Below are 128140 nucleotides of genomic sequence, written 5' to 3' on the forward strand. Positions count from 1 at the left end.
GTAGTGCGATCCCTGCGTGGTCAGGGGGCTACCACCAAGAGGGTACATGACGACCCCACCACAACGGACTGGCTACCGTGCTGGATTTTAGGTGTTGAAAGGGTCCACAGTGGTCGTGGGTGCTAAGAAGGGGATTGCGCACAAGACGAGAAGGAGGCAACCCAGAAGACGTTGGGTGTAAATCCCGCCACATGACAATAGGTAGCATGCAAGATGGTGGTGCCTGATGGACCAATAGAAAAACACCACGTAAGGCGTCCTTCCCCAAATGGCACGCACTAACAACGAAAATTTGGAAAAATGGAGGTCAAACCCAAGAGGGGACCATCACATAAGGCCGAGACGCTTGAGACTCCTTTTAGTCGCCTCTTACGACAGGCAGGAATACCGCGGGCCTATTCTTACCCCCGAACCCGCAGGGGGTATAAGTGAAAGTCAAGAGGGTTGAGGTCAGGAGAACGTGGAGGCCATGGAATTGGTCCGCCTCTACCAATCCATCGGTAACCGAATCTGTTGTTGAGAAGCGTACGAACACTTCGACTAAAGTGTGCAGGAGCTCCATCGTGCATAAACCATGTGTTGTGTCGTACTTGTAAAGGCACATGTTCTAGCAGCACAGGTAGAGCATCCCGTATGAAATCATGGCGGTGAATCGAGGAAGTACAGTACATACTCACGAAACTAAAATGAGCTTTAACATGGAAATTAATCGTTTCCGGACATGTCCACATAACATCTTTTCTTTATTTGTGTGAGAGGAATCTTTCCTGAAAGTTTGGCCGTACCTTTTTGTAACACTCTGTATAATTACGTTTTGTAATAGATTTGTTCTTTAGAATGATACATATATGCCATGAGACTAAATGAGTAGATCACTTTGCAATTTTGAAATGGGACAATGTTCATAATTTATGCTGTAAAAATTAGGAATAGTATCTTAGTATATCTGTGTGTATCACCTTGTTAGTTCATTTTTTTATTGCATTTAACTTTGTTTATTAATGGTTCATATGTGAACACTTTTTAATTTCACCTGCCATAAATCCCACACAACTGATTTTGAAAAATGAATAGGGAGAGCATATCTTGTGTGATGTGAAGAAGGTATTGAACAGCACTTTTAGAACACACAACAATGTTTCAGGATTTGATGTGAATGCTAGGCAGGAAGTTACCTGTCTGTTGAAGTGTGTGATGAGAACTTTAGGGAGAAAACTGAAAGATTTGGGTGGATCCACTCCCCACACTGCTGAATGGCTGTACCCTACTGGACCAGTCAACTTACAAGAGATCATAGGTGCTGGGTAATATACTCAAGCATCTATCAATTGCAACAGTATTGTGACTGATATGTGTGAATTTTTATCCAAGACTACTGAAGACAGTGTTATTTCACATAAATGTATGTTTTTTCAAGTAGGGGGATTGACTTTCCAGTACATTATGCAACTTTAAATCAGTAGGTATTTTATTTTTTTATCAATTGTGAATGAATCTTCTAGGTATCTATGTATGTAGGTTAGTTTGTATGGACAGTTAGCAAATGGTGTGGAAGACCTTTACTAGTGTAGGCAATATAACAAGATGTATACATGTCTGCTTTCATACAAGCTACTGGATTGTGCCACCATCACTGCTAATTATGAATCTGTTTACCTGTATTTATCATGAGTAACACAATTTATTTATTTATTTACTTGTTTGGCATATACAAAGGCAATCATTCTTACATTAATTAACATAAACTTATACAACTATGGCAATAATACTATACAACATTACAAATACTCTCAAGCCACTTTAAGGCTGAGTCACTGAGTCTGTGTACATCTTTCAAATCACCATCATATCTGTACACTTCACACATGAGTAAATGGTCCATTGTTTGGATTTCATGACACTCACATTTGGAGCTGTCCGACAGCTCCCATTTCTTCATTAGTTGCTTACATGTGCTGACACATGTTCTTAGGTGGTTCAAAGTTGTCCACAGTTTCCTTGGGAGGTTGAGTCCTTTAATCTTCTTGTTGGGGTCATCCGCCAAATTGCAGTTCTTGTGTGCATAGTTCCTTCCATGTTGTTTCTGAGTTGAAGCCTCGAAGCTCTTCGCTGATTTTCCAGAAAGCTGTTCTTGATTTAAGCCTGTTTATAGCTGTTAGATCTTTGTAGATAGAGAGGTCCGGGTTGCCTACGATTTTTTGGTATGTTCCTAGGGCTAACTGTGATTGCCTGATTTCAGGAGGTTCTGTGTTGGCTAGGACAGGGAGCCAGGCATAGGGGGTAGCTGGCCCTGAATATTCCCGAAATTATTCATGTTGTCTCTCTCAGCTGAACATCCACTTTAGTTAGACACATGTGCACTTCTCATCTAGACTGGTGAGCAGTATTCAGCTATGCTGTAGACAAGAGCTAGTGCTTATGTCCTCAAAGTGCTTGCCCAACATCTCCATGCCGTTCCAACCAGTTTCGAAAGGATAGCATTGCGGGATTTTAGTTTCTGTTTTGTGTCTTGTATGCGTGTGTTGTACATTAGAGAGTGATCTAGTTTCACACCCAAGTATTTAGTCTTATTCTTATGTCTGATCTGCTGTCCATTCATAGAAAGCTGTAATTTTCTATGTGCTTCTCTGTTGTTAAGGTGCATTATGGTGCTGGTTGTTTTGTTAGGGTTTGGGTGTAGGTGCCACTTAGAGTAATATGTGTTCAGGACATCCAGGTCTGCATTCACTGTTTCATCGATATTGTTGAAATTTTTACTTTGATATGCGATGGCCAGGTTGTCAGCATATGCAAATTTACTTGATTTGTTATCTGGCATCTTAGCTATATACAGGTTGAAGAGAACGGGTGCTAGTGCCAAGCTCTGCAGCAGACCATTATTCAGAACCATGCTCTTGCTGTTCGTACCATGAAGTGAGACTTTGATTTTCCTGCCTGTTAACATGTTCTTCAGTTGTGTGTAGGTCTGTTTGCATTTTATGATTCTAGTTAGCTTGAACAATAGTCCTTCGATCCACACTGTTTCGTAAGCTGATGTAAGATCTATGAGAATCAATCCAGTTCTCATCTTGTTTTGGAAGCCTTTCTCTATGTAAGTTGTGAGGGACAGCACTTGATCGCAACAATTTCTGCTTGCTCGAAAACCGGCTTGATATGTTGGAAGGTTGGCGTCAATGTACGGAGTTAATCTAGTCAGTAATATTCTCTCGAATAAATTATAGGAGGTACATAGCAGGGATATTGGTCTGTAGTTCTTTGGGTTATCTCCAGTCTTTCTGGGTTTCAACACAGCAATGGCTTTTGCTTCCTTCCAGATCTTGGGGAGAGCAACTGTACTGATATATTCCTTGCAGAGCTTGGCGAGCCACCTTCTTCCTAGAGTTCCCAGTTCCTTCAAGATTTCTGGTAGGATCTCATCAGGTCTGGCTGCTTTTCCTTTCCTCATTAGCTTCAGAGACTGGGTAATCTCTTCTGTCTCCACTTCTTTCACAATGTCCGTGTTGGTTGGATTATTGACTAATAAATTGTTCAGGTTTCTGGAAACCTCTTTCTTTTCACGTGCCTTTAGTTGGATTTTGAAGGTGTGTTTCAGGTCAACTGAAATCTCGGAAGCACTTGTGCCAAGTGACAGCCTCTTAAGTACTGTAGCACTGCCTAATTTCCTCAACAGACTCCAGCTCTTTCTGCTAGAATGGGTGAAATCTAGATTGATTGAGACTGGATGCTTATTACAATTACTCTTTGCATATGAATTAATTAATTGATATGATTATGAGCTTTATTCAGTTTTTGCTGGTTTGCACCCGACATGGATCAATCCCCACATTGTAAACTTGGGCCCTAATATTTTTCCATTATTTTATATTTCTTCTTTCATGAGTCAACATATGCTTAAATACTATGGTTTGTGTGGCGGATTGATTTTGTACTATATTCCTACTCATGATTGAGTATATTCTTCTGATCTGTACCCATCGTGAGCTTTTCGAGTTGGCTCACTTGTCATATACTTAAGCTCTAAAATTTTTCTCTTCTGTTTTACAGATTTTGAAGGTTTGAATGTATGGATGTAATAATTTGTAATTCTAGTAACTTACATTGTCCCTGTCTTTATTTCTATAGTTTTGATCTTGTTTCAATTGTCTTGTGACAGTATGTTCCACAGATCTGAAAATCTGAATACCATATCCTGATTTATGTACAGATTATGAATTGTATAGTAGATATTTTTCTTATGTTTTCCATGATATGTTATATATCAGATGCTTCTATACATCTGTATTCTATCATTTGGCATCATTTTGTACACCATTTGGAAAACCTTGTAGTCTGTCACAAAATGTTGTAAACACAGTTTCCAAATTTTGTGAGGGTGATATTATAATGGGACACCCTCCTCTAACATTACCTTTTTTTTAAAATATAGAAATAGTCGATACCAGGAATATTTTCAAATGTTGTATAGGTGAGCATTATTTCAGCTGTTTAACTAAATGAATGTCATTTGATTTTGTACATGATGTATTGTATTTCAGGGTTGGGTTGTTTGAAGGAGGAGACCAGACAGCGAGGTCATCGGTCTCATCAGATTATGGAAGGATGGGGAAGGAATTCGGCCGTGCCCTTTCAAAGGAACCATCCCGGCATTTGCCTGGAGCGATTTAGGGAAATCACGGAAAACCTAAATCAGGATGGCCGGACGCAGGATTGAACCATCGTCTTCCCAAATGTATTTCAGGCTAAAGTGTATCCCCATGAACCATGGACCTTGCCGTTGGTGGGGAGGCTTGCGTGCCTCAGCAATACAGATAGCCGTACCATAGGTGCAACCACAACGGAGGGGTATCTGTTGAGAGGCCAGACAAACATGTGGTTCCTGAAGAGGGGCAGCAGCCTTTTCAGTAGTTGCAGGGGCAACAGTCTGGATGATTGACTGATCTGGCCTTGTAACACTAACCAAAACGGCCTTGCTGTGCTGGTACTGCGAACGGATGAAAGCAAGGGGAAACTACAGCCGTAATTTTTCCCGAGGACATGCAGCTTTACTGTATGATTAAATGATGATGGCGTCCTCTTGGGTAAAATATTCCGGAGGTAAAACAGTCCCCCATTCGGATCTCCGGGTGGGGACTACTCAAGAGGACGTCGTTATCAGGAGAAAGAAAACTGGTGTTCTACAGATCGGAGCGTGGAATGTCAGATCCCTTAATCGGGCAGGTAGGTTAGAAAATTTAAAAAGGGAAATGGATAGGTTAAAGTTAGATATAGTGGGAATTAGTGAAGTTCGGTGGCAGAAGGAACAAGACTTTTGGTCAGGTGATTACAGGGTTATAAATACAAAATCAAATAGAGGTAATGCAGGAGTAGGTTTAATAATGAATAAAAAAAATAGGAGTGTGGGTTAGCTACTACAAACAGCATAGTGAACGCATTATTGTGGCCAAGATAGACACAAAGCCCATGCCTACTACAGTAGTACAAGTTTATATGCCAACTAGCTCTGCAGATGATGAAGAAATTGATGAAAAGTATGACGAGATAAAAGAAATTATTCAGGTAGTGAAGGGAGGCGAAAATTTAATAGTCATGGGTGACTGGAATTCGTCAGTAGGAAAAGGGAGAGAAGAAAAACATAGTAGGTGAATATGGATTGGGGGGAAGAAATGAAAGAGGAAGCCGCCTTGTAGAATTTTGCACAGAGCATAACTTAATCATAGGTAACACTTGGTTAATGAATCATAAAAGAAGGTTGTATACCTGGAAGAATCCTGGAGATACTAAAAGGTATCAGATAGATTATATAATGGTAAGACAGAGATTTAGGAACCAGGTTTTAAATTGTAAGACATTTCCAGGGGCAGATATGGATTCTGACCACAATCTGTTGGTTATGAACTGTAGTTAAAACTGAAGAAACTTCCAAAAGTTGGGAATTTAAGGAGATGGGACCTGGATAAACTGACTAAACCAGAGGTTGTACAGAGTTTCAGGAAGAGCATAAGGGATGAATTGACAGGAATGGGGGAAAGAAATACAGTAGAAGAAGAATGGGTAGCTCTGAGGGATGAAGTAGTGAAAGCAGCAGACGATCAAGTAGGTAAAAAGACGAGGGCTAATAGAAATCCTTGGGTAACAGAAGAAACATTGAATTTAATTGATGAAAGGAGAAAATATAAAAATGCAGTAAATGAAGCAGGCAAAAAGGAATACAAACGTCTCAAAAATGAGATCGACAGGAAGTGCAAAATGGCTAAGCAGGGATGGCTAGAGGACAAATGTAAGGATGTAGAGGCTTCTCTCACTAGGGGTCAGATAGATACTGCCTACAGGAAAATTAAAGAGACCTTTGGAGAGAAGAGAACCACTTGTATGAATATCAAGAGCTCAGATGGCAACCCAGTTCTAAGCAAAGAAGGGAAGGCAGAAAGGTGGAAGGAGTATATAGAGGGTTTATACAAGGGCGATGTACTTGAGGACAATATTATGGAAATGGAAGAGGACGTAGATGAAGATGAAATGGGAGATACGATACTGCGTGAAGAGTTTGACAGAGCACTGAAAGACCTGAGTTGAAACAAGGCCCCGGGAGTAGACAACATTCCATTAGAACTACTGACGGCCTTGGGAGAGCCAGTCCTGACAAAACTCTACCATCTGGTGAGCAAGATGTATGAGACAGGTGAAATACCCTCAGACTTCAAGAAGAATATATTAATTCCAATCCGAAAGAAAGCAGGTGTTGACAGATGTGAAAATTACCGAACTATCAGTTTAATAAATCACAGCTGCAAAATACTAACGCGAATTCTTTACAGACGAATGGAAAAACTGGTAGAAGCGGACCTCGGGGAAGATCAGTTTGGATTCCGTAGAAATGTTGGAACAGGTGAGGCAATACTAACCTTACGACTTATCTTAGAAGAGAGATTAAGAAAAGGCAAACCTACGTTTCTAGCATTTGTAGACTTAGAGAAAGCTTTTGACAATGTTGACTGGAATACTCTCTTTCAAATTCTGAAGGTGGCAGGGGTAAAATACAGGGAGCGAAAGGCTATTTACAATTTGTACAGAAACCAGATGGCAGTTATAAGAGTCGAGGGGCATGAAAGTGAAGCAGTGGTTGGGAAGGGAGTGAGACAGGATTGTAGCCTCTCCCTGATGTTATTCAATCTGTATATTGAGCAAGCAGTAAAGGAAACAAAAGAAAAATTCAGAGTAGGTATTAAAATTCATGGAGTAGTAGTAAAAGCTTTGAGGTTCGCCAATGACATTGTAATTCTGTCAGAGACAGCAAAGGACTTGGAAGAGCAGTTGAATGGAATGGACAGTGTCTTGAAAGGAGGATATAAGATGAACATAAACAAAAGCAAAACAAGGATAATGGAATGTAGTCAAATTAAATCGGGTGATGCTGAGGGAATTAGATTAGGAAATGAGACACTTAAAGTAGTAAAGGAGTTTTGCTATTAAGGGAGTAAAATAACTGATGATGGTCGAAGTAGAGAGGATATAAAATGTAGACTGGCAATGGCAAGGAAATTGTTTCTGAAGTAGAGAAATTTGTTAACATCGAGTATAGATTTAAGTGTCAGGAAGTCGTTTCTGAAAGTATTTGTATGGAGTGTAGCCATGTATGGAAGTGAAACATGGACGATAACTAGTATGGACAAGAAGAGAATAGAAGCTTTCGAAATGTGGTGCTACAGAAGAATGCTGAAGATAAGGTGGGTAGATCACGTAACTAATGAGGAGGTATTGAATAGGATTGTGCAGAAGAGAAGTTTGTGGCACAACTTGACTAGAAGAAGGGATCGGTTGGTAGGACATGTTTTGACGCATCAAGGGATCACAAATTTAGCATTGGAGGGCAGCGTGGAGGGTAAAAATCGCAAAGGGAGACCAAGAGATGAATACACTAAGCAGATTCAGAAGGATGTAGGTTGCAGTAGGTACTGGGAGATGAAGAAGCTTGCACAGGACAGAGTAGCATGGAGAGCTGCATCAAACCAGTCTCAGGACTGAAGACCACAACAACAACAACAACAACATGCTAATAGTTAAATTTATTTCTGGACTCATTTGTAAAATAATGATAGAACTTGGTGAAGATTCTCCTTCTGTCAAGAAAGTTTGTAAACTCTCTTGTTTTGTAAACTCTTTGGAAAATTGTTAGTACTGCAGAATGAAGAGTAGTAGTGGGCATGCCTCTGATGGAATCGGACGTGTTTTTAATTTTGGCAATAGCAATGTAGTTGTTGGTTTTATGGAAGTGGAGATTGTAAAGTCAGTGTGATACAGAAGATGATGATAATAATAATAATAATAATAAACAGGTGCAATCAGAAATCATGCAACAGGCATTCTTAATATTTATCTAGTCATCTGGAACCCACAAAGTTAAAAAATTTCATCCTCAACAATCTACCCCTAGACATACTGCAGCCAACAACAAGAAAATGAAGATAAGTAAAAAAAAAAGTAATTTGTACATCTTACTCCTCTCAAAGCATTTGAAACAAAGTTATTAATCTTTTTGAAGAGATAGAAAAAAATTACTGGTGATATGTGGGAGAGCAAGATCACAAACTCCATTTCTATTCTGAAATATTACTTTGGTTGGCCCCTCCGTACAGAAACTAATATTATATACATATTTAAATCTCTCACATAGCCAGATGCCATAAGTCTAAAAACTAAGTTCTCGTAAGCATAAAAATTTTTTATCCATTGCGATAATCATTCAGTTCAACTTCAGAAACCACGATAAATTATGTCTGAACAGCATACATCATACAACACGCTACATTCATGGTTAATCTTTGTGATTCAGTTCACAGTTTGATGCTTATAGTGTAGTCAAGAGTAGCGTGGTAGGTATTCACAATATAAATCACTTTCAGCAAGTCATTTCAAAATAAATATGGATATGCATCACCTGCCAGTTCTGTGACATATTCATACAGAGATCAACCATCAGTTATTTATTACCACCACAATAAGACTTTTATTGCTACACTCTGCTTCCTGCTCTGGCAGAGGAATCATCTCCTCCAGGATTTTATATGTAACAACCTGTTCTAAGCATACACAAAAGCCTTGCTATCAGTAACTGATAACGGTGTACAACTATACACAGCTTACGAATGCCTGGTGCAAAGATTGGATTGGAGGGTGGCCATAATCATAAAGAAATGTAATGCATGTAAATAGATAGAAAGATCCGATATTATCTGACTGCACAATTGGTGATAGTTCACAATTTCTGTCTTGAGAGATTTGAGATGGAACAATCACTCAAAAGTAATCATGGGTGAAGGCCGATATCAGATGTGGCTTTATTAAAGCATGTAAGAAGCCACCAACGAAACCCTTGTTCAAGCAGTTATTCAGTGATGTTTGCCAGTCTCAGACCCTCACCAAGTTGGGTTTATGAAAGGTATAGAAAATATGCATGTTATATCACAGTTTTGTTATAGTCAGCATGAGAGTGTCACAGAGACGAACAACAGAATGGAGTAAGAAACACTACAAATCCCAAATATTCCTAAAGTACAAGAAATGTACCACGTTCTCCAACACACATCCCACCATTCCAGCTCTAACAAAAAGTTACTAACAATCTTGCTTCTGATGCACCATCCCCCATCAGAAAAGGAAAACAGAAAAATGAAACAGGTACACTGTATAGCCTCATGGCATCTTACAGAGTGTAGGTGTAGACGCAGATTAACTAAATTTTAACAAAGTTGTATTGCTGTCATGTGGGAAGATGGATAGTCACCCTGGAGAATATCCCCCAACATTGGACATGGAGTGTCAGCAGTATATCGACGTGTTAAAGTGGTGATTCATGGAGTATCCACATGCTATTTCCCCTGATCCTTGGTGATAGTGAAATACAGATTCATGTCTAGGCCACTGCAATAGCCAAGGACTGTTTGTTAATTGAAGGACCTTTGCAACATAAATTCACATCAATGTTGCTGCCCAGAGAATCCGTGTGAATGGAGAAGAGGAGTAATACAAGGAACTGTGCTGCGAATCAGTAAGAAAACTGTACAGTAATACAGCAATTTGGGTCTAAACTTCATCACAATTAAGCTGTAAATACTTTTACTGAGATGGGCAGGCACACAACATGCCCCTACCTCAGAGCTTCATCTCTTCTCCAGCTTTCCCAACTTAACAGAAGCTCCTCTGCATACCTTTCTGGACTAGTAGTCCTGGAAGAATGGATATTTCAAAGAAATGGCTCCGCTACAGTCTAAAGGATTGTTTCCAGAATGAATCCTTCACTATGCATCAGAGTCATTGCTATTTTTGGGACTTCCTGGTAGATTCAAATTGTTGCCAGACCAGGACCCAAACCTTGTCTTTCACAGGCAATTCTCTTACCAGCTGAGCTATTCAAGAACAGCACACACTTAGTTGCAGTGTGAAAGATTTATTCTGGAAGCAATTTGAGTTGCCTAGGTCTGGTTACACTCCTCCCCCCCCCCTCCCCCACCTACACACACACACACACACACACACACACACACACACACGCACGCACAACAGGAGGTACAAAAACAGTTTAGCAACTTCAGCCTGTCCTCTACAGCCCAATATATGGGAACATCAGGATAGTTAGCGAAGGAAAAATAATGCATTAAATATACATACAACCCCTGAACCTTTTAAACTGCAAGTCCCTTAGTGTGCATAACCTGTAGGACAGCAGAGTCAGCTATTGCCAAGCTCCATCCAATAATATTTAGTGATAAAACTATTACCATTCCAAAGAAGTGAGCACTAAGTTTCTGAAAAACCTATTTTTCTAGCTGTGACATGGTATATTATCGTTTCTTGTGAACAAGATTCAGGTACACTGATTTGAAAAAAGTCATGGGACAGCGATATGCACATATACAGAGGGTGGTAGTACCATGTACATAAGGTATGAAAGGAAGTGCATGGGTGGAGCTGTCATTTGTAATCAAGTGATTCATGTGAAAATATTTCAGATGTGATTATGGCTGCATGGTGGGAATCAACAGACTCTGAACGCAGAATGGTAGTTGGAGCTGAACACAGGGGACATTCAATTTTGGGTTTGTTAGGGAATTCAATACAACAAAATACACAGTCTTAAGAGAGTGCCAAGAACACCAGATGTAGGCATTACCTCTCACAACGGGCAACGCAATGGCTGATGGCCTCCACTTGACAACCGAGAGCAGGGGCATTTGTATAGAGTTGTCAGTGCTAACGCACAAGTAACACTGCATGAAATAATTACAGATCACAATGTGGGACATATGATAAATGTATTTGTTAGGATAGTGCGGCGAAAAGTGATGTTAATGGGCTATGGCAGCCGACGACCGAAAGAGTGCATTTTCCAACAGCACATTATCGCCTGCAGGGCCTCTCCTGGGCTTCTGACCATATTGGTTGGGTCCTAAATGACTGGGAAACCATGGCCTGGTCAGATGAGTCCCTATTTCAGTTGGTAAGAGCTGATAGCAGCATTCAAGTGGGGTGCACACTCCATGCAGCCATGAACTCAAGTTGTTAGCAAGGCACTGTGCAAGTTGGTGGTGGTTCCATAATGGTGTGGGCTGTGTTTAAATCGAATGGACTGGGTCCTCTGGTCCAACTGAACCAATAATTGATCAGAGATGGTTCTGTTCAGCTGCTTGGAGACCATCTGCAGTCCTTCATGGACTTCTTGTTCCCAAACAATGATGGAATTTTTATGGTAGAAAATGTACCATGTCACTGGGCCACAATTGCTTGCGATTAGTTTGAAAAACATTCTGGACAATTTGAGGGAGTGATTTTGCCCTCCAGATTGACCAGCATGAATCCCACCAAACATTTACTGGACATAATCAAAAGGTCAGTTTATGCACAAAATCCTGCACTGGCTGCACTTTCGCAATTATGGACAGCTATAGAGGCAGCATGGCTCAGTATTTCTGCATGGGACTCCCAACAACTTGTTGAGTCCATTCCACATTGAATTACAGCATTATGCTGGGCAAAAGGAGATCAAACACAATATTAGGAGGTATCCCATGATTTTTGTCACCTGAGAGTGTAATGAAAACAAGTTTTCTTCACTTTGCTAACTTTAGAGCAACATCCTCCTATGGTGTGTGGTATTTAGTGATTTTATTCACATATACTGAGCACTGAAATAATTTAGACCACTGAGGACTTGTTATGGTCGATATGTTACCTTATGAAATAATAGAAGAATCTTAGAATGAGTGCTTCGAGGGGCTTTATAAAATTACCTGGAACTAGTTACAAGCCAGAGTACATTTTAAATGGCTCATAAATTGAAGTAGAGTAATTTCTTGTCAAGCAGATATATTATTGTACAGCAGAGACGCTGAGTCGCAGATAGGCACAACGAAAAGACTGTCACAAATAAAGCTTTTGGCCAGTAATACCTTAGTCAACAATAGATAAAATGTGGTTTCAGTTGCCTGAGGCTGCAGTCATGTGTGTGAGTTGCATTTGCTTGTGTGTGTGTGTGTGTGTGTGTGTGTGTGTGTGTGTGTGTGTGTGTGTGTGTGTGTGTGTCGTCTATTGTCGATGAAGGCCTTACTGGCTGCTGAAAGCTTTATTTGTGACAGTCTTTTTGTTGTGCCTATCTGTGACTCAGCGTCTCCACTATATAGTGAGTAGCAACTTCCCTTTTCATAATATTGTTACATTCCATCCTGGATTTTCCATTGTTGGATATATTATTGCTGCCTTTTGGCATGCAACAAAAACAATGTGGTGTATTCACAGTCATAGAATATCATTTCAGTTTTCTGTCTGGAATGAGAAAGTATAAATAATTAAATCACTAGAACACAACTCTCGTGTTATTCTTTTCTGCCACATTCTGTTTCTTAGAGCAATGTTTTATGCTAACAGAAACCGATTTAATAACATCCTGAAATATGATACATCTAAAGAGCATTGCTGCCATAGTGATGTAAATTATCAGTTAGGGTAAGAAACATCAGTTTATTTAGGAGTTAAGTAATAACATAAGAAATGAATATACAAAGACATCTCTTAACCAACACTTTCACCGTACCACAACTCAGTTCACAATAAAATCCACTTAACGTTAAATTGATCATACAATGCAGGCTTCCATGGCCAGCTTTGGACCCTTTGTGGCATCAGTTTTGTGGAAATACCTCCATTGCCCTTGAGGATGCCTCCTGAAGGAGGAGATAAACATCAAGTATGGAAATATGCCCCAGACCACAGCGTGCAATCAATGACTACAGCATCCCGGTCTGTCTGATCAAGATTCCTCGGCCAGGTACCTTGCCCCATTGGAATCCTTGAATGGTCTTTTTCAATGTGCCCTGCCTGCCACAGCATGCCTACACATACCTCTGATCACCTCGCCTGTTATTTTGATGTTGATTTAGACCATGCCTTGTAATCACATTTCAAAACAACAAGTGCAGGGGGAACATAACTTAATATTGTTGTATCACTAAAATCAGAATATGAGCTACAAATGGACACTTTCTGAGACAAGTTACATACTGCTGTGAATCAAAAGAAACTGTCTACAATACAATTTAAGGATTATGTATGCTCAGCCACTTCTTGAACTAAATCGTATAACTCAGAATTATCTGAGCAGCAAACACACTGACACAGAATTCAGACCAAGTATTTATCATTGTGTCAATAGCACAAGCAGCATAGTAAAAATCTTGGTGTAAACAAATAAATGCTATCTTGTGGTTCTTCAGCTTCTCCTGGTGTACTTCATGTCGAATTACCAGTGTCCAGTGGGCACAATATCGGCAAATGACCACATTGCCATCATCAGATGTGCTGATGGAACTGACTGATGGGGGCAGGGCCAGCGCCATGATTTTATCTCCTCCCCATGTACCTCTTATCAGTTGCTCTATTGGCCAGCAATACCCAGCATCTCTGCCCCATTCCTCCCGCTGGTACAGTGTTCTGTCCTAGGTGTGCACATAGATGTGCATGCTGGCGGTACCTCTGCTGCTCCTCCACCTGCCCCTGAAGACAGTTTGAGATGTCTTGTATATCATTTCTCTTCTTGGCTATTCTAATAGCAAAATCCCATGCCTAAGGTGTGTACCCGCATTCATGATTTATCAGTGATACCCTTATTTGAATCTCAATAGATTCCTTAGTGATGCAGTTCCAGAGGTAGGACGTCTGTGTCAGAAGCTCAGTGTCGTCATAATCCATTCTTTTCGATGGTGGCTCCTACAAGCAGATGGAAGGAGTAGCCATGGGGAACCCACTTTCACCAGTTGTCATCAATATGCATATGGATTACTCTGAGGAGGAAGCCCTGAAATCAGCCCAATTGAAAGCTACATGTTTCTTCTGGTACGTAGGTGACACCTTCATTATAAGGCCAAATGGAAGAGACAAGCTGATGACTTCCTTATACACCTGAATTCCGTCTACCAGGCCAAATGGAAGAGACAAGCTAATGACTTCCTTATACACCTGAATTCCATCTACCAGAACATCAATTTTATCATGGAAGTCAAAGTGGATGGAGTGCTCTCCTTTCTGGATGTCCTGGTTAAAAAAAGAGTGGACAGCACTTGTGGCCACAGTGTTTACTGGAACAAGATTTACACCGACCTATGTTTACATGCCAACAGCTGCCACCACCCGACTCAGAGGAATGGCATGCTCAAAATTTTGGTATTTAGGGCTCCCTTCTCTGACAATGGAAGTATAAACTATGAACTTGAACATCTGAAGTGGTTTTCTGCAAGAATGGCTACAAGGAGTGGCAAATTCAGAGAGCCCAATGTCCTATACCCTCTGCACAAATGATGGGACCAGAAGAGACTCGTCAGGACATTGCATCATCCAGGAAGATAGGACGAGTTCTCCACAAACATGAAGTGAAGATGGTCTTATGTCCACCAGCCAGACACAACCACTACTCTACAGTGTGAAATACGAGCTTGGACTACGGAAATCCAAAGTCTATCAAATATCCTGGCAATGTAGTAAGACCTACATAGGTTTGAGGTGCGTACTGTTGAAGATTGTTACTAAAAACACCAATGGCACACTGGACGCAGCAGCTTAACAAGTCAGCTGTCACAGAACTTTGCCTGACGGAGTTACATGGAATGGATTATGACCACATCAAGGTTATGACACAGAGATCCAGCTTCTCGGACTGTGTTTACATCTACATCTACATACATAATTCACAAGCCACCATATGGAGCATGGCAGAGGTTACCCTGTACCAAAAGTAGTAGTTTCCTTTCCGGTTCCACTCACAGATAGAACAAGGGAAAAACGACTGTCTATATGTCTCCATATGAGCCCTAATTTCTCATATCTTATCTTCGTAGTTCATACGCAAAATGTATGTCGGTGGCAGTGGCATCATTCTGCAATCAACTTCAAATGCTGGTTCTCCAAACTTTCTCAGTAGTGTTCTTCAAAATGAATGTCTTTTCCCCTCCAGGGATTTCCACTTGGGCTCTCAAAGCACATACATAACACTTGCATGCTGATTGACCCTAACAGTAACAAATCTAGCAGTCGTCCTCTGAATTACTTCAGTGTCTTCTTTCAATCCGACTTGGTGCGGATCACAAACACTCAAGCAGAACTCAAAAATATGTCGCACTAGTGTCCTATATGCAATCTCCTTTACAAATTAATTATACTGTCCTAATATTTTCCCAATAAACCGATGTCCACTATTCACCTTCCTTACCACAATCCTCAGATGCTCATTCCATTTCATATTGCTTCGCAATATTAACCCAGACATTTAAATGATGCGAGTGCTTCAAGCAGGACGCTACTAATGCTGCGTCCAAACATTAGAAATTTGTTTTTCCTACTTACATTTTTCTACATTAAGAGCCAGCTGTCATTCATCACATCAACTAGAAATTTTGTCTGAGTCACCTTGTATCCTCCTACAGTCAGTCAACTTCGAGACCTCACTGTACACCATCGCATCATTAGCAAACAACCACAGATTGCTGTTCACCATGTCCACCAAATCATTTATGTAGCAGCAGTCTATTAAAATTCCCTGGAGCACTCCTGGCGATACCCTTGTCTCTGATGAACGTTTGCCATTGAGGACAGTATACTTCGTTCTATAACATAAGAAGTCTTCAAGCCACTCTCATATCTGTGAACCTATTCCATAGGCTTGTACCTCTGTTACCAGCCAGCAATGGGGCACTGTGTCAAATGCTTTCTGGAAATCTAGAAATATGGAATTAGTTTGTTGCACTTCATGCATAGTTCAGAGTATATCGTGAGGAAAGAGTAAGCTAAGTTTCACACAAGTAATGCTTTCTAAAACTATGATGATATGTGGACGTAAGCTTCTCAGTCTTAAGAAAATTTATTATATTTGAACCGAGAACCTGTTCATGGATTCTGGAGCACACCAAAGTTACAGATGTTAGTCTGTAATTTTCCGAGACCGTTCTCTTATATACAGGAGTCACCTGCACTTTTTTCTATTGAGACTGCACTGGGCAAGAGATTTGTAATAAATGCAAGCTAGTTAAGCCAATGCTATAGAGTACTCTTTGTAAAACCGAACTGGGAGTCCATTCAGACCTGATGAATTATTTGCTTTCAAATCTTTCAGTTCTCTTTGCCAGTGACATTTATTACGTCATCCATACAGGATTCTGTGTGATGATCAACCAACGGTACATTTGTATGATTCTCCTGGGTGAACAGTTTCTTAAATGTGGAATTTAAAACTTCATCCTTCCTTTTACCAAGCGAGGTGGCACTGTGGTTAGCACACTGGACTCGCATTTGGGAGGATGATGGTTTAAACCAAGATTTCCCTAAATAGCTACAAGCAAATGCCAAGATGGTTCATTTGAAAGTACATGCCCATCCTTCCTTAACCCAATGGGACCAATGACCTTGCTGTTTGGTCTCCTCCCTCCAAATCAACCAACCAACCTCCCTTTCGCTATCTTCTACTGCCAAACCATACTGGTCAACAAGTGGCTGGATGGAAGACTTAGACTTATTTAGTGATTTTACATGGGACCAGAATTTTTTTGGGTTCTCCATCAGATCTTTAGACAAGGTATGATGTGGGTAGCTGTTGTATGCTTCATGCATAGATCTTTTCACAAACACATGAATCTCTACTAATTTTTGCATGTTGTCATTTGTGCACCCTCTTTTGAACTGAAAATGCTACAGTCTTTGTTTCTTCAGCATTTTCCGAATTTCATTATTAAACCATGGTGGGTCTTTTCCATTCTTAATCCACTTAATAGGCATATACTTGACCAGAGCAAGATTTACATTCTGTTCAAACTGTGCCCATAATTCCTCTACTTCCATCATTCTGGAACTAAATGATTGCAGTTAATTGTCTAAATCAGATGCTGACAACTGCTTATCCACTCTTTCTCGCAGAAACACTCTCCTAGCCCTCTTGACCGATTTATTAATTTTCATAATCATAGCTGCTATGATGAAATCATGATCACTAACCCCGTCTCTATACTGACTCCATCGATAAGGTCCGGCCTGTTTATAGCTACGATGAACAAGATGCTTCCAATGCATGTGGGCTGCTGAAGTAGCTGCTAAAGACAGTTTTCAGAAAATGTATTCAAAAGTACTTCACAAGACTGTCTGTACCCCCTCCAATGAATCCACACACTTTCCAGTCTACACTCCATAGGTTAAAGTCACCACCACCTAGTACCACATGATCTGGGTATTTACGCACAACTGAACAAAGGCTTTCTTTGAATGAGTCTACAACTGTCACAGTGGAGCCAGGTGGTCGGTAAAAACATCCAACAATTAACTTGGTTTCCCTTAGACCTATTATGCACAACCAGGTAAATTCACTATCACAGTCATTAAGGAATTGATATGTGGCAAGGGAACCACTGATAAATCATGACAACAGGTTCATCCTTAGTCATGTATGGGACATCGCTCTTAGAATGGTCAAGAAGAGAAATGAGATAATCGATATTGAACTGACTTCGGAGGGAGATGGAAGAACAGCAGAGGTACAGCCAGCAGGGGAATGGGGATAGGGATGCTGGGTGCGGACAGTTGATGGAGCAGCCGATCAGAGGGAAAGGGGGAGACTATAAAAGTGCATCACTAAACCCCACCAGTCAGTCCATAAGAGCACCTGATAACAGCAATGTGGTCTTTTTTTTTTTTTTTGTGGTTTTAGGGCGCACAACTACAGTGGTCATTAGCGCCCAGACTAAATTATGAGCGCACTGCAAGGCACAATGTTAAAACAGCAACTAAAAAGGACAACACTATAGAAGGCACATTAACAGGCAAGACAGCATAATCAAATGTCCTTAGACAGGTTTGTCAAGTGGATAAAACGAAGAAGGCGAGCAGCTGCTCCTGGGTCATCCGCTAAAATTTTGTCCAGAGTACATGGCAGGCCAAGATCAATGCACAGTGTATTAAAATTCGGACAGTATGTTAAAATGTGGCGTACCGTCAGCAATTGCCCACATGGGCAGAACAGCACCGGCGCAGCTGTCAGCAGATGGCGGTGGCTGAACCGGCAGTGTCCAATCTGTAACTGGGCCAAAATGACCTCCTCCCGCCGAGAAGGGCGTGAAGAGGTTGTCCAAGCCATGGGGAGAGGTTTCAAGGCCCGAAGCTTGTTTTCAGTAAGTGTAGACCAATTGGCATGCCACAGCAATAAAATGCGCTGACAAATGACCCTGCTAAAATCAGATGAAGGCACACAACAAGAAGCTGTCCGAGGCTGGAGGACCACAGCCCAGGGATTACAACATGACCAGGAACCCACATACAGGCAACCGGAGAACCGTCGGCCGCCAGCTGCTGAAGAGAGTGTTGGATCCGGTGCACGAAAAGGTGAACCGGGTACGGAACACTGAGGCTCTGTATGGCGCTCAGGGAATCAGAGCAGATGACATAAGCAGAATGGTGGTGGCGGCGGACGTAAAGAACAGCCTGATAGAGGGCAAATAGCTCAGCTGTGAAGACCGAACAATGTCCATGGAGCAGGTATTTGAAACTGTGTGCCCTGACAATAAAAGAACACCCGACACCGTCATTGGTCTTAGAGCCACCTGTATAAATGAAAATCGTATTAATGAACTTCGAACGAAGTTCGACAAACCGCGAGCGGTATACCGAAGCTGGGGTATCCTCCTTTGGGAGTGACCTGAGGTCAAGGTGAACGCGGACCTGAGCCTGGAGCCAAGGTGGCGTATGGCTCTCGCTCACTCTAAAGGTTGCAGGGAGTGGAAAATCAAGTTGCTCAAAGAAGCGACAAAAGCGAACTCCAGGGGGTAGCATGGCAGATACATACATTTCGTATTGACGGTCGAGAGAGATGTCAAAAAAAGAACGATAAGACGGGTGGTCAGGCACTGACAATAGCCAACAGGCAGTATATCGCGCCGGTAGGTTAGTGGCAACTCACCAGCTTCAGCATGAAGACTCTCGACAGGACGAGTATAGAACGCTCTGATCGCAAGATGTAAACCCCGATGTTGTACAGAGTTGAGGCAGCATAAGATGGACGTCCGTGCAGAGGAGTATACAAAGCTCCCATAATCCAGCTTTGAGCGGACGATCGACCGATATAGGTGAAGTAGGACGGTTCGATCCACTCCCCACGACGTACCGCTGAGAACACGGAGGACATTTAGGGAATGGGTACAACGGGCAACCAAATATGACACATGTGGAGACCAGCTAAGTTTCCTGTCAAATGTAAGACCTAAAAATTTTGTTGTCTCCACGAATGGGAGAGCAACAGGACTGAGATGTAAGGATGATGGGAGAAACTCTTTGTAGCGCCAGAAGTTAAACCAGACCATCTTCTCGGCAGAAAAACTGAAGCTATTGGCGACACTCCAGGAGTAAAGATGGTCAAGACAATGCTGAAGACAGCGCTCCACGAAACATGTACGCTGCGCACTGCAGTAGATGGTAAAATCATCCACAAAAAGGGAGCCTGATACAACAGCTGGGAGGCAATCCATTATTAGATTGATCGCTATGGCGAAGAGAGAGACACTCAAAACTGAGCCCTGTGGCACCCCATTCTCCTGGCGAAAGGCATCGGACAGGACAGAACCCACACACATCCTGAGCTTCAGATCCATTAAAAATGCACGAAAAAAAAAAGAGGGAGGCGACTGCGAAGGCCCCATGTATGCATGGTGTCATAAGCCTTCTCCAAATCAAAGAACACTGCCACTGTGTGGCGCTTCCGCAAGAAGTTATGCATAATGAAGGTCAACATGGTAAACAGATGATCAATAGCAGAGCCGCGTCTATTGAACATTGGTAAATAGGGGTCGAGATTCGAGCAGCCAAACCAAACGAGAGTTAACCATTCGTTCCATCACCTTAGAGACACAGCTGGTAAGGGAAATGGGGCGATAACTAGAAGGAAAGTGCTTGTCCTTCCCTGGCTTAGGAATCGGGACAACAACAGATTCGCGCCAGCATGTGGGAACATGACCCTCAATCCAGATGTGATTATACGTACAAAGAAGAAAACCTTTACCCACATGAGAAATGTTCTTCAGCATCTGAATATAAATAGAATCAGGCCCCGGAGCGGAGGACCGTGACCGGGCAAGTGCACTTTTGAGTTCCCGCATGGTGAACTTTCATGATTCAAGTTAGGTGGCCTTGCCTCCTCTGCCTGTTGTCGGGGGAGGAAGGCGGGGTGGTAATGAGTGGAGCTCGAAACCTTTGCGAAAAATTGGCCACAGGCATTGGAGACATCCTCAGGGACCACAAGGACATCATTCGCGACTGTCAAGCCAGAAACTAGTGAGTGGACCTTAGTGCCAGAAGCCGGCGCAGGCAACCCCAGACAGCAGAAGAAGGAGTAAAACTGTTGAAGGAGCTTGTGAAGGCAGCCCAGCTGGCTTTCTTGCTTTCTTTAATAACATGACGGCACTGTGCATGTAATCGTTGATAATTAATACAATTCGCCATTGTAGGGTGGTGTTTAAAGGTGCTTCAAGCACGTCGACGAGCACGTATAGCGTCTCTACAGACTGCGGTCCACCAGGGGACTGGTACACGACGTGGAGAAGAAGTAGTATGAGGGATGGAATATTTAGCAGCAGTGAGAATGACTTCCATGAGGTGTGCGACCTGACTATCGCAGCTTGCGAAGTTTTGATCCTGAAATGTCGCCCTGGAAGAGAAGAGCTCCCAGTCTGCTTTGGAGATGTTCCACCTAGTTGAGCATGGAGATGGGGTATGATGCAGGAGATGGATAACACAAGGGAAGTGGTCGTTCAAATGCGTATCAGAAAGAGCGTACCACTCAAACCGACGTGCAAGTTGGGTAGTACATATAGAGAGGTCTAAATGGGAATAGGTGTGAGGTCCAAAAGTAAAGTAGGGGCGCCAGTATTGAGGCAGACAAGATTGAGGTGGTTGAAAAGGTCGGCTAACAGGGAGCCTCTCGGGCAGGAGGCTGGAGAGCCCCAAAGGGGATGGTGGGCATTTAAGTCTCCAGTCAACAAAAATGGTGCAGGTAGCTGAGCAATAATCTGCATCATGTCTGCCCTAGTAACGGCAGATGAAAATGGAGTGTAAACAGTACAAATGGAAAATGTGAAAGTGGGGAGAGTAATTCGGACGGCAACTGCCTGCAGATCGGTGTGCAATGCAATGGGATCGTAGTAGATATCGTCCCAGACCAGCAACATAACCCCTCCATGAGCTGGAATACCTGCCACAGGGGGCAGGTCAAAACGCACAGGGGTATAGTGTGCCAAGTCAATACGATCGCAAGGGCGTAGCTTCGTTTCCTGGAGAGCTACTATGAGCGGACAGTACAAGCGTAGCAGCAACTTTAAGTCTTCTTGGTTGGAGCGAATACCGCGAATATTCCAATGAAGAAGTGCCATCGTGAGAAGAAAAAGAAAAAGGAGAAGCAAGAAGGGGTCACCTCGAAGGCTGCTGAGGGCCTGGCGTCGAGCAAGCACTGCTGCCGCTATCAATAGGCGGAGAGTCATCGTCCATTTTTTCAATAGGTTCTTCGTCCACCATGTTAAGATGGTCGGGAGGGGGAGCGTCCTCCGCTGGTGAACGGCCAGATGTTCGGCTACCAGCAGTGCGGTCAGGTGAAACAGATGACGGCCTGGGGCGTCAACCGCTGGTTGGCACAGGAGAAGAAACGCGCCGTGGCGGAGAAGGAGAACTTTTCTTCCTATGAGCCTTCTTGGAAGGTCGTTTAGTCGAAGTACTGGGCGATGGCTGGGAGGTCGGGTTACGTAAGAAGTCTTCACGGGACGGTTCCTTCTTGAAGGCCTGTGCATCTGACTTCTGGGTCTCAGTCTTGGCAGAAGGTGATGAAGGTGCTTGTGTCTTAGGGGTGACTAGAGGAAGAGGAGACGTTGACTGGGCGATCTTAGCATTGGCCGAATGGACGACCGTAGCGCTAAAGGTCAGATCGCATGTCTGTGTCAATACATCCCTGGTAGGCTGAGGAGAGGCGAGGACGGTACTGTATTTCCCCACTGGGAGCAGCGTGGGCTTCCTACTAGGAAAAAGCTTGTGAGCAGCCAATGTGGACACCTTCTCTTTGACCCGAATTTCCTGTATACAGCGTTCATACTTGTAGATGGGACAGTCGCGAGAGGACGCTGCATGGGCACCCTGACAGTACACGCAACGAGGGGACAGAGGTGGACAGTCACCCTCATGGGTGTCCCTGCCACAAGTGACACATTTAGCCGCATTAGAACAAGACTGGCGGGTGTGGTTAAAACACTGACACTGGTAGCAGCGCGTACATGTCAGGACATAGGGGCGAACAGAAATAACCTCATAGCCCGCTTTGATGCGCGACAGCAACTGAACACTATCAAAGGTCAAGAACAGTGTCCGGGTCGGTACAAGGTCATTGTCGGCCTTTTTCATGACCCTATGGACAGCCGTCACGCCCTGCTCAGCGAGGAAAGACTGAATCTTCTTGTCAGTCAATCTGTCGAGTGATCTAGTATATACCACACCACACGACGAATAAAAAGTGCGGTGAGCCTCCACCCGGACAGGGAACGTGTACAGGAGTGTGGCCTGAAGGAGTTTTTGTGCCTGAAAGGCACTCTCAGTTTCCAACAACAAGGTACCGGTACGCATCCTGGTACAAGACTTGACAGGTCCGGCTATGGCATCTACGCCCTTCTGAATAACGAAAGGGTGGACAGATGAAAAATCCTTTCCGTCCTCAGATCTAGAAACTGTGAGGAGCTTTGGGGCAGGTGGTAGTACTTTTGTCACTGGTGGCTGGTCAAGTTTCCAATTTTGGGCATAAGTCGAGAGAGAAGAAGAAGAGAAGTCCATTGCAGATGAATCCCCCATGATTGCCAGGTCTCCGATGGCACGCTCCTTCCTTGTTGGGACCCTCTCAGAGGGCGCTCCCGCCTTAGGTGAATGTTTACACCTCAGGTCACTCCTCCTGAGAAACTGACGGAGGGACCAATCGGCACGGTTGGAACGTGTCAGCTCGGGCAATCACCCCTCCCCGGGCCTGGCCTTTACCAGGGGGTACGCACGGGCCCTACTTGTCTACCCAGGGCGGGGAATTACGCTTTACCCTGTCACCGGCTACACGTGCGAACGCATGGGTCGGCCTTCAGGCACGCACAGGAAGGGAAGAAGAATAAGAAAAAAAAGGGAGAGGGAGAGAAAGGACAGATTGTCTCAAACGCCGAGGCGGAGACCATAGGGTGGACAAGAAGGCAAGGAGAAGAAGGCAAGGTAAAAAGTAAGGAAGACGGTGAGAGAGGGAGAAGGACAAAGAAAGGAAACAAACAAAGGAAGGAGGAAACCAGAATAAGCAAAAAACCAAAATGACCACAAATCTAAGTCGTTGAACCGTCCGTCTCTGGACGCAGGTGCAAAGTACCCCCTTGAGGGGGAGGGACTCCTTTTAGTCGCCTCTTACAACAGGCAGGAATACCTCGGGCCTATTCTTACCGTGGACCCGCAGGGGGAGGGGGGGGGAGCAATGTGGTCATTTGCCTAAATGTTGTGCCCATTGGACACAGACATCTGGCAGTTTACCCCTGAACAATTCTAACAGATGCAATCTTGTTTGGGTTCCTGAAACCAGACAACATTTTAGTCTCATCCAGAAGGTAAAATTCCAGCAGTGAAAACCCAACATTGCTGGAAATGATTGAACAACACGCTTTTTTACACAGTAATCACCTAACACATGCTTTTTTTTTCTTCACCATGAGAAACCATTTCTAGATATAATATAATCAAAGAATCACTGTTTATTTATCTCCATGATGCGTTTCAAAGGTTTAAACCTCCATCATCAGGTGGATTTACATTTATTTAGTATGACTTCTTGTTCCATTTAATGTCAATAAAAGTCTGATAAAGCTTAACCTAAAATGTTCGCATTTAAAGCTAATCAAAGAGACCTGCCAAGGGGCTTCTAGCGACATTTCCCTCAGATTATTAGAGGCTTTCCTGTTATATTTTACTTCATTTATTGAGTTGGTGACTCATAGTCATGAGTTTGGGCAGGAGATGGAATTTCTAAAGGAAGTGTCCTACACATTATAACCTTTGCTGTTAACACTGCCAGTGTTGTGCCCATGATTAGCAGGCGAGCAGGTTACTTCCTTACCCAAAAATGACTTCCCCCCATCACATTGTTGGTCTTGCACATGGCACACGCTGTTCAAGGCATTCATTTGAGTAGAGCTACATCAACCTGAGAACATCCTGTGGGAAATAAGGTTCAAATATAAATACTATTTATTCCCACTCGGCAATAAACCAATTCTCTCTCCATCAGTTACATCATTCAGAAGGTGCAATATAGAGAACTGTAATTATAAATTCAATGTACTTCAAGTACATAATGCTAAATGTTGCCAGAAATAAAACCTGTCAAGAAACTTCCAAAACAAAAGTGGAGACTTTGTGGTACATCACCTTGGGTGCATTCAAAAAAGTGCCTAAATACATTATGTATGATAAATTGGGAATATAACTGCTTATAAAGAAATGCAGATAACAACAAAAGAGGAGAGGTAATCAAAATATACTCGAAAATAATCATTACACATTCCAATTTTGCCAGTGGGTACACTATTATTGTCAACAAATCAAATATTTTGCATAAGATTGTTTGCCACGGGAACGAATCTGACGCGCACAGATTATTCATGATGCAAAAATTGGGAATATTTAACCTTCACCACAATTAGTTTGCTCCCTTCTGAATTTTTGTTAATTGTTCCTATGAACAATGTGGGAGTATTGAAGATGGTAACATGGAATTACACATTCTTAAGACCAAGTGGACATTTTGAAATTAAAAATAAACACAGAACAGATGACAAGTTCATTATTTTATTTAAACACAAATTCTTCTTTATTTAACAATTTCACATTTAATGGATTGATCAATTTAAGACACATGTTCCTGGGCTTGTCAGACACACACAGTCTACAAGCATATCAAGAAAGTATACTGAGTACAAATCTTAGTAAAATTTAACAAAAGCAACAAAAATACTTCTCTTAGATGCAGTTTAATACAATATTTCACTGTAAAGGTACCCATAATATTAGGACAAGATGCCATTGATGTTTCATTCTCAGTAATATTAATAATCAGACTTTTCTCACAAACTCATAGTCAAAACAGCAGGTTTTAAAATGAAGACTGCATAGCAAAAAAGGAAGACATGAAAGAAAGGGAAAAGCTGGAAACAATGGAATGAATAAAGATATAATACAGAGGAAGCCCAATACCTACACTCATTCCATTACTGTAACAAAAGCTACAACCAAAAAGATGTAGAGAGAGCTGAAGGAGAGGGATATTTAACAATAAGATGCACAACAGTTTGCACCTTTCTGACATGAACATGTGTTTCAACAAATAATCGAGAGTGGAAAAAAAAAAAAAAAAGAAAAGTAGTTTGTAGATCACTTTGTGAGGTCTCAAAGTCCAAAACAATTAGAAACCCTTCAGTCTGTTGCAATTATCCTTGCATGGAAATGAATCCATATGATCATTAATTAATAACTCAGTACTGCCACAGGGGAAAGAGGGATACTTAAACAGAAAATTAAGCACAAAGGAAAAGAAATGCGCAGGAGAAATTAAACCTCTGTAACACCTCAGCCTCTTTAGAGTATTCACTAACAACTGCATGAAAAAAATTTATAGCTGAGGATTGAAAGCAAGAATTCTGTAAAGAGCTACAAGAATAGGCTGAAGAAATTGTAATAAATAACTGAATCAACTTCAAGTAAAAAAAGCTTGCAGAAAAATGAAAATTTTGAAATAAAAGAAATGATTAAGCCAAGAAAAATACTGTGAATAATTTGCAATTCAGTAGACACTGAATATTATTAGCGGTGTTTCTTGGTATTGCTCAGAGGAATGGATGACAATAAACAAACAAGAATAATTCGAAAGCACTACCTGAGAAAATACTCATTTGAGACTTCTCAGTGTGATTGAGTAATATCACTTTCCAGATATTCAGCAGAGTTGTGTTTTCATTTTTTGTGCAGTCTGATTGTTGTCTAGGCTGCAAGTACACATAGTAGCACAACTTGCAACAACTGAAGAAGACTAGTGAGTCAATCACTGAAATATTGTGCATAACATGGAAACAATTTGGTTGCACACCTGGAAGCACATCACTAATTTAACACTTCCAGTTATAACTTTTGGAGGAATGGAGTGTTTATGTACATCTCTTTATTGGTCCACAAATTCATTCAATAGCCTTTTTAGTTTGTGTCAGTAAAGTGGAAGAGCAGTTTATGTATCTAACAGACAGAAACATTCAGCAGAAAATTTATAGTTATCATTGAGAAAGAACATTCACATAATTTTTGGACTTCAGGCATGCTTTCACTGGTGCCAGATTGTGTCTCGAATGATTCAAAAGTTATTACCATGCCAACACAAATTATTATATACTTCACGAGACAGGTTTTCTTGCCTCTGCTTACCTTGAGGAGGCACAATATGTAGTACTGCCAAGAGACTTAGGTATCAGAACTAATAGTTCCTTCTTCAGGGGAGAGAGAGAGAGAGAGAGAGAGAGAGAGAGAGAGAGAGAGAGAGAGGAGGGGGGGCGGGGAGGTTGGAGAAGGTTAAAAGGAAGGGCAGGTCACTCAAACCCACCTGCATTGAGTTCAAGGGTAGACTTGGCCTGTCTCACAATTTGTTAGTTTGCTTTATTTAAGCTTCCTTTGATAGAATTACTATGTACTACATTTTCTCAATGTAACTACATATAAAAAATAAATAGTATTCTGGATTGTGCAATTGCTGCTAAGAATTGGTTACAAGTGCTGCAGCTTATTTTGTGCTTTATCAATTTGAAAATCAAAATCCAAATGGTCTGTCAAATATTTATTTCATAGTAGTTCACTTCATTTTATCATGAGCATATTTTCACAATACTGTGTTCAAACATTCGTTTCTACATACAAATAAGGAATTTATAAATCCAAAGTCTGAACACAATTACTGAGAATGATACATTTTAGAACTTCATTTTCACAGTCAATTCTTTACAGCCTAACAGTTAACACAGACAACGATGTAAACATTTGAGAACATTTAACATTTTCTTTGATGACTATTTACATACTTAAGAAACAGATATTATTAATATAAAAGGCATTTTGTTCAAAAAAATATTTCTTTTGACTTGGATAAGTATTCTGAATCCTGAGCAAAAAATAGAATGAAATATCAGTACAAACATATACAGAGAATAGATAATATATATCACATTTATTTGGTCTGAAAATAGCTGCAATGTCTAACATGGTTAAGAAACGTTTTTAAAAAACACATGCATATATAAGTCAAGATGTATCACCATGCTAGACTAGTACAGTATTTTCATAGCTGAGGCACAGAATATGAAGTTATCAGTGAAGATTCAGTAAAGACTTTATTAGAACATCACAAAATTTCTTAAATATATAAAGCTACTGGTCGTAGGACAGTGGAAGTGGCTACGTTGATTCACACTGTCATGACTGTTGTTTTGCAGCATTCCTAATGTATCAGTGTTCCAGGCAATGCTATTCAAATGTAGCCTACTAGTCTGAAACAATAATCCATTGGAAAAATGCGGGTGATTGCCACAAAGCCCTGAATTAGTAATCCAAGCCTGATATCTCTATTAAAAATGTTGTTTTTTATATCAGAAGCAAAGCAAATGCTGAAGAGTAAAAGAAAAGCATCTTATCTTGTGCACAGAAAGTATAAAAACACTGTGTCCCATCACAGGTTAAATTCAGACTATCTGCTGTGAATGAAGGGAATTTGATATGTAGAGATACATACAGTCTAAATATATTATACAGTGCAAGTAACTTTTATTGAAGAAAATCTTGGTTCTTTTTTATTTGATGTGGTTTAACCTAATACACATAAACGTTTGATGATACTACATTTTTTACCTATGTTCTCATGTGTGCTTGAATACACTTCACAAGTTTCTGCAATATCTGTAGGGCAACAGATATGAGAAAATTATTCTGTAGTCTTACCTTAACAATAGGATAGACACAATAACACATCCACTGCCAATATTTGCCAAAGCTGTCTTAGGCCTCCACTTTATTTATTTGTGAGTAATGAAATCAACAAATGTTGAACATTCATTCACAATCTCACAATGACATTAAATGAAACTTCTGCAACTAACATAACACAAACAAAATATTTCTTAATTATTATTGCTTTTGTTAAGTACATAAAAAAGAATAACCTGTATTGATATGTGCAAGATAAATAATCTGAATGGCTCCAACTTATAAAAAATTAGGAAGAAAATTGCAAGGAGTCAACAATGTGATGTTATTTTTAAATATGAGCAATGCATGAAATATATTTTTACAAGAATGCAAAACTAATGAGAATTTGGACAGCTTAATTATCATGCTACATTTGTTCTAAAAGACATCTGATGAGCTCACAGAAAGAATTTTAATACAGACTACTATCAGTTTATCTTTCCTACCATCTCACGCAATTTGAATGTTGCACAGAATTTGTCAACAGTTTTCACAACCAATAAATGTAGCATGTATGTCAGTCATAGAGGTAATTATTTTAGATAGGATAATGTATAGGAACATTAAAACTGTCATTCTGACTATATGTAACTACCAAACACAATCACAATGACTAACTGCTATAAAAATAAAAAGTGTGTGCATGGTTCAAAACTTTGTACGAGAATACACATTTGCTAGTCAGAAATACAAGAAATTAGTCTCTCAGGAAAATCAGCTCACACTATGTTGCATATGAGCAGAAAAACAGGTACAAAATGGAATGTTTTGTGTTATATAAGTTTGGGAACTAAATTGCTAACAGGAAATGACTAGCACAAGACAGAACAGTCTCTGAAAGAGGAATGATAAGCAACACAGAGGAGATACAGAAAAGCATGGTTTTCATCACACAATAGGTGGTTATTAAGATATTTTCTTGTACGGAGAATGTCAGTACACAAAATATGAGCAAATACATAACAATGAAAAGCCAGGTCATCACTTGCATTGCAAATTTTCTTCTAAAAATGATTAGTACATTCACAATATAGTGGATGCTTTCTACAGCTTTCCAGCTCAATTATCCTTTAAGAGGTACAGAAATAAGGAATGACAGAGGATGGAAAATAAAACAAATTAAATGTCGTTATGTAATTCCACATTACATGACCAATGTGTCTTAAAACAAAGTACAGCTTAATTTAAAAGTGACACAGAAAAAATGTTTCAACCTACATCACAGGTTAATAAAATAAACAAACATATCAAAATTAAAGTATGTAGTAGAACAGCATAAATAGGCTGAAAGTAAATTTCAGTTTTTTCAAAAACAAAAATTACTTTTTACCAATTATGACACAGACAGACTGAGATAAGAGAAGTGATGTATAAAGGTGCAGAACAACTAACATGTTAATGTGACTAATCGTGAATCATGATAAGATAAGAACAAACCTATGCAAAAAATGTATATATAAAAAGGTGAAAAAAATTAAAAGAAGAGAATGAAAACAGAAGAATCGAAAATGAGTTCGGAAAGAGAGGCCCCAGAGATGGAATGTAGGATGGCCTGAAGTGAGGGATGGGTAAAGGGGGGAGGGGGGGGGGTCAATGAGAAAGACAAGATAAAATGGGCAAGTACAATACAATAGTAAAGCCAGCCCAATAGTGTGAGACAAGTACATCTCACAGGAGTAATATCCATCAACACAGCTATACAAGACTGATTCCAAAGAGCTTCCCTATGTTTCTATGGTTGCAGTAAGAAACAACACCCTGGTATCATCCTGCGAAGCATATTTCACAACACAAATCCTTGTATCTCTATTCTATCACCTCCACTCTTTGAATTGACTGTCACCACTTCAAGATTTAGTAGTATTCAGTTATATCTTATTTTTCTTCTGCTTCCTCTTGCAGTTTCAACCTATAGTAATGTGCAATTGTGTTACTCCCTTTTTCCTTCACATTCTGTCTTGCATCCAGTTCGTGTCTCTTTTCTGGTTTGATATTTCATTTTTAGCTTATCTGATCCTACCCTACACCCACTCCCCCATCCCCAGAAATACAGTATATCTTGTATTATATTGAATCTTATTCATTTTTACCTTGCTTATTGTTTTTACACTCATCTTTACAGTTTGTGTTTCTCCTTCTCTTTCTGTCCAACTTCTGAGTTCCTTTTATCCTGTTAATGTTGTATTAATCATTTTTCTTACTATAATTCTCTTTACTAAGCTGTTTTTGATCTTGATCACATTTACCTGAATACTGCTTCCCTTATCTCCAAAATTACATAAAATTCTTAAGAATCTGATTCTTTAGGAATGCAATCCAAAATGTTAGTTCTAGTTTGTCTTTTATCTAATTTTAAAACATTTTTTTCTGTCTCATAACTGCAGAAGACAGAACTTCCAATTTTGGATTACCTGTACTGTAACCTAAACTATATGCAGTTCTTCCTGTCAAACGTAACAGATTCCTCCTCTCTTTGGTAAACTTAGTGAGATAAAATACTGGTAAACATAAAATTGTCACTTTTACAATACATTAACTATGAGCACACTGATACTATGTCTCAAAGCAGAAAAAACCCTTTAAAAAATAAAGATTAAATCCAAGTAAATTAATAACCCTTGTGGAGAACACAAAGCCATGGGAGCAAAAAACCATCTTTCGTATAACAAGGAGACAGCTCCAAAATGTCCAGTAAATGTACTGTATGTAATGGTTGCTGCCCTCAAGCATAACAACTCCTTGCAAATGGCCCCAAGCTCTGAGACTTGAAACATGAAATGTTGCTCTATTTTACGATAATCAGAATTAATTAGTGCGCTTCTTCTTTATAACAAAATCATATCATTGCAATATGCTCTCATTTAAATTTCAGTTAAAATATGAGTGATATGCAGAGCTGTTTTACATTAGGTACATTCATTTACATAGCTAAAAATAAAAGACAATTAGAAAGCAGCATGCATTGCAACAAATTAATACAGTTGTAGTCTAAAGCTCATGAACATCCTCAGACACAAATCAAGAAATGTATTGCTTTGTTCCTTACTAGTATACCAACTAGCACATAAATGTGTATTTTAGTAAAAATAGTTCAAAACTTACTGTATACACTGTAAAGACTAGAAAGTTGTTACATAATTTTGCAATATAGAAAACTTCTATAGTCACATGACTAGAATGAACTAACTGTTTTGTCATAATACTGCGACACAGAACCTGTTTTTAACAAGTTTTATCCAAACAGATTACAAAAGTTGTAGATTTAGATCCTAATAATACTGAAGGTCACTCAGCAATCGTTCAGCATGTTATGTAGTTCTGGGAATCAAGTTCACATTCAGTTCTCATTACACACACACACACACACACACACACACACACACACACACACACACAAAAAAAAAAAAAAGAAGAAGAAGAAGAAGAAGACCAAATTCACAGTTCAAAAATTGATCAAAAGAAGTAAAAATAAAACTGATGATTCAGATTTTGTAAATATCATAATATGCCTTGTAAACATATTCCTCATTGCATACTACAAATAGCCGAGGTTCCTTGGCTTCTATCCAATGCAGCAGCACGTCGCTTGATGCCTTCAAGGTACACATCACGATTGAAGAGGCCTGCTGCCAAAGGAATACTAAAACAAAAAAATGTATGACATGAATATTACCAATATTTGATGTACAGGAAGAACATCTGCTCACTCTCATGAAAGATACAGCAGTAGTACTTCCATGTTTCAGTTACAAGAATTAACTGACTAACACATTACTTTCCCATTATCCAGCTGTCTTACTTTAGATTTGTCATTGTCTGGGGCAGAGCAAGTGTTGTGAACTACGGAGAAGTGAGGTAAGTACAGAATTAAAGAATGAAGGGGAGTTACCTGGAAAAAAGTAACATATTCATAAGTTTTAAATTTCAGCATGTCATTCCAATCATCATTAGTAAATTCTACAGATTAGGAACTAAAAGTTTCATACATAGTGACCATCAGTAGCAAATATGTTAGTGTGATTGTACTGATAACAACAGGTGTGTGTGTTAAACTTTGTTATGTTTTGTTACTAGCCTTGATTTATGTATCAGTGATATCTGCTTACAGAATCCTCGTTTCAGATAACAAACTCGTACGTTCTGAGCTTGTCTCCAGTTCTAGTTTTTCCTTAACACACAGTGTGACTTTCCCCTTTGACGAAACTTTTTGTGTGTGCAATGTAGATAGTTTTACAGTGCTTTGGACTTCACATTACATTGTTGCTCCCCTAAGAATGGTTGGAAGAGTCAAATCTCAGATGAAATCAAGAGCATACCATTTGCAAACAAACCATCCTACCTAACTAACAGTGTGTTCCAATCAACATTCATATAAAAACAACAATATAGGAATTGTGAGTCTGCCTTGATGCAAAACACTTTTTGTCATTTATTTACTTATTTATTTCCCAAAGTACTTTCAGCAACAAATATCACCATCATCAAAGGGTTCTTTAAATCTTATTTATTGTACGTTATAGCATGTTTTCAGGACTTGGTGTCACTGTCTGCAGCATATTTTCTGTGCTTTTTCTGTTGCTGTTTTTCTCAGCATACATCATGTCATCTCTAAGTTCGCTGGACTGCTTGCAGCTAATTTTATACACAGAAAAGCAAAACTTTCACACTTTAAGACCCAAAACATTACACCACCTTGCTTTTGAACAGCAGAGAGAGAGAGAGAGAGAGAGAGAGAGAGAGAGATAGGGGGGGAGGGAGGGGGGGGGGGAGAGAGTGCACAACAGTTTTTTGTGTGACTTCATTAGCAGGAGGGAGAGGAAGAAAATGGGAACTGGCAGTTACCAGCTTACCAGAAAGATTAATAGGCAAAGAGTGTGCTCTGCATCTTGTCAAGATGGAATTACTCTATTTCCTATCATTCTACTCCTCTTTCAATTATTACACTATAGCAGATGTATCTCATTCACTTGAAATGCCAAAAGTCCTATCGAAGCAGTGCTGCAATAACATTCCTAGTTCACTAAATTATTTGAGTGCTGCTAATCCCAAAGACACAGTTTTCCATTAAACATTTTTCTTAAAGATAAATCTGTAACTGGAGTTATTCCCATGCCATGTGATAGTGAAAATGTTGTGAGTTAATAACTGCTCATTCATGAAAAGACCTAGCTCACTGGATAGGCTTAATTTTACTATTCCCAGAAACCAGTTCATTTCCTCTGGAAATTCATTAAGTAATTATTTGTACTTGGAGTTTTGACCCACCTGATATCACTTTCATTATTTGTACTTTTAAGCTAATTTATTTCCCAGATTTGATATTGTATTAGTAGTGTTCTGCTTGATACAGTTGTGTAGATTAAATTTTTGGGTATAACTTTGTTGAGCAATATAAAATGGAACAAGCATGTAAGAACAGTAATAGGGAAGGTGAATGGTTGACTCTGGTTTATTGAGAGAATTTTAGTAAAGTGTAGATCATCTATAAAGAAGAAAGCACATAGAACACCAGTGTGGCCCATTCCTGAGTGCTGCTCAAGTGTATGGGATGCCCACTGGGTCAGATTAAAGGAAGACACCAAAGTAATTCAAAGGTGTGCTGCTAGATTTGTTATCGGTAGGTTCAGTCAGCACACAAGTATTACAGAGATGCTTCCTGAATTCAAATTGGAATTCCTGGAGGAAAGACGATGTAATTTTCATGAAGCACTATTGAAAAAATTTAGAGAACTGGCATTTGAGGCTGGCTGCAGAATGATTCCACTGCTGTCAATGTACATTTTGCATAAGTACCACAGAGATAAGGTAAGAGAAATTAGTGCTTGTATGGATGTATATAGAAGGCCACTTTTCTCTCACTGTGTGTGTGTGTGTGTGTGGAATGAATATATTAGAAATGGAGCACCAAGGCAGTTGAAAAATAATGGGAGGAAGCAACTGTTAATGTCCTTATGAAACACATAAGTAGGATGGACTAATTCTGAAGCCTACTCCTTCTGAACATGACTCCATCATCACAACTAGTGTGACTCACAAACCAGTCACCAGATTTGAGGAATGGGCCTAAGATAGTTACTTATCACAAGGCATGGAAATATTCTATGTCTCAAATTGGATTAAGAAGATTAGAAGGTTGTGCTTAACATTCCCTGTGTGATCTCCCAACAGGTGCAGTGCATTTTGTCAATACCTGGTGTTAAATCACAAATATCAGACAATGTCTCCCATTTGAAGAAGTGGCAGCTGTAAACTTCTCCACTGATGAACTGAGGCCTAGTCAGCTCTGGTCAGCAGTCACTCCATGACTACAAAAAACTGTATCCTGGCTAGCTGTAACAGTAAGTGAAGTGGAACACAGTGCAACCACCTTGTTAGTGTCTTTTGAATTGATCTGCTGACTGACTGTTCTTCACCACAGCTGTTATACGGTACCACCCCACCATTCTATGAAATCATTCTGATGGGCTTCCAAATTACTGTTGATTTCATGTATCAGTTGATAGTCATCACAAACTGTGAGCCTGTTCTGCTCTGTTTAATAGTTCATCAAATTTTCATTCTTTCTCTTGATAGGACTGTGAGAATCTCTGCAGTGGACCACCATCTGTATGGCCTCAATGCCATGCCCCATCCCAAATTGCAAAGTGTTACTTGTCTTTTGATCCTTCTGATTTATTTATTTTCCTGCTTGGATTATTGTTGCTGTTGTTGTGGTATTCAGTCCGAAGACTGATTTGATGCAGCTCTCCACACTCCTCTATCATGTGCGAGGCTCTTTATGTATGAATAACTACTGCAAGCTAAGCTTTCTGAATCTGCTTAGTGTATTCCCTGCTTGGATATGGAAGCAACAATTCATAGAACAATGATAGAAATTCAAACAAACAAAAAAGGAAAGCAAACAACAGATCAGTAACAGCATACACAAATGAATATGTTTTACAACCTCAAAACTACTGTGAGGAAGTGCCCTACAAGGAAGCCTTTAAATTTATATTTGAAAACATGGAGTTCATCTCTCATATATATACCTGTCAGGCACATCTTAACCAACAAACGTATTTCATTCCCTTTGTACACAGATTTTTAAATATTATTAATTTCATGCATTACACTTATAATCCACTGGCACTGTCTGTTTGCTCTCTGTAACATCATAAAACATGCTCAATAAGTATATCTTTATTTCTCCTCCTTTGGTACATGTGCAGAAATTCAAAACAGGTCCACATTTAAATATTATGTTTATGTGCCTCAGATTATGACACTGGAAATGAAATGTCTCATCAAATGTAATGTATCCTCTTTTCACTCCCCCCTCCCTCCCTCCCCCCCCCCTCCCTCTCTCTCTCTCTCTCTCTCTCTCTCTCTCTCTCTCTCTCTCTCTCTCTCTCTCTGTGTGTGTGTGTGTGTGTGTGTGTGTGTGTGTGTAGAAGCGAAATGAAGTGTGAATGAAACAAAGAAGAGTAGTAATAGGTAAAAGACTAGCCGATGCACATAATAATGCAGTGATATGGTACAGAGAAGACAAAAAGCCTTAAATACACACATCAAAAAAAGTTTTGCATCACCTCGGTTCCGAGAATTTTGGAACCTATACAGAAAATTGGAATAGAGATTAACATAAACATCATTTCCATGAAAACCACAAATTGCATGTTGTACCATCATACAGCGAGGCCTTCAGATGTGGTGGTCCAGACTGTTGAACACATTGGTACCTCTAATAACCAGTAGCACATCCCCTTGCATTGATGCATGTCTGTATTCGTCATGGCATACTATTCACAAGTTCATCAAGGCACTACTGGTCCAGATTGTCCCACTCCTCAATGGCGATTCAGCATAGATCCCTCAGAGTGGTTGGTGGGTCACATCGTCCATAAACAGCCCTTTTCAATCTATCCCAGGCATGTTCGATAGGATTCATGTTTGGAGAACATGCTGGCCATTCTAGTTGAGCGATGTTGTTATCCTGAAGGAAGTCATTCACAAGATGTGCATGATGGGGGCACAAATTGTCGTCCCTGAAGGCGAATGCCTCGCCAATATGTTGCTGATACGGTTGCACTATGGTTGGAGGATGGCATTCACGTATTGAACAGCTGTTGTCTTCCATGACCACCAGCGGCGTATGTCAGCTGCACATAATGCCACCCCAAAACAGCAGGGAACCTCCACCTTGCTGCACTCGCTGGACAGTGTGACTAAGATGTTCCGCCTGACCTGGTTGCCTCCAAACACGTCTCCAACGATTGTCTGGTTGAAGGCATATGTAACACTCATCGGTGAAGAGAACGTGCTGCCGATACTTAGTGGTCCATTCAGCATGTTGTTGGGCCCACCTGTACCGTGCAGCATGGTATTGCAGTAGCAAAGATGGACCTCGCCATGAACATCAGTAGTGAAGTTGTGTATCATGCAGTCTCTTGCACACAGTTTGTTGTAGCACGACATCCTGTGGCTGCACGAAAAGCATTATTCAACATGGTGGCATTGCTGTCAGTGTTCCTATGAGCCATAATCCGTAGGTAGCTGTCATCCACTGCAGAGTAGCCCTTGGGCGGCCTGAGTGAGGCATGTCATCAACAGTTCCAGTCTCTTGGTATCTCCTCCATGTCCGAACAACATTGCTTTGGTTCACTCTGAGACGCCTGGACACTTCCCTTATTGAGAGTCCTTCCTGGCACAAAGTAACAGTGTAAATGCAATCGAACAACGGTACTGACCGTCTAGGCATAGTTGAACTACAGACAACACGAGCTGTGTACCTCCTTCCTGATGGAATGACTGGAACTGATTGGCTGTCAGACCGCCTCCGTCTAATAGGCACTGCACATGCATGGTTCTTTACGTCTTCGGGCGTGTTTAGTGACATCTCTGTACAGTCAAAGGGACTGTGTCTGTGATAGAATATCCATAGTCAACGTCTATCTTCAGGAGTTCTGGGGACTGGGGTGATGCAAAACTTTTTTGATGTGTGTAGAAAGACCATATAAATAAATGTGAATGAGGTTTTTGCTTGGGAGAACATAAAATGTACACTCTTAGACATAAAAACTGACCACCGGCCGGCCGCCAGAGACTAAGTCCGAGTCGTTCACTTAAGGTGGCCAATAAAACCGCCTGGCCCTGACAATGCTAAGTCCAGCCATCTGCACAATCTGGCAACACAGTAAGATGTGGAAGTGTTAGGAGGAAGTGTTGGCTACTTCCGAGATGTTGTTGTGTTGTATAAGCCCGTGGTCTAGTGGTAATCGTCGTGCATTTTAAACTTCTAGTCGCGTGTTCACATCTGACTGTATCTCTTATTTTTTTTTAGCCACATTTCAGCCCTCGTCTAAAGTTACGAGTCCAACAGAACACCTAACATAATGTGCTTCCCATTCTACCCACCAGTAATAACAAAGACTTCCAGAAAAAATTCCGCAGGACAGCTCGTGGCTGTGTTGCGATCAGAACAGCTTACATTCGAGCATTCAGAACAGCTTACATTCGAGCATTTCCTCGTACTGCAGCAGCTACAGGCCACTGGCCAGACGCCACCCGCTGCCTGAAATCGGGCGCCGACCAGGTGAACGCGGTGCAATGCTGTCAGCGTGGGTATCAGCTGTCATTTTCGAATTTGAAGTTCTAGTTATCATCTTGCAGTTAAAGATTGGAGATTACATACTTGAAAATCATGAACTACGGTTAAGCATTGTAAAACTGGGTCGCAAGTGAAGAAATGTGCAACATCTGCAATGCAATAGTTAGTTTTGGTGTAATAGAGGGGTAAATGCAGAGGAGGCAGCTCGAATGATTTGAACTGTGTGTAGTGTGAGTGCTTTTGGGAAAAATATGCCAAGAAAAGATGTTCTTGTTTTAACAAAGACCGTTCTGTCATTAATGATTTTCCACATTAAGGAAGTCTCTACTACTGATATAAGAGATGCATTACCCTTTAAGTATCATGCGACATTTGCATTCAACAGGCAAGGTTTAGAAGTCTGGTGTAGCAGTACTGCAAGCTCTAATTCAAAACAACAAAAATCAACAGAGTGATTATTATTACAGTTTTGCTTTAACGTCATCAGGTCACTCATTGAGCATTCCTACGCAATACTGTTGCCGGTGACGAGTTATGATGCCTTTATCGTTAATTTCCTATGAAGAAATGAAGGGCTGAGTCCTACCAAAAGACCTAAACTCGAGCAAAGAGTAATGTGAACATAATATTTTCTATCTAATAGCTCCAAAAGTGTGTTTTACACAAAGAATTCTTCCCCAAGGATGTGTCCATCATTGCTGGAATATGATGCCAACAATTGAGACACCTTTCGGTTGCAGTGCAAGAAAATCAACCGGCAAAACTACATCACATGTGCTACTGCATGACAACGCACTCTGTTGATTTGAGAAACAGAACTATCCAGGAGATTGATAGGGAAGTCATCTCTCAGGCATTTGTTCCTCTGATCGCATACTCGTAAAATTTTACCTTTCCTGCTCCCAATCGATCAACTGCCAAGGCAACTCATTTCTAGATGAAAATGCTCTTCAAACTACACGGGTTTAATGACATCATTAGAACCAGTATGTTTCTAAAGGCGTAGAATTTGTAAACTACTTTAGCATTGTCAATTTTTTTTAGATATTGTGAAAAAATATACTGTTGCTGATTAATTACTTTCTGATGATTACTGTTGTATTCAATAAACTAATGGAAAATGCAATTAAAATATTCACTGTACTAATACAAATTAAATTCAATTTACTATAGAAACATTATGACGGCAGTCTATCTGAATAAAACATTAAGTGTCTGTAAGACGATTGTGCCTATTTTAACACGAATTAGTAGGATATTACCAACTTCTGACTTCGAGGAGGTCTGTATTTACATCATGTCCTGTATCATACTCAAGTATAATGAAAATGTGGCAGTTTATAGATAAAGTTATCTATTCACAACAACGAAAAATATGTCAGCAGAAAACAAAAGTGGCATTATGAATTTTGCAGTACCATAACGTTTTCGCTCTGACACTATGGGGTACTGAAAGTAGCAATACGAATTTTGCTCCAGCTTTGTCTTACGATTCACTTATTGAGTTTCTATCTGCTTGCTTGTAGCTCTGTTACAAAAGAATTAAAAACCTGGCATTCAGTTAGCCTTCTGCCGCCGAGCAGTGGGTCAGCAGTGCGCAAGTAGCAGCATTACTGCATATACTAGGCAGTCTTGTATTTTAATAACCATTTAAATTTTGTGTCGAATTGTTTGTGCTCTCTGTAGATTGACAGACATTCTTTGCACAACAGTATTTAGAATGTATAAGGACTGCGACTGCTGTGTTCGGATGCGGGCTGAGTTGGCATCCCTTCACTGCCAGCTTCAGGCAGTGTTGGCTTCGGTCACACAGCTTGAGGCTGTTGCCAATGGGCATCACTGTGGGTGTCTGGACGGGCGTTTGTCGGGGACGGCCAGCTTGTCCCATGCATCCCCCGATCGGACTATGGCTGTGGCTGCCCGGGATACTGCACACACTGAGGCTGACCCCTCACCCGTGGTAGAGTGGGAGGTCGTCTCGAAGAGTGGCAGGGGGCGAAAGACACTCCGGAGGGCTGAACGGAAGGCATCTCCAGTTTGTCTGTCGAACCAGTTTCAGGCTATGTCTCTGGCTGATACTGATCTTCGGCCAGACATGGCTGCTTGTCCTGTTCCAGAGGTTGCCCCTCAGTCTGCAAGATCCGGGTGGTTGCAGAGGGTGGGCTTACTGGTAGTTGGGAGCTCCAAGGTCAGGCGTGTAATGGGCCCCTTAGGGATATGGCAGCAAGAGAGGGGAAGAAAACCAATGTGCTCTCCGTGTGCATACCGGGGGGAGTCAGTCCAGGTGTGGAAAGGGTCCTTCCGCATGCCATGAAGGGTACAGGGTGCACCCATCTGCAGGTGGTCGCTCATGTTGGCACCAATGATGTGTGTCGCTATGGATCGGAGGAAATCCTCTCTGGCTTCTGGCGGCTATCTGATTTGGTGCAGACTGCCAGTCTCGCTAGCGGGATGAAAGCAGAGCTCACCATCTGCAGCATCATCAACAGGACTGACTGCGGACCTTTGGTACAGAGCCGAGTGGAGGGTCTGAATCAGAGGCTCAGACAGTTCTGCGACCGTGTGGGCTGAAGATTCCTTGACTTGCGCCATAGGGTGGTGGGTTTTCCGGTTCCGCTGGATAGGTCAGGAGCCCACTACACACAGCAGGCGGCTATATGGGTAGCAGGGGTTGTGTGGCTTGGACTAGGCGTTTTTTTTAGGTTAGATGGCCTCGGGCAAGTACAGGAAAGGCAACAGCCTCAAACGGTGCGGGGCAAAGTCAGGACATGCGGGGACCAAGCAGCAATCGGTATTATAATTGTAAACTGTCGAAGCTGGGTTGGTAAAGTACCGGAACTTCAAGTGCTGATAGAAAGCACTGAAGTTGAAATCGTTATAGGTACAGAAAGCTGGCTGAAGCCAGAGATACATTCTGCTGGAATTTTTACAAAGGCACGGACGGTGTTTAGAAAGGACTGATGTCATGCAACTGGTGGTGGCGTGTTTGTGGCTGTTAGTAGTAGTTTATCCTGTAGTGAAATAGAAGTGAATAGTTCCTGCAAATTATTATGGGTGGAGGTTATAGTCAACAACCAAGCTAGGTTAACAATTGGCTCCCTTTAACGACCTCCCGAAGCAGCATTAGTGGCAGAACAACTGAGAGAAAATCTGGAATACATTTCACATTAATTTCCTCAGCATGTTATAGTCTTAGGTGGAGATTTCAATTTACCAGATACAGACTGGGACACTCAAGATGTTTAGGACGGGTGGTAGGGACAGAGCATTGAGTGACATTATACTGAGTGCACTATCCGAAAATTACCTTGAGCAATTAAACAGAGAACTGACTCGTGGAGATAACATCTTGAACCTACTGATAACAAACAGACCCGAACTTTTCGACTCTCTAAGCGCAGAACAGGGAATCAGAGATCATAAGGCCGTTGCAGCATCCCTGAATATGGATGTAAATAGGAATATAAAAAAAGGAGGAAGGTTTATCTGTTTAGCAAGAGTAGTAGGAGGCAGATTTCAGACTACCTAACAGAGCAAAATGAAAATTTCTGTTCAGACACTGACAATGTTCAGTGTCTATGGAAAAAGTTCAAGGCAATCGTAAAATGCATTTTAGACAGGTATGTGCCGAGTAAAACTGTGAGGGATGGGAAAAACCCACCGTGGTTCAACAACAAAGTTAGGAAACTACTGCTAAAGCAAAGAGAGCTTCACTGCAAATTTAAACGCAGCCAAAACCTCTCAGACAAACAGAAGCTGAACGATGTCAAAGTTAGCGTAAGGAGGGCTATGCGTGAAGCGTTCAGTGAATTCAAAAGTAAAATTCTATGTACCGACTTGACAGAAAATCCTAGGAAGTTCTGGTCTTACGTTAAATCAGTAAGTGGATCGAAATAGCATATACAGACACTCTGGGATGATAATGGCACTGAAACAGAGGATGACACGCATAAAGCTGAAATACTAAACACCTTTTTCCAAAGCTGTTTCACCGAGGAAGACTGCACTGCAGTTCCTTCTCTAAATCCTCACATGAATGAAAAAATGGCTGACACCGAAATAAGTGTCCAAGGAATAGAAAAGCAACTGGAATCACTGAACAGAGAAAAGTCCACTGGACCTGACGGGATACCAATTCAATTCTACACAGAGCAGATGCACAAAACTATAGGCCTATATCTCTGACATCGATCTGTTGTAGAATTTTAGAACATGGTTTTTGCTCGTGTATCATGTCATTTCTGGAAACCCAGAATCTACTCTGTAGGAATCAACAAGGATTCCGAAAACAGCGATCATGTGAGACCCAACTTGCTTTATTTGTTCATGAGACCCAGAAAATATTAGATACAGGCTCCCAGGTAGATGCCATTTTCCTTGACTTCCAGAAGGCGTTCGATACAGTTCCACACTGTCGCCTGATAAACAAAGCAAGAGCCTACGGAATATCAGACCAGCTGTGTGGTTGGATTGAAGAGTTTTTAGCAAACAGAACACAGCATGTTGTTCTCAATGGAGAGACGTCTACAGACATTAAAGTAACCTCTGGCGTGCCATAGGGGAGTGTTATGGGACCATTGCTTTTCACAATATATATAAATGACCTAGTAGATAGTGTCAGAAGTTCCATGCAGCTTTTTGCGGATGATGCTGTAGTATACAGAGAAGTTGCAGCATTAGAAAATTGCAGCGAAATGCAGGAAGATCTGCAGTGGATAGGCACTTGGTGCAGGGCATGGCAACTGACCCTTAACATAGACAAATGTAATGTATTGCGAATACATAGAAAGAAGGATCCTTTATTGTATGATTATATGAAAGCGGAACAAACACTGGTAGCAGTTACTTCTGTAAAATATCTGGGAGTATGCGTACGGAACGATTTGAAGTGGAATGATCATATAAAATTAATTGTTGGTAAGGTGGGTGCCAGGTTGAGATTCATTGGGAGAGTCCTTAGAAAATGTAGTCCATCAACAAATGAGGTGCCTTACAAAACACTCATTCGACCTATACTTGAGTATTGCTCATAAGTGTGGGATCCGTAACAGGTTGGGTTGACAGAGGAGATAGAGAAGATCCAAAGAAGAGCGGCGCGTTTCGTCACAGGGTTATTTGGTAAGAGTGATAGCATTACGGAGATGTTTAGCAAACTCAAGTGGCAGACTCTGCAAGAGAGGCGCTCTGTATTGCAGTGTAGCTTGCTGTCCAGGTTTCGAGAGGGTGCGTTTCTGGATGAGGTATCGAATATATTGCTTCCCCCTACTTATACCTCCTGAGGACATCACGAATGTAAAATTAGAGTGATTCGATCGCGCACGGAGGCTTTCCGGCAATTTTTCTTCCCGCAAACCATACGCGACTGGAACAGGAAAGGGAGGTAATGACAGTGGCATGTAAAGTGCCCTTCGCTACACACCGCTGGGTGGCTTGCGGAGTATAAATGTAGATGTAGATGTAGACTCTCGAGAGGCAAACAAAAGCTGCTTGTAGCTGGTAGGCTGGCACATTACCTCTGAGCTAGCGAAGAGGGGCAGAACATGGTGCAGGACATGGGGGCTTACTTATTGGCCCAGTAGCCACTATGACAGATAAATCACATTTCCCGTGTGGGATGACTTTCGTGGACTCAAAATTCATTAACTGATATCCTTATATCACATCTCATGAGAAAATCCTCACTTTATTCAATTGAAATGACCTGATAATATCAAGTGAATTTAGAAGGATAGTTCTGTGCCATCAAGGAAGTAACTCATCGGTCACAGAGTTGCTAAACATATTCTGCGTCGTTGGCAAGTTTTGAGTTATACTACCAGGAAGGATACTAACTGATGTGTTCTGTGACTGACCTTGGAAGTGACTATAAGTTTGTCTCAAAGTTGTGGGTGGCAAGCGCCGGAATATCTTCATTTATGACAGTCTTTTTTGGATTTCTGTAACTACGTTTAGGGGCTAGAGTGTAATTACTTATAATACATCGATGCACTGAGTGCAAACGAAACGTCGTAAATTAATAACTGCGACAATTATTTGTGTTTTACTGTCTTAATCGGACTGAAGCCTTGAATGTGTATTCACCAGACACGTTTCACAATTTTGGAGCTTCTTCAACGGCTGATTTGGCAACTTATCTTTGCTATACAATATTGTTATTGAGATCACTGTGATTGTCACACCTGCAAGAAGACAGGCATGACCTGACTTCTTGGTGTCAGCTTTTGTGATGGATATTCTGCCGTTGCTCGAAACGTGAAGATGTAAGGTGAATTCAAATATTCCATATCGCGAAAATCATGATGTTTCTATTGTTCCAGCTCTAACATTCAAAAAATAGTTACAATAGATGGCATAAAAGCTCATGTAAACCAACAATTAATAATGCAGTTATAATTAGTAGAATCTGAGAATCTCCATCTCTCGTCTGATAATTGTGATAAACTATGTTTTTCATCTGCACAGCACCGCAATATTTTCAGTGTGGATTTCAGGTAGCAAATTTGTTCGGTACCAAATCTGTGTGGTCCGATTTTGGCTTGGTATTCACCAAGTAGGGGTTTGACTTGTTCTTGGGCACGTTGTAAGAGACACGTGGAGATGATTTTATGAGGGACTGAAAGGAGGGAAACTGCTCTGTAGTTATTCACATCAGATTTGTCTCCTTTTTTGTGGAGTGGTTGGATCAATGCACATTTCCTGTTGTCTGGGAGGTTTTCCCTTCGCCAGACTTCCTGAATGGTCTGCATGATTTCCTGTATTCCTGCAATGATTCCTTCTTCTCCTGTCGACTTTTCATTCTTGAGTTTTTTTATGTGGACCTGGATTTCTTCTTGTGTCAGTCGATCGGCATCCGGGTTTTTGTATCTTGGGGATGTGTGTGGGAATCGTTCAGGTGCTTCGGGGCAGTTAAGGAGATCAGAAAAGTAGTATGCCAATTCTTCACAGTTTTCTTGGTTGGTGAGGGTGATTTTTTTTAAGGTCAAATTTTGTGGTGAGTAACCTTTAATTTTGTTTGCGGATGTTCTATTGAAATTTCTGCTGTTGTAGTTTCCGAAGTTGTCCTCAATTGATTTCAGATTTTTGGTGATGTAGTTGCGTTTGGTTTTTCTGAAGGTTTTGTTTGTCTTTTTGCGGATGCTGAGGAAGTGTTATATGGTTCCTGTGGATTTGTTGCTGTTGTATTTTTGGAAGGCGAGTCGGTGATTGATGATTGTTTGATCGTAGTTTGAGTCCCACCATGAGCGTTTTGCCTTTTCCTTAAGTGGGATTAATTCTTTGGCTTTTCTGATAATTTTACTGCAGAAGTCAGTCCAGTTGTTCGTCGGTCCTTTTTCCCACTCTTCTTAAATTTTGGATGCTGATATTTTTGAGGTGAACTCTCTTCAGAGAGAATTTTACTTGAACTTGTGAGAGGTAGTGATCTGAGTCAATGTTCGCGCCTCGTCGGACTTCATTATCGTGGATGGCTCTGTATTGGTCGTAGCAGATGGCGAAGTGGTGGATCTGGTATTCACCAAGATGCTGGATCGGGGATCGCCATGTTTTCTGTTTTTTTCCTAGAGTGGGTAGACATTATTTTGAGGTTGAATTGTTGGCAAATGTACATCAGATACGTGCCGTTTGTGTTAGTGTTTTGGTGTGCTGAATTTTTACCGACAATTTTCCTATACTTTTTTTTTTGTCCCAAATTGAGTGTTAAAATCTTCCACTAGGATTTTCACGTCATTTTGGTGAATTTTGCTTGTGGTTCTTTCAAGCGTGTTCCAGAATTTTTAGACATTTTCGGGGTTTTTCTTATTTTCAGTGTTGGTGGGGGCATGTGCACTGATGAGCGTATGTTTTTTATTGGTGCTCTGAATGCTCATAGTCACAAGTCGATTGTTGATGGGTGTGATTTCTTTGACAGAGCTGATGATGGATCTGTGTACGAGAAATGTCATGCTAAAGATTGGTGCGCCTTTCACTTCATTTTGTTGTGTATTGCTTTTTATGATGCCATAGTTTTCACAATGCAAGGATTCATTGTCAGTCATGTTTCTTGAAGAGCAAGGATAAGAATTTTTTGTCGGTCGATTTCTGATGTGAGATTATGTAGTTTTCTTGTTTGGATCAATGTATTTATATTTAGTGTTCCAATTAATGTGCTCTGCTTGTAGGGAAGTTGACTAGAGATCTCTGATATTCTCTGCTGTGCTAGCCTGGACTCCCCAGAATCCGAAAGTCCAGATGCCGTTTTTGTGTTCACGCACAATCTGAATCAATACTATTAATATTAGAGAGACAAGCAACAATAAATATTGCATCAAATATACTGTAAAGTATTTTAATGCAATGGCTAGTTACTACAAACTGAATATTTACCCAACCCATGTCCTGCATATTAGTTAAGTAAGTAAGATGTATTAACTCCATAATATCGTTAGCAGACACAGTGCGCACTTGTTGTCGTGGCTCGCGACAAGTCAGTGATTAGCAGGACTACTGTCGCCGTGGTTTGTTTATGTTGGCTGAGTGTGGACACTGCAGGAGACGCTTTGCCATAAGCAGAAAGAAAGCATCTTGGCTCTGACTGCAGTGAGCGGACATTACTGCCTGCATGTTCTTATAGTAACCAACATGAGACTCTACTCACAGGTGCTGTGGAGGCATTGGAACAGGTATCAGAATATTAACCAGTGATGAAATGTCCATTCTATTTGAATCCCAAGAAAACAGGAACCTTCTCACAAAGTAATGTGATGTGATATCAAAATTTATCCAACACAGAAAAATTAACTCCAGAGCTTTCATGCTCGCATTAGTAGCATATAAGAAAATGATAAGTCTTGGAAGCATGTACTTCATTTCCTCCTATCATATCAATGACCTTGTTTTAGCATGAAGTGAGGGGGAAAAAAATAAAAAAATTAAAGTTTCTGAGAAGCATATAAGATATTTCCTCTTCTCATATCTTAGCTTTTGTTTTAGTATGAAGCGAAAAAATAAACAGTTTAGATTTATGACGCATAATATGACACCATATTCTTACAGTAGGACCTATCAAAAATGCAAAAAGCAGGAAGCTCTCCATTCTTTTGTCCAACAGTCTGTTTCCTTTCATGCATTATTACCACTAGCAGATTCTTATTTCAGGCCTTGCAGGCAACAAGTTCTTCAGCAGAATGAACCTTATGTTATTGTGCTAATTAAGGTATGGAAAAAATGGAACAAAGACGAGTTTCCCTAGAGCAGTGAAGATATTTGCACATTTCTGTATTCAGCAACGGCTGCCAGCTGCCCTAACACTTTACAGAATTGATGTGGCAGGCAACACAACTGCGAGTGCACTCCAGACTTCATTGTGTAAGTCATCAGGAGATGGACGGAAACATCAAATTAATGTTGCTTTCTGAGTCATATTCAATCCAAAATGAGGTGTTACTACGGTAGCTGAGTGTTCTAGCAATTACGCTTTGATAATTACACTTTGATAATTCCCATATGAGTATTCCGATAGCCAAAAGGACCTGTTAGTGTGAAATAATCGTGAAATACATTAATATCAAACTGCAAGAACTCAAGACAGTACATGGCCTCTTCCCTTCATTGGGCAACCTGTTACTGTTATTTAAGATTCTCTCTGTCCTAGGCGCAATGCCAATGGAACTTCACATTCATGAGGCGCTTTCCGCTATTCTTGACAAACATCCGGAACTTGTATTCACTGCATGTACGATAATAATGGTACAGGTTATCCATGGATGTTGTGGTGTTATGCTGTCAAACTGCTTACAGTAACGTTAATGATGGTGCACATAATCTAGCGATGACTACCTTAGTAAAGATAGTGTGGTGGCATCATCGCTTCTCTTTATTTGGTATCAGCTTGACTAATCTGATTTAATGAACACCGTATTCCATTCACGAGCTGCTAATGATACAGCATGACTACAGAGATCATCGTGCGAGTATTACATTAATTCTGCAGTGAATTGCTTGACAAATATTATCATCAGCTATGCAACTAAAATGACTCACTACACAGGTACATTACGTTGCACTTGGTTAAGTGATCAGCTTGCTGCAATTCTGCTTCTACTGTTCGTAAATACTTGTATACTGACCATTCATTATTTGACTAAATATGCTCTACTATCTGATTCGCATGCATATGACATGGGTTAGCGACATCACGAAGCAATGACTAAGGAATGGTTGCCGTTGAAGTCCCTTTATGTTGATGGCAAGACAAATGTTCGCATATCACCTGTATTGCCTCAAAAAACAACTGCATCTTAATTATCGAAGGACAGACGTTCACAATATCACAGGGTGTTGAAACACAGCAGCAGCAGATGAAAATTTGTGCCCAACCAAGGCTCGAACCCGGACCTTCTGCTTACTAGGCAAATGCGTTGAGTATTGGGCTACCAGGACACAACGGCCAACTTGCCTGCAGGACCTATCTACACATGCTCCTTATCAGACACAAATTCCCATGTTTGCTGCGTACCACATACACTGTACCCCTCCATCCATTATTCCACTCGCTCGCAGCCACACTGTATTCCCACGAGGGTTCGGACGATGACGTGCATCTAGCACTGAAAAGTTTCGATGGCCCATCGAGACCTGAATAATTACACAGGATGTTTCAGGAGGAATAGTAAATGTTGTAGGAGGTGGTAGTATAGACAAACTGCAGAAAAAAATGCCATATAACATGTGTCCAATTTTTATTGAGTACATACAGCTGGGTTCAATGCATTTTCGTTTTGTTTGTTGGTCCTTACAAGACGGCGTTGTCTATACTTCCTTTAAAATGAGCTTCTAGCACTAATGGATGAGGTTCCTTTGGCTACAAGAATGCGTATGTTCCTCCAAAATGACAGGGCTCCTGCACATTCTAGCCGTCAGGTGACACATCATCCAAACCTAACATTTCCCGGAAGATGGATCAGTAGATATGGGCACTTTTCTTGGCTACCAAGGTCCCCAGACTTTATCCCTTTGGATTTTTGCCTGTGGGGATGGTTGAAAGGCGAAATCTACAAAGAAAAAGTAAACCCAAGAACTGATTTATCATTTGTATTATGAGTAGTGCAGCACTCATAAAAGAATACAAAGACAACCTCAGAAGAGCTACACTTGGTGTTATCAAGAGAAGTCAAAAGTGCATTAAAGTTGGTGGGGGAATTTTGGAAAATCAGCTTTGAATGTCCTCATTTGCCTTAGCTTTGAGTTTGTTAGGGTTACGTACTGACAGCTGTATCTCTGTACTCAATAAAAAGTAGACACATTTATATGGAATTTTTTATGTAATTCGTCTGTACTACCACCTGCTAAAATATCTACTGTTCCTCCTGAAACACCCTGTGTATGCATATACGTGTGGTGTCTCTTCTTTTGGACATGTCCGTAAGAAAAGCAGCAATTTGGAAAATTTAAGTTTGCGAGATGGTTACTTTAGGCATTAATTACAGTGTCTCTCATCGTTTACTTTGTGGGGAACCTGCTTCTTCGTGCCCTGGCCTATACTACAGCAATGAGTGAATGCTCACATTCTTGATACCTCACTCGATGTGCTACTGCAATTGTAGCCAAAGACTCAAACCCCGCTGGAAAAGTATATTTCACATGGCTTTGCTCCTCACCTACTGTCATCGAAAACAAACACAAGGAAATTAAGTATAGGAATCCTACAAAACCCACAAGTTCTTCATACTGCGGTGCTGTGCAGATGAAAAATGTAGTTTTTCACAATTATCAGATGACAGGTAGAGTTTCATTACGTTTACACTCAGTGCATCAATGTATTACAAGTAATTACACTCTAGCCCCTAAACCTAGTTACAGAAATCCAAAAAAGACTGACATATAATGAGGATCTGCCAGTGCTTGCCACCCGCAACTTTGAGACAAAGTTACAGTCACTTCCGAGGTCAGTCACAGAACACATCAGTTAGTATCCTTCCTGGTAGTATAACTGAAACTTGGCATCAACGCAGAATATGTTTGGCAACTCTGTGACCGACGAGTTACTTCCTTGATGGCACAGAACTATCCTACAAAATTCACTTGATATTATTGTTCAATTTCAATTGAATAATGTGAGGATTTTCTCTGGAGATGTGATATAAGGATATCAGTTAATGCTTTTCGAGTCCACGAAAGTCATCCCACACGAAAAATACAACTTCTCAAGTCTCTTGTGTTGCGATTTATCTACCATAGCAGCTACTGGGCCAATAAGTAAGCCCCCATGTCTAAATCTACATCTATACTCAGCAAGCCACCCAACGGTGCATGGCGGAGGGCACTTTACATGCCACTGTCATTACCTCCCTTTCCTGTTCCAGTTGTGTATGGTTCACGGGAAAAACGACTGCCGGAAAGCCTCCGCAGGCACTCAAATCTCTCTAATTTAACATTCGTGATCTCCTCGGGAGGTATAAGTAAGGGGAAGCAATATATTCGATACCTCATCCAGAAACGCACCCTCTCGAAACCTGGACAGCAAGCTACACCGCGATGCAGAGCGCCTCTCTTGCAGAGTCTGCCACTTGAGTTTGCTAAACATCTCTGTAACGCTATCACTCTTACCAAATAACCCTGTGATGAAATGTGCCGCTGTTCTTTGGACCTTCTCTATCTCCTCTGTCAATCCGACCTGGTATGGATCCCACACTGATGAGCAATACTCAAGTATAGGTCGAACAAGTGTTTTGTAAGCCACCTCCTTTGTAGGTGGACTACATTTTCTAAGGACTCTCCCAATGAATCTCAACCTGGCACCCGCCTTACCAACAATTCATTTTATATGATCATTCCACTTCAAATCATTCCGTACGCATACTCCCAGATATTTTACAGAAGTAACTGCTACCAGTGTTTGTTCCGCTAACATATAATCATACAATAAAGGATCCTTCTTTCTATGTCCTGCACCTCTTCGCTAGCTCAGAGGTAATGTGTCAGCCTACCAGCTACAAGCAGCTTTCGTTCGCCTTTCGAGAGTCACTGAATGCCAGGTTTTTAATTCTTTTGCAGCACAGCTACAAGCAGGCAGACAGAAACTCAATGAGCGAATCGGAAGACAACGCTCAAGCAAAATTCGTCTTGCTACCTTCAGTACACCATTGTATTTTATGTATTGTATGTTAACCGGGGACCTAGAAATGATGGAGAGGCTCCATCCCCGCCGCAGCCGCAGTGGTCGACAACTTCACGACGACTGCAGCAGTCCACTTCACCCCTCCGCCGCCCCACACTGAACCCAGGGTTATTGTGCGGTTCGGCCCCCGGTGGACCCCCCCATGGAACGTCTCACACTAGAGGAGTGTAACCCCGAGGTTTGCGTGGTAGAGTAATGGTGGTGTACGCGTACATGGAGAACATGTTTGCACAGCAAACGCCGACATAGTGTAACTGAGGCGGAATAAGGGGGACCTGCCCGCATTCGCCGAGGCAGATGGAAAACTGCCTAAAAACCATCCACAGACTGGCCGGTTCACCGGACCTCGACACAAATGCGTCGGGCAGATTCTTGCCGGGGACCAGGCACTCCTTCCCAACTGGAAAGTCGTGCGTTAGACTGCACAGCCAACCGGGTGGGCTCAGTACACCATAGTGTCAGAGAGAAAACCTTATGGTACTGCAAAACTCATAATGCCACTTTTGTTTTCTGCTGACATATTTTTCATTGTTGTGAATAGATAATTTTATCTATGAACTGCCACATTTTTATTATACTTGAGTATGATACAGGACATGATGTAAATACAGACCTCCGCAAAGTCAGAAGTTGGTAATATCCCACTAATTCGTGTTAAAATAGGCACAATCGTCTTACAGACACTTAATGTTTTATTAAGATAGACTGCCGTCGTAATGTTTCTATAGTAAATTGAATTTAATTTGTATTAGTACAGTGAATATTTTAATTGCGTTTTCCATTAGTTTATTGAATACAACAGTAATCATCAGAAAGTAATTAATCAGCAACAGTATATTTTTTCACAATATCAAAAAAATTTGACAATGCTAAAGTAGTTTACAAATTCTATGCCTGTAGAAACCTACTGGTTGCAATGATGTCATTAAACCAGTGTAGTTTGAAGAGCATTTTCATCTAGAAATGAGTTGCCTTGGCAGTTGATCGATTGGGAGCAGGAAAGGAAAATTTTATGAGTATGCGATCAGAGGAACAAATGCCTGAGAGATGACTTCCCTATCAATCTCCTGGATAGTTTTGTTTCTCAAATCAACAGAGTGCGTTATCATGCAGTAGCACACGTGATGTAGTTTTTTCGGCCAATTTTCTTGCATTGTGACCAAAAGGTGTCTCAATTGTTGGCATCAAATTCCAACTGTGATGGACGTATCCTCGGGGAAGAATTCTTTGTGCAAAACACACTTTTGGAGTTATCAGATGGAAAATATTATGTTCACATTACTCTTTGCTCGAGTTTAGGTCTTTTGATAGGACTCAGCCCTTCATTTCTTCTTGGGAAATTAACAGTAAAGGCATCATAACTTGTCACCAGCAACAGTATTGCATAGAAATGCTCAATGAGCGACCTGCAATAATAGTCACTGTTGATTTTTGTTGTTTCAAATTACAGGGTGCAGTACTCCTACACCAGACTTCTAAACCTTGCCTGTTTAATGCAAACGTCACATGATAGTTAAAGGGTAATGCATCTCTTATATCAGTAGTAGAGACTTCCTTAATGTGGAAAATCATTAATGTCAGAACGATCTTTGTTAAAACAAGAACATCTTTGCTTGGCGTATTTTTCCCATAAGCACTCGCACTACACACAGTTCAAATCTTCAAGCTGCCTCCTCTGCATTTACCCCTCTATTATACCAAAAGTAAATATTGTGTTGCAGATGTTACACCTTTCTACACTTGCGACGCAATTTTACAGCGCTTAACTGTAGTTCATGATTTTCAAGTATGTAATCTCCAATCTTTAACTGCAAGATGATAACTAGGACTTCAAATTCGAAAATGACAGCTGATACACATGCTGACAGTGTTGCGCCGCGTTGACCTGGGTGGCACCCGATTTCAGGCAGCGGGTGGCGTCTGGCCGGTGGCCCGTAGCTGCTGCAGTACGATGAAATGCTCGAATGTAAGCTGTTCTGATCACAACACAGCAACGAGCTGTCCTGCGGAATTTTTTCTGGAAGTTTTTGTTATTACTGGTGGGTAGAATGTGAAGTGAATTATGTTACATGTTCTATCGGACTCGCAACTTTAGACAAGGGTCGAAATGTGGTTAAAAAAATAAGAGATACAGTCAGACACGAATACGCAACTAGAAGTTTAGAATGCACGACGATTACCACTAGACCGCGGGTTCACACAGCACGACAACATCTCGGAAGTAGCCAACACTGCCTCCTAACACTTCCACATCTTACCATGTTGCCAGATTGTGCAGATGGCCGGACTTAGCATTGTCAGAGGCGGTCAGTTTTATTGGCCACCTTAAGTGGACGACTCGGACTTAGTCTCGTTGGCGGCCGGCTGGCGGTCAGTTTTTATGTCTAAGACTGTACATTATATTTTTAGCAGTTTTATGGAAACGTATTTAACCATTTCCCTATAGAACATCTGTGTGTGGCACATAGAAACACATAATAGAAAACAATTAACACTAACTTTTGAGCTCTTGCTCTTTTTCTAATAAAAGTACACACATTCACATGTACGAGGACACAGATGTCCAATTGCACATGCTTTCAGTAGCAGCAAGACTTATTGCTGAATATCAATTAACAAAGTTAGTTGCCTGGGTAGACGGGGGTGGGGAGGAGGTGAGGAAGGACACATGACGCAAGGAGGGGCAGCGGGGTAATGAGAGGCAGGTCTTTTGCCAGATGACTCAGTGGCCGCACAGCAAGGCAAAAGGAGTTCCGAGAGTAGAGTATGTGAGGGACAGTGATAGGGACAGGAGGAAGTTGAAAGGGGGAGGATGAGAGGAAAGAAGAGGAAGGCAGTGGAGAAGAGAGAGACAGAGAGGCAGGAAGGGAAAGGGTGGAAAAAAGGAGGAGGGGGGAGGGAGGAAGAGAGGGAGAGGGAGAGACTGCACATGTTGTGAGGAGAGGAAGAAAGAGTAGTGGGAGAATGTAGTAAACAAGTTGGATGGAGAAATGTGGTGTAGAGAGAAGAGAGAGGGGAAAAGGTACGGTGAGGCAATAGGAAACAAGTTAGTGGGGATTTAGGACAGGGGATTGTGACAGCGGAGGATTTGCTGGAGAGACAATTCCCACCCATGTAATTCAGAGATACTTATTTATTTATTTATTTTTATTTATTGATTTATTTAACCTGGCAAGATTAGGGCCATCAGGCCCTTTTCTTACATCTAACCAGGCATTCTACTTATTTTACATTCATATGTTTTAGTAGGCATGTTAAACTACATCTAGTACAAGAAGTGAAATAAACAATTTGGAAGGTACACCTGGAAAAATACATAAATATAGAGTTTATATTCTTAGATCACAAGTACTGTTATAATTAGACATTATTGAAGAGACAGATTTTAGATAGGAGTGCTGGCAGCAGGGAGTATGAGGGAGACTCATGGTGAAGGGAGGAGAGGAATAGAGACATGATGAAACATAACTAAGGAAATATAAAGGGTAGGGAGTATCCAAATAGTCCATGTAAAGAAGCTACTGAAGTCATTTTTGTTGTGGTATGCAGCATGTTCGGCAACTGGATGGTCAAGTTGCGATTTGCCAGTTTGGCAGTAGCCAATCATGTGAATGGACAGTGGGTTACTTACCATGTCCACCTTGAATGCTGTACAGTAAATGCAGCATAGCTGATGCATAATATGGCTGTTGCTTTCACACTTGGCCCTTCCTTTTACTGTGTAGGAGATGCCTGTTACTGGACTGCACTAGGAAGTGAGGGGCAGGTCTTGCATCTGGGTCAACCAAAAGGGAATGTTGGGTCAACCACAAAGGAATGACTGAAGGGGTGCCGGATTGGGAGCAGTACTGGAGCAGAACGCTACTTTGCGTGATGTGGGTAGGATTTTGGGTAGGATATTCCTCACCTCAGGGCATGACAAGAGGTAGACAAAGCCTTGATGAAGGATGTAGTTGAGCTTCTAAATGTCAGGGTGACACTGGGTGATTAGTGATTAGAGGAGTGCTGGCTGGAGGATAGTTAACATGGTTACTGGTGTCAGAGGATCATATGGTACAGGAGATTTGTTTACAGACGAGATGTCTAGGATACTATATGTCAGTAAAAGCTCTGGTAAAACTGACAGTAAATTTTGACAACTCCTGCTTTGCATCACATATTTGGCATCCGCAGGTGGTCACGCCGTATGGAAGAGACTTTTTGACATGCAATGCGTCACAGCTGTCAAAGTGGAGGTTGATGTGCTTGATATTAATCGATGTATTTATGGAGCCATATGAGAGGAGGAGATCAACGTTTAGGAAAGTGGCTCATTGAGCTGAGAAGGACAAGGCAAAGCAGATTTGGGAATAGGTGTTAAAAGTTATGGAGGAAGGGAGCAAAGGCTGTCCTCGGCAAATGACCAACAGTCTAATCACATGAATGGTCAATTCCAAACTGTGGCAAACTGCAAACTTCACATTCCAGTTGCCGAACACAATGCACACCACAACACAAATGGCTTCAACAGCTGTTTCACTACAGGGCCATTTGGATACTCCCTTCTGGCATAAGTTGCTCTGAACTACACATGTGGGAATTGTCTCTCCAGCATATCTTGTGCTCTTACAAATCCCCATGAGCTAAACCTCCACTTACTTGTTTCCCATTTCCTCATCATATCTTTTCCCTTCTCTCTTCTGTCCACATCACTCCTCCATCCAGATCGTGTACTGCCTTCTCCCACCATTCTTCCTCCTCCCGCCAACGTGAGCACTCTCTCTCTCTCTCTCTCTCTCTCTCTCTCTCTCTCTCTCTCTCACACACACACACACACACACACACACACACATCATATGGTACAGGAGATTTGTTTACAGATGAGATGTCTAGGATACTATGTGTCAGTAAAAGCTCTGGTAAAACTGACAGTAAATTTTGACAACTCCTGCTTTGCATCACATATTTGGCATCCGCAGGTGGTCACACCGTATGGAAGAGACTTTTTGACATGCAATGGGTCACAGCTGTCAAAGTGGAGGTTGATGTGCTTGATATTAATCGATGTATTTATGGAGCCATATGAGAGGAGGAGATCAACGTTTAGAAAAGTGGCTCATTGAGCTGAGAAGGACAAGGCACTTTTTCTCACCCCTCTCCCCTTTCTTCCCTCTCCCTTACTCTTTCCCCTCCTGGTCTCCCTCTTCACCACCACCTCTCTCTCACTTCCTCCCTCACTCCCCCCTCTGCTCTGTCCCTTATATGCACTATGAGCTCCTTTTGTCTTGTTGTGCAGCCACAGAGGCATCTGGTAAAAGACCTGCCTCACACTACCCTGCTATCCCCCTCTTGTCTCATGCATCCTTCCCTACCCCCTCCCACCTCCATCTACTCAGGCAACTATTTTTTAATACTCAATATTCAATAATCAGTCTCGCTGATACCACAAGCATGTACATTTGGGTGATCCTGTGTGAATGTGTGTGCTCTAACTAGAAAAAGAGCAAAACCTTGAAAGTTAGAGTTACATTTTCCTATTACATATTTCTGTGTACTACGCACCAATCCTCTATCGGTAAGTAATTGCCTTTTTCTGATTTCATGTATTTTTCCACTCAGGTGCTTCCATTACAGCTTTATGGAAATATATTGTAACTGTTTTACATCTTTCTTTCTCTAACCTAAATGAACACATTTAACGTAAATAGTAACTTACGTGTCAATCCCAGGTCGCACAGCACTGCTGTAGAGGCCCCACACTGGCTTGTGATCTGATGTGCAGATGGATGGAGCTGATGAATACAGCAAGCACTGCAGAACGCCACGACCACTTCGACATTTGTATAAGATGCGATCTGTGTATGCTGGTGTGCGCTGTTTGTGCGAACTGTCAAACATCTGCGTTCCCGGATCATACTTATACGTTGGTGGGAATGTTATAGGACCTTCTTCAAAATCTCGGAAGACACTTCCTTAAAATAAGTAAGCAATGCAGTATAAACACTCTTTCTTTTCAGGAAATTTCAATATGACAGAAATAAATTTAATTTTGACTGCCTGCATGCTAACTCCTCATTTTGCTTTGTAGCTATAATGAATCGTAGTATACCAACACTATAAAAAAATAAGACTATTCCGCAAAACCAGTAATATAGGCAAAGAAACTACTGTTATGTAGAGCTGAATAATGTTGTAGCATGAACATAATTCTTTTATGAAGCTTCATTATAAGTAACAGAATTTTTTCTCTGTTTAATACTTAACTTAAAACACAAAACATTCTTTTCCCACTAATCCTCATTCTTATGGAGAGAAATCTTTTGATAAGTGAATACAATCCATAGCTCTGATTCAGATCCTAGGTTTTCATAAGTACCTTCTGAATACTGAATGTGGGAGTCTGGCTTTCCCGTTATTAGTGAGAGTGAGTGCCTGGATCTGACCTATGGCCAATGTAAGCCTTAGCAGGACTTTTTTCCCAGTGTGAGGTCTAAAAACTTACCAACCTTAATAGCTTTATACAATACTGATAAATAACAACAAATTTTCTAAACATAAACCGATTTTTACTTGAGAACATAAGTTTAAAATCTGACTAAGAGCCTGTTGATTCAGAAGTTAGTATGCACACAGATTTAACAATTATTGAAAAATGATAAATATTCAAGGAAAGTATGAAGATTCCACATCAGGGTAGCTATTTGGAAAGTATGCTTTGGTCATGAAAGAAGGTACATGGCATGAAAGCATACTGCATCACAACAGGTGATGGGGACACAGAAAAATCTTGCAGTTAATGCAGTGTGAGGAGAAGCTGTTGATTTAGGTGGCTTTGAGAAAGGGCAGAAGTGTGGACCAACAATTTGCAAATGAGTTCATGAATATGGTGAGTCCATCACTTGTTAACATTAGTACCTGTCAAAGTAGACAATCTGCAGTGCAAGTGTTCTATGGAGACTTGCCAGTTCTAATCAGTAGAATAAGTGACCATCAGTGCCAGAAATGATGGCAGGCCACAATGCTGGTGATGGCAAAAGTGCTTTGGAATACACCATCTTTCATGTATGCACTACATTAATATAGATCCAATTACTTGGTACTAGACTATGAAAGTTAGAAAAATAATTGCCTAATCAGATGGATAATGCTGAAAATTATATGTCAATGGCTGAGATTGATAACATCATCTTACATAATAATAACTGCCCAGCATACAAATCTGCTGGACACACATGGAGCGTTCAACCATAGTTAGGTGTATTTTTAAGCTTCTGATTTAAGACCCACCTTAATAATACTGTAAATCTTTCACTTTTTATCATTTTCTTTTTTTAGTGAACCTTGAAATGTCCAAAAATTTTGAATTTTGGAAGTAAATCCGTTACTTTTACAGCAAACTCATGGTACACCTCCCACCAGTTAGTTGCTTTATAAGTCAAGTCCCAGATACGCAAGTTAAAAGTGTGAGATGACTGAGCACTTACCTTCTGCAATAATGGCTTTCAACTGATCACTGTGTAAACTATGTGGCAAGGGCAAGGGGAATTCTTGCTCTGATACCCACTGCAAAACTTCATCACGGGGCTGAGAAAGTCTGAAGTTCAAATCCCCAGACCAGAACACATAATCAAAATTCTGTGTTACATCTGTAAAAAAAAAAAACTGTCAATTAATATGACTGTCGAGACATACTATTACGTGCAGCCTGACAGAGTAATAGATCAACTTTATCCAGTATGTCTATTCATTTTATAAAATATCTAAGAAATTTTATTTTGAAACTCCACATTAACTTGTCTTCAAAAATAGTTTATTCAGTTAAGAGGAATAAAATAACATGAAATAAGAAATTTAATCGTCACTAATTTAACTGGTAAAGATAAAAACAGAAAAAACACTTGATTTTACTATACAGAAAAAAAACTGGATTTTATTATATACAGAAACTACAATGAAACCATGAAAATTTCATGTCTCCATAAAACCCCTTAGACCATCAGAAATATAAAAAGGACATTCCTTTGAACTATAGTGGAATGTGTGCCAAATGAATAAAACTTTTGCAAAAAAGATTATGTAACCAAACTGTCTTTAGCAGCTGTTATGACAAACTCCAACAACTGTGACTAGGTCTACATCATCACATTATAAGTGTCTATCGAGTAGAGTCTGCTGTATCTATGTCCTCAACAGTGAAGTCAACAGTCTGTGATATAAGCTGCCAAAGACATCTGCAGCCTATATGAGGTGCCTGCAAGAAATCACATGGGCCGGGCCTTTGATATCATGCAGGAAATAAAATCAGCCACCCTAACAGCATGAACTCTGTATCAAGCTGTGCTCTAATTTCTACCTCGCTAATACTGTGCATACATGAATGGGCTGCTTATTGGATCTCACCTGGACAGCTCTTTGGATTGGTAAAACATGAATACCTCAGTGTGAACACCTTACAGCCACAGCTGAAACCCTTCACAGCACAACTGCAAGAGCATTCTCTCACAGTAACTATTTACAACCAGGTGACAATATTCCTTGATGATACCAGTGTGCCAGCTTCTATCATAAAGAATAAATCTAGGCACATATTGATTCCTTGCATCTTCAGCTGATATCACAAAGGCTACAATCCTAGAGTAAGCAAATCTAGGCACATATTGATTCCTTGCATCTTCAGCTGATATCACAAAGGCTACAATCCTAGAGTAAGCAGCTCAATTTTGCATGGCAAATACACAGAAATGGGGTTGTACATGAAAAGTCAGTTGTCCGATTACTATTCCCTTTGTCAGAAAAGATCCAGGATAGATTTTCTCAAAAAATAGAAAACTGCACTTGCTAAGTAATGATCCTAGATCCTATCAAAGCAGTCCCTCTTGGCTCTCTACACTCAGTTGCCAATGTTTCTGGAGGTTGAAATATGCTCACTATTTTTATATACTTGAATTTAGCATATTTCGTGACAGTACTCACTTTTCCGTGAAATGTTCATAAGATGATATTTGACTTTTCTGTGTTGGCTTCAGTCATCTAGTGAAAGTTTGATTCCACAATGCTGTTTCGTCGGTTGCAGAAATAACCTGGTTCAATGCATTTGCCTCATTTTTGGTGCTTCAAATACCATTTCTTCGAATGTGGTTCCTTCTAGATGTTTATATAAAAAAGTATTAACATAATTTATTTTTCCTGTTCACTGGCAAATTATTATAACGGCGACCTGCACATTGTTCCACCGTCACACACACCGAGAGTTCACTGCCAACTGACTACGGTCAAAGACGACTCCAGCGTCAAAGACATTTCACACAACACACAAGCTTCCACTTGTAACCAGTCTCTTTGATATTCTTCATCACATCTACTAATATTAATCAATATGCTGTCACTCTCGAACATATAAGCAAATTAGCATAAAATAAAGCAAATTACAATTCACAAAAAATATTCTGACAAAAATATAAGAAAACATTTACAACCTCCCTCATTAGATTTGGTATCGACAAATCCGGTAGAAAATAAAACATCTCCCAGATCCATTACAAGGTCTTCGAAGCAAGCAAGGAAATTTGCAACTGCAATGTTTGTAAGCTCATTTGTCACAGATCAGGTGGATGTCTGCAATATATTGATGAAGCTTTCCTTTCAGTCATCTTTTCACTCACGGAAACAAGAAAAAATCACAAGGTAAGAGGTTGGGCGAATATGGCGGATGAGAGATGGCAATAACAGAATGTCTGATCAGATACTCAGTAACAGCTAAAGCAGTGTCTTGCATTGTCATGCTGTAAGAACCAATTCTGGAAATGCCACAAATCAGGGCGGTGGTGTTGAATCAGTTGCCACAAACATTTCACGACTTCACTGTAAAGAGTTTGGTTCACTGTTTGGCCTGGAGGAATGTACTCGTGGTGAAATAGTCCTTTATTACCAAAGAATGCTATCAACACTGTCTTTGTTCTCAAAGGTTGTCTGACTTTTTTTTGAGGCTGGTGATCCAGGATTCTGCCTTTCAGCACTTTGATGAGGGTCAGACTGGTAGCACCAACTTTCATCCCCAACAATAATCTATCCGGTTAAGTTTCCATTTCCCCAAATCTTTGTGTAAAATTTTATGACACACATCACGATTAAAATTAAGTTCTTCTGATATCACACAGACAGTTACATGATGGGTTTCTTGCTATAACTGCTTTACATGCTCCTTGTTTGCTGTATGCGGTATGTGCTGTATATAGGCGACCAGCTCTGAGATGATCTTACACTGAATCTCTGCCTTCACGAAACCTTGATGAAAACATGATTTCCTGAAAGTGCCTTACCTGCAGCATATGCTTGCTTAATCAATGTCTGCGTTTCACTAGGGGTTTCCCGAGCTTAATGCAGAACTTAATGTTCGCTCTTTGCTCACAATCAGCATTCATTGTGTAGCCATAACTAATGTGTCAATAACCCCAATAGTGTGTTGCTAAGCACTGCCCTGCCATCTAGTGAGTTTGCACAGAAACATGGCCAAGATCATTTCAAGTATGTACACACACCAGGTAACACAGAAATGATATTTGGTCCTTTTTAGTATTGCAAACTCAGAAATAAGAAAATCTGTCCTGTAACGTTTCTGACAAAGGGAGAATTTTAGCTGTGTCAACACCTCAGGCACAAAACATTTTTGGGGATGGACAGTTTTTCATCTTTTGGTTTAAATAGTACACAAAATCAACATCATATCTGATGTAGTACCATTCAATGATTTTGATTCCCTATGCACTGAATTTTCAGATCTATTTTCACCACGCTTAGGGTATGCAGGTAATCATGTAGCTTACATTCAGTTAAAGTCTTCTGCAACAGCTCACTACTTTAGAGCGAGACTAGTGACAGAAGCCTTGTGAGATGAGCTCAAGATGGAATTAGATCATCTGGTGCAACAAGGCATCTTCATACCCATCACATCAATTCAATGGACAACATGACTGGTAGCTTTAGTAAACCAAATGGTTCCCTCCATGCTTGGGGTGATTTTAAAGCAACCGTAAATGCTCAATCAGAGATTGATACCTATCCCACCCCAAGCCCAGAAAACCTCATGTCAAAACTATCAGGTGACTAGTATTTTTCCGAAACTGATATATCCGAAGTATAACTGCAACTGTTATTAAATGAACAGTCACAACAGTTCATGGTTATTAACACTCATTTAGATTGGACAGATGTAACAGGTTGCCATTTGGAGCTGCTAGTGCACCATTAATTTTTAAACTTTTTTGGAACAGCTGATTCGTAAGATTTCAAATACAGTAAACTATCTGAACAATACACTAGCAAGTGGCACTACAAGCCAGTAACACCTTGCAAACTTATGTCTACCATTCTAGAAACTAAAACAAAATGGAATACAGTGCAAAAGTGTGAATTCTTTCGAACAGTGGGTTACTTAGGCCACATATTGAGTCATAAAGGACTGCAACCTCTTCAGCAACATGTGGAAGCCACAGAAAAAATTGATGTGTAACCAAATGAATAAACCTCCAATAGTTTCTCGGCAAAGTCTATTACTATGCTAAATTTGTGCCAAATGCCACACAACACAGCATCGGAGCTGTCCTTTCTCTCAAAAGCACTGATTTGTATGAATGACCCACTGAAAATGTATCTAAAATGCTAACTGCAACCCAAATAAACTATTCTCAGATCTAAAAAGATGTCCATGCAATCATACTCAATGTGATTCAGACTGATCTACAGTCCCTCCTTAAAACCTCTGGCCCCTCACAAGCACTAATGCCTCAATCCATAGAAATTCTTACCCCATCCAAACCACTCATCCCCAACTTTCACCTTCTTTCTAAGATTCAAAAACCCAGTCATCCTGGCCATCCTATAGTTGCTGGCTTCAAAGCACCCACCAAACATATATTTGCCTTAGTTGATCAGCACCTGCAACACACAGTACAAAGACTTCATCTGAAACCCATGTCCGTTCCACTCCCACCACACAGCTTTGCTTGTCACCACTGATGTCATCTCCCTCTACACCAACATCCCCCATGTACACGGACTGTCTCCTGCTGAACATTTCCTATGGCATCCTTCCTGCTCACCTTGATCAACTTTATACTTAGCACCAACTACTTCACCTTTGAGGGGCAGACATACAAACAGATCAGGGATAGGGACATGGGAACCAGGATGGCTCCTTCTTATGCCAAGCTTTTCATGGGTTGCTTGGAGGGAGCTTTGCTGAGATCCATAAGTCTTCAGCCCCTGGTTTGAATTAGATACACTGATGACATATTTGCCATATGGGATCATTGTGAGGGTGACCTGTTAACACTAGAACGGTGGAGTTACTGACATTCCTAAAATGACGCAAAGGGGTCATTTTGACCCCACATAAATTATTTTCATATTTGACTTAAACAAGTACTTTTTTAGTGTTTGTTAATCCATACTTAATACTTGTAATCACAACAATTATTTACAATTTAATTACTAATTTATATGAAGAACACTGTATGATACAAATTAATTGTTGCTACTGCATACATGTTTCTTAACTATAGATTTTAATTTATTAACTATTCATACATCGTTCTAGACACATTTAGTATATTTGGTCCATTTTACTCTCACATGTGTTTTACAAACAGCTCTGTAGTACTTTTCACTAAAGTCATTTGAAGCTGCTAGATGCGCTTAGCACATGTGACTTCTGTTTCACGTGCACATTTTCCGCACATGGCTTTGTGGCACTTCACACAGCTTTCGCTTGTCTCCTTGCCTTTGCAGAGGCTGATTTGGCACTGCCTCCGCTTTCCAGGTGATTTCAGTCCCTTATCCTCTTCCTTTGCCTGAAGTTCTTGCTCTTTCATTCACTTGAGTTCATTTGCCAGTTGAAGTATGAACATCTTCCTTTCCATTTTCTTGTTCATTACAATGTTACAGATGACTATGCATTTATTGCCATATGTTGTAGAAGACATGCTTTGGCCATCTCCTACATGCAACCTTTGTAGTATATTTTATGTGTCATTTGATCAACCATATCCACCCCATGCTTTGTTGCATTGCAGAACGTCACAGTTTCAGATTTTTTCTTTCCATCCTTGCTTATTGCAACTTCAGCATGCAACGTACTCAGAAGAATCACATTTTTATTCTTCTTTCCTTGGTATACAGTCAAAGTGCAGTCGGTGTTGCCAGTATTGTGCAGTATTGTGGTGGATTGTATTTCAGCATTCAGCTTCCTTGCTTCATTGGGGATTTCATGGCGGATCTTGTTCACTGTACCAACTAATGAAGTTTTCTTTCCTTTTTTGAGTTTTTTAGCAAGTTGAAGAGACGTAAAGAAGTTGTCTGTGGTCACATTTCTTCCTTGATTTACAAATACCTCCATGAGATGCAGAACGATGTATGCTCCAAGTGGTTATTTCTCTCTATGCGTGTCCTCTTTGCCAAGGTATGAGGAAGCATTACGTATATACTTTGTTGTTACATCAACAGCCAACCAGAATTTGAGACCATATTTGTCTGGTTTGTTGGACATGAATTGAATAAACCTGCATCTTGCTTTTCTTGGAACAGTTGCTCATCAATGGTTATATTTTCCCCAGGACAGGAAGCACGAATACTGTTTTCAATGAACTTTCCCCAAATTTCAGATACAAGAGCGAATTTGTTGGCTGCCAGGCATTCAGACCAGGTTGCTTTTTCATCAAAACAGAGAAATCTGAGCAGCTCCTGAAATCTGTCCCTTGGCATAATGTCCCTGATGAAAGCAGGCGCCCAAGAGTGCGACCAGAGATCATCCACAGACATACCTTTTGTGCGCAATACACCCCGAACATGCATGATGGCTATCAGTTTCTCCACTTCCTCCAGTGACACCGTCCAGTCATTGTTCATTGTTTTTTAGTACTTTTCGAGCATCTGATTCTGTGTATTTCTTCATGACATGTAGCATTGCTTCATCAAAAATAAGACAGAAGGCACTGATGACAGAGCTGTCTACTGGTTGGCAAGCATGAGCTGTGGGACCTCCTCTCTCCTTCAGAACATTCATAGCTGACCACCTTCCAGAAGATGAACAATTTTCAATCTCCCACACAGTTCCACCCCTTGCAATCACCTTTGTAGATCCTGCCAACTGTACCTGCTGTGGTGAAAGAGGTGATGATCGATGTGTATCAGTATCTGAATCCTCTTCCACTAAGTGCCCCTCGTTCACAATGTCTTCATCTTCACAAGTGTCAGGTACATAATCATCATCAGTGAAGTCAATTTCCGATTCAACTTCGGGATTCTCTAAGAGGTGTAACACTTCATCAGAAAGTCCACACTGACGATACATGTTCGAAAACGTGTTTCACGGACAAAGACTGCCTGAGTGACACAACATAAGATGTGGTGGACTGGAATGTAAACGTACCAAGTTGCAACAAAGAGGAGCAAATGCTCTGCCTTACTGTTCACTGTTGCCACTGTATTGTTGGATAATTTACTTATATTCAGAAGAGAAATTACAGTGGGGTCAAATTGACCCCTTTCACCATGCTAGGTATACTGAATAAACGCCAAAGAAAATTAAAATATTTTGTAAATACTAAAACATCTTCAGAAAGAGGAGAAAAAAATCAGAAAAAGTCATATAACTTCATTAACAAAGTAAATAAATTGGACATGACAATGAATAAAAAATGTATGACGGGTCATTTTGACCCCCTTCTGCCCTTCTAGTGTTAAATTCCCAGAATTTTTAAATATTCCCCCAATTACAATTCACATTCTCCTGTTCTGAAAACCATGCCACTTTCCTTGATGTTGATCTAACCTCACCGAAGGCCACCTACACATTTATGTCCACGTTAAACCCACTAATGAACAACATTACTTACATTATGACAGTTACCATCCTTTCCACGTCGAATGTTCTCCCTCACACAGCTTTGGTATTCAAGGCACACATATTTGTTCGGATGCAGACTCTTTACAGCAATAAACCACCATTTGCACCTCAACCTTCACTAAACCTAATTACCCCACCAGCCTAGTTCAAAAGCAGATTTTCCGTGTCATCACACCGAATCCTGGTACTGCTGATCCCTCAAAAGAACAACTTTGGAACACACCACTTGTCACTCAGTATTATCCTGGTCTGGAATGTATTAATCAGCTACTTTGACAAGGTCATGACTATCTAAAATCAAGACCTGAAATGAGACCCATTCTGTCTGAGATTTTTGCCCACCACACCTAGAATAGCTTTTCGTCACCCTCCCAGTCTCCACAATATCCCGGTCAGATACTATGCTCCTTTTGCACCCATGTCCTTCCCCTATGGCTTCTACCGCTGTCACCATCCTTGCTGCAAGACTTGCTCTATGCGCCCTCCTACCACCAACTATAGCAGCCCTGTAACTGGCAAAACATATACTATCAAAGGGAGAGAAACCTGTGAAACGACATGTCATATACCAGCTGTTATGTAAACACTGTTCGGCCTCTTACGTCGGCATGACTACCACCAAATTATCAGTTAGACACAGGATGTGTACTGACAACACACAATATCCTGTTGCAGAGCATGCTCTGCAAAACGACAGTCATGACCTTAGTGACTGTTTCACCACATGGACCACCTGAATTCTTCCCCTAAACACCAGTTTCTTAGAACTCTGCAGGTGGGAACTAGTGCTGCAACATGTCCTTGGTTCTCACCACCCACATGGCTTTATTTACGTTAATTTCTTCTGTCTCAGCATTTCTTCACAGTAAATACTCCTTTCTTCACTCTACACTCTATTTTAGTTTTATACATCTTTCATTTTCTGTCCTGTCTATTTTTCACTACCCCCCCTCCCCCACCTATGCTACGTACAATGCACTCAGCTTATCAGTCTTATTAACTCGTATATGATGTATTAGCAGTACTCTCTGTCTTGCACATTGCCCCAAATTTCACCTCTAAGCTCTCAGATTTTCCAAATTTTCCAATATCATTTGGTGAAGTCTCCAACAATCAGTCTTTCCTTCTCACCCCATTTGGTAAGTCCATCCTGACCCCGCAGTTCTGGGTGACTTTTCCGAAGTCTGCCGCTTTTCCTACACCTCTCCAGTGCCTCTTTCTTCACCCCTCTTCCTTCCCCTTCAACCCTATTGCTGGATGAATGAGCCACTGGCTCCGAAAGCTTGCATAGGTATAACCTTCTTTTGTGTGCCTGTTCTGCTACTGCTTGGTAAGTAAATTTTTTATTCATCCAGATACATTATACTGTCAAGAACTGATTATTTTTGTTGCAATGATACTTGGCATTCAGAAATTCCATAGTTTTCTTTGTAGCACAAAATTTCTCCCCTTTACTGTTCATAAACAACTGACTGGAAAAGAGCACCGGTAGTTCCAGTTTTTAAGAAGGGTCGTCAAGCAGATGCACAAAACTATAGGCCTATATCTCTGACATCGATCTGTTGTAGAATTTTAGAACATGTTTTTTGCTCACGTATCATGTCATTTCTGGAAACCAAGAATCTACTCTGTAAGAATCAACATGGACTCCGAAAACAGCGATCGTGTGAGAGCCAACTTGCTTTATTTGTTCATGAGACCCAGAAAATATTAGATACAGGCTCCCAGGTAGATGCCATTTTCCTTGACTTCCAGAAGGCGTTCGATACAGTTCCGCACTGTCGCCTGATAAACAAAGTAAGAGCCTACGGAATATCAGACCAGCTGTGTGGCTGGATTGAAGAGTTTTTAGCAAACAGAACACAGCATGTTGTTCTCAATGGAGAGACGTCTACAGATTTTAAAGTAACCTCTGGCGTGCCATAGGGGAGTGTTATGGGACCATTGCTTTTCAAAATATATATAAATGACCTAGTCGGTAAGTGTCGGAAGTTCCATGCGGCTTTTCGCGGATGATGCTGTAGTGTACAAAAAAGTTGCAGCATTAGAAAATTGCAACGAAATGCAGGAAGATCTGCAGCGGATAGACACTTGGTGCAGGGAGTGGCAACTGACCCTTAACACAAACAAATGCAATGTATTGCAAATACGTAGAAAGAAGGATCCTTTATTGTATGATTATACGATAGTGGAACAAACACCAGTAGCAGTTACTTCTGTAAAATATCTGGGAGTATGCGTACGGAACGATTTGAAGTGGAATGATCATATAAAATTAATTGTTGGTAAGGCGGGTGCCAGGCTGAGGTTAATTGGAAGATTCCTTAGAAAATGTAGTCCATCAACAAATGAGGTGCCTTACAAAACACTCGTTCGACCTATACTTGAGTATTGCTCATAAGTGTGGGATCCGTACCAGGTTGGGTTGACAGAGGAGATAGAGAAGATCCAAAGAAGAGCGGCGCGTTTCGTCACAGGGTTATTTGGTAAGAGTGATAGCATTACGGAGATGTTTAGCAAACTCAAGTGGCAGACTCTGCACGAGAGGCACTCTGCATCGCGGTGTAGCTTGCTGTCCAGGTTTTGAGAGGGTGCGTTTCTGGATGAGGTATCGAATATATTGCTTCCCCCTACTTATACCTCCCGAGGAGATCACGAATGTAAAATTAGAGAGATTCGAGCGCGCATGAGGGTTTCTGGCAGTCGTTCTCCCCGCGAACCATACGCGGCTGGAACAGGAAAGGGAGGCAATTACAGTGGCACATAAAGTGCCCTCTGCCACACACCGTTGGGTGGCTTGCGGAGTATAAATGTAGATGTAGATGTAGATTTACTCATTTGGCTCTAAGAGCTGACTTGCTGGGGGGAAAAAGGATGAATGCTGCCACAGCTGAGTCTTCTTCCTAAGAAATTATACAATTCATTATCAGCTGACAGCACATGTTAATGCCAGTGGCCAATTCCTGTCTACCTAGGTGGACAGACTCCACATCTGACTCGCGGGAAACACTGTATTTACAAACCAATGGCATCGTGCAAAATGGTCTGTATTATTTTCCCTCACAATAACCATAACTGCAAAGGACATGGCTGAGGACCATCTTCTTAACCAAAATATATTTGCCAAAGTTGGTCAGAACACCTCCCACCCCACTCCATTCCATAACTCAGCACATACTTTTCTCTAAAAGCAGGGAGTACTAATGCTGACAACAGACGATGACAACTGTCAGCTCTTCATCCCACTGCCACTGTGTTATAAACCTCAAGCACACTGACCATTGGGGGATGAAAACATAAAGATGCTTGCAAGGTGGCTTGCCTACTGACTTGGCATCACATGTGACATAGGGAGGACAGCCCACTCCTGCGTGATCTGTGTGCCAACTCTGTCAGCACCCCTGCAGTAATTCCACACATGGTTCATGCTGCAGGGAGAAAGTAAATGTAGACTTTGCTGGCCCATTCCTCGGAGAGAGGTGTCTCATCATCACTGACTCATACTCCAAATTTCCACGTCTTTCGAATCGAATGGCGAATACCACAGCGAGTGAACAATAAATGCCTTGCAGAAAATATTCCCCAGAAACAATTGTTTTGGACAATAGCTCTAAATTCTCATCTAGTCTGTTAAAGGATTTCTACTTTCAGAATGGTATAACACACCTCACCATTATACCATTCCACCAAGCCTCCAATGGTGAAGTTGAACACCTTTAAGGTGTAGGTGTGAAAAAGGATATGGGCCAACCAAAAGCCAAGTTCCAGAATGAGATTTTCACTCTGCAGCGGAGTGTGCGCTGATATGAAACTTCCTGGCAGATTAAAACTGTGTGCCCGACCGAGACTCGAACTCGGGACCTTTGCCTTTCGCGGGCAAGTGCTCTACCAACTGAGCTACCGAAGCACGACTCACGCCCGGTACTCACAGCTTTACTTCTGCCAGTACCTCGTCTCCTACCTTCCAAACTTTACAGAAGCTCTCCTGCGAACCTTGCAGAACTAGCACTCCTGAAAGAAAGGATATTGCGGAGACATGGCTTAGCCACAGCCTGGGGGATGTTTCCAGAATCAGATTTTCACTCTGCAGCGGAGTGTGCGCTGATATGAAACTTCCTGGCAGATTAAAACTGTGTGCCCGACCGAGACTCGAACTCGGGACCTTTGCCTTTCGCGGGCAAGTACTCTACCAACTGAGCTACCGAAGCACGACTCACGTCCGGTACTCACAGCTTTACTTCTGCCAGTACCTCGTCTCCTACCTTCCAAACTTTACAGAAGCTCTCCTGCGAACCTTGCAGAACTAGCACTCCTGAAAGAAAGGATATTGCGGAGACATGGCTTAGCCACAGCCTGGGGGATGTTTCCAGAATGAGATTTTCACTCTGCAGCGGAGTGTGCGCTGATATGAAACTTCCTGGCAGATTAAAACTGTGTGCCCGACCGAGACTCGAACTCGGGCCCTTTGCCTTTCGCGGGCAAGTGCTCTACCAACTGAGCTACCGAAGCACGACTCACGCCCGGTACTCACAGCTTTACTTCTACCAGTACCTCGTCTCCTGGCAGAAGTAAAGCTGTGAGTACCGGGCGTGAGTCGTGCTTCGGTAGCTCAGTTGGTAGAGCACTTGCCCGCGAAAGGCAAAGGTCCCGAGTTCGAGTCTCGGTCGGGCACACAGTTTTAATCTGCCAGGAGGTTTCAAAAGCCAAGTTCCTGATATCCTACTGGACCACACTAATCCAGGGACGCACTTTGTAGAACTGCTGCATCACCACCACACACGCTATGGTCTCCAGTGGCCTGCAACACACCCATGCCAGCCCAACTATCATTCCCAATACTCTCTGGGTGCAGAGGTATGGGCTCATACCTTCACAAGAGTTCCAGGATGGCTAGCAAGCCTCATAAGAACTGCCCACCAACAGCAGGTGTGCACCTTAGAAGCCTGGCACCTCGCCAGTTTGGTATGCAAACCTTCTGTTCCCAGGCCTAGCAGCTCACACCTCAAGCCAACCACCACTGTCCCTGAAGTCAGCTCTGTATAACTCTAGAAATCAGACAGAGACAGGGCAACAGCCGCAGGTCCAGCGATGTTGAAGCAGGGCCTCCACAGAGTACAACCCCTTCCCACCTCCAGCACCAATGACTCCCAGTGGGGACCTGGAAACTGGAACACCAGTACCAGCCAGATCCAGCATCATGAGGACACTCTCACCAAAAGCGAAAGGTGCAGCACAACCAAAGACACCAATTGATGCTGAGATGAACCCCTAGCTGGCCTGCCTACCCACATGAACTCTCCACCCCCCCTCTTCCCCTCCCCCACTACCATTATGGTGATCTGGCTACTGATGAGAACAACTTCAACCTTGCAGGCCAGCTAAAGGCAAGAGGGATGCTATATTTGCTTCCTCAAACAGTGAGATCAATAGTCTGTAATATACTTTGCCAAAGATGTCACCTGCGGCCATTAGGAGGTGCCCACGAGCAATAAAATGGCCTGGCCTCTGACGTGCAAAAAATATAACTGACCTCCTTGTCAGCATTAACTCCCATTGCATTATTCTGCACTCTAGTACCTAATTCACTGAAACTATACATACATGATCAAACTGTTTATTGGATTTAACTTGAACAAGACTTCAGATTGCAAATTCAGTCTGTTGCCAAACTTGAATGATCACACAGTATCTGGATTCTTCTCTTCTGTGTCCACAACTTTATGATGTCCCGGTGTGAACTGGTTTTGTGAACTGTCAAGTGATAACTGTGCATCCATCCTTACTATACAACAGAGATTGTTTATTGCACTTTAGCAAATTTTTGTTTGAACAATGTTTTCTCCATTTCCTGAAAAATAACCTAAGAAGGATATGTTCATTTTGCACTGAGATATCTAATATATGGAAGAATAAAATACAGTACTTGAAATGATACAGTAAATTTCAAATGACAGATATAAGAATACACACAACAGAATAGCCCAGTCACTAACCTTTACTCTTGTGACGAATCGGCAGAATTTTTGGAAGATCTAATGAACGCACAATTTTCTTGATATCCTGAATTCTTTCCTTGACCTTCTCCATATGTGCTGTAAGGTGTGAAGTAATGAACAAATATGATGTGCCAAACAAAATAAAAGCCACTGCTACAGCACCCTTTGTTCTGAATGCTGTTCCAGGTCGAACACTGTAGCTTGCCTCCTCAGCAACTGTGAATGGAAAAAAAATCATCAAAATCATACAAATGAAATAGAATGAATCACAGTAACTGAAACAACTTGCTATTAATATGTACATGTCTACATACATACAATTACTTATCGCAAAAACTACAAAAATGTGGCAAGTCTAACTGCAAAATTTACTGAACAGAACAGTCACAAAACAGGATAAGGACCAGGCTCTCTTTCAAAACCACAGAAGAATATTCTGGAGACAGAAAGAAAGCATCAACATATCAAACACTGAAAAAGGGATAAGAAAATTAAGCGTCGCACTACACCTCACATTACTGTAACTCAAAGAATTTCTGCATCATGTGGAAAGAGATAACAGGAGACCAGAAAGGTAAAGAAAATAAATATAACTACATGACAAAAAAGTAAGTTACTCCAAACCTTTACAAGGTTTTGTTGATATTTTAATTGGTCATCATTTATTACTTTGATCACCTTATATCCTATTTTTACCTGCATTTTTTGGTGTTTTCCCAGTTTTCAGTTCTCATATTTGACCTATCACCTGCGTCAAGTTTACTATTAGCACTGTTGCATTTAAATCTAGGATATTTCATTATGTTTATTTCTATTTCCTTTTTGTGGTTTCATCTCTCTTGAAATAGGGCTTGCAATGCCATTTCCACCTGTTCACCTTTGATTTTACTAAAATATTTTCCTGTTTCCCATCAACTTCATCTCACCTGAAATAATCTCAGTTGTTGTTGTTGTGGTCTTCAGTCCTGAGACTGGTACCATGCAGCTCTCCATGCTACTCTATCCTGTGCAAGCTGCTTCATCTCCCAGTAACTACCGCAACCTACATCCTTCTGAATCTGTTTAGTGTATTCATCTCTTAGTCTCCCTCTACGATTTTTACCCTCCACGCTGCCCTCCAATACTAAATTGGTGATCCCTTGATGTCTCAGAACATGTCCTACCAACCGATCCCTTCTTCTAGTCAAGTTGTGCCACAAAATTCTCTTCTCCCCAATCCTATTCAATAACTACTCATTAGTTATGTGATCTACCCATCTAATCTTCAGCATTCTTCTGTAGCACCACATTTCAAAAGCTTCTATTCTCTTCTTGTCCAAACTATTTATCGCCCATGATTCACTTCCATACATGGCTACACTCCATACAAATACTTTTAGAAATGACTTCCTCACCTTTAAATCTATACTTGATGTTAACAAATTTCTCTTCTTCAGAAACGCTTTCCTTGCCATTGCCAGTCTACATTTTATATCCTCTCTACTTCGACCATCATCAGTTATTTTGTTCCCCAAATAGCAAAACTCCTTTACTACTTTAAGTGTCTCATTTCCTAATCTAATTCCCTCAGCATCACCTGACTTAATTCGACTACATTCCATTATCCTTGTTTTGCTTTTGTTGCTGTTCATCTTATACCCTCCTTTCAAGACACTGTCCATTCCGATCAACTGCTCTTCCAAGTCCTTTGCCGTCTCTGACGGAATTACAATGTCATCGGCAAACCTCAAAGTTTTTACTTCTTCTCCATGGATTTTAATACCTACTCCGAATTTTTCTTTTGTTTCCTTCACTGCTTGCTCAATATACAGATTGAATAACATCGGGGAGAAGCTACAACCCTGTCTCACTCCCTTCCCAACCACTGCTTCCCTTTCGTATCCCTTGACTCTTATAAGTGCCATCTGGTTTCTGCACAAATTGTAAATAGCCTTTTGCTCTCTGTATTTTACCCCTGCCACCTTCAGAATTTGAAAGAGAGTATTCCAGTTAACATTGTCAAACGCTTTCTCTAAGTCTACAAATGCTAGAAACGTAGGTTTGCCTTTCCTTAATCTAGCTTCTAAGATAAGTCGTAGGGTCAGTATTGCCTCACGCGTTCCAATATTTCTACGGAATACAAACTGATCTTCCCCAAGGTCGGCTTCTATTAGTTTTTCCATTCGTCTGTAAAGAATTCGTGTTAGTATTTTGCAGCTGTGACTTATTAAACTGATAGTTCGGTAATTTTCGCATCTGTCAACACCTGCTTTCTTTGGGATTGGAATTATTACATTCTTCTTGAAGTCTGAGGGTATTTCGCCTGTCTCATATATTTTGCTCAGCAGATGGTAGAGTTTTGTCAGGACTGGCTCTCCCAAGGCGGTCAGTAGTTCTAATGGAATGTTGTCTACTCCTGGGGCCTTGTTTCGACTCAGGTCTTTTAGTGCTTTATCAAACTTTTCACGCAGTATCATATCTCCCATTTCATCTTCATCTACATCCTCTTCCACTTCCATAATATTGTCCTCAAGAACATCGCCCTTATATAGACCCTCTATATACTCCTTCCACCTTTCTGCTTTCCCTTCTTTGCTTAGAACTGGGTTTCCATCTGAGCTCTTGATATTCATACAAGTGGTTCTCTTTTCTCCAAAGGTCTCTTTAATTTGCCTGTAGGCAGTATCTATCTTACCCCTAGTGAGATAAGCCTCTACATCCTTACATTTGTCCTCTAGCCATCCCTGCTTAGCCATTTTGCACTTCCTGCCGATCTCATTTTTGAGACGTTTGTATTCCCTTCTGCCTGCTTCATTTACTGCATTTTTATATTTTCTCCTTTCATCAATTAAGTTCAATATTTCTTCTGTTACCCAAGGATTTCTAGTAGCCCTCGTCTTTTTACCTACTTCATCATCTGCTGCCTTCACTATTTCATCCCTCAAAGCTACCCATTCTTCTTCTACTGTATTTCTTTCCCCCATTCGTGTCAGTTGTTCCCTCATGCTCTCCCTGAAACTCTGTACAACCTCCGGTTTAGTCAGTTTATCCAGGTCCCATCTCCTTAAATTCCCACCTTTTTTCAGTTTCTTCAGTTTTAATCTACAGTTCATAACCAATAGATTGTGGTCAGAGTCCAAATCTGCCTCTGGAAATGTCTTACAATTTAAAACCTGGTTCCTAAATCTCTGTCTTACCATTATATAATCTATCTGAAACCTGTCAGTATCTCCAGGCTTCTTCCATGCATACAACCTTCTTTTATGATTCTTGAACCAAGTGTTAGCTATAATTAAGTTACGCTCTGTGCAAAATTCTACCAGGCGGCTTCCTCTTTCATTTCTTCCCCCCAATCCATATTCAACTACTATGTTTCCTTCTCTTCCTTTTCCTACTACTGAATTCCAGTCACCCATGACTATAAAATTTTCGTCTCCCTTCACTATCTGATTAATTTCTTTTATTTCATCATACATTCCTTCAATTTCTTCGTCATCTGCAGAGCTAGTTGGCATATAAACTTGTACTATTGTAGTAGGTGTGGGCTTCGTGTCTATCTTAGCCACAATAATGCGTTCACTATGCTGTTTGTAGTAGCTTATCCGCACTCCTATTTTTTTTTATTCATTATTAAACCTACTCCTGCATTACCTCTATTTGATTTTGTATTTATAACCCTGTATTCGCCTGACCAAAAGTCTTGTTCCTCCTGCCACCGAACTTCACTAATTCCCACTATATCTAACTTTAACCTACCCATTTCCCTTTTTAAATTTTCTAACCTACTTACCCAATTAAGGGATCTGACATTCCATGCTCTGATCCGTAGAACACCAGTTTTCTTTCTCCTGATATCAACGTCCTCTTGAGTAATCCCTGCCCGGAGATCCGAAGGGGGGGACCATTTTACCTCCGGAATATTTTACCCAAGAGGACGCCATCATCATGTAACCATACAGTAAAGCTGCATGCCCCCGGGAAAAATTACGGCCATAGTTTCCCCTTGCTTTCATCCGTTCACAGTACCAGCACAGCAAGGCCGTTTTGGTTAGTGTTACAAGGCCAGATCAGTCAATCATCCAGACTGTTGCCCCTGCAACTACTGAAAAGGCTGCTGCCCCTCTTCACGAACCACACGTTTGTCTGGCCTCTCAACAGATACCCCTCCATTGTGGTTGCACCTACGGTACGGATATCTGTATAGCTGAGGCACGCAAGCCTCCCCACCAACGGCAAGGTCCATGGTTCATTGGGGTGATTGAGACTTTCTTGAAATTTTATGAGCATCTGTGATATGAATCTTCTAAAGGGTGCAAGTTCCGGCTTATCTGAATTATCCTCTTTCAAATGTAGTTCAGACACCAAATTAAAACATTATATGAGCTGTTCTCCTTATCACCAGTACCATTTATTGGGTTGGTACATAAGTTCGTAGCATTTTTGTTCCACGTTTTGGTGCTTTATACACTGTCCTTTTCAGATAGTGATTGGAGCTGCAGACGCTAGAAGATGGGAGTGTTAACTGGAGAAATTGGAACATTAATTCTGTTTGCATTCAATAGGGAGACGACAGCAGTGGAGGCAGCCAGGAACATTTGCACTGAGCCTGGGCATAGGCCATTGGAAATAGCATGAGAAAAAATGGTTTTCTCGTTTCAAGAAGGATCGATTCGATGTTAGTGACTCTCCATGTTCAGGAAGGCCTTTGGGGTTTAAATGCATTAATCCACAATGATCCATATCAGTCTACTCAAGAACTGCCAAATATGGTGTACTCAAGAACTGGAAAATGTGATGAACTGTGATCATTCCACTGTCGTGTGACTTTTGCTTGCAATGAGGAAGATTCAAAAATCAAGTTTACAGGTACTGTGTGCTGTAAGCCAAAATCACAACAACAACAAAAAAAATCAGCAGGTCGCCATATGTGCATCTCTGCTTGCCTGTCATTGATTGGCTCGTCCACAACACTGACCATTCCTATCCTGTATCATTACTGATGACAAGAAATTGTCTTTATGCTAACAAAAGGAAAAGGAAGAAATGGTTGAGCCCAAACAAAGCAGCAACTCCCCTTACAAAGACTTGTGCACATCCACAAAAGTTAATGTTATGGATGTGGTGGAACAGCAATGGTGTGAAGTACTACGAATTGTTTCCCTGAGGTGTAATAATCATTGTCAACATCTGAGATGTCTTGCAGATGCAATCCAAGAACAATGACCAGGAAGACTGTGTGAAATGATGCTACTAGACGATAATTCCCACATGCATTCTGCTAGACTGACAAACACTATACAGGAGCTGGGTTGGGAAGTCCTTCTACACCCATTTTATTCACCTGATCTTGCACCCTCAGACTTTCACTTTTTCTGCTCTCTATTGAACAACCTTCAAAGAACTTCCTTTCCAGATGAAAATGCACTCCAAACGTGACTCTACGAGGGCTTCGCCTCAAAACCACATGATTTCTGCAGTCGCAGAATAGAAAAGTTACCCCAGAACTGGCAGATTGTTGTAAATAGTGAAGAAGAAGAATTATTGGTGATTAAAGTATCTGTTATGTTTATTAAACCTATGGAAAAGCACTACTGATTCATGCACCAACTCAATATATCCACATTATTCATTTTAAAGATGAGTATCAAATGTGAAGTACTTGTCATTAGACTCAAATGTGTGATCAAATACTACATGAAGCACCTGACTAATAAAATGCATGCTCACACTAAATTTCCTCCGATAGCCCTTTGTATAATATCCACATTCTCTGCAAGAGTATTCTCCTGACAAAAAATATCAAATCTACCAATCTAAGTATCCTAGAATGTGTCACATAGAGTGCCATCACTGGACTATCAAAAAATCTGTGAAACAATGAATCCTTATACACCATATGACTGACAGGTGGATTTCCAAGACTGGCACAGAAAACAGTTTCTATCAGCACGAGTTGCATGTGCAATGAAATCTAGGGAAAAATCAATTTGTCAATAATGAGGTCATTATACACAGAACACTAGCTTATTAGGAAAATGAAGAAAAAAGTAAATAGTGGTGGTTGTGAGCTATTAAGAGCACCATCACTATTTAGTTTAGTGACTTAATTAGAATGAGTGGATGGAAATCAGAAGCTTGCTTCTCCTGAATGTGGATCCAGTCCACTGCACCACTCAAATGGTAACAAGACTATCCGTTATTTTACATGAGTGTACTGTAGTGGAAGGCTGCAATGACAGTTAGTGCTTACTCACTGCCTAACATCAAAAACCAGTTAGCATATAAGAACCTACAGGTTGGATGTTTATCGGTATGTTCTTTAAACACTTACATCAACTCATTTCCTTTACTAATTTCTCTGTTACAGGTTTTCATGTATGTTCTCTTGCTTTTTTTTTTCTTTCCAAGAGTTTATATTATTACTGCTGTTTTAAGCCTAGCTAGCAGTGTGTGGTGCCCTCCAAGTTAGAAGCTAGCTACACTAAGTGTCATAACACATAGACATCTGTCATTCTCTTAACAATGTAACCACCTATCTTGTGAGAGTTATTGAGTTTTTAAAAATAAATAATATTCCAATGAAGAGTTAATATAATAACCACTTTGGTGCATAATCACAAAACTTATGTGAATGACTTAACTATATTGCAAAAAATATATTCACATGGAAATAAAGCATCAAATTGAAAAGAAAGAAATTTCATACAAAGACAAAAAAGTATCTGCAGTTTCTACACAGTTTTAAATATAGCGTGAGTCAACCAGGACTTTACAACTTAGAATGATATAGAAATGTATTGAGATAACTTACAGAAACCGTAGATGTGTCATTTTGTAACAAACAAGCTCATGTTTCACATAAAAGTGTCAAGTGTCATGTGACTATTATTTGTTGATGTGGAAAACATCCCATCAGTAATCAATTTCCTCCTACACTTGTTGCAGCAAATCAGGTGTAACATGTGAAACAGCAGCTTAGAGATCCGATTTTTCAGGTTGCCTAAACTGTCTGGCATGGGAGGAACATACACATAGTCTTTAATGATACCTTGGAGAAACAAATTCAGTGGTGCCAAGCATGGGAAGTGAGATGGCCATGCAATCATCAACATGTGGGTAACCTGGTAATTTATCATGTCACAGTGAAAAAACTGTCTCACAAAGTTCTTGTGCCAAGAGTAAACTATAGGCCTGCTTGGAGGTTTTTCATCATATTCGGTGCAAAATTTACGCCGAACAGCAGAGTTCACTTCATGACACACACACACACACACACACACACACACACACACACACACACACACACACACACACACAGCAACCAGCTCTTCACTGGTGAAAGTAGCCATTTTTACTGTGAACTATGCTGGTGCTCCTGGTGCCGGAATGGGGTACTGAGGCATTACGTGAATCAAACTTGAGGCTGTTTGCTATAAAATGACACATTTACCAATTCTGTAAGTTATCTCAATAAATTTCTGTATCATTCCAAAGTTGTAAAATCCTTTTTGACTCAGCCTGTATAGAGAAAAAGTACTTCTCTTAAAAAAAAATTGCAATATGAGAAAACAGTCCTTACCAGAACAAAACCATAAGAGATCACGCCGTATAAACACAGCAAGATGCAGTGTTCCTAGTGCTGCTGAATGGAGCAGGAGATGTGAAGGTCCAAGCGTTTCCTGTAAACTCACTTCCCACTCAAACCTCTCTGAATAGCTCTCTTGAGTGCCAATTGCAACAACATCTGGGACGTGTTCTAAAGTTGCTGGGAGCATGAAGTCATTAAGTTCATGTGGAGGAGGCTGAAATATCATTGACCATTCATTATTTATGTCATAAACAGAAACTAGACTAAAGATGTACAGGGTGTATGTAAAAGAGAATGACCAGAACAGTTTCTGCAACATTGGAAAAAAGACAGTTTGTTAGAAAATAACAAGTTCTTTTAAACATGGGCATCTGTTGCAGCAGCAAAAATATAAACTTGAAAAACAATGAATTTAGTGGTAATATATTGGTGACATTATGGTATGAAGGAATGAATAACCAAAAACCATGGAGAGCCATAATAAAGATTCAAATTCCAAAGCAAGCACATAGCACGAAAATGCAGGCTGTGAAGCTTCAATAATATTTAGTTCTGAAAATGAAATGTCTTCAAGGTGTAGTGACAATGACAAAAGAAACATACTACTGTTTTGTCAACTTGTAGAGCTGTTACTTGAGACCACTCTGTTGGCTCAAATGTTTTTTTGAAATTTAGGACTACTGCCTGCACCTACAGTTCCCCTGATGAAAGTATCACAATATTTTTGCACTTCCCAGTACAAGTGAGGAAAAAGTTGATTGTATTGGTAAATGGCAATCTTAAAAAAATGATTCCCCACATAGTAACAACAGGAAGGAAGAAACCAAACATGGGGCTCCATTACGTCAAACCACTGCTGCACTACATATTAACTGAAGGTAAATTCAGCAGAGGCTAACAGTTAAATGTTGTGTTAATACAACCACCATCTCTGGCAGTGATATCAATTAGATACTAGTTGTAGCAGGTCACCAATCATCAACAATGCTCGTCACTGGTGCAAGTGAAATGTTGGGTAACCTAAAGAAATTATGTCAGCACGAAAGTTGAGACAACCACCCTGTTGATAACAGATCATAAGTTCATCAGAGTCAAAGGCATACATCATTAATATAAAACTAATTTCCTGCTGAACTTAGTTTTAGATACAATAAGTAATTTCATCATCACTGATCTTTCGTCATCAACATAATAATAATATTGATAGTAAAAAATGAGAGATAAGGGTTGGATGAGGAAAGTTCACATTGTGTCACAAATGTTGTAACTTGACTGTGTAAAAAGGTGAGGAGAAAGGCAAAGTAATCGTTGGTGGTGACAACACATGAGATGAACACTTTGCTAAGTAAGCTGAATATGGGAGAGGTGCTGTTTTTCATAACTAAAGTACAATGTAAAAAATCTTATTTTTATATTCTAGTGATAACGGTAGCAACTGAAAACATTGCACTCTTGCAAAAGAGAAGTTGTTAAAATTTGGTAAAACATTGACACAGAAACATGTGTAAACAGCTCCATTAGAAAAATCATGTTACACTTGCTCTCCAAATTCTTTACTTACCTACAGCCATTGCTCTTAATGAATTTAGTCCAAAGAAACACGATGAACATTGGAAAATTATAGCTCATTTATTAAAATTATTTGCAAATGGTGGAACACTGTCACAATAAAAACTTTGCCAAAAAGACAGATTTTGAACAGCAGATAACATAACCCAACAACAGCAAATTCTAGACTTTATATTGTGTCTAAGCAAGTAATCTGAAGAACTAAAAGTAAGCGCATTGAGCATAGAGACAAATTTTGATGTGATGCATATAAATAATGCCACCACAAATTTTGGTAACTATAGGAAGATGAAGAGTTATTTTCTGTCTGTTAAAGTGCAAACTAGTAATTCGGAAAAAATCAAACAATGGAAAATCCACGATGGAATGTAACAGTATAATGAAAATGATAGTTGCTACTCCCCATATAGTGGAGATGCTGAGTCGTAGAAAGGCACAACAAAAATACTGTCACACAATTAGCTTTCAGCCAACAAGGCCTTTGTCAAAATACAACATACACCCATTCATACACTCATGCAAGTGCAACTCACACATATGTGTGAGGCCTGGTGGGTAACGAGAAGAGAGGATATATTGAAGAGCAAGTTCCCATCCCGCAACTACCCGCCCGACCTGGTACAGAAGCAAATAACCAGAGCCACTTCCTCATCCCCTCAAACCCAGAACCTCCCACAGAAGAACCACAAAAGTGCCCCACTTGTGACAGGATACTTTCTGGGACTGGACCAGACTCTGAATGTGGCTCTCCAGCAAGGATACGACTTCCTCAAATCCTGCCCTGAAATGAGATCTTATCCTTCATGAAATCCTCCCCACTCCACCAATCCTTCATGAAATCCTCCCCACTCCACCAAGAGTGTCTTTCCACCGTCCACCTAACCTTCGTAACCTGTTAGTTCATCCCTATGAAATCCCCAAACCACCTTCCCTACCCTCTGGCTCCTACCCTTGTAACCGCCCCTGGTGTAAAACCTGTCCCATGCACCCTCCCACCACCACCTACTCCAGTCCTGTAACCCGGAAGGTGTACACGATCAAAGGCAGAGCCATATGTGAAAGCACCCACGTGATTTACCAACTGACCTGCCTACACTGTGATGCATTCTATGTGGGAATGACCAGCAACAAACTGTCCATTCGCATGAATGGACACAGGCAGACAGTGTTTGTTGGTAATGAGGATCACCCTGTGGCTAAACATGCCTTGGTGCACGGCCAGCACATCTTGGCACAGTGTTACACCGTCCGGGTTATCTGGATACTTCCCACTAACACCAACCTATCCGAACTCCGGAGATGGGAACTTGCTCTTCAATATATCCTCTCTTCCTGTTACCCACCAGGCCTCAATCTCCACTAATTTCAAGTTGCCGCCACTCATACCTCACCTGTCATTCAACAACATCTTTGCCTCTGCACTTCCGCCTCGACTGACATCTCTGCCCAAACTCCTTGTCTTTGAATATGTCTGCTTGTGTCTGTATATGTGTGGATGGATATGTGTGTGTGCGCGAGTGTATACCCGTCCTTTCTTGGAATGACTCCTTGGAATGACTCCTTACCCTCTCCCTTAAAACCCACATCCTCTCGTCTTTCCCTCTCCTTCCCTCTTTCCTGATGAGGCAACAGTTTGTTGCGAAAGCTTGAATTTTGTGTGTGTGTTTGTGTTTGTTTGTGTGTCTATCGACCTGCCAGCGCTTTCGTTCGGTAAGTCACATCATCTTTGTTTTTAGATATACACTCCTGGAAATCGAAAAAAGAACACATTGACACCGGTGTGTCAGACCCACCATACTTGCTCCGGACACTGCGAGAGGGCTGTACAAGCAATGATCACACGCACGGCACAGCGGACACACCAGGAACCACGGTGTTGGCCGTCGAATGGCGCCAGCTGCGCAGCATTTGTGCACCGCCGCCGTCAGTGTCAGCCAGTTTGCCGTGGCATACGGAGCTCCATCACAGTCTTTAACACTGGTAGCATGCCACGACAGCGTGGACGTGAACAGTATGTGCAGTTGACGGACTTTGAGCGAGGGCGTATAGTGGGCATGCGGGAGGCCGGGTGGACGTACCGCCGAATTGCTCAACACGTGGGGCGTGAGGTCTCCACAGTACATCGATGTTGTCGCCAGTGGTCGGCGGAAGGTGCTAGTGCCCGTCGACCTGGGACCGGACCGCAGCGACGCACGGATGCACGCCAAGACCGTAGGATCCTACGCAGTGCCGTAGGGGACCGCACCGCCACTTCCCAGCAAATTAGGGACACTGTTGCTCCTGGGGTATCGGCGAGGACCATTCGCAACCGTCTCCATGAAGCTGGGCTACGGTCCCGCACACCGTTAGGCCGTCTTCCGCTCACGCCCCAACATCGTGCAGCCCGCCTCCAGTGGTGTCGCGACAGGCGTGAATGGAGGGACGAATGGAGACGTGTCGTCTTCAGCGATGAGAGTCGCTTCTGCCTTGGTGCCAATGATGGTCGTATGCGTGTTTGGCGCCGTGCAGGTGAGCGCCACAATCAGGACTGCATACGACCGAGGCACACAGGGCCAACACCCGGCATCATGGTGTGGGGAGCGATCTCCTACACTGGCCGTACACCACTGGTGATCGTCGAGGGGACACTGAATAGTGCATGGTACATCCAAACCGTCATCGAACCCATCGTTCTACCATTCCTAGACCGGCAAGGGAACTTGCTGTTCCAACAGGACAATGCACGTCCGCATGTATCCCGTGCCACCCAACGTGCTCTAGAAGGTGTAAGTCAACTACCCTGGCCAGCAAGATCTCCGGATCTGTCCCCCATTGAGCATGTTTGGGACTGGATGAAGCGTCGTCTCACGCGGTCTGCACGTCCAGCACGAACGCTGGTCCAACTGAGGCGCCAGGTGGAAATGGCATGGCAAGCCGTTCCACAGGACTACATCCAGCATCTCTAAGATCGTCTCCATGGGAGAATAGCAGCCTGCATTGCTGCGAAAGGTGGATATACACTGTACTAGTGCCGACATTGTGCATGCTCTGTTGCCTGTGTCTATGTGCCTGTGGTTCTGTCAGTGTGATCACGTGATGTATCTGACCCCAGGAATGTGTCAATAAAGTTTCCCCTTCCTGGGACAATGAATTCACGGTGTTCTTATTTCAATTTCCAGGAGTGTATTTTTCCCACGTGGAATGTTTCCCTCTATTATATATATATATATATATATAGTAACAAATATTTTTTCCTATTGTATAACAGATAGCAAATGAAAACCCAGCAATGATGCTGAAACATCAACGAAACATCTCTGGCTGATAGCAAAGAAACAATTGTGTTTTGCTAAAGGTGGATCCCTTCCACAAGACCAGTTTATTTGTAATGCAGACACAGACAGAAGACTTCAAGCTGAAGACGATACACACGCTATTTCGTCAGTAATCATGATGTAGCTTCATTCTTTCTCTAAATACTGTCAATGTTTAATGTTCCATCTTCTGAATGACAACGATTTGTTTTGTTAATCAAACGAATTTTTGCATTGCTTACATTAGCACCCATAGCGATTGAATACATTTAAAGCATTTACAAGTTTTAATCATTTGTGACCTAAAGAGCTAGTTTTCTTTCACTGAACAACCTGCGACAGCGTTATAGTACGTGTACTTAATTGAACGAAATATGTTTTACAAAGAAAACGGCATTGTTATGAGGTCAAAGATGAAACTTAAGCTACTAATAATTTTTTATGCTGCTTCTGCAGGCACAGTCATACAAATAAAGTCATAAGTAGCAGTAACTGGTACTTACATACTTCACACCAAGAAATTCACAGCATCGTCTTCGCTGTCCGATGGAGAATGGTTCCATAACCATGTCCCTGCAAATTTCCCTGTTGTAATCTTCAGTTTGCAGTTTTATGATGAATGGTTCCATAACCATGTCCCTGTGAATTTCCCTGCTGTAATCTTCAGCTTGCAGTTTTTCTGCATATGTTACTTAAGCTGCCCATGCAGATGTTGAGATGCTGCCTATTGCCTCATGTGCAAGTCTCTCAACACCTGCAATTAAGACTATATAGTTCTTTTCCGCAATACATGCTTTCACCGGAGCCCATACCAGTTCAATTGGGTTGTAATGGCAATGGTATGGGGGTAATCTAATGATACAATGTCCATGTCCATACTGCTTTGCAACTTCATCTATCTCATAAACTCTGTATGCAGGCTCGTGTTGATTGACAAGAACCAGCAATTCTGCTCTCGTATGCAACGAGTTATGAGGTATTCCATTATATGACAGCCATGCAATAATGTCTGCCTTTTTGGAGTTGGTATTTGGAGCTTTGTTCACTTGCACTGAGTGGATGCTTGCATTGTCCACGACTATAACTGAAGATGCGGGAATATGTGGCAATAATTGTTGTGTAAACCACCTTTTGAAGGCACTGTACATCATTTCAGAATGGTAATCTTCAGAATTCTTAGCCTTTGATGCCTTAAAAATCGGCTTACCCTGGGGAATAAAGCTAGTATCTGCTGATCCGACATGGGGCACTATAATTCTATTACCCTTACGTCCGCAGCTCATGGTCTCGCGGTCGCATTCTCGCTTCCCTGGCATGGGGTCTCGGGTTCGATTCCCGGCGGGGTCAGGGATTTTCTCCTGCCTCGAGATGACTGGGTGTTTGTGTTGTCCTCATCATTTCATCATCATTCATGTAAGTGGTGAGTTTGGACTGAGCAAAGGTTGGGAATTTGTACAGGCGCTGATAACCACGCAGTTGAGCGCCCCACAAACCAAAACATCATCATCTATTACCCATACCAACAGGAACTTTTAATCCATTATACCCATCGCTCATTTTCCAGGACATAGCCCTTGCTTGGTTCTGATTAATGAAAGTTTCATCTCCATAATAAATTCGAGATGTGCCAGCTCCTCTGATCTCTTGCATTGTTCTCAAAAGCACAGTCCTTGCAGCTACAATATCGCTTCATTCCATTAATAATTCCCTACCATTGTTCGTTTTCTGATACCTGAACCCCATGTCTTTCAATATCCTCAACATGGTCCATTTGTTTCCATTAAAATTTTCAGTTTTTTTCATACATGAAACTAGTTTCTCTGCTGTTGGATACTCGCCTTTAGTATTCGTGCTAAACACTATGTGCCACAAAACATTTTTTGCGAAATCGTCTAGCTCACCCAATTCTTTTTTGCGGTTGTCTTGCTTCCCTGGTGATTTGAGAACAGCTGAGCCGCAGGCTTGCATAGACATCTTAGCTTCGCCAGATATTGTCTAAATGATCCTCAAACCGACACCACAGGCTTCAGCTGTCTGCTCCTGGCATTTGGCAATGGCGCAACCCGCGCCTTGTGCCAGCATGGATTCAGTGGAAGATTGTCTCTGAAAGTATTGGTACAAAAGGAACACTATTCCTCTTGCCCGTTTGTGTAGCACTTGGTGTGATTGCTTACCATCACTCACAATGAACACTATGAGGGCAGTCAGCACACAGCACAGAACGTAACTGAAATAAACAGTTAGAACTTCCGAACACAGCACAACCTACACAGAACGAGGACAAGAATGTCCCTGGTGCACAATTGGCTGTGAGTCATGTGGTACACTTCCGCATGCTTCTGCGCATCCAGTCCTGACCCACCTTCGTAGCTGTTCTCCACTCTAGCTGTATATGAAGGACTGCTTCAGGAGGCAGGGGAGAGTAAAGGATTACAGGGATTGGGAAGAAGGGGAGAGAGGTACCCAAGGTAAGGAGGAGATACCAAAGTTAGTTGCACCCAAGAGAAGGATGATAGACATGTGGCTCTCAGTGGCACTGGGGGAAAATGAGGATTAATTATGATAGCAGTCATAGAACTGGTGGAGTGGAGCAAGAGAGCGAGAGCGAGAGAGAGAGAGAGAGAGAGAGAGAGAGAGTCATTGTTGGGACATGGAAAAGGAATAGCGTGGAAAGATACAGCAGAGATATGGATGATGGAAAGGGAATGAAATGGTGGCATCCATATCTCTGCTGTATTTTTCAACGCTATTCCTTTTCCATGTCCCAACAATGACTCTCTCTCTCTCTCTCTCTCTCTCTCTCTCTCTCTCTCTCTCTCTCTCTCTCCCCCCCCCCCCTCTCTCGCTCCACTCCACCAGTTCCATGACTGCTATCATAATTAATCCTCATTTTGCCCCAGTGCCACTGAGAGCCACATGTCTATCATCCTTCTCTTGGGTGCAACTAACTTTGGTATCTCCTCCTTAACTTGGGTACCTCTCTCCCCTTCTTCCCAATCCCTGTAATCCTATACGGCCTGCCTGCCTGCCTGCCTGCCTGCCAGCCAGCCTACCTGCTTGCCTCCCTCCCTCACCTTGGGTACCTCTCCCCCCTTCTTCCCAATCCCTGTAATCCTATACGGCCTGCCTGCCTGCCAGCCAGCCAGCCAGCCAGCCAGCCAGCCAGCCAGCCTGCCTGCCTGCCTCACCTTGGGTACCTCTCTCCCCTTCTTCCCAATCCCTGTAATCCTATACGGCCTGCCTGCCTGCCTGCCTGCCTGCCAGCCAGCCAGCCAGCCAGCCAGCCAGCCTGCCTGCCTCCCTCCCTCACCTTGGGTACCTCTCTCCCCTTCTTCCCAATCCCTGTAATCCTATACGGCCTGCCTGCCTGCCTGCCTGCCTGCCAGCCAGCCTACCTGCTTGCCTCCCTCCCTCACCTTGGGTACCTCTCCCCCCTTCTTCCCAATCCCTGTAATCCTATACGGCCTGCCTGCCTGCCTGCCTGCCAGCCAGCCAGCCAGCCAGCCAGCCTGCCTGCCTGCCTGCCTGCCTCACCTTGGGTACCTCTCTCCCCTTCTTCCCAATCCCTGTAATCCTATACGGCCTGCCTGCCTGCCTGCCTGCCTGCCTGCCAGCCAGCCAGCCAGCCAGCCAGCCAGCCAGCCAGCCTGCCTGCCTGCCTGCCTCACCTTGGGTACCTCTCTCCCCTTCTTCCCAATCCCTGTAATCCTATACGGCCTGCCTGCCTGCCTGCCTGCCTGCCTGCCTGCCTCCCTCCCTCCCTCACCTTGGGTACCTCTCCCCCCTTCTTCCCAATCCCTGTAATCCTATACGGCCTGCCTGCCTGCCTGCCTGCCTGCCAGCCAGCCAGCCAGCCAGCCAGCCAGCCTGCCTGCCTGCCTCACCTTGGGTACCTCTCTCCCCTTCTTCCCAATCCCTGTAATCCTATACGGCCTGCCTGCCTGCCTGCCTGCCTGCCTGCCTGCCTCCCTCCCTCCCTCACCTTGGGTACCTCTCTCCCCTTCTTCCCAATCCCTGTAATCCTATACGGCCTGCCTGCCTGCCTGCCTGCCTGCCTGCCTGCCTGCCTGCCTCCCTCCCTCTCTCTCTCCCTCCCTCACCTTGGGTACCTCTCTCCCCTTCTTCCCAATCCCTGTAATCCTATACGGCCTGCCTGCCTGCCTGCCTGCCTGCCTGCCAGCCAGCCAGCCAGCCAGCCAGCCTGCCTGCCTGCCTCCCTCCCTCCCTCACCTTGGGTACCTCTCTCCCCTTCTTCCCAATCCCTGTAATCCTATACGGCCGGCCTGCCTGCCTGCCTGCCTGCCTGCCAGCCAGCCAGCCAGCCAGCCAGCCTGCCTCCCTCCCTCACCTTGGGTACCTCTCTCCCCTTCTTCCCAATCCCTGTAATCCTATACGGCCTGCCTGCCTGCCTGCCTGCCTGCCTGCCAGCCAGCCAGCCAGCCAGCCAGCCAGCCTGCCTGCCTGCCTCCCTCCCTCCCTCACCTTGGGTACCTCTCTCCCCTTCTTCCCAATCCCTGTAATCCTATACGGCCTGCCTGCCTGCCTGCCTGCCTGCCTGCCTGCCTGCCTGCCTCCCTCCCTCTCTCTCTCCCTCCCTCACCTTGGGTACCTCTCTCCCCTTCTTCCCAATCCCTGTAATCCTATACGGCCGGCCTGCCTGCCTGCCTGCCTGCCTGCCAGCCAGCCAGCCAGCCAGCCAGCCAGCCTGCCTGCCTGCCTCACCTTGGGTACCTCTCTCCCCTTCTTCCCAATCCCTGTAATCCTATACGGCCTGCCTGCCTGCCTGCCTGCCTGCCTGCCTGCCTCCCTCCCTCCCTCACCTTGGGTACCTCTCTCCCCTTCTTCCCAATCCCTGTAATCCTATACGGCCTGCCTGCCTGCCTGCCTGCCTGCCTGCCAGCCAGCCAGCCAGCCAGCCAGCCTGCCTGCCTGCCTCCCTCCCTCCCTCACCTTGGGTACCTCTCTCCCCTTCTTCCCAATCCCTGTAATCCTATACGGCCGGCCTGCCTGCCTGCCTGCCTGCCTGCCAGCCAGCCAGCCAGCCAGCCAGCCTGCCTCCCTCCCTCACCTTGGGTACCTCTCCCCCCTTCTTCCCAATCCCTGTAATCCTATACGGCCTGCCTGCCTGCCAGCCAGCCAGCCAGCCAGCCTGCCTGCCTGCCTGCCTGCCTGCCTGCCTGCCTCCCTCACCTTGGGTACCTCTCTCACCTTCTTCCCAATCCCTGTAATCCTATACGGCCGGCCTGCCTGCCTGCCTACCTGCCTACCTACCTGCCTCCCTGCCTGTCTGCCTCCCTCCCTCCCTCCCTCCCTCTCCCCCTCCCTCACCTTGGGTACCTCTCTCCCCTTCTTCCCAATCCCTGTAATCCTATACGGCCGGCCTGCCTGCCTGCCTGCCTGCCTGCCTGCCAGCCAGCCAGCCAGCCTGCCAGCCAGCCTGCCTGCCTGCCTGCCTGCCTGCCTCCCTCCCTCACCTTGGGTACCTCTCCCCCCTTCTTCCCAATCCCTGTAATCCTATACGGCCTGCCTGCCAGCCAGCCAGCCAGCCTGCCTGCCTGCCTGCCTGCCTCCCTCCCTCCCTCACCTTGGGTACCTCTCCCCCCTTCTTCCCAATCCCTGTAATCCTATACGGCCTGCCTGCCTGCCTGCCTGCCTGCCTGCCTGCCTGCCTGCCTGCCTCCCTCCCTCCCTCACCTTGGGTACCTCTCCCCCCTTCTTCCCAATCCCTGTAATCCTATACGGCCTGCCTGCCTGCCTGCCTGCCTGCCAGCCAGCCAGCCAGCCAGCCAGCCAGCCTGCCTGCCTGCCTCACCTTGGGTACCTCTCTCCCCTTCTTCCCAATCCCTGTAATCCTATACGGCCTGCCTGCCTGCCTGCCTGCCTGCCTCCCTCCCTCCCTCACCTTGGGTACCTCTCTCCCCTTCTTCCCAATCCCTGTAATCCTATACGGCCTGCCTGCCTGCCTGCCTGCCTGCCTGCCTCCCTCCCTCTCTCTCTCCCTCCCTCACCTTGGGTACCTCTCTCCCCTTCTTCCCAATCCCTGTAATCCTATACGGCCTGCCTGCCTGCCTGCCTGCCTGCCTGCCAGCCAGCCAGCCAGCCAGCCAGCCTGCCTGCCTGCCTCCCTCCCTCCCTCACCTTGGGTACCTCTCTCCCCTTCTTCCCAATCCCTGTAATCCTATACGGCCGGCCTGCCTGCCTGCCTGCCTGCCTGCCTGCCAGCCAGCCAGCCAGCCAGCCAGCCTGCCTCCCTCCCTCACCTTGGGTACCTCTCCCCCCTTCTTCCCAATCCCTGTAATCCTATACGGCCTGCCTGCCTGCCAGCCAGCCAGCCAGCCAGCCTGCCTGCCTGCCTGCCTGCCTGCCTGCCTGCCTCCCTCACCTTGGGTACCTCTCTCACCTTCTTCCCAATCCCTGTAATCCTATACGGCCGGCCTGCCTGCCTGCCTACCTGCCTACCTACCTGCCTCCCTGCCTGTCTGCCTCCCTCCCTCCCTCCCTCCCTCTCCCCCTCCCTCACCTTGGGTACCTCTCTCCCCTTCTTCCCAATCCCTGTAATCCTATACGGCCGGCCTGCCTGCCTGCCTGCCTGCCTGCCAGCCAGCCAGCCAGCCAGCCAGCCTGCCTGCCTGCCTCCCTCCCTCCCTCACCTTGGGTACCTCTCTCCCCTTCTTCCCAATCCCTGTAATCCTATACGGCCGGCCTGCCTGCCTGCCTGCCTGCCTGCCTGCCAGCCAGCCAGCCAGCCAGCCAGCCTGCCTCCCTCCCTCACCTTGGGTACCTCTCCCCCCTTCTTCCCAATCCCTGTAATCCTATACGGCCTGCCTGCCTGCCAGCCAGCCAGCCAGCCAGCCTGCCTGCCTGCCTGCCTGCCTGCCTGCCTGCCTCCCTCACCTTGGGTACCTCTCTCACCTTCTTCCCAATCCCTGTAATCCTATACGGCCGGCCTGCCTGCCTGCCTACCTGCCTACCTACCTGCCTCCCTGCCTGTCTGCCTCCCTCCCTCCCTCCCTCCCTCTCCCCCTCCCTCACCTTGGGTACCTCTCTCCCCTTCTTCCCAATCCCTGTAATCCTATACGGCCGGCCTGCCTGCCTGCCTGCCTGCCTGCCAGCCAGCCAGCCAGCCAGCCTGCCAGCCAGCCTGCCTGCCTGCCTGCCTGCCTGCCTCCCTCCCTCACCTTGGGTACCTCTCCCCCCTTCTTCCCAATCCCTGTAATCCTATACGGCCTGCCTGCCAGCCAGCCAGCCAGCCTGCCTGCCTGCCTGCCTGCCTCCCTCCCTCCCTCACCTTGGGTACCTCTCCCCCCTTCTTCCCAATCCCTGTAATCCTATACGGCCTGCCTGCCTGCCAGCCAGCCAGCCAGCCAGCCAGCCTGCCTGCCTGCCTGCCTGCCTGCCTGCCTGCCTCCCTCCCTCACCTTGGGTACCTCTCTCACCTTCTTCCCAATCCCTGTAATCCTATACGGCCTGCCTGCCTACCTGCCTACCTACCTGCCTCCCTGCCTGCCTGCCTGCCTGCCTGCCTGCCTCCCTCCCTTCCTCCCTCTCCCCCTCCCTCACCATGGGTACCTCTCTCCCCTTCTTCCCAATCCCTGTAATCCTATACGGCCTGCCTGCCTCCCTCCCTTTCTTTCTTTTTTGATCTTTGATTCCAGTCCCTCAGTTTTGCATTTGATGCTATAATTAATGACAGTTTTGCTACTACCCCAGAAAGCTTACAATTTTCCCCCTCCTGACTTTTAACACTCCTACCCACTTCCTCAACTGCCACAATCATTTCTTCTCTTTCAAGAGCCATCTATTTGGCCAACATATTGCGTACCACTATGGCTGAGGGAAGAGAAGAGTGATAGTATGGTCAAAATTTATTCACATTTTCTGAGAAGTTGAACTTATATACATGCCACTGTTCACACGTGTACTTAATTTTTTTCCTTCCTTGTTTCCACTGTGGAATTTTGATTAATGTATCAAAACTGCAAGCAGCTTAATTATCCTCTTTTTGAAACAACATTGTTTTTACACTGGCAGAGGAAAAACAGTATTTTCAACTGAGTACTGATGCATATTCTTGCAGAGCTCCTTTGAGAGAAACACACATATAGATTAGTGTCTAACAGGACCAAATGGGGACAGTATATTGCAGTTTATGCTGACTCAAAAGAAAGTTCTGAAGCAATACCCTGAGTACTGGTGGCTCCATCCCACATGCATTGCTGTGCGGCAAAAACGTGAGCATTTGGACAACAGCCCTCAGTGTGTGAACTAAATAACATGTCTCTGCATAGTAGCCTGCAACTCACTGTAAAAAGTATTGTTTCCTATCGGAGCATTTTTCTGTTTCTTCTCCTTTTTCTTATGCTGGCTGTCAAAAGCCAGAGACAAGAGTCATGTGTGTGAGAGTTGTGTTTGCGTGACTGTGTGTGTGTGTGTGTGTGTGTGTGTGTGTGTGTGTGTGTGTGAGAGAGAGAGAGAGAGAGAGAGAGAGAGAGAGAGAGAGAGAGATAGAGAGATAGAGAGAGAGAGATCTAATTCAGAAGAAGACCTTTTGGCCGAAAACTTACTTGTTTAGCAGTCTTTTTGTTGTGCCTGTTTGCGACTCAACATTTCCAGTACATGGTGAATAGCAATCTATCCTTTCCATAATACTATCTGTTTGTATTGTTACCCATGTTGAAATTGCGCAAAAGCTGAGTAATTGTAGTGTTGAAGATAATACACACTGAAACATTAAGTCTATTTTATACTATTCCAGTCACAACAATGGATGTTCGACAATATGCCATTTTGTTAGCTGTCAGACTGAATCAATCTGAAATTACAACCAATGGTGCCAGTACCTTCAGGTAGTGTATGTGAGGAAACCCCAACAGTTTCCAGAATGGATGTGTTACACAACTCCTTGCAAGTTCAGTATTTCCTCTGACATGCCCAGGAATGTTTTTCCCCACATCACAGCTGTTTTGCTCCCCCCATGATTTTTCAATGGCAGGTATTGGAGAACAACATGCAGTTGTGAAATTTTGCTTCTTGCTATGACAAAACACCATAGAAACTGTTGTGATATTGAAAACAGCTCACAATGATGAAACCACAGGAAAAATTCAAGTGTACAAGAGATTTTCTTGTTTGAAAAATGACTCTGCTGACTGGTGACAAACTTAGTTCTGGATATCTGACAAATATCCAAAGAGATGAAAATTGCGAGACATTTCAATTAATCATTCTTGAAGACTGACAACAAACAACTGAATATGTGAGAGAGTTAAATGTACTGACTCAGAGCTCGGTGCTAGTATTTTGGAATAATAAGGGTTGTGCTAAATTTGTGCCTTGGATTGTGACTGACCAGCAAAAAGAGTGTTGAATGGATGAAGAATGCTCCAAACTGCACCAGAATTTTTACCTTCGTTGTTGCTTGTGACCAATAATGATTCCATAGTTATGATCTGAAATCAAACACAGATGACACCAATTTCATGTTGTAGAAGTGTCGAAATAGGTGAAGAGCTTCCACCTAAATTTAGGAATGAATTTAAAAAAATATTTACAACAATGGATTTACTAATTGGACAAATGTATAATGTAAAGTACTTTAAAATTGGTAAGGCTGTCTAGGAAAAAACAAAAGAGAAGATGAAGAAGAAGGCAAAGTTGAAATATGTGGTTTTAAATGCCATGTTTTCCCCTTTTTTCCTGGGTAATTCCCCTTTTCCCTGTATAATTCATGGCATTTCTTTATGGGTAACACAAGTGAAGCTTCCCATAAGCTTCCTAATCAATCCAAATATACTTTTTCACAGCAAACTAATTTCTTTTTGAAAGAACATGATATCTCTGATGTATCAACTCGCACTTATTTACATTATCCCCTTGTGGAGCATGTGAGGAGCACCTACGAATGAAATGGAGGGGAGGATTTGAAAAAAACTGAACATAAAATTTGGATAAATACAAGTTAAATTTGTATTGATTTAGAACAGTCCTCCTTCATGAGGAAAAGGTTTATACAAAGCAGTGAATGTAAGGGAAAAATTATATTAGAGAAGTAAAGTTGCTACTCACCAAATAGCGGAGATTCTGTGTCACGATAGGCACAACAAAAAGATTCAAACAATTAAAGCTTTTGGCCATTAAGGCCTTTGTCAGCAAGACACACACACACACACACACACACACACACACACACACACACACACACAACTTGCACACATGTCTGCAGTCCCAGACAACTGACAGCTTGACTGCTTAACAGCCGAAAGCTTTAATTGTGTGAATCTTTTTGTTGTGCCTATCGTGACTCAGCATCTCCGCTATATGGTGAGTAGCAACTTTACTTCTCTAATATTGTTACATTCAATCCTGGATTTTCCATTGTTTGATAAAGGAAAAATTAAGATGATGGAGAGTACAAAACATAATGCCACTGGCAAAGTAAGGAACTGGAGCTAATTATGGATTGAGATATGTGATACTGTGTTCAGGGAAAGGTAAACAGGATACAGAAAAAGTAGAGGGAAAACTTCCAAGTGGCAGAAAGGAAGAACAGTTACCCCTAATACTGTATGAGGTCTGTTCAAAAAATTCTGGAACATACGTAATTTCGTGCCGATGGTTTGCTGGAGCTAAATGCAGTTGGTTCCCCTGCACACTTCTCTGTTTATTGTGTAACTGCCAGAAGTTTCATTGTAGTATGTTTGTTAGTTATTGTTCAGTGCTGTATTGAGCAGAATGTTGTGCCGCACAGTTTGCAAATTTTGAAATGGCAGAGTTAGAGGAGCAACATGTTTTCATTAAATTTCACGTGAAACTCAAGAAAACCTTTACATAGACACACAAAATTATGCAGAAAGCCTAAAGTGATGAGTGCTTAAGCCTTCCTCAGCATTACAAATGTTGTTTCGCACGGTTTAAAAATGGCCAGATGGAAGTTAAATGATCCTCGTTCGGGACATCCTGACGTCTACTGACAACACTCGTGTCAAGAATGTCAATGAACTTGTGCATGTCAACTGAAGACTGACTGACTGAGAGATTGCAGAAGAATGTAACATTTCAGTTGCATCACGTCATGAAATCCACACACATCATCTTGGAATGCACTGTGTTGTTGCCAATTTGGTCCCACGGCTCACGAGTCAAGACAAGAAAGACCTTCGCCTCGCAACCTGTGAAGAGCTTCCGGATTGCACAAATGAGAATGAGGTGTTCCTTAAGAGAATGATAACTGGTAATGAGATGTGAGTCTACAATAATGATGATGATAGATTGAAAGGACCGAGATTTGCAACAATCGACAAGATAAAAGAAAATTTGCAGACAGCACTTCGCACGATCCAGCAAAAGGCGTACCAATATTGCTTCTGGAAGTGTAAATGGCTTTGGGAGCAGTGTGCCAATTATGGAGGAGAGTATTTTGAAGGAGACCACACACAATAAGTAAAAGGTACATGTACAAAAATTTTGTGGACAAAGTTCCAAAATTTTTTGAACAAACCTCGTATTACATTCAACTAGATGCCAGCTACCACATTTCATATTAATTTGAACTACTCTATTGTATATTTTCCTCTGTATTGATATCCTTCATGATGTAGGGTAGTGAATTCTCTTATCCTTTAACATCTTTTACCTCTGTTATTCATTCATTAATTCACATGAGAGTATCTCAAAAAATTTCTGGCCTGACACAAAGTAAACAACAGTGCCACTATTAAACATTATCTCCACTTACTTTAATACTTTTTTCAAACGTCTGATACAGCAAGAATCCTCTCTGTCTGCTTGTTTACAACTGTATCTCATCTCTGTTCACTTATTTTCTTTCTCACACTATTCTGCACACTATATCTGGACTGTAAAGCAAATGATATAACTCCACGGAAAAAAAAAGTTCTTCACTGCAACCTTAAGAACAGCAGATGTATGGCATGGGGTATCGTCTTGCTTTAAGCAAGTACCACCACTCAGTTCTCCTTGCCTTTTTATTGCAATTTGTGCAAACTTCAAGCACAATAGTTGGCATTTATGATGATATTTCTGTTCCTGAAGTCAACTGAGAGTTCCCTTCTAATTCCAAAACAGGCACTAAAGATGTTACTGTCATGCACCCACAAAATCTTACCATCACCATAATTCCAGAACATTGTCTCTTAGAAGGGCTTCACCTCATTTGCACATATACAATACCGAGTTTAAAAATTTCTTGCTCATTTTCTAGACACAGCTCTAAAAACTGGGAGAATCTCTCCGGCATTCCTCCTCATCATCTCTTCTTACATTCATGTTTCCTCTTGGAAGTTTATCATACATGGTCCATAAACAATTGTTACAGAACATCCCAAGCTAAGTGAGATTCATTTAGCTTCAGCTCCCTAATATAATGCTGTTGTTCTTCAACAAGGAACATGGTTTCTTAATTATTGCCAGTGGTTGTACATCAAAAGGCTGTATTACTCAACATAACCTTTTCCTAAGTTGTACTGTTCAGCCCATTCACTTAATATGACTCAGGGACTTCCCCATAACCGGCAAGTCTCTATTACAAAAAAACACACACACACTCAAAACAACCTCTTCAATTAACTTTCTTCTGTGAAGTAACAGATCCCTGCAATTATTGCTGTATTCTACCTACCGCTAACTACTTTGGCATAATTTCTTAAAGTCAAGCCAGGAAGTTCTTGGACCCACATTGCATATTATGATCCAGATATATCAGCATAAATGAAAATCTTCAAGATACATATTAACATAATGGTATAGCTATAAAAATACTTTTGCATTCTGTACCAATTATTAACAGTAATACAACGGTAAGTTTTTCAAGATAACCCTCCACTTATTCTTCACAGAAGTAACTGTACAGCATTAGTGATCACAAAGTAAAAATAATTTTTTTTTTACCTGTCCATTCATATTCCATGTTCCCACAAAGATCCGCAGTTCACGGTGGGGCAGTGTGCGTTCCAGTTCCACTGATCCAAGAAGTGAATTGGCGGCAATACGGCCATGTAAAAAGTTCCTACATAAAAGCAAAATGTGCAAAACAGTCACACAAAGTAAATATTAGAAACTTCAGACAATGTGCCCTGAAAATGAATAATAACGGAAATTTATGGGGAAAATGTCCACTTAATAAGTGACAATTTATTGACACACACACAAAAAAAACTGAAGTACACACAAGCATTCAAAATCTTCTTGAAACCAAAATGAGAGAAATAATTTGCATGAAAAAAGAGATAATTCTGATCAGACAGGGAAGTCAAGTAAAACACTAGATCAAGAGACTGCAGGAAAGGATGAAAGAAAATAAAAATGCAATGCCACCATGAGATGATGTCTGAAAACCTAAATAGTAAGAAGTGGTAGAGAAGGTACTCACAGGTTAAGGTAAGACGGACTGAGAATACAAGGAGGAGGAAACAATAAAGAGTAGAAATCTCTCTGATCAGATCTACACTTTTACTATAAGCCTCTCCTTCCCCTGTCTATGACTAGTTAACTGCCCATCCATCCACTTCTCACCTTTCAAATTTCATCTACTGGCATCTCAATGTCGTGTACTTTTTGTCTTGCCCTGCAGTCTCTCTCATCCTACTGATATGCCCTATTTTATTACTTAATGTTTGTGAAGCCTCATTTGTTGCAACCTTTTTGTATCACCTTGTCAACAAAAGAAGCCCAGTGAGCCAGATGAAAGTGAATGCCAATTTTTGTATGTCAAACTGTTACCACAAGGTATGACAACTTATTTTATTTAGCAGTAATTTAATTTTAGATGGAACTTTTCCTTACTCATGTTTATAAGTATTCACATTCAAATTCAGTTGTCAGCTGAAACCATAACAGATGACTGTTCCGTAACACTCTGATACAACAGAATGATTTTTCAAGAATAAAACATAAGATTTGTGTGGTGAATGTCAGCATTATTTCCAAGTGGATATTGCAATAAAATCCACATGAGGAACAAAGCTGGTCACTTCTAGAGACACAGAATCACTACTGCTACACAATATTGAAGAAGAAAGGGGGAGGGGGCAGCTTATCTTGCAACTTTAAGCTGATTTGCTAGTAACACTAGACGAGTTAGCAGTTTTCCGAGTTGCTGTCTACACCATTAATGTTAAAGCTAGACTGGAAGACAACAGCAAAGCCTTTCAGATCATCAGATCAGTGAAAAGATCCAGGAGATGCTGCATGTCCGATAGCTTCACTCTAGCTGTCTCCAATAGCTTCCACGCTTTGGAGACAGAGGACAGAAGCATCACACAACCTATGAAGGTCAGAAGCTTATTGGCGTTTAATATTAATTGGGGCACGTGAGGCAATACTGACTGTACGACTTACCTTTGAAGCTAGATTAAGGAAAGGCAAATCTACGTTTCTAGCATTTGTAGACTTAGAGAAAGCTAATGACTATGTTGACTGAAATACTCTCTTTCAAATTCTGAGGTGGCAGGGGTAAAATACAGTGAGCGAAAGGTTATTTACAATTTGTACAGAAACCAGATGGCAGTTATAAGAGTCAAGGGATACGAAAGGGAAGCAGTGGTTGGGAAGGGAGTGAGACAGGGTTGTAGCCTCTCCCCAATGTTATTCAATCTGTATATTGAGAAAGCAGTGAAGGAAACAAAAGAAAAATTTGGAGTAGGTATTAAAATCCATGGAGAAGAAATAAAAATTTTGAGGTTCGCCGATGACATTGTAATTCTGTCAGAGACAGCAAAGGACTTGGAAGAGCAGTTGAACAGAATGGACAGTGTCTTGAAAGGAGGATATAAGATGAACATCAACAAAAGCATAACAAGGATAATGGAATGTAGTCGAATTAAGTCGGGTGATGCTGAGGGAATTAGTTTAGGAAATGAGACACTTAAAGTAGTAAAGGAGTTTTGCTATTTGGGGAGCAAAATAACTGATGATGGTCGAAGTAGAGAGGATATAAAATGTAGACTGGCAATGGCAAGGAAAGCGTTTCTCAAGAAGAGAAAATTGTTAACATCGAGTATAGATTTAAAGGTGAGGAAGTCATTTCTAAAAGTATTTGTATGGAGTGTAGCCATGTATGGAAGTGAAACATGGACGATAAATAGCTTGGACAAGAAGAGAATAGAAGCTTCTGAAATGTGGTGCTCCAGAAGAATGCTGAAGATTAGATGGGTAGATCACATAACTAATGAGGAGGTATTGAATAGAATTGGGGAGAAGAGAGGTTTGTGGCACAACTTGACTGGAAGAAGGGATCGGTTGGTAGGACATGTGCTGAGGCATCAAGGGATCACCAATTTAGTATTGGAGGGCAGCGTGGAGGGTAAAAATCATAGAGGGAGACCAAGAGATGAATACACTAAACAGATACAGAAGGATGTAGGTTGCAGTAGGTACTGGGAGATGAAGAAGCTTGCACAGGATAGAGTAGCATGGAGAGCTACATCAAACCAGTCTCAGGACTGAAGACCACAACAACAAACAACATTAATTGGGGGAGGGAGGGGGGGGGGGGGAGGTGGAATGTCAGAAGTGATCCAGAAATTTTGAGGCAGTGTCTACCAGGTAACAATTATCTTTAAGCTAAAAGCATATCACAGTAATGCCACCTGTGATTCAGGGACTTTGTGGAAGGATCTTGGAAAAGGAGATATTGTAACAATAACTGGATGTGCAGTTTACAGTTTGCACCATAATCTTAACTATACAACTGAGGACGACATTCGGAACATTGGTGAGCACTCTCTTTACACTACTGCAAAAGTTGTGTCACTCTGTAAGCAGCATGATAAGCTCTGGATAAAACGTTCTGTGAAGTATGTTAATGCAGAACTTGGAAAACTGCTCAAGGGAGAGGGATGTTCACACATTGGCATGATTGATGCACAACCCCTCACTTGGTCACATCATACATAAAATTAAACAATGGAAAATCCAGAATGGAATAATGACAATATTTTAAAAAGGATAGTCGCTACTCCCCAAACACCAGAGATGCTGAGTTGCAGATAGGCACAACAAAAAACTGTGAGACAAAGCTTCCAATAATTAAATCACTGCAGACTAAGGACTCTCATGAATATGATGGAATGTCTAGCATAATACTGAAGTACTGTGCTGCCCATGTTAGCCCTGTATTTAGCCGTATTTTTAATTTTTCCTTTAGGAATGATCAGTTTCCTGAACAATTAAAGTACTCAGTAGTAAAGCCACTTTCTAAAAAGGGAGAAAACGACAATGTAAGCAATTTTAGACATATTTCTATGCCATCAGTGTTTGCTAAAGTTATTGAAAAGGCTGTGTATGTAAGGATAATTGATCATTTTATATCACACAATTTGTATTAAATGTACAGTTCGGCTTCAGAAGTTGTTTAACAACTGAAACTGCTATATTCCCTTTTCTGTGTGAGGTACTGAATGGGTTAAACAAAAGGTTTCAAACGCTTGGCAAATTTTTTTATTTAACTAAGGTGTTTGATTGTGTTGATCACAACATTTTACTCCAGAAGTTGGACCATTACGGAATACAGGGAGTAGCTCACAGTTGGTTCACCTCTTACTTTAGCAACAGGCAGCAAAAGGTCATTATTCACCATGTTGAGAATGGCTGTGATGAGGGGTCTGGGTGGGGTACAGTCAAGTGTGTGTGTGTGTGTGTGTGGGGGGGGGGGGGGGGGGGTGCCCCAGGGATCAGTGTTAGAGCCACTCTTGTTCCTATTTATATAAATAATATACCTTCTACTATTATGGGTACCTCTAAAATATTTCTGTTTGCTGATGACACTAGCTTGGTAGTAAAGGAAGTTGTGTGCAACATTGACCTAGTTTCAAATAGTGTGGTTGATGAGCTAAGTTCGTGACTTGTAGAAAATAAATTAATGCTAAATCACAGTAGGACTCTGTTTTTATAGTTTCTAACACACAATTCAACAAAACCAGAAATTTTCATTTCACAGAATGGGCATATGATTAGTGAAACTGAACAGCTCAAATTTCTAGGTGTTCAGATAGATAGTAAACTGTCGTGGAAAGTCCACATTCAAGATCTTTATCAGAGACTTAATGCTGCCATTTTTGCTATTCAAACGGTATCTGAAGTAAGTGATCATTCGACACGAAAATTAGCCTACTTTGCTTCTTTTCACTCACTTATGTTATGCAGTATTAATTTTGGGGTAACTCTTCCCATTCTAAGAGGATATTTTTGGCACAGTAACGGGTGGTTCAGGCAATAAGTGGTGTAAGTTCACGAACCTCTTGTCGACAACCCCTGTTCAGGAGTCTGGGTATTTTGTCATTGGCCTCTATACATATATAAAATAGAGGGAAACATTCTACGCAGGAAAAATATATCTAAAAACAAAGATGATGTGACTTACCATACGAAAGCGCTGGCAGATCGATAGACACACAAACAAACACAATCATACACACAAAATTCAAGCTTTCGCAACCAACGGTTGCTTCGTCAGGAAAGAGGGAAGGAGAGGGAAAGATGAAAGGATGTGGGTTTTAAGGGAGAGGGTAAGGAGTCGGTAAGTCTTTCCGCTCCCGGGATTGGAATGACTCCTTACCCTCTCCCTTAAAACCCACGTCCTTTCATCTTTCCCTCTCCTTCCCTCTTTCCTGACGAAGCAACCGTTGGTTGCGAAAGCTTGAATTTTGTGTGTATGATTGTGTTTGTTTGTGTGACTATCGACCTGCCAGCGCTTTCGTATGGTAAGTCACAAGTCACATCATCTTTGTTTTTATATACTTGTTAACAATATTAGCTTATTCCCAAGAATAAGCAGCTTTCACTAAGTTAATATTTGGATCGGACTTTCATAACTCTTGTGCAGAAAGGTGTGCAGTATGCTGCTGCATACATTTTCAATAAGCTACCACTTGAATTCAAAAATATTAGCAGTAATATACATGCTTTCCATATGAAACTGAAGAGTTTCCTCATGGGTCACTCCTATTTTGCCGAGGAGGTCCTTGAAAAATTAAGCTGGTTCTTGTTGTATTGCTGATTGCATTTACTTAAACTTATGGACTGACTTTTTTCGGGTTCATAAACATTTTATATTTCCAGAATGAGATTTTCACTCTGCAGTGGAGTGTGCACTGACATGAAACTTCGTGGCAGATTAAAACTGTGTGCCGGACCGAGACTCAAACTCGGGATCTTTTGCCTTCCACGGGCAAGTGCTCTACCAACTGAGCTACCCAAGCACGACTCACGCTCTGTCCTCACAGCCTTACTTCTGCCAGTACCTCGTCTCTTACCTTTCAAACTTTACAGAAGCTCTCCTGCGGACCTATCAGTGCACACACTGCTGCAGAGTGAAAATCTCATTCTGGAAACATCCCCAAGGCTGTGGCTAAGCCATGTCTCCGCATATCATTTCTTTCAGGAGTGCTAGTTCTGCAAGGTTCGCAGGAGAGCTTCTGTAAAGTTTGAAAGGTAGGAGACAAGGTACTGGCAGAAGTAAGGCTGTGAGGACGGGGCGTGAGTCATGCTTGGGTAACTCAGTTGGTAGAGCACTTGCCCGCGAAAGGCAAAGGTCCCGAGTTCAAGTCTCAGTCCGGCACACAGTTTTAATCTGCCAGGAAGTTTCATTTTATATTTATCTGTTATTACTTTTATACTGTAATTTCATGTACTGACATGTTCCATGACCTTGGAGATTTGCTCCTGATGGCAGCTGTACTTGTGACACATTCTTTGTCCAGCAAGCCTACTGGCCCCAATCTCTGCAAGCCCCCTGCCCCCATATCCATTTCCACTCTGCCCCAGGGCGCTAACTTCATACTTCATTCATTCTGCATCCACACCCTCTTCCTGGCTGTCTCCCCTTCCTCTGTTCTGTCACTCCCTTCCAATCCATATCTACATGTCTCTGTCATTTTCCACAGTGTGAATTCACCAGTGTCCATGTCCCATTCCTGTCCGATGTACCTCTGCCTCCCTCCCAACTATCAGTCACCTTGACAAGCCAGCTTGCTAAGATTAGAAACTGAAATATTATAACCGTTTTCTGCAAAAATGTCTATAAATGCATAATGGATACTTCACATGCCTATTGATAGACTTGAGACAGCAATGAAATTCCCATGAAGCACACTTTCTTAATATGAGCTGCATAATGGTCTCATCAGGAAGAGTCAGAAAGGGTTCAATTTTGGGTCCACTCCTATTCTTTGCACATGTCAATGGCATTCTGCTTAACATTCAACAAGTAGAACTAGTACTTTCTGCAGACAATATTAGTTTTACAACAAATTCCACTAGAGAGAAAGAAATGCAAGAGTTTGCTAATGATGTTTCTCACAGATTTATGGTGGTTTTCTGAAAATGGACTCTCCCTTAATCTTGAGAAAACACACCATATTCAGTTCTACCCAACAAATAGAGTCATGCCAACAATTGATGTAGAACATGATCAGGAGTCAGCAAATAGGGAAGACGGTTCCACATGAATCAGTAAACAGGGCAGATTGCTCCAAATTGTTTGGTGTACATAATGATGAAACTTGCACTGGAAGACACATATTACTGAGCTGCCAAAAAATCAGTTACTTGTGCTCTATGTATAAGTGCTAACCTTAGAAACAAATGAACCAACCTCCTGACATATTTTGCCTATTTCCGCTCAATAATGTCATATGGAAGAATTTTCTCGGGTAAATCATCATTTAGAATGAAAGTATTTACTGTATAAAAGTGAGCAATAAGAATAATATGTGGTGTGGTGCTCACCCACAGATGTCAAGCAGGTACCTCTTCCAGGAGTTAGACATTTTAACTACACCATCACAATACATGCATTCACTAATGAAATTTGTCAGATACAAACCATCACAATTGACCACACATACAACACTAGAATAAAGGATTGCCCATTATTAAAGCTGTCGATGGCTCAGAAAGGAGTTAAAAATGTGGCAATAAAACTTTTTGATCATTTGTCTTGCTAAGATAATATATCTGACATGTAGCAAACCAAGTTTAAAATCTAACCTAAAATCATTTCTCCTGTACAATTCCTCCTATACCATGGACGAATTTCTATTTAAAATCTGGTCACCTGTTTATAAAACAAATAAATGAAATAAAAAAAGAGGAGAGAGAGAGTCATATACGATTCTTTCAAATGATTTATCGAACATGTCACTAACTAACTAACTAACTAACTAACTAGCTCACTCACTCACTCACTCTCAAATAGCCTGTGGGAAGATGAATACCTAAATCTTTCCAAACAAGCTCTAATTTGTCATATTTTATTATGATAGACCTTTTTCCCTCAGAAGGTGGGAGTTAACAAATATTTTGGCATTCAGGGAAGAAAGTTGGTAACAGCAATCTCATGAAAACATCTCACTGCAACAAAAATTCCTCTGTTTTAACGTGTAGCACCCCAATTAATTTATCACCTCTGTGTCTCTCGCTCCTCTATTTCGCAGTAATACAAAACAAGCTGTCCTTCTTTGTACTTGTTTAACGTCATCTATTAATCTATCTGGCAAGGATCTCATATCACACTGCAATTACTCCAGAAGAGGATGGGTAGGGCCGGTATTACACTATCAAATTTCTTTGTCAAAGATTTGATCCAATATTCCGTCCAATATATTTGACAAAGATCTTTGACGTAGCGCTAGAAGGGGTATTACACTGTCATCAAATTTTTCGTCGAAGTTCAAGATGGCTGACAACAACTTGTTATTAACCGCAGCAGTTGTACGTACCCCAATTGATTGTGTGCACATGCGGAAAAGAAGTGGGGAAAAAAATGGAACCATACATACGAGGTTGACAGTCTTAAAAGTCCTGGGATTACAGCTTGATAATAAATTCAGTTGGGAGGAGCACACCACAGAACTGCAGAAAGGCCTCAACAAATCTGTATTTGCAATTCGAGTGTTAGCAGACATAGGCAACATAAAAATGAAAAGGCTTCCATACTTTGCCTACTTTCATTCCATAATGTCATATGGGATAATATTTTGGGATAAATCTTGAAGTCAAACAAAAGTTTTCAGAGTCCAAAAGCGTGTAATAAGTATTATTTGTGGAGTAAATTCACGGACGTCCTGCAGAAACCTCTTCAAAGAACTGGGTATACTAACTACTGCCTCTCAGTATATTTACTTCTTAATGAAATTTGTTGTAAATAATATATCTCTTTTTCCAACAAACAACTCAGTTCATACATACAATACCAGGAACAAAAATGATCTGCACAAGGACTTAAAAGCACTTACTTTAGTTCAAAAAGGGGTCCACTACTCAGGAACATTCATCTTCAATAATTTGCCAGGAAACATAAAAAATTTAGTTAGAAATAAAGATCAGTTTCAAAGGAGCCTGAAAGACTTACTACTGGCCAACTCCTTCTACTCCATTGGCGAAATTTTTAATAGAAACAAATGATGTATTGTATTTATTCATACTATTAGTATTGTTATTTCAGCTTAAAAAAAATCGACATGTTCCACATCCACAAGGATCTCCTCAGCACGGATCTATGGAACGAAAAACTAATCTAATCTGGGTGAAGCCGTGGGTTTTACGACGACACGATAAAAGCATTCAACAAAACTTGTTACGTGAGCTTACAGTGGAAGACGTCAAGTCGTACATCAATTACTTAAGAATGGATGAGCATACATTTCTGTATGTGCTCAATGAAGTGTGTCCTTATATCACAAAGCACAATATTCACTTAAGAACTGCTACATCTTCAGAAGACAGGCTCACTGTAACACTCCAATTCCTTGACACAGGAGAGGGTTATGCTATGTTAGGTTAGGTTAGGTCAGGTCAGGTCTCCAATCTTCTTAATCTATTTTGTATTCAGGGTGCCTCAGGTTGTAAAGTGCCTCATCAGCTTCAGACATCTCTATTAATTTTGTAGTTGTCGGCACACACCAATTGTATTTACCGGCAATGGTTATAAAAACACTACAGACGACAGAACGCTGCAGCGATGCTAGCGCTCCATGTGGTAACATGTCACATTGCAGTGAACAGAAGACAAGTGGTTTCTTTGATCAAATATACAGCGAGGCCCTAGATTTGATCAAATATTGGACGACATTTGACAAAGTCCCTATTACACTATCAAATATCTTTGACAAAGATATTGGACAAAGAAATTTGATAGTGTAATACCGGCCTAAGCATAGTGTGGGCAGTCTAATAAATTTGTCGCACCTTCTTAGTGTTCTGCCAATAAGACACAATCTTTGGTTCTCTTTCTCAAAAATACTCCCTATTTCATTGTTCCTATAGTACAATTTTGGGACAGGTCACCATTTAAACAGAAAGTATTTATTGCATAAAACAAAGAAATTGATATTAGGTGTCAGATTCACATGCATATATATTTAAGTGTCTTCCATTTAAACAAGCAAGTAAACCAAAAATAATGTCACAATAAATTGATTGTTGTTGAAATCTGTCATCAATAACCCACTCCATTTAGAAAATGAGATTAACATAGACAGTAAAAAGAAAACATCTTCACAACTCTATACTGAATATGACTCTGGCTAAGTTAGGAGTGAAGTTCAGTAGCGGCTACCAAGCTCTTTCATAGCCTACCCAAGGATATAAAACACCTATGAGACAGCAAACATAATTTTAAAAGCAAATAAAATACCTCTATTTGTGGACACATCACTGAACAAGGTATTAGACATAATTGTTCAATTATATACCATAGCTAACAAAAGCTTAACGGTTAGCAAGTAACTAGGCCTACATAGTAGCTTTTAGCATGAAGTAACATGTACAAATGACATTTTCTATTACATTATTATTTTTTTAAATAACATGTGAGTAAGTACACATGAAGGCAGCCAAATAATTGTAAACAGATAAAATAAACATGCAATCCACATAATATCTGTGAAAAAATCCATAACAATATAAAGATTAAATGAGTCTCAAAATTAGAGAAAACAAGAAGTGTAAGAAATTAATTCACTCTTCAATCCATACAATAAAAGTTCATCTGAACTGAATGCATTATTCTACAAAAAGTCATGCTCATACAGCTAAATAATAGAAAGTTAATTCAACAATACTGGAAAATTGTTATTTTCCACAATCACATGCTTCAGCTGTGAATAACAATCACAAAAAAATACAAGTTCAAACTAGAAGTATATGATACTTAGTGCTTTCTTTGAGTGTGTGTTTTGGGGAGGGGGGGGAGGAGGGGGGGGGAGTGAGAGAGAGGAAGAGGGGAGAGAACACAAGCTACACTTTTTTTCTCATAACTGAGCCCCTGCCAAATCTTCCCTCTTCCCCCTGGTTATAAACTACTGTTATGGTGCACTGTTTGGCAATTAATTACTTGCAAACAAGAACACAGAATATAAAAAAGGTTGGTTAGAAACTAGGGTCAGTCCATATGAAATCAACCGATGGTCTGGTTCTTGAAATCTCCGATTCTGATAATTTTTTGTACGTTTGTGGTAGTAATCTGCACGAAAAATCCCACATTAAAATTTGTTTGGGCCTTTCATTTTAGAGTTATTAATTTTTAAAACTTCCAAAGTTATGCTTTTAAATCTTAAAATCACCATATCTAAAAAGCTATTTGACTTACAGACCTAATATTTGTACCATTTCATTCAGTTTCTTATAAGCTTTAAAAGTATGTGCTAATTAACTCTATTCATAACAATGTTCATTTTTTCTAAAATTAAATTATTTTTTAATTTAAAAAAATTCAAAATCAAAATTTTTTGTTTAAAAAATGTATGTTAGTCACACAAAAATGGAAAATCCCTGATGGAATGTAACAATATTATGGAAAGGTAAGTTGCTAGTCACTATATAGCGGAGATGCTGAGTTGCATATAGGCACAACAAAAAGACGGTCACAAATATAGCTTTCGGCCAGTAAGGCCTTCATCAGAATTAGACAGCAAACACACATATACACATTCACGCAAACGCAATTCACACACACAACTACAGCCTCAGGCAACTGAGACCACGCTGCAAGCAACAGCACCGGTGCATGATGGGAGTGGTGACTGGGTGCTGGGTGGAGGTAAGGAGGAGGCTGGGGTGGGGAGGGACAGCAGGATAGGGGTGGGGGACAGTGATATTCCGCCCACCAGCTAAGACTGCAGCCTTGTTGGGATCCGTTAAGGATGATCTGCTCTTGCGAAAGGCGGGAGTTTATGAAATCCCTTGTGAGTGTGGCAAACGTTACATAGGGCAAACCACGCGCACTGTACAGGAACGATGTGTCGAACACCAGCGGTACACACGTCTTCTTCAGTCCAACAAATCAGCAGTTGCCGAACATTGCATTTCTACTGGCCATGCCATGGATTATAAAGGTGTTACGATTTTAACTACTGCTTCATCTTTCTGGGACTCAGTTGTTAAGGAAGCTGTAGAAATACAACTATCCGACAACCTGCTAAACCGTGACGAAGGATTTCATCTTGACAATGCTTGGAAACCGCTTATTTCACACCTTCGTTCGGAAAGAATTTCGGCATCTTCACTTCTGACAGATGTCACCACTTTTAAAGATTAATTATTTATTTACAAGCACGGTGGATTCGCAGCAGCACTATTTTGTTTGCACTCTGCGCTTATATGTTTATCTTTGCTATATACATATTATCTATGACTAGTGCAGTAGTGGCGACTTTGATATCTTTGATGCATGCGCTTTCAATCCTCAGCAGCTTTGTATCACATGACTCTCCGTATAAATAGGCACGCGCAAATGCTATGAACTCAGTCTCCGACTCACCTTGAAGATGGCTGGGAGGTTTCTAGCCGAAATATCGCAAGAAGAATTGTCGCTGTCCCGAGTGCACGCCCGAAAGATGATGGAACAGTGACTTGCTGTTGGGGAGCGCACAGGGACGAGGTGGAAAGAGGGTAGCGCAGCTATGTGCAGTCGGGAGGTTAGACAAAGGAAGCGGAGAAATGGGGAGGTGGGGTGGCACAAAAGGAGAGAAGTAAAGAGACTGGGTGCCATGGAGGAATGAGGGCAGTGTAGTGCTGGAATGGAGTTTGAATACTCCATTAGTAGTGTAGCGCTTGACACAGTCACGTCGATTAAATATTTGGGCGTAAAATTGCAGGGCGATATGAAGTGGGGCAAGCATGTAATAGCAGTTGTGGGGAAGACGGATAGTCATCCTCGGTTCATTGGTAGAATTTTGGGAAGATGTGGTTCATCTGTAAAGGAGACTGCCTATAAAACACTAATACGACCTATTCTTGAGTACTGCTCAAGCGTTTGGGATCCCTATCAGGTCAGATTGAGGGAGGACATAGAAGCAATTCAGAGGCAGGCTGCTAGATTTGTTTCTGGTAGGTTTGATCATCAAGCGAGTGTTACGGAAATGCTTCAGGAACTCGGGTGGGAGTCTCTAGAGGAAAGGAGGCGTTCTTTTCGTGAATCACTAACGAGGAAATTTAGATAACCGGCATTTGAGGCTGATTGCAGTACAATTTTACTGCTGCCAACTTACATTTCGCGGAAAGACCAGAAAGATAAGATAAGAGAGATTAGGGCTCGTACAGAGGCATATAGGCAGTCATTTTTCCCTCGTTCTGTTTGGGAGTGGAACAGGAAGAGAAGATGCTAGTTGTGGTATGAGGTACCCTCCACCACGAACCGTATGGTGGATTGCGGAGTGTCGATGTAGATGTAGATGAAACAGAGAAGGGGCTGGATGGGAGAGGACAATGACTAATGAAGGTTGAGGCCAGGAGGGTTATGGGAATGTATGATATATTGCAAGGAAAGTTCCCACCGGTGCAGTTCAGAAAAGCTGGTGTTGGTGGGAAGGATCCATATGGCATAGGCTGTGAAGCAGTCATTGAAATGAAGAATGCCATGTTTGGCAGCATGCTCAGCATCAGGGTGGTCCACTTGTTTCTTGGCCACAATTTGTCGGTGGCCATTCATGCAGACAGACAGCTTGTTCGTTATCAAGCCCACACAGAATGCACCATAGTGGTTGCAGCTTAACTTGTAGATCACATGACTTTGATTTTATAGCTGACATTTGGACCGGAGTAGGTGGTGATGGGAGGACGTGTAGGGCAGGTCTTGCATCTAGGTCTATTAAATGGGTATGAGCCATGAGGTAAGGGGTTGGGAGCAGGGGTTGTGTAGGGATGGGTGAATATATCATGTAGGTTTGTTGGACGGCGAAATACCACTATGGGAGTGATGGGAAGGATAGTGGGCAGGACATTTCTCATTTCAGGGCACGACGAGAGATAGTCAAAACCCTGGTGAAGAAAGTAATTCAGTTGCTCCAATCCTGGGTGCTACTGAGTTAAGAGGGCAATGCTTCTCTGTGGCTGGCAGTGGGACTTTGCTAAGTGGTGGGAGACTAGAAACATCAGGCACAGAAGGGACTTCTTGGTATGGAATGGGTGGCAGCTGTCCAAGTGGAGGCATTGCTGGTGGCTGTAGGTATGATATGGACGGAGGTACTTACGCAGCCATCTTTGAGCTGGAGGTCAACAACTAGGAAGGTGGTTTGTTGGGTTGAGTAGGACCAGGTGAAGCAAATGGGGCAGAAGTACTTGAGGTTCTGGTAAACCATAGTTATCCTCCCAACCTTGTACAAAAACAAATCTCCTTCTTCCTAGTCTCCAACTGTCTCAAAGTTCCACTGTCAGGCTGCAGAGGAGCATTCCCCTCGTAACTCAGTACCACCCAGGACTGGAGCAACTGAATTACATTCTCTGCCAGGGTTTTAACTACTTCTAGTCATGCCCTGAAACGAGAAATGTCCTGCCCACTATCTTTCCCACCCCTCCCACAGTGGTATTCCACTGTCCACCGAACCTACACAATATACTCATCCATCCCTACACAACCCTTGCTCCCAACCCCTTAACTCATGGCTCACACGCTAGTAATAGACCTAGATGCAAGACCTGTCCTATACATTCTCCAATCACCACTTACTCCAATCCGGTCACAAACACCATGCATCCTATCAAAGGCAGGGCTATCTGTAAAACCAGTCAAGTGATCTACAGGCTCAGCTGCACCCACTGTGCTGCATTCTATGTGGCCATGACAATCAACAAGCTGTATGTATGCTTGAATGGCCACCGATAAACTGTGGCCACGAAACAAGTGGCCACCCTGTTGCTAAGCACACTGCCAAACATGACATTCTTCATTTCAATGACTGCTTCACAGCCTGTGCCATATGGATCCTTCCCACCAGCACTAGCTTTCCTGAATTGCACAGGTGGGTACTTTCCTTGCAATATATCCTGCATTCCCATAACCGTCCTGGTCTCAACCTTTTTTAGTCATTGTCCTCTCCCATCCAGCCCCTTCTCTGTTTCCATTCCAGCACTACACCACCCTCATTCCTCCATGACACCCAGTCTGTTTACTTCTCACCTTTTCCGCTACCCCCCCCCCCTCCCCATCTCTCCACTTACTTTGTCTAACCTCCCGACTGCACATAGCTGCCCTACCCTCTTTCCACCTCGTCCCTGCGCGCTCCCCAACAGCAAGTCACTGTCCCCCACCCCTATCTTGCTGTCCCTCCCCACCCCAGCCTCCTTCTTACCTCCACCCAATCACCACTCCACCATGCACCAGTGCTGCTGCTCACAGTGTGGCCTCAGTTGCCTGATAATGCAGTTTTGTGTGTGAATTGCGTTTGTGCGAGTATGTATGTGTGTGTTTTCCGTCTAATTCTGACAAAGGCCTTACTGGCCGAAACCTATATTGGTGATTGTCTTTTTGTTGTGCCTATCTGGGACTCAGCATCTCTGCTGTATGGTGAGAAGCAACTTTCATTTTCACAATATTGTTACGTTAGTCATACACTATTTGTTAATGTGTGTGCCAAATTTCATGATGGTGCACGAGTGGGAATATGATAAAATAAATTTTATTTTACTGCTAAGTGCAGCACCTAGTGCATAGTCTTTATGGCTCTGGATGTGTTACTAAGACGTAATAAGTCAAAAACCAAATAAGGCTGACAAATCATTTTTTATTTAGTTACAATAAATTTATTACATTATTAGAATTATACATTTACATTTAAATTCAGGTCTGGATTCCTCAGGTCAACTGTGAAGATTTTTCTCATTTTCCAAATACATGAATGTCAATCAATATTATTAATTAAATAATAATGCAGTTATTATTATTTAACTATGTATTACTTAAGTGCCTTACAAAGAGAAATTTTTTACTTATTTCCAAAATAAAGATATTATGGTGACTCAGTAACGACGTTGGTAGCCAAAGACTTTGGTCAGATACGTTCAGTGGTGTATCTGAATGTTGTCTGCAAACTGTGTTGGAAATAGAGTTGGTACTAAAGAAGCAATAAATTAAAACATCATTTCTGATGCTGAAGTTTAACTGCATGAACAGCAAAAGTGTAGTAAGTGGTAAGCTTTTTTTACTTTCATCATTTTGTGGGAGTGTCAGCAAGAACTATCACATACGAAACTTGCAACTTGTCCTTGGTTCTAGGATAGTCACTTAGTAATTTATATATTTTGCAACCATGTGACAAACACAGAAAGCTAGATCCTGATTATGCTGGGAATTACTAAATAGCTGTCAGTTTAGAGTTGTCATGAAGCAAAGGAGAAATGACAGATGAAACTGATAGATGCAGTGTTCAATATCAGGTTTACATAGTGCTAACCGAGAATGACAATATGATACTCCCAGATTAGGCTCGGTGAAATAGATAAGGTATCCTTAATACGAATATCATATCAAACAAAAAAATCTGAAGAGTAATGCCCAGAGGCAGTTTTTGAAAATGTCTTACGGTCATGGAGTTTTGTACGTTACATTTACAGCTGGATGTTAAGAGGGTCACATCTTTAGCTTCAACAACAGGTAAAAAGTAGCAGAATGGGAGGCAGAAAAGGATGGATGCATGTGCGAAAGGAGAATGGTATTGAGTAGTACATACCAAAAATGTTATCAATACACATGAAGACTAACATTATATACATATATCAGTTTTTGTATGGTACGTGGCAAGTCTTCCACACTCTTAGGAGACTCATTTTTCAGTTATGATGGTTAAAACCTGTGCAGAGTTGTAAGAGCTTCAAGAAGTAATGGAAACTGATTTAAGAGGAAATTTGGCTGAAAAACTGAGCACATAACTAAACTAGGTGGCATAAGACAGAATTATGAAAGATGTGTGTGTTTGGTGCATTGGTAGTAGCCTATACAGATTAGTCACAGACAGCAAAAGAGAGTGTAGAGAAACAAGATGAGAGACATAAATATGTTCACGGTACAGGTACATTTACAACAAAAGGAATTGTATTAGGCTATGGCATTCATAATAAAATTTGGGTCCACTATTACCAATCCAAAACTCAGACAGCAAGCAAGGAATGGAATGACAGAAAAGCAAAAGCTGAAATATTCAATTCCATTTTTAAAAGTTCCTTCACAAAGGAAAACCCAAGAGAACTGCCCCAATTTAATCCTCACAGCACTGAAAAGACGAATGAAAGAAGCATTAGTATCAGTGGTGATGAGAAACAACTGAAATTGTTAAAACTGAACAAAGCTCCAGGACCCGATAGAATCCCTGTTAAATTCTATACTGAATTTGTAGCTGAGTTATCCCCTTTTCTAACTATGATCTATTGTAGATCCCTTGAACAAAAAATCAAGTCCACTTCTTGGAAAAAAGCACAGGTCACACCCATCTACAAGAAGGATAGTGCAACATCTCCACAACCTACTGTCCACTATCTTTAAACATATTCTGAGCTCAAACACAATGAGGTATCTTGAACAGAATGACCTCCTCAGTGCCACCCAGCATGGATTCTGAAAACATCAAACATGTGAAACCCAACACACACTTTTCCCACACGACATACTGAAGGCTGTATTTCTTCATTTCCGAAAAGCATTTGACTCAGTATCACACCTATGCTTATTGTACTCAGTACCACACCTATACTTATTGTCAGAAGTATGTTCCATATGGGGTATCAAGTGAAATTTGTGACTGGACTGAGGACTTTTTGATAGGGAGTTTTGGAGAGTCATTGTCAGATGTAAAAGTAACTTCAGGTGTGCCCCAGGGATATGTATTGGGACCCTTGCTGTTCATGTTGTAGATTCAAGACTTTGCAGACAGTATTAATGATAACCTAAGACTTTTTGCAGATGATGTAATTATCTACACTACTGACCATTAAAATTGATACACCACGAAGATGACGTGCTACAGATGCGAAATTTAACCGACAGGAAGAAGATGCTGTGATATGCAAATGATTAGATTTTCAGAGCATTCACACAAAGTTGGCGCCGGTAGCGACACCTACAATGTTCTGACATGAGGAAAGTTTCCAACCGATTTCTCATACACAAACAGCAGTTGACCGGCGTTACCTGGTGAAACTTTGTTGTGATGCCTCGTGTAAGGAGGAGAAATGCGTACCATCACATTTCCGACTTCGATAAAGGTCGGATTGTAGCCTATCGCAATTGTGGTTTACTGTATCGTGACATTGCTGCTCGCGTTGGTCGAGATCCAATGACTGTTAGCAGAATATAGAATCGATGGGTTTAGGAGGGTAATAAGGAACGCCGTGCTGGATCCCAACGGCCTTGTATCACTAGAAGTCGAGATGACTGGCATCTTATCCACATGGCTGTAACGGATCATGCAGCCACGTCTCGATTATTGAGTCAACAGATGGGGACGTTTGCAAGACAACAACCATCTGCACAAACAGTTCGACGGCGTTTGCAGCAGCATGGACTATCAGCTCGGAGACCATGGCTGCGGTTACCATTGACGCTGCATCACAAACAGGAGCGTGTGCGATGGTGCACTCAACGACGAACCTGAGTCCACGAATGGCAAAACGTCATTTTTACTGATGAATCCAGGTTCTGTTTACAGCATCGTGATGGTCGCATCCGTGTTTGGCGACATCGCGGTGAACACACATTGGAAGCGTGTATTCGTCATCGCCACACTGGCGTATCACCCGGCGTGATGGTACGGGGTGCCATTGGTTACATATCTCGGTCACCTCTTGTTTGCATTGACGGCACTTTGAACAGTGGATGTTACATTTCACATGTGTTACGATCGGTGGCTCTACCCTTCATTCGATCCCTGCGAAACCCTACATTTCAGCAGGATAATGCATGACAGCATGTTGCAGGTCCTGTACGGGCCTTTCTGGATACAGAAAATGTTCGACTGCTGCCCTGGTCAGCACATTCTCCCGATCTCTCACCAATTGAAAACTTCTGGTCAATGGTGGCCGAGCAACTGGCTCGTCACAATACGCCAGTCACTACTCTTGATGAACTGTGGTATCGTGTTGAAGCTGCATGGGCAGCTGTACCTGTACACGCCATCCAATCTCTGTTTGACTCAATGCCCAGGCGTATCAAGGTCATTATTACAGCCAGAGGTGGTTGTTCTGAGTACTGATTTCTCAGGATCTATACACCTAAATAGCATGAAAATGTAATCACATGTCAGTTCTAGTATGATATATTTGTCCAATGAATACCTGTTTATCATCTGCATTTCTTCTTGGAGTAGCAATTTTAATGGCCGGTAGTGTATATTAAGGTACTGGCTGAAAGAAACTGAATAAATATTCAGTCAGATCTCGATAAGATTTCAAAGTGGTGCAGATATTGGCAACTAGCTTTAAACATTCAGAAATGTAAATTTGTGCACTTCACAAAACAAAAACAAACCAAAAAACATAGTATCCTATGACTATAATACCAATGAGTCACAGTCAAAATTGGGCAACTCATATGAATACCTGGGTGTAACATTTTGTAGGGATGTGAAATGGAATGAATGATCACATAGGCTCAGTCATAGGTGAAGTAGGTGGTAGACTTCGGTTTATTGGTAGAATACTAGGGAAGTGGAATGAGTCTGCACAGGAGATTGCATACAAATTACTCATGCGACCCATCCTAGAATCCTGCTCAAGTGTGTTGGACCCATATGAGATAGGACTAACAGGGGATATTCAACATATATACAGAAGGGCAGCACACAGCACAAATGGGGTCGACAGAAGCGTCCGATCCCACGCGTCGGCTTTGACCCGTGACGTAAGGGTGTTGTCGTGTGTGATGTCATGACGGCGCAGAGTTTGGTTTGAGTGTGGCTGTCTCCAGTTCTGTTTTATCTTATTTTATTTACTTTTCTGATCTGTTCGTTCTATCTCGTGAGATTTTTTTTTTTAATTTAAAAACACTTATTACTTATTTTAATTATGTTTCCTCCAATTTCTGTTTTAGTTTATTATATTTATCTTTCTGATCTGTTCGTTCTATCCCGTGAGATTTTTTTTTTTTTTTTTTTTTTTTTTTTTAAGACAAAAAACACTAATCAGCTACTGAAGCATCTTTATCTTCTATGGGTTGCAGGGGTTACGACCCCTGGGGAGGTGGGTGGGTATTCATGCATGGCTGTCTTCACTTACACGTTGTAGCTACGCAAGGTGTCTAAATTTGTTTATATTTAGTTTGCCCCCCACCCAAAACACCCCATTTCCCGCGCTTGTCCCGTTAGTGTCATTAGGCTTCTTGTGGAAAGTGTGTGTGTTTGTTTTTGTTTCAGCCATATTTGTGACGTCATGGGTTAAAGCAGACGGGCGGGATCGGACGCTTCCGTATTTCCCACAAATGTTCACAGGTTTGTTTGTTCCATGGGTTAGTGTCACAGAGATACTGAACTGGAAGACTCTTGAAGATTCCGAGAAAGACTATTAACAAAGTTTCACGAACTAGCTTTAAATGACAACTCTAGGAATATAGTAAAACCCTCTGTGTGCCGCTCACTTAGGGATTGTGAGGGCAAGAGCAGAATAACTACTGCACACACAGAGGCAATCAACCCATCATTCTTCTCTTGCGCCATATGTGAATGATTTGGGAAGAATTGCTAACTACTGGTACAATGGGATGTACCTTCTGCCGTGCACTTCACAGAGGTTTGCAGAGTATATATGTATATTTCACGCGAAGAGTTAATACAATGTACAAAATAAACATAGGCTACCACGTGTGTTATGAGAAATACTTGACAAATGCACTAAAAAGAATATTTTAGTTCCAAACATTTGGGCATCAAAAAGCCATGGAAACAAAACAGCTGAAAGGTAACAAGAAAGAAGGGCACTGTGAGCTAAACATGAGTCAATTGCAGAATTAGGGGGTAAAATTGAACTGTCACAAGAGTGAAGGCAGTATTACACTGATGAAAGAAATAACATACTGTAAGGAATGAGTTAAAATTTTATGACAGGTGAGGGCCTGAAAATTGGATATCTGCTTTCCAAAAGCAGTGCTCTTCTAATCGAGCCACTTTAGTATTTGTCACTGACTGGCTGAAACCAACAACTAGACAGTTTAACTTACAGTCAATAATCGCAAACAGAACATGTTACTTCTGATAATTGATTCATCCAGAGATGTTGTGCCTGCTTCATCATAGCTTCTCTCTATTTCTAACAAATGGCACAGAGGTCCTGTCATGACATAAATGAGAGTGTGACTTGACCATAGCCTCAGTGATGTTACTGAAATGAAATCACTTTACTTCTGTCAGAGTATATGTTGTGTATCACTGAGCTGGAACCCCAGATTACCAAACTTCCATAGCCCTACTAGAACATACATGATGTGTGCTAAATTCAGTAACCACTACAAAGATAACAAAACATATCTCAGTAGCTTAATGAAAATACTCTACATCTGCATACATACACTATAAGATATATTGATATGCATGGCAGAAGGTATTTCCCATCTTCCTTTCCTATACACATATATCATGTGAGGGAACTAGGGATACCAACTACTGCTTCCCAATATATTTATTCCTTAATGAAATTTGTCATTAAAAATATATCACTTTTACAAACCAACAGCTCAATTCATGGAATCAATACTAGAAATAAGAATAATCTTCACAAGGATTTAAAGTCACTTAGTCTTGTACAAAAAGGTGTGCATTATTCAGGAACACACATTTTCAATAACTTGCCAGCAGCCATAAAAAGCTTAACAACCAATGAAATTCAGTTTAAGTGAAGCCTAAAGGATTTATTGGTGGCCAACTCCTTCTACTCCATTGATGAATTTCTCAGTAAAACCAACTGATTTGTATATAAGTACAATATAACTTCTGCGCAATTTCAGTGCAGTAATGTGTTCATTGTAAATAAGTATTATAGTAGTTGTATTACATGTTTATTACCTTATAAATAAATAAATAAAATTTTATTTTAAATTCAGTGCATTAGTATTTGTAAAATGACTCTTTCATATAGTGTTCATTAAAGAATGGTGATCATTCCACTTGGGACCTGTGGAATGGTACATTAGCTTATTTGTTTTAGTAAATATTTGTCATGTATTGTTGTTTTTCTGACATGTTCCACATCCTGGAGGACCTCCTCACTACGGATCAATTGGAATGAAAGTAAATCTAAACTAAAAGAAGTACGATCGCTTAAATGCCTCTGTGCACACAGTAATTAGTCTAATCTTGTATTCACCACAGGAGCAATATGTAGGAGGCCTGTAGTATTCTACTAGATTCCTCACTTAGTACAGTTTCTTAAAAATTCACAGGTAGGCTTATATGGTGTCTATCTTCAAGCACCTGCCAGTTCAGGTTTTTTTAATTTTCCTATGGGTCTAACAAACATAGCATCATTGATGCTGCCCTCCTTTCAATACAGCCCTTGAGACATGTTTGATATGGGTTCAATGTACTTTAGCGATATTCGAGAATTAATCACACAAGTGGTTTTTACGCAATCTTACTAATATTAATAAGTCATATGACAAACTACCAGCACACAATTACAGCTATTTCTACTTCAGCTAAAACTACTAACACTACCATTAGTGGGATTCCTAATATTATGGGACAATATGATAATTTGTGGGCAGTGACAATCTGAGAATGCAGAATGAAACAGAAATGTTAGTACACATGGAGTGCATCCTGTGCATACTACATATAATCTAGAAACACAAACGATCAATTAGAGAATGAGCTGCTATAGTTAAGTGAGACTTGGCAAAAAAAAATGCTGTGCACAGATGCAGTTGAAAAATATTGACGAAAACAAGCCAGTTTACATTATGTAAGTAACAAACCTTTCCCTAGCTTTGATTGTTGGTATCAAATGCAGAACTTGTGCTGCAAGTAAGGAATTCCTGGCCAAACTATCCATTGAAGCCACAAATTTCTGTCCTCTTGTGGAAGATGAATTTCCAGACACAGAATTCTCATTATTTACCGTAAGAACTGCCTTCTCTTTTTTGTCATCATCCTGAACTGCTGCAGCGTCATGTGACGATGATCTCTTTTTAAAACGACGCTGTTCTGGTGCACTCCTGTTTGAAACAGGAGAGGAATGTTGTGCCGCACAAGACACAAGGTTATCTGCCGATCTCCTCTGAGAGAGTAGTTGCCTTCTCAGGCGGGATTGTGAAACAGAATTTTTAGGTGAGCAAGATTCACAAGAAGAAATTTCGCTTGCCGATGGTGATAGGGACAACTCGTGATGCACAGATGACGTTTCCTCTCTATCCCCAGAACTTGATTCATTTTGCTTTCTATTACACGCAATGTCGGAATTTATACTAAAGGTTTCCTCCAACGACGCCGACTTCTTGTCGCTGAAGGCTTTTTTGGTAGTATTTTCTTCAGCCGATGTCCCCAACTGAGCGACGGTTTTTATACTTGATTTATCTTTGGCAACACAATGATAATCAGACCGCTGGTTGCTGCTTGATGATCTGGAACGCTCTGTCATTGCACAACACAGTGCCACTTTTGTGCTATTATTTAAATCACTCGAGGATTCAGAACACTGATAATTCTTTTGTAATTTCGCCTTCGTCTGGAAGTTTTCCAATGAGTCACCCGAGTCCCTCGGCGTAATAACTTTCACTGGACTACCTTTCCTTTCCGTAAGTTTTCCTTCTTCACACATAGATTTCTTGTGGAAAAATTCTTCCGAATTTGTTGACAAACAGCCAACTTTCGTTTTCTTCTGCATCAACACACGACACAATGATTTCTTTTTCGTTTTGTTGCTTTCGGAAGATTTTCGCACCTCTTCCTCTCCATCATCGTACTCCTCCATTCTACAATCTTTGTAATAACGAAAACATTATCACTGACAGTCTTTTGGAAATTACGATGTTTCTTAACTCTGCTCAGACATTTAAATTGTTGATGTGAAACAGACAAACAAATACGATACGCTAATTACTCCTACATATAAGAGCTAGCTACCAAGCTAGCTTACACGTAGAATCCATTATCGTTGAACATACGGTTGGTATCTCTTTTGATAGGGAAAACATACCTTCTTCCACAATACGAAAACCATGGCTAAAGCACTGTTAAAAACAATTTTCAAGGTGAAACCAAAACATTTGCAGACGACAACTAACTTATCAAGTTATAAATAAGAATCAGAGATATGAGTAACGAGATTACTCCTTCTTACATCAACTTTGGCGTTACAGACGATAGTATAGAAAGATGCACCGAATAACGAGCTTGAACAACCATGGGTAGGCCACTCTACACAAGCCAGAACCTTCAGTAAGACAAAATTAGGAGCTGTCAAATAAATATCCGAACTTGCAGAATGGCGTCTCATTGCACGTTAAAAATAAAATTGTTTCATTCTCTAAAACATGCAGTTGTAATTTTAACACATGCAGTAGAAGAACAAATCACTGATATCTTCCTATTTCTTAAGCAAGAATTAGAAATTTAACCACGTTTCGGAATTTGCTGAAAACGAAGAATGGACCATTCTGCACAAGTCAGGCACTTGGCAGGATGTGTCACGGGCACATAACCGCAATGCTATGCACTTGGACATGAAAGAAATAGTAATACTTTTCCCATTTATTCCCATTTATATAAAAATTAACAATTTTTACAAGTGACACAAATTATGATACACGAAAATAAAACGATGAACAGCAGTATGTACGGTATGCACATACAAGTCACATTAAAAACATATTTCCAACCCAAGCAAATCTACATGATGACGAAAACTTGCTATCATGTATCGAATGTAACATGATTTAGACTACATTCAGTTTTCGTTCGATAGGCCCAAAAATGAGTAGATTCCCATGGGTATGGAACAAAGCAGGAAGTATAACATATAAAACACAAAACATTAGAGTATAAGACTCACTACCCTCGTCATTTGTCAGGAGATTGTCAAAATATGTGAATACATTACAGTAAACTGGAACTGTTAATATGTACAGAATTAATGCAGTGTCAGAAGGAAACACGATTATGCACGTTTCATAAATTTATCATACACAAAATACTTAAATTTGACTGTTGTGACCAGGTGCTGTCAAAAGTAAAACCTAGCAGACCTGTTTACTCCCTGTCAATATATTTATCTCTAGACAAGAAGGACTAGCATATTAAAAAGTCTTTCAAAGTCTGTTTAAACTGTTATTTATCTGAAACCAAGTTTTTAATGGTTGCTGGAATTTTATTGAAAATGTGTGTTTCTGAATATTGGATCCTTTTTTGGCCCAATGTAAGTGATTTTAGGTCATTATGTAGATTGTTCTTACTTTTGTATTGATAATATGTATTGAGCTACTGGTTGGAAATAGAGACATATTACTTGCAACACATTCCACTAAGGATTAAATATACTGAGCAGTGTGTTGCTAGAGGCTTTCCCGACGGACATGTTGTATATATGGTTCTCGGGCGAGACGTCGGATGTCATAGTGAAAACTCCTCAATATTTCGTCAGCGCAACTGGCCGACATCTTCAGGTGCGACGAACACACTCCTAAGACAGGACCAGGGCTCCCCATTTATACCAGTTTTAGGCAGGAAGTGCGCATGCGTGGAGGCGCCAAATTCGATGGCCAATAGCGACGATATCAACTGATAGCTGGAAGGACAGTAACGCCACCTACAGCATGAAGAACCAAATACTTCGGCGCACGCGCGGAGGCTGCCGCCGCTGCTCTGCGCTGCCATCGGCAGCCCCAGCGACCTCTGTCGGAAGCCGCAAGCAGTACTGCGCGTCCACGTAGGCGCCTTGATTATCCTCCCGTTGTCAACAGAATATTTATGTTGCTGGCGAATCGTCGTCCGTCTTATGACCAAAAGTATTCCTCTCTGCTCGAAGCGACTTCAATATGGCCAGTGCTTGATCCCATGCTGAACTAAGCTGAAAGCCCGTGTCTCTGTTTACAAGATTCGTCGAGCTACGTATTTCCACTGCTTCCTTAATAACACTGTCCCAATACGAACTCGTCGATGCGAGAATTTTTGTATGTAGGTAATTCATAGAATGGCCTGTACTGAGACAATGCTCGGCCACTGGAGACTTTTCTGGTTGCTCCAGACTAGTGTAGCGTCGGTGTTCAGTGCATCTCTCTTCTACAGTGCGACAAGTTTGTCCGATGTACGACATGCTGCAGCTACAAGGAATCTCGTAAACACCGGGTCTTCTTAGGCCAAGGCTGTCCTTAGATGAGCCCAAGAGAGCTCTGAGTTTTGCCGGCGGACGAAAAACACATTTAACTTTATGCCTCTTCAATAGTCTTCCTATTTTTGAAGAGACACCGCCGATGTATGGCAAGATGACCATTCCCCTTTGTTCTTCGCCTTCTTCCACTTCCTCACGTTGGGTAACCCGCTTTGGTTGTAAGGCACGGCGAATCTCCCCTACGTGGACGCGCAGTACTGCTTGCGGCTTCCGACAGAGGTCGCTGGGGCTGCTGATGGCAGCGCAGAGCAGCGGCGGCAGCCTCCGCGCGTGCGCCGAAGTATTTGGTTCTTCATCCTGTAGGTGGCGTTACTGTCCTTCCAGCTATCAGTTGATATCGTCGCTATTGGCCATCGAATTTGGCGCCTCCACGCATGCGCACTTCCTGCCTAAAACTGGCATAAATGGGGAGCCCTGGTCCTGCCTTAGGAGTGTGTTCGTCGCACCTGAAGATGTCGGCCAGTTGCGCTGACGAAATATTGTGGAGTTTTCACTATGACATCCGACGTCTCGCCCGAGAACCATATATACAATACTGAGCAGTGGTTAGAATACAAAGTTCCTTGAACAGGTTTCTACATGATGTTCTTGAATATACGCCACAAACGGGTCTTATTACACGCTTTTGACCGATAAAAACGTTTGATCACTTTGACAAGTAACCCTAGAATACGATGCCATTAGGCAGCAAAATAAAATACGCAAGTTTTTTTTTATATTTATGTCTCCTATCCCCCCCCCCCCCCATGAACCATGGACTTGCCATTGGTGGGAAAGCTTACGTGCCTCAGCGATACAGACAGCTGTACCATAGCTGCAACCACAATGGAGGGGTATCTGTTGAAAGGCCAGACAAACGTGTGTTTCCTGAATAGGGGCAGCAGCCTTTTCAGTAGTTGCAGGGGCAACAGTCTGGATGATTGACTGATCTGGCCTTGTAGCACTAACCAAAACGACATTACTGTGAACGGCTGAAAGCAAGGTGAAACTACAGCTGTCATTTTTCCTGAGGACATGCAGCTTTCCTGTATGATTAAATGATGATGGCGTCCTTATGGGTAAAATATTCTGGAGGTTAAATAGTCCCCCATTCAGATCTACGGAGGACGTTGTTATCAGGAGAAAGAAAACTGGCGTTCTACGGGTCGGTGCATGGAATGTCAGATCCCTTAATCGAGCAGGTAGGTTAGAAAATTTAAAAAGGGAAATGGATAGGTTAAAGTTAGATATAGTGTGAATTAGTGAAGTTTGGTGGCAGGAGGAACAAGACTTCTGGTCAGGTGAAAACAGGGTTATAAATACAAAATCAAATAGGGGTAATGCAGGAGTAGGTTTAATAATGAATAAGAAATTAGGAATGTGGTAAGCTACTACAAACAGCATAATGAACACATTATTGTGGCCAAGATAGAAACGAAGCCCATGCCTACCACAGTAGTACAAGATTATATGCTAACTAGTTCCGCAGATGATGAAGAGATTGATGAAACACATGATGAGATAAAAGATAATTTCAGATGGTGAAGGGAGACGAAAATTTAATAGTCATTGGTGATTGGAATTCTATAGGAGGAAAAGGAAGAGAAGAAAACGTAGTAAGTGAATATGGAATGGGGCTAAGGAATGAAAGAGGAAGCCGCCTGGTAGAATTTTGCTTAATCATACCTAACAGTTGGTTCAAGAATCATGGAAGAAGGTTGTATATATGGAAGAAGCCTGGAGATAATGAACGGTGTCAGATAGATTATATAATGGTAAGACAGAGATTTAGGAACCAGTTTTAAAATTGTAAGACATTTCTAGGTGCAGATGTGGACTCTGACCACAATCTATTGATTATGGACTGTAGATTAAAACTGAAGAAACTGCAAAAAGGTGGGAATTTAAGGAGACAGGACCTGGATAAACTGACAGAACCAGAGGTTGTTGGAAGTTTCAGAACGAGCATTAGGGAACGATTTACAGGAATGGGGGAAAGAAATACAGTAGAAGAAGAATGGGTAGCTTCGAGGGATGAAATAGTGAAAGCAGCAGAGGACCAAGTAGGTAAAAAGACGAGGACAAATAGAAATCCCTGGTTAACAGAGGAAATATTGAATTTAATTGATGAAAGGAGAAAATATAAAAATGCAGTAAATGAAGAAGGCAAAAAGGAATACAAACGTCTCAAAAATGAGATCGACAGGAAGTGCAAAATGGCTAAGCAGGGATGGCTAGAGGACAAATGTAAGGATGCAGAGGCGTATATCACTAGAGGTAAGATAGATACTGCCTACAGGAAAATTAAAGAAACTTTCCGAGAAAAAAAAACCACTTGCATGAATATCAGGAGCTCAGATAGAAACCCAGTTCTAAGCAAAGAAGGGAAAGCAGAAAGGTGGAAGGAGTATATAGAGGGTCTATACAAGGGCGATGTTCTTGAGGACATTATTATAGAAATGGAAGAGAATGTAGATAAAGATGAAATGGGAGATATGATACTGCGTGAAAAGATCGACAGAGCACTGAAAGATTTAAGTCAAAACAAGGCCCTGGTAGTAGACAACATTGCATTAGAATTACTGATAGCCTTGGGACAGCCAGCCCTGAGAAAATTCTACCATCTGGCTAGCAAGATGTATGAGACAGGCGAAATACCCTCAGACTTCAAGAAGAATATAATAGTTCCAATCCCAAAGAAAGCAGGTGTTGACAGATGTAAAAAATTACGGAACTATCAGTTTAATAAGCCATTGCTGCAAAATACTAACACGAATTCTTTACAGACGAATGGAAAAACTAGTAAAAGCCGACCTTGGGGAAGATCAGTTTGGATTCTGTAGAAATGTTGAAACACGTGAGGCAATACTGACCTTACGACTTATATTAGAAGAAAGATTAAGGAAAGACAAACCTACGTTTTTAGCATTTGTAGACTTGGAGAAGTAATAAAACTTTGAGGTTCGCCGATGACATTGTGATTCTGTCAGAGACGTCAAAGGACTTGGAAGAGCAGTTGAATGGAATGGACATTGTCTTGAAAGGAGGATATAAGATGAACATCAACAAAAGCAAAACGAGGAGAATGGAATGTAGTCGAATTAAATCGGGTGATGCTGAGGGAATTAGATTATGAAATGAGATTCTTAAAGTAGTAAATGAGTTTTGCTATTTGGGGAGCAAAATAACTGATGATGGTCGAAGTAGAGAGCATATAAAATGTAGACTGGCAATGGCAAGTAAAAGGGTTTCTGAAGAAGAGAAATTTGTTAACGTCGAGAATAGATTATGTGTCAGGAAGTCGTTTCTGAAAGTATTTGTATGGAGTGTAGCCATGTATGGAAGTGAAATGTGTACGATTAATAGTTTAGACAAGAAGAGAATTGAAGGTTTCGAAATGTGGTGTTACAGAAGAATGCTAAGATTATATGGGTAGATCATATAACTAATGAGGAGGTATTGAATAGAGTTGGGAAGAAGCGAAATTTGTGGCACAACTTGACTAGCAGAAGGGATCGGTTGGTAGGACATATTCTGAGGCATCAAGGGATCACCAATGTAGTATTGGAGGACAGTGTGGAGGTGAAAAATCGTAGAGGGAGACCGAGAGATGAATACACTAAACAGATTCAGAAGAATATAGGTACTGGGAGATGTAGAAGCTTGTACAGGATAGAGTAGCATGGAGAGCTGCATCAAACCAGTCTCTGGACAGAAGACCACAATAATAAAATCTCCTACACCTGACATCATTCTCACTGCAAGTACAGCCTTGTTTTGGCGCTTCAGCAATTCTGTGATATGCCCTGCCCAAGTGAATTTGTTGTCAAGTAGTAATCCCAGAAATTTAACACTGTCAACCTCTTCGATCTACCTGTCTTCATACATTATACACACTCTGCAAGAAAATCTCCTACAGGTTCTGAACTCCACATAGTTGGTCTTTTCGAAGTTTAATGACAGTGAATTTGCTTTAAACTATTTATTAATGTCAGTGAAAATTTGATTCGCAGCCATTTCAAAATCTGTACTTAACTTACTACTTGTTGCAATGTTTGTATCATATGCAAACAAAACAAACTTGGTATCTGGCAGTGCAACAGACGAGCAGACGAGAGGTCATTAAATGTACACAAGGAAAAGCAACCGATCCCAGATGTAACCTTGAGGAACACTATATGTAATTAATTCCCAGTCAGATGAGGACTGATTGTTTACTTCTCAGATATATCACGACGACACCCTTTGTTTGCTGTTAGTTAGGTAAGACTCGGACCATTCCGTAGCACTGTCGGTGACACCATAATATTCAAATTTACTTAAGAGAATGCTGTGATTTACACAGTCAAAGGCTTATGACAGTTTACAGAAAATGCCAGTAGCCTCCAATTTGTTATCTAATGAATTAAGTACGTTCTTACTGTACGTCTAAATAGGCTTCTCTACTTTGGAACCCTTAAGGAACCGAAACTGTGACTTGGAGAATCCATTATTTTCAGTTAAATGTTTAAGGAGATGTTTGAAAACAACCTCTTCAAATATTTCTGGAAAAGTTGCAAAAGTGAAAGTGGTCGGTTGTTTGACACTATGTCTTTATCACCTCACTCGGCAAGTGATTTATAACGTTATTATATGGTCGATTAACTTCTAGGAATTTCATAATCAGTTTTGTCAGTATATACAATAAGACATCTGGTTCGTCAAACAGCGCACCTCTAATGACCTATTTTCATAAATTCTTTCATGGTGTCTGTACATTCAACCATAATTAATGCAAGGAAAAGTAAAAAGCAGGGAATGCAGGAAAAAATACGAAATGTAAACACAACTTCTCTTTAAGAAGCAGTTTGAGAAGTTTTGTCAGGGTAAGGCTTTGCACAGTGTTGTCTGAAAATTGT

At 41.7% G+C, this 128140-nt stretch overlaps 1 protein-coding gene across 1 annotated transcript; it reads right to left on the minus strand.

Annotated features, from left to right (window-relative positions):
- Positions 1-49132: 49132 nt before the first annotated feature.
- On the minus strand, positions 49133-121176 carry LOC126234339 (inositol polyphosphate 5-phosphatase E). Its single transcript, XM_049943023.1, has 7 exons — positions 121074-121176; positions 97575-97692; positions 79798-80020; positions 72237-72455; positions 58826-58987; positions 57058-57313; positions 49133-49236 (listed from the first exon to the last, which is right to left on the minus strand). Exons 2-7 carry the CDS (start codon positions 97584-97586, stop codon positions 49191-49193), a joined length of 918 nt encoding a protein of 305 aa, XP_049798980.1. The 5' UTR covers positions 97587-97692; positions 121074-121176; the 3' UTR covers positions 49133-49190.
- Positions 121177-128140: the final 6964 nt, after the last annotated feature.

This window comes from Schistocerca nitens, chromosome 2, assembly GCF_023898315.1.
Source record: "Schistocerca nitens isolate TAMUIC-IGC-003100 chromosome 2, iqSchNite1.1, whole genome shotgun sequence".
Lineage (NCBI taxonomy): Eukaryota > Metazoa > Arthropoda > Insecta > Orthoptera > Acrididae > Schistocerca > Schistocerca nitens.

Coding starts and splice junctions, on each gene's coding strand:
- LOC126234339 (XM_049943023.1), bottom strand. Junction 58,988..72,236: donor GATTCGTCACAAGAGTAAAG/GTTAGTGACTGG, acceptor TTTTTTTTACAG/ATGTAACACAGAATTTTGAT. Junction 57,314..58,825: donor GAAAGCCATTATTGCAGAAG/GTAAGTGCTCAG, acceptor ACTTATTTTAAG/GAAGTGTCTTCCGAGATTTT.